Raw genomic sequence first — 110,990 nt, 5'->3', positions numbered from 1 at the left:
TCAAACTTCTGCTTGAAAGACAAAAGTGTGACTTGGCCAATCAGTCAAGCTGATAGTCAGTGCTAAAGAGATGGCGCTTATAACTGGCTCTTTATGGCAAATAATGTTCTAATTTCCAACCTGTGACTCTGTCTATATGCTGCTGTTGGATTACATGGATCCTTGAATTAGAAATGAACAATTCTTGGATCTTACTGGACTTGGGATTTGTCTTTTTAGCTTTTTGTTTTTTAAAAGTAAGCTCTGGTGACTGTTTTCTATACAGAAAGTTATTACAATAGCTAAAAGGAACCCTTAGATTTAGAGGCAATATACCTCTAGATCCCACATGTTGGAAGCAAAGAATTGCGGGACAGCAAAAGGAAAGGTCTACGTTGTTAACTGGGGTGTTCCAAAGGCAGCTGGCTGTGTCTGAAAACCCACTGCTAGCCTAGACAAACCATGACTAGTCTGCCACTGTTTTGGCTGCTGCCTGAAGGATCAGGATCCTGCATCGGTATCCACTGTGGGAAACACTAAGAGCTCAAACCCATAAATCACCAGTCTGGCCCAACAGAAGGGCCCACCTGGAACCTGAGTCCCTGACAAGCCACCAGTATTATTAAAACAGGCTCCTTTGTCCTGCTGAGCCTTACATAGTATAGATCAGCCTTCCTTCTGGTGCCCTTCAAATAAGTTGAACTGAAACAACCCTCATCTTTCCCTTGTATGGCAAGTTCATGGATGTCTGTGTGATGGGAGCTGCAGTCCAAGCAAAATGGCTGGCACATCAGGCCAGGGAAGGGCGCAAAAAGAGACCTTACCTCTGTGGAAAAAGTACTCTTTCCCTGGTATTTTATATAAATCAATCAATTAATTAATACAGTATATCTCTTTCAATTCTGCTCTGTTCAGCCGAGTGCCTGTCCAGATACCTTAGTCAGCAGATATCTTTCAGTCATTCTAGTCAGCACAGGTGGAAACTGTAGAACCACATCTGAATGGTATCAGGCCAGGGGGAGGAAGACATTGTATTCCCAGAGAATTAAGAATGTCACTTAAGAAAGATCAAATATTGTAATTCATTTGCAGTACATGGTATTGATTCATTTGTGGTCTCTCAAACTCAGATTAAAATTTAGCTGCATATTTGCAAAATTAAATCCTATTATTATCCTTTAGACATTTAGATTCTCAACGCTTGAGCGTTTTGGAATTGGTCATTTTCTGTTTCATAGTTTGCCTTTGAAAGCCATACAAAACTGTGAAATAGGTAACTTCCTATAAGAACAAAAAGTAAGTATCTGTTCTATTTCTTTTCTGATGTTCTCGCCCTAAATATTTAGAGAGGAAATGTATCTAGCCAACCGCAGGTGAAATGCTTTTCACACTGCAGCTGATGTATCACAAAAAGGAGCAAGTTTTAAAAAGCCCATAAATAAATCACATCTAAAAATGCACAGGAAGGTTAAGGAGGAGTCAAGAGGCCATTGCTGATTATTGCAATTACAAGTAGCTCTCATTTAACAACCACAATTGAGGCCAACACCATGGGATATATACATCGAAAGGAATGCGGTGGTGCTGGCAGCCCCAAATGTGCTTGGGACTGGGAGCTGGGGGCAACTACACAAACAGTCCAGTGTATTCCCCATTGTGTGCCAGCTTACTCTCTTGTGATCCCTTCCTCTCCAATCTCTCTGCTGTGCAAGTGGGGGAGGGGGGAGAGAAAAACCACAGGTCAGGCACAGGTCAATGTGTACTGACTGTAATGGGGATCACGTGCCCGAGGGACTCTGAAAGGGACTGGGGATTAAGTCCAAGAAAACCAATTGGAATCTGAATTTTCAATAAAGATAAAACTGGCATTTAAAGCTCTAGGACACTTCCATGTTGCCTTCCAGTGGTTGTTGCAGGTCAACCTGGGCCAATCTGCTTTCTCTCCACCTAATCAACAAGGAAGCACAAACAAATCCACTTTCAGAAGATGGGCTGGGTGACTTTGGACCAGTCCCTCCCAACCCTCCACCTACCTCACTGAGGAGTTGTTATGGGAATCAAATGAAGAGAGAGCGCCATATAAGCCACCTTGAGCCCCTAGAAAAAGGGTGGAATGTAATCATTTTTAAAGCTGACCTTGCTGAAAATGAGGTCCATGTATAAGTCTTCTCTCTGTCTTTCTGTAGTGTCTATTAAAGGTTACCCATTTTTGACATTGAGGTTTCCACCTGCAGCAGCCAAAGGTGTGAAATGTGGAGCTGGGAAATGTGGATGGCCATCCCACGGGGACAAAATGTTCTCTGAGATCTATAGCTGAACTCAGCGTCAGTTGGATTACTGCAGGTTGGTTTTCTGGGCCAGGCCAACAACAGTTCCAGTTCAGCTATAGATTCCTTTCACATTACATGTGGAGCATATTATTTTATTTTCAATTTTATTTAAACATACTATGATAAAAAATTGAAAAATAAAAACATGAGAGAGAGAGAGAGAGAGAGAGAGAGAGAGAACAAAAGCAACATAAAAGCCAACAAAAAATTGTAATCTTAAAAGATATATACTTTTAAACATCCTTATATAATTAAAAAGTCCCCACTATTTGTATAAAATAATCAAATAGGAATTATTTTATTATTAGAATTAAAAATGCTCACTTACCTTAAGATACCACTGAGGCACAGTATGTTAATGATCATTTAGGGAATGGATGGAAAAAACTTGTATGCCCCAAACTATTGCAATTAATTATCAAAAATTATTGTTAAGCATAAACGAAACAGTCTAGTACTTAACAAATAAATGTTTATTTTCTAAATCAATGCATATGCCACAGCACACCTTTTGTTTTTGGATGAACTCTTATTCTGAACTGTTAAACCATTTTTTAATCTGGTAACAGTTCAATGTACTTTCAAATAATCAGATGCTTATTAGTGTTCATCCTTACATCCCATTAAACATGCAACAGAAATGTCTGGTTAACCATTTTTAAAGAAAATTTTCTCATGATGTCACCTTCAGTCATCCCCAGTCCACCATGGAAGCAGCTTAAAGTCATATTTAGCTGTTCCGGTTTTAAAGCAGCATTTTCCCTGATCTTCCAATACAAGTCTTGCCATGCAAAAAATCTGTGACTCCATCCCATTGATCATGCTGGGGAGGATGCAACCGGGTGCTGGGATCTCCCCAATCCCTGTTGGCTGCCTTGGGTCCAATCACTGGACACTGCCCTGCATGGCCATTTCTGCTCAGACTGGGGGAAAGACTGAACACTTAGCTCCCAAAGATGCATCTTCTGGAGGACTGTTAGACCTTCTTGCTTCCCCTTGCATATTCTCTCCCATCATCAGAAACAGAAGCCTTTTGCCTCTGAGGAGCACCTTTTCTTGCATTTGAGGACATCTGCCTAGTCAATGCGCTGCAGAAACTCTAATGTTTGTCACATAAGCAGAAAGCCAAAATCCTAAAAAGAACACAATGACCTTTTCTGTATATGGAGAAAAATGCCTTAGAAAGGAGGGAAACAGAAGCTGTCACTATCTCCACAAAATAAAAATAAAAGTGAAAGGACAGAGTGTAAATTACCCCCATTGAGACCTTTTGACCTATAACAGCCTTCCCCGGTTGGATTATAGGCAGTGCAGTCTGGGAATTCTGGGATTGTGGTCTCAAAGTTCAAAGGGCACCAATTTAGGAAAGGTTGGCATATAGCCACCTCTGGCTTTGAGTGGCATCTCAGGGGTCATACTCAAACAGGTAACTAGGACCAGAACAAAACAATAAAGAGGCAGAACAAGAATTGGATTTGAATTGATTTCATATCATACAGTTAATACAATTACCTCCTCTCTCTTCTTCTTCTGTCACCCAAGGCGTAGGAAGACTGCGTGCAGCCTGGGCTACAGGTTGTGTACTCTTGATAGACAGACCCCATAAGAAAGGTATGGCGTGGTTGGTTGGACCATAGCAGGAGAGATGTTTTTGCCCCAGATGCTCTCACCTGTATCCCTTGAACCATGGGTTTTCAAAGGAAACTGCAGAGCCAGTGCAGGATATTCTGATCTCATCATTATGGCTGGGGGGGGGGGGGGCAGAGAGAGAGGCAGGGCTTATTTATTTATTTATTTCATCAGATCCCATCTTTTTGGCAGGAGCTGCTGTGCCTGCAGCAACCATGGCTCTGTGAAGCAAACTGAGGGGACAGCTAGTTACTGGGCCAAAATCATCCAGCAAGCTTCTTGACTAAAGGTGGGATAAATTCAAACATGAGACACTCCAATCCTAATCCAACCAAGACACCACACTGGCTTTCTAGTGGGCTGAGTTTGAGCAAACCTGCTTGAAACAAGCTGGAGAAGTTTCAGTTCCACTGACAGAGCAGTACAGAACTCCAGCTGCCCCAATCCAGCTGCATGAACTTGCTTGGTTTGTATGAATAAATAAACAGATCCTCTCTCTCTCTCTCTCTCTCTCTCTCTCTCTCTCTCTCTCTCTCTCTCTTCTATCTATCTATCTATCTATCTATCTATCTATCTATCTATCTATCTATCTATCTATCTATCTATCTATCTATCTATCTATCTATCTAGACCTATGTTTGAATTGTGCAAAATTAGGTGATTGGTTTTTCTAGTCCATTATTGTCTCTTCTGAGAGGTGGCTGCTCAGACCTCTAGGGAGGAGCTCTGCCCAGCTCTGTTAGTCAAGATCCTTTTAATTAGACATGCCAGGGATTTAATCTGGGATCGATTACAGGGGAATCAGGTGTACCTTTGCAGCTTTCCAGGCCATAATGGATCTTGGAAGGAACCACCATTAGCACTTTTTCTGAAGTAAGAACATTGGTGACTTAGAATTGTGCTGCTCACTCATGCCCTGACCACTATACAATGAATGATCTTTGCAGAGAGAGAAGTTTGCAGCCTAGAGTAGGATTTCGGGGGAGGGGGAATAGCTGTAATTGAGGAATAATATGACTCAGGCTCCCACTTCCTCAAACTGAAAAGAGGAATGAAACACAGAACTGGTATTTTGGACTCATTTTTTAAATCCTCATCTTTTGAGAAATATGCATCTTTCTCAGAATTATCCCTAAGCCTTTTCCATACTCACAAAAACCAAATTCTTTCATCATCTAAGATGTAAGCAACTTTATAGCCTTCCCAGCAGGAACAAAACTAAACAGAGTGCCCAGTGCTCAATAGGTAAAACAAACAAAGACTCCTGAAATTTACAGAACAGGTTTTTTAAAAAAAGATGTAGCCTTTGAAAGTTTGTTCTTCTCTCTCTGCATAGTGGAAGCACCAGGAAATGTGTCTTACAGGCTTATAATTCAGGGATGGGGAACCAGTGGTCCTCCAGATGTTGCTGAACAAAATAATGTTTAGTCCTGACTTGGTGCAATGGACTCTTGTCAGTTCAAGCTGCAGGAAAAGAAATCAGAGTGTTCCACTCTTTCCATACTTGAAGCATTTGCTGCGGATAAAAATCTAGTTCAGCAGAGCTCAGGCTGGGCTAAAACACTTTTTCCTGGGTGCCTAGTTTTTGTTTAGTTTAGTTTTAATGAATTAAAAATGGTATCCACTCCCTGTCATTACTCACAGGATGGATTCCTATCTTCTTCCTCTCAGCGATGGTGATTGAGTTATTTCACTGTATATTAAATTTCCAAATAAATAATTCAGATAGACCAGGAAGCATTGGAGATTTCCAGCTAAGACTGCTCTTAGGCAATCATCTGGCCTCACTCACAGAATGTAATCAAATTAGTCATCACCAAGAAAACCCACAGTGGTATGTCCACATAATTCCAAGAATCAAGCTTGATTCAAGGAGGACTTTATCTTTAGAGTCCCAGAAAGCACGGATTTCTTCTTCCAAATACCGGTGCCATCTTGGTAATCCTGTGAGCCCCCATTTTTTGAAGTCATCACCTGGGGCTTGCGGTTGTAAGCTCTTTGAATGTTTCTCTGGTGTTGTATTTGTTTCCTGCTTTCCAACAGTGGCAGAATGTCACTGCGGTGTCATAGGAGGGGCTTTGCGCATGCGCTGCCTCTCACCACCTGGTATCCCACTTGAGCACTGTGGCATGATTACAAAGGGGAGGGCCAATGCACAGGACACCTACATGAAGAGTTAGACCTGTGCAAGGTTTTAAGCCACCTCTTCAAAGCTGCCTTGCAAAGCTGTAGGGCTTCCCTTCTAAAAGCACAGCTTCACTTTGAGGTCTCCTCCTTTAAGGATAGAGTTTTGTTAAGCCCTGTGTTTAACTGTTATCTGTTGAGACGGCATATTTTATTTAACCAATTCAACATTGCAATCTCACACACACACACTACAGATACACTTTTGTGTAAATAAAGAATTACTTCTTTTTTAAATACTTTTTATTGAGGATTTTAACAATACTAAAAGATAATACAAACTAACCCAGCATCAGAAAGAAAGAAAAAATAAATAAAAAAAAATAAAAAAATAGGAAGAAAAGAAATACAAACTGCAAAAAGAAAAGGAAAGAAAAAAAGAGAAAGAAAAAAGAAAACAAATAGAAAAAAGAATATTTAGGAAGTGACTCCCAATCTTCTTCACAACAAGCACAAGCAAATTTAATATTTTCCCACCCCCTATAAAATTATATAAAGAATTATTTCTTTTTAAAAAATCTAATTCAAACTAACATTTCCAGATCCTGCTGGCCTTTTGAAAAGGACTGAAGACTGAATGTGTTTGCAAGCAGGGGGGTCAAGCGGTTAGTTGGACCCCATGGAGAAATCTTAATTTATTAGATCCTTTTTACCCCAGCAGGTATAGGTTTAATATGTTGGTTGTTTCCTGTTTTGTTTGTTTGTTTAGTTGTGTGGTGTTTTCCTCCATTGTTAGCTGCCCAGAGTCACCATGGCAAGATGGTCCACCATATAAATCTAATTAAATAAATAAGTAAGTAAGTAAAAAATATGAATTGGGCTTTCCATTTTTCCATGCCAGAATACTAGGCAAATTAATCATGACCCTCTGACAATATCTGGAAAGAAGATAATGGACTAAGATGAAACGATCTAAGAAAGTATCAGATGGACAGTGCCAGTTAATAAAGGCTAAATAGAAAAGGAAAAACCAATTCTTGGGTGTTGCAGAGGAAGGAGAATGGGATGAAAAAAGGAGCTAGGATTGGCATCCATCTTTAACTATTACCTATCACTTGAAAGGGTAGCTTTAAATTTAGCAGATATAGGATCTCCTTGAGCTGCTGATTCCAGTCTAAGGGGTCTCCGCTGGAGGCTTTGCAGTTTCAGATTCCCCATTCCAGATGTTGTCCCTGATCTGTGGTTATTTCCAGCTGCAAATGTGTTAAATGCATATATAATGGTTACAACCCCAGAACTAGATGAAACCTACTGTATTTCTTCTTCATACATCCCATGCCTTTCCTACATGGGTGGTTCCCGACTGCTAAGTCCAAGTTTTACCCAAGTAATTTCTCTTCAGCTATAAATGACTTTCCAAATTTTGAAATGTATGGCATTTGTAGGTACTGTATGTGCATTAAAATGATATCTACTAGAAATGCAGCATTTGTTAAAATTTGCACTAAAATCATTTTTAATTCAAGCTCTATTGTGTCAGGGTTTTTTTTAGTGGCAGATGCTTGAATATGATCTTAAAGAATATTTAAACTGTTTAATCAATCTGATGAGTGATCCACAAAAGCTTATAGGTTAATAAAATTGATTAGTTTTTAATGTGCCATAAAACATTTACATTTTGAACAAACAAACTTGTTGATAAAATGGTACTATACTAACCCCATGTTTTAACATTTTGGAGCTTCTACTGAAAATTCAGTATATGATAAGAGGCTTTCCTGAAATCTTGTTATATCAGATGTCAAAACCACATCTTAAAAAAAGAAAGAACGGAAGAAAGGAAGTTTTGAAAGGACGAAGAGTGATTCTAAGCTAATCTACACCTGGCTGCAAAGTCTAGGCAACAGTTCTGTTATTTCCCTAAATAACGGTTGAAGGGCCTTTCCCACTGCTGACTTACAGTATTGTTTGGTCAGCACAAAACAATGACATCTGTTATCCCCATTACTAATCCTTGTCCCTCCTTTACTGTATCTGCCCCAAGCCATTGCTGATTTGGGAATGTGCAGTTACTATGGAGAAGGTGACCCGTATCTCTTCTGGCTTTGCTGCCAACTCCCTCAAGTGGGGGTTAACATCATCAGCCAGTTGAGACAACATCCACTTGTCAAGGTGCTGAGGAAGGAAGGGAGTGGGCCCAACTTCAGGATTCTGTCTGGGGTTTTCTAATCTGATTTAAGAACAACAATGAGAGGAGACTTCCTTTTGTCCAAAGAGGGGCACGATCGAAGACAAGGCAAAGTTTTACTAAGGAAAGAAGATATGAACAAGACATGCATCTATATATCTATATCTAAATATACATAAGATCTATACAAATAAAACAAGATCACCAAATGGATGATACTTATAAAGAACCAGAGATCGTAGAAACTGAAGCCTTTGAAATATTGCTAACAAGAAAGTTTCAGGAGTTGATGGAATACCAGCAGAACTGTTTGAGATCATGCAAGATAATACAGTTAAAGGACTCCTTGAGATTTATAAGCAGGAATCAAAAACACAGCAGGGTAACTAAGGGACTGGAAAAGATTTATTTATATTCCAGTGTTAAAAAACAAATAATAAAGAAGGCCAGTGCAACAAAAATGCCCTTCCCACAACTGCATTTATTTTACATACTAGTGAAGTACTTCAAGGTCTTGCAATGCTTCAGCATAACACGGAATGAGAACTGCCAGATGGATTTCAAAAAGCAGAGACCAGAGATCACGTTGCTAATACTGACATATAATAGAAAAGGCAAAGGGATTTTTCAAAATGTAAATTTTCCTTTATTGGTTATACAAACTCCCATAGGATTCAACACTCTCTCCCCTCTTATTCAACATCTACATGAGGCCATTGAGCAAGATCATCTGTTGAAATGTTGATGATACCCAACTTTATATCTTGACCCCTGGCTGAACATGATCTTGTGATGGTATTGTCCTAGTTCTAGAAGCTATGACGGTCTGGCTGGAGACGAACAGGCTTAAATTCAACTGTAGCACAAATGAGTCGCTTTGGTTTCAAGGACCTTACAGTCACAATGAATAATCATCTTTAGTTCTCAATGAGGGGGCACTGCCCCAGGTAGAACTGGTATGTCATTTGGGGGGGTCTCCTGGACTCTTGGTGTTGAGGTGACAACATGGCCAGGAGGATTCTTGCACAATTCAACTTAATCCAATTCCCGGATCAGGAAGCCCTTCTCACAATCACTTATGCTATAATCACTTCCTGCTTGGACTGCTTCAATGCACTGTACATGGGGCTACCCGTGAGGATCACCCATATGCTACAACTTATTTCTAACCATAATTATGGGTACACACAGACGTTTCACCTGATAATGCCACAGCTCTGCAAACTGCACTGGTTGCCAGTGACCTTCCAGGTGCAGTTCAAGGTGCTGGTCATCATCTACAAAGTTCTTCATGGCTTAGGAGCTGGTTACCTATAGGAGCATCTTCCTCTTGGTGCTTCTGCTTAATCAGTAAGATCTAGACAAGTTGCCACACTCCAGATCCCAGCTATAAAACAATGTCATCTCCTGGGTCTGGCAAGATGTATCTTCTTGGTAGCTGTGCTTGCCCTGTGCAATACTGTGCCCCTGAGTTCTGTATGGCTCTGATCCTGTTAGGTTTTTGTTAAAAAAAAACCCAAAAAAACCCCTTTATTTCAACAGGCCCGTGGGTACAGCATAGGGACTGCTCCATAATGGTGTATTGTTGGGAATATATTCATGTTAGTTATCCTTCCCCGATAGCATATATTCTGTTATTAATTTGGTCTCTCCTGCTAATTGTACTTGCTGTTTTAATTCTATTATGTAAACTGTCTAGATCACTGTTTCTCAGTCTTAGCAACTTTAAGATGTATGGACTTCAGCTCCCAGAATTCCCTAGCAGCATGCTGGCTGAGGAATTCTGGGAGTTGAAGTCCACACATCTTAAAGTTGCTGAGGCTGAGATACACTGGTCATGATTTACCTTGGCGACTGAGGTGGCCTACCAGCTGACAAACAAATAATCACTAGATAGAAGCAAAAATCCAAATAACTACAGATAGGAGGAGAGAATAAGATTTTTCTGAACCTCTTTGCTGACAAGCGGTCATCTGGATTTTTGCTGCACAGAAATGGTAGCCTTAGGTTTAAGCCCACCCCAATGGACAGATTTCCCTTTCCTCACAGAATAAGGATTTCAGGTTATTCAGTTGAACATTCAGGCAAATGAACATTCTATGCTACTTCACACTATTCAGTAACAGATTTTCATTGAGATACCATGGATAGTGTAGAGGGAGGAGGGAATGGCCTTGAAGAACAGGAGGAAGAACCACTACTGAGGCAATGATCTGACAAGCAGGGCTGGAGCCCATTCCAAGAAACTAGTTTGAGTAAATGTCTCAGGCAGGCCCCTCTCTAGTTCACACTAAGATAAAATGAAGGAGGGGGGAAGCACATTCAGACTTGCAAGATTTTGTTAATATTACTATTGCAATAAAAGTAATCCTGACCTTTGTGTCATTGGTTTCTTAGGCTGGTCTACCTTATAGGGTTGAGAACTAGTCATTCAAAAGGATTTGCAGAGATAACTAGGCTGGGTTGAACTAGGCTGGAGTTCAAGATGGTTTAGTGAGATCTGACCTCCATCTGAGTTAAGTAAAAGAATAACGGGGGAAGAAAAGGATTCTAAGAATGATGGAGGCTCCAAGCAAATGCATCATTTTATTTATTTATTTTATGTAACTGTATTGAAAGTTTTAAAAACAAGAGTAAAAATTAATACAAACTAAAATAGAGTAAGAAGGAAAAAGGAAAAAGGAAGAAATAAAAGAGAAAGCTAAAGTGCAAAAAGGAAAGAAAAGAAAAGTAGAAGAAAAATGGAGAAGAAATAAAAGATATAAAGAAGTGGCTTCCGATCTTCTTTACAGCAGTTATAAGTACAATTGTAGATTTACCTCTTTCTGTGAAGTTACACTGTGACTTTTTTCTTTCTATAATCTATCCTATCTAATCATCAAAACCATAGATCATAAGTTCATTTTTTTCTGTTTTACGCAAAAAGTCCATCAGGGGTTTCCAGTCAGCCACAAATGTAGATATTGTTTTTTCTCTAATCAAACAAGTCAATTTGGCCATCTCAGCAAGTTCTATTGTCTTCACCAATCACTCCTCCATTGTAGGTATTGCACAAATGCATCATTTTAGAATATTATTTCTTCAGAAACTATTGGTGCCAATTCACAATGAAGAACGGTTTGCAGATAAAGGAACTGAGTCAAGAGTACATCAGCAAAACCCCTGGATGAAAGGCATGACACAGTATTTTTTCCCCTAGCAAATCAAAAAATGAGGCTTCTGACATTTTACAAACCCAGGCTTTGTTTCCATTATTCTGAAAAGTGACAAGTACCTGGCAGTTACCCAACCATCTGCATCCTAACATTTGCACATACAGACAGTTAAAGAATCGTTTGAAAGAAACTGTCACTTCATTAGGTTTTTTTAATGCCTCCCCCATGAAGCAAAAAGAATAACAGGAAAACCTTGAACGATTTTCTGGGAAGGATTATTTCCTTTTAAAGATGATTGAAAACAAGCCACATGTGCATAGAATGGTTTTCTGGTGGTTTTCCAAGGTTGGCTAGAAAAAGGCAGACCGTGCTTTATTGTTCATGGACGACTCACCAATTTCTACTAGGACACTTAAGCTGGGTCTTTAATACAAATAATAATAATAATAAACAATAAGAAGTAGATGTAGCAGCAACTGCAGAGTAATGAATTCAACTTCAAAGAGAAAGGCAGGAAATAAAGACTCACTTTGCAGAGAATAGGAACTGAATAATTAGAGGCTATAGTTCAGGGATGTCCATCCATGATACTGAACAGAATCAGAAGTTGTTTTAAAAGAGAGTGATGACTCAAGTAAAATGCTCTATTTATTAAACAGGACTTTCATTAAAAATACGCGAAGACTAATCCTTATTCCAAATTTGCTGACAGTAACCCCACTGAACTCAGAGTGATGGCTTTTTTTTACTTGTACAGGAAAAGTGTTTTAGTTGACTTTACATTTTATTGGCATCTGATTTCCTGTTATATAACAATCAAACAGTATATGGAATGTTGTTAAATGATATATTTACATTGATTACAGTCTTAAATTGGTTTAGAGGTACGGGAAAGCACTATTAACTCAGTGAAGACCCTAAAAACAGCCTTACTGGATCACACCATCTAATTCTTTTCCCAGGAGATCAGCCAGAAATGAAATGTTTATTTAACTTGTTGCGACCCAACTTTTAATCACACCAATGAATCTGATCTATTTTCCTGGGTGGGCGGGTGAGTGGAACAGTAGAATTATTGGCCTAATCTTTATAAAGGTTTCAATTTATATAGCTTTCAGTTGTTATGGTCCTTCAAGTCACCCTGACTCCTGGCAACTATAGAAACAAGCCCATGTCATTTTCTTGGCAGCATTTTTCAAAAGTGGTTTACCAGTACCTTCTTCCTAAAACGGAGGGAGAGCCCAGAGTCACCTAGCTGGCTTTCATGCCTAAGGCAGGATTAGAACTCATGGTCTCCTGGCTTCTAGTCCAGCACCTTTAACTACTGCACCAGACTCTCTCTAGCCTTCAAACTGTAGGCCTATTAGTCCAATTAACACTGTAGTACGAATCCATGTTAGATTCTTACCAACTAACCAGAGGACTAAGCAACAGAGAATGACATTTTCTTGGCAGAACAAACAGGGTTCAGGAAAAAGTATTTCACACATGATAACAGATTTGTTTTAGAACATTTAGTGTGTAAATACACTTTTCAAAAAAGCCAGACTGTATGCTGGTTTTGTTCACCTGAAGATGGTTTTTGATTCTATTAAGCTTGACCTAAGGTGGCTTTGGAGTCTATCAGTTAGGATCAATCATGGAAAACATTAAATAATAGAAATCTAGATAAGCAACTTTTATATCTGATTCGAGTTTTATATTCAAACATTTCACTATCAGTTAAACTAACCCCTGTTGCGATTCTCGGGGAGTTAAGCAGGGATGTATGCTGACCCCTTGCTCCATTTCTATGTTAATGACTTACTATGCACAACTTTGTTTAACCTTTTATATAATAATGTCTGAACAACTTTGGAAAATTGGTAATCTTATCTTAGAACCTGGAGGGCCTAAAAATGGCCAACATAAATGCTGCCTTAAAGTTTTAATGGGATTCTGAACAATTGATAACCAATGATTCTTTATTCTTTCATTTTGTTACATGTTATGGGCAAACAAATAAACCATGACTTGGAAAACATTGAAATAGTTAGGATTTTTGTCTAACCTGAATCTATAGCCCTTACATTTCTTTGGGTAATCCCATTTTATGATGAGTGAAGAAGACAACTTTCTATCCATGTTACCTATAATATTAATAATGTTAATAACTGTTCATATTCCTGTTAATTTTTTTTTATGAAATAGCTTCAGATGTTTCAGCCTTTCTCTGTAAGACAGAGGGTTTTTTTGAACTTTTTTTGTGCCATGGACCTCTTCGATGAAACCTGCAGTCCTCTTCGCAGAAAAGGGTATTTAAATGCATAAAATAAAACACTGTATTGCACATGGAACAAATTCTCCTCAAATATACTTATCAAAATGCTAAAAAGTAACAAATAATATTTGAATTTATAAAGCAGCAAAAATGTGAGCGCCCTTTTAATGGTTTTTAAGAATTCTCATTTGAACTGTCACCAAGGTGAGAGCATGGAACTTCACTGTTTGCTGAATGAACAACAACTATTTTCATTTCTAACAAGGCGGTGTTGTCATGTAGCTGGCCAACCACATTGCTGTCTGAAAAAGAGGTTGAGAGGGGGAAAAGATTTCCCAGAGAGAAAATTCAATGGATTCTAGATTTCTAGAATTTTAGGATGAATGGCTTATATGGATGTTTAGGTACAGAAGAACCTTCAAAATGCAAACCATTATTAATCACACATTTCTGAAGAAAAGGGAACTTCACGCAAACAAATGGATTCTTGTTTTGCTTTTTTAGGGTATAATAATTTTAGACAGTGAGATTTATTGAAGTTAACCAACTTTTTTCCAGTCTAGAGGCCATAAATTACTTCGTTGCGTACATCCTTAATTGAATGAAAAGCTACATTTCAGTTAGAAGTTAGTGAAAATAAAGTTGTGTTTTTTTCCCATGCAAGTTCATGGGCCTCCTGAAATTTATTCATGGACCCCCAGGTTAAGAACTCCTAATGTAGAAGAGAGAGCTGGTTTGGTGCAGTGGTTAAGGCACCAGGCTAGAAATCAGGAGACGGTGAGTTCTAGTCCTGCCTTAGGCATGAAGCCAGCTGGGGGACCTTGGGCCAGTCACTCTCTCTCAGCCCTAGGAAGGAGGCAAGGGCAAACCACTTCCAAAAATGTTGCCAAGGAAAGTGCAGGGACTCGTCCAGGCAGTTGCCAGGGGTCAAGACTAATAAAAAAAAAGTAGAAGTTCCCTCTCCCTGTTTCAGTTGCTCATTTTTTTATCTTTTCCTGCTTTGCCATGTCATTTTTGAAATGTGGCAAGCAGAACTATACATAGTATTCCAAGTGCGACTTCACTATAGACTTAAAAAGGTATTACAACATTGTAGGATTGTAGTCTTTTTCCTTTTTTTCTCCATTACATTTGAAAAAGAAGGGAAAATTAATAACACATTCAGAAATAGAAGAATTAATTTCAACACATAATACAGGTAGTCCTCGACCATTCATTTAATGACCATTTGAAGTTACAAGAACACTGAAAAAAGTGACTTATGACTGGTCCTTGCACTTACAACCGTTACAGCATCCCCACGGTCATGTGATCAAAATCTGGGTGCTTGGCAACTGGCATGTATTTATGACAGTTGCAGCATCCTAGGGTCACATGATCATCATTTGTGACCTACCCAGGGGGCTTCCAACAAGCAAAGTCAAAGGGGGAAGCCAGATTTGCTTAATGACCATGTGATTCACTTAATGACCACAGCAAAAACAGTTGTAAAATTGGGCATGACTCAATGACTGCATCACTTAGCGACTGAAGTTCCAGTCCCAGTTGTGGTCATAAGTCAAGGATTACCTTACAGGACTGAATAATCTATATTGGCAGCAACTCTGCATGGAGGACTCATTAGAAAGATTTTCATGCAACAGTCAGAAAGGAAACTGTTAACTATATTGAACTGATAACTTGTGTTTCTACCTCCATCTCTTGCTCTTTAGAAAGTCTGTAAAGAAACATCTCTTCTGCCAGGCTTTTAAGCATGAATAGATTTTATCATTAATTTCAATTTGTGTGTTGTTTTAGACTCTTTAGCTTAGTTTTGGCTAAATGTTGCGAGTTCTCACTGGTGTATAACAGTGGAATGAAAACAAATAAATGAAGAAATAATTACTGAGGTTGCAATAAAATTTCATTTTCAGCATCCTTGTTGCTACTATATTTGTGAAATGAATCAACTCTGTATTTTTTCACTCTGATTTAAAAATGTATGGGAATACCCATTCTTCATTTTGTCTCATGGTTTCAGAGATAGCACAAAGGCTACTTTTAAGAGCCAAAATATACATTATGTATGACCAAACATAAGTGTTAAACTGCAGTTGAAGCCTCCCTCCCCCTCCCCCTCCCCCTCCCCCTCCCATTTTAATGCAAACAATACTTTTGGGAGGGTAGACTAAAAATGGAGAAATGATGGAAAGTTTAGAAGATTTTTCTCACATAAACTAATGTTCTTGCCATACATTTCTATGTTTTAGATGTATTTTACTACCTGGAAGTGGCAGAAAGGTCTGGAGAGACAATCTGGAGCAGGAAATGTTGGGTAAGGAAAGGGTTAAGCACCCTCCTCTGCTTTCCACTTTCAGTTACCCCAAATTTTCCAATATGTATATACATGTGTGTGAGAGAGAGAGAGAGAGAGAGAGAGAGAGAGAGAGATTGACATTCAGGCTACTATTATTTTTCTTTATGTGCAATGTGTGGTTTTGGCCCCATGATGAACCAAATACATCTGCCTGCTGATCAATAAGGGTAGGTTGTTGACTCATGTTATTCTTTGCAGTTGCTTTACCCGGAGGGAAATTTACGTAAAGGAAAGCACAGCCAACTCCAAGGTCAAACATCTAATGAGAATAGCCTGTGTCTCTTTCCTTTTGCCCACCACAATCACCACCACCACCACCATCACCTTTTTAATTTCTTCCTTTCCCTTCAGCTCAGATAGATCTCAAACCATAAATGGGGCAAGTGTGATCTAGCCCAGAAGCCTGCTTAATTGCAAAGTGGAGGCTAACTTTTCCACTTCCTACCTTCAGCGCTTTTTTCTCAGGGCCCGCTGAAGACTTCTCAAGCTCTGCTTCCTCCCCCGCCCTCCCCCAGCAAGACCTTTGGAGACTGAATACTTTGTAAATGGCCAGTGCCAGAAAGATAGGATGCTATCAATTGCTTATTGTTGTATTAATAAAAGTATTGTTATTGCTTCTCACAGATTATTGTTGTACACTGCTGCTTAGAGGTAGGGATACCAGACATCTCGCAAAAGGAGGACATGCCCTCCATCTGGCAAGCATAGCCTCAAAATCACATATTATCCAGCTGCTTGAGTATCTAACATGCTTTCTCTTCCTGAGCACCCTTTCTGGCTTCCCTAATAAGGGCCAAGTTAACAAGCTCAGCTCTGTGACTTTAATTAGTTGATTAGTACCCTCCTGCTGGCTTGGGCTGCTGCCTGAAATTGACAAGACTTTAATCAGCTTTTGCCTCTTAACTGGCTCTAGTATGTTCCTGTGATTGAAAAACCAGTCTTTCTGATGCTGGAAAAAGTAATTTCATATATATATAGGCCTAGGTACAATAACCATTGAAGTTTTTTTACCCTTTGTTAATATTGTTTTTATTGTTTCAACATGTATTGTTGGCTGCCCAGAGTTGCATTTGTGAGATGGGCAGTCATATCAATCAATTAAAGAATAAATAAGTGTATAATGCATCATAAAGGCTAAGAAGCAAATGAACAACATAAAAAGTTATCTTATGATGACTGGAAGGACTGCTGAAGCTGCTGCTGGCTGCTGCTGATCACCATCTCCACCACCGGAAAAGGCAGAGGTGAGGCCTTACATCACTGGGCTAATTGCATAGCAGTGCAATCTCCCCATTCTTTAGAACTGCCTTGAAGCAGAGGTTAACCCCTCGATTGGTACAAGTAATTCCCTCCAGCATCAAGCCCCCCCCAAAAAACAGAATAGGGACCATCACCTAATCTGCCACCCCAATGGAGGAGCAATGAAACATGCACTGTGTTGTGGAACTTTGCCCTTTCTGTACATGGTTGTGACACTGCACACATGTATATAAGCTTCCATCATTACATATTAATGCATGGACCACCATTCTAAAGCAACACCTGTAGTTTCAACTGGAAGTCTGTGGGAGAGATGGTGTCTGCAATACCGCAGGGGAAGCACATCTGCAGATGACACCCTTGCAGTTACGTGGATCTTCCATGAAAAGAAGCAGGTGTTTTTTTGGTACCAGTTCCCAGCACTGCAAAGTCCTACTTCCCCACCTTTTCTCTTCCCACTGCTTCTACTACCCATGAGTGGCAGGAAAAGGAGAGAAGTCCCTTTGCTGCTGCTTCTCTAATCCTACGATGCTTGAGGAGCTGACAGCAGAAGACCCACTTCCTTGAACTGACATTTCAAAGACACTTCCTTTCCTGGCTTCTCCTACCACCCATGAGTCAGAGGAATGGGAGACAGGCTTTCAGGCACCGACAGAAGGACAGCACTAATGGTCCTGAAAATCAGAGGCCAGGAACCAGTAGGGAGGGTGGGGAGGGTGGAGGCTTGTCCACAGTAGGCTCAGGTGGCCAATTGGAGGAGGGTGAGCTCCTACCCCAAACATACCTTGAAACAATTCACTACAGACTGCTCTGTCCAATGAGGCAAACTGGAAAAACCCTTTTGCAATGGAGCAAAAAGTTACAGGCTGAGACTGCCTGGGTAGGGGGCCAGGATTAGGCTGAGGTTGAGGCTATGCATTCAGGTCTTCTGTTGTGTGTGGTGATCCAGGATGAGATTTATGGAAAGTTGTGTCACCATCTTAGAAATGAAGGGCCTGAGATGGCAAAACTTTCAGTTTCCTTCAGATAAACTCATTTTTATAGAGTTCACAGTGTAAGCGCAACAGAGGTCACCTTTCCATAAATCTGATTGGAGGGTTTTGAGGCTGTCAACAGACCCTTGCCCCGCCCCTATTTATTTATTTATTTATTTATTTATTTATATTTATTAATTATTAAAGTTGTATGCTGCCCATCTCCTCCCAACGGGTGACTCTGGGCTGCTCACAATTAAAGCCAGAAACCCCATCCACAATTAAAAATCCCCCCATAAATAGTTAAACAAATAATCCATTAAAAAATCTAAACAACAAACCCTGAACATAAATACTAAAAACATTCAAGATGACGGGGGGGGGCAAGGTCAATTACCCCACAAGCCGCCTCCACTGGTGCGAGCCCCCAGGCCTTCTGGCACAGCCCTTTTGCAGGGACAGTGTCGAGGTGAGCCGCAGTCTCCCCTTAAATTAAGCCCCCTTTTGACTCATCTGGGACGGGCGAGGCGAAGGAAAGCCAACGAACAGGTCGCTCGATCTGTAGCTGTGATCGCACATGCTCTCCCTTCACCACTTCCGGAGTTCCCTCCGGGCAAATCGGGTGGCTTGAAGCGCAGGGCTCGACGGGCACCTTCTGTCAAGAGCTGAGCGGGCTCCCTCCAACTCGGCCTCATTCATTCGCGCCGATGGTCCTGCTGGCGGGGGCGGGGCAGCGCCTCGCGGGAGGGTGTCACAATGGCTGGAACTTTCCCCAGCCGCGCGCTGAGGGGATAAATCGATCGGGGCTTTCCCGTGTCCCTCGTGGGTGCTGCTGGGGAAGAAGAGGCGTTTCCTGGAATCTGTATTAAATCAGAGCCGCACGCCTGAGTCGGGCAAAACGGCTCGCGCGCCGGGCGGTGCGTATCTCTAGCGGCGCCAACCAGGATTACAATATATTGTCTTCGGCCACTTGGATATATTCGGATCGCCTCCGGAGCAGACGCCTTTCCCTAAGTCTGAGTTTCGCCTCGATCAGCATGCAGCAGGTTCGCATCTTTTTCCTCCTTGCCTTGGGCTCCTGGGCTTCTGAAAAAGGTAAGGGCGGCGGTAGGTTTTTCTCAAAATCTTCCCCCAAACTCTCAACGATTCGTTCGAAGGGGTGGTCTGCCACAGATGGAACGTGGAATCTGTACGGTTTGGATGAGGAGGGAAATTGCCCGCCTGCGTCCTCTACCTCCCCGGATCTGTCGGGGAAAAGCGGGTTCTGGTCCGAAAGCTTTTCTGTACCCTTAATTCATTCTGCAGAGGTACTTTATATGTCTAAGAATTGGCACTGGAAATGAATAGATGAGGTTGAACTCAGATCAACCCCAGTGCCATTTAAGTCTTACTTAAACCATACACTACAGAGGCAGTTTGGTGTAGTGGTTAAAGCATCAGGCTAGAAATTGGGGGAATGTGAGTTCTAGTCCTGCTTTAGCCAGAAACCAGCTGGGTGACCTTGGGCCAGTCCCTCTTTCTCAGCCCTAGGATGGAGGCAATGGAAGCTTTGCCAAGAAAACTGCAAGCCCTAGTCCAAGCAAGGCGTGCACACACACACGCACACACACCTCTCATGTTAACTTGTTACTATAAGGCTATAATGTTCTTCTTTTCCCTCTGTCTATTCCTGGAGAAGGATGGGAATGGAATTTTTTAATATTAAAAAATTAGGTAATTCCGCAAATCAGTTTCTGAGACAGCAATTGCAGATTGTCTGCCTTAAGATTCCTTCCCTCTGGCTTTTTAATTATTTGCATGACCTAAAGCTTTGATAAGGAAAGTTTCTTCTGACACACCTTCTCTGAACTCTAGCACACGGAAATCAACTGGTTAGAAGGAAACAAACAAGAGGTCTCACCCATCAACCCCAGAACACTCAAATGTCCACCTCCTTGCATTTGATCTCCTGTGAAAACAGGGTGGGCTGAATATTTTTGGGCAGCCACATTCTTTGTGAAGGCAAGGTACAGATTTTTGTCACAGGCTGAGCTGGCTAACTGAAGGACAGAGTAGGGCAGTTGTTCCGTGCATAGTCCCATCCTTTGAGTGCTGGCCCAGACATCTGGGGGGAGGGGAATGAGATATCTCCTCCAACCCCCCTGGAGGGATGACTGCCAGAGTAGAGAGCATCTGATCACATGGACAATGCCCTAACTCGCAGTTTTCAGAGGGTTTTAACTCATCAGTCAAGCGGACTTTTTTCTCAGTATTCCCAATGCATGCTTGTGTTGACTTGTAGATGAAAGTTAGATTTGTCTGTTTAAACACACTGTTGGACTTCATTGATTCAGAAAATAATGCAAAGGTTGTGAAGGGAGACTTTGGTGGGGGAAGAACAGACATTCCTCTCTAGTGTTACATAGAGTGGCTTAATTTAGAAAAATAAACAATGTAGTATTAATATCAGCAGTTGCTTATGTGAACTCTGGAGAATTCATATGAAACAAAGCGACCCAGCTTGTAGACCCTGCTGAAATGCATTTCAGTTGTGTGTTGGTCACACTTTTTTCCTTTGGAGGTTATTCAGACTGGGGCATGCTGGAGGACAAAAACCTCACGTTTCAGCATAGATAAGACATCTCATAGTCCTTTGCATGTTGGTTCCAGGTGATCAGTCGGCTTAGGAGGCCAGCAACCATGCTGAGAATTGGAACATAGTAACTCAAGGGTTTCTTTAAGTGAACATTCTTCTCCTCAGTTATCTGGAAAGGGGCTACATTTCTTTTAACACTGGTAAGAAAAGGAGTGGCCATTAATCCTAGACAGACAGGTGGTTGGTAAAGCAAATCTATGAGTCATTATGCAAAGGAAAAAAGAAACTTCAAACAGCTTGTAAGTCACCTCTGAGCACATACAACTGAGTGATTCAGTGAGTGTGACTCCCAGGTATCATAAGAGGCAACACCTCGAGGAAGTATAGGAACAGAAGATTTCAACAACCTCTAAGCTAAAAGATTTGGCCTGCAACTTTTTTGTTGAATGATCAGATCTGCTTTCTCTAATCTGCCATCACTCTGATGTGTGGAGATGGCTATGTCCAGAATTCCCAGCCAGTGCCATGATACATGTAAAAAAGAAGTGAGGCTTTGATTGCACGGCCATGGCTGCCATCTTGACTTTTTTGGCACCCCACCCCACCCCCATGGACACTCCTGCTGAAGCACTCAAGAGTAGAGGCATCTATGTTAGATGAACTGATGAAACATACTTGTGATGATCAGATCAATACTTTTGATGGCTAGAGAACCAAATTCAGGGGAGAGAGGGATCTGTCAAATCCCAAACCCATCTGGGCTTATTCAAATCCAGTCAATTTTCCCTCTCTTCTGGAGATGTGTCAGAGGGAATCGAGAGTTTTGGATTAAAGGTTTCCATGCTTTTGGAGTACCAGTAGTGCAGCAGCAAGGACTGAAATTTGTGGAAAGGCAGGCCTCCTCCTCAGCTGTGATCTTGGCCCCCTAGATTGCCTTCCCAAGGGGAGTATAATTCCTCCCTTACAAAGCAGTTAGAACAAATATGAATGATTTCCTGCAATTTACCAGACTCAGGTTCCTGAAATTCATAATAAAGAAAAGGTAGGAAATTTCTACCTCTTAGAACTGCAAAGGTATGCTTGCAAGTATGTGCTAATCCTTGCTCAGAATTCAGACAGCAGCTAGGTAAGATTAACTGAGAATTGGTTTACCCATACCCTGACCTTTCATATTCACAAGGGGCTTTTGCTGGCCATTGAGCATGTCTCCATCTCTCTAATCCAGTGTTTCTCAACCTTGACAACTTTAAGATTGGACTTCAACTCCCAGAATCCCCCAGCCAGCATGGCTGACTGGGGAATTCTGGGAGTTGAAGTCCACCCATCTCAAAGTTGCAGAGGTTGAGAAATACTGCTGTAATCTCTTGGGCTTGACTTGGCAGAGGCAGCATTCTTGCAGACTCTGCAGTAGCTTGTCTTTGTTTTGGGATCAGTGTTGGGCCTCCTCCAACCCCTGACAGCTATTCGTTTATAACCCTCAAAAGCCTAATCGACCTTAACAGAGTGATTGTCAACCTGAATGCCATATTATGCTTTACTGTCTGTTCTATTCACCCACATTCACTAATGCCTGGTAGATGTCATTTATGTTCTTCTATTGATATGGCTGCACATTATGCCAAGGCAACCCTGGATAATGAATACAGTTAACCCTAGAAAATCAGATTGCTTTTCAGCCCTTCCCACTCTAATTGTAATATACTTGCCTTTTATAACTGTATTTTTAAGTAAGTTTTGTATTTTATTTATATTTCAAATGGTATCTGTGTTGATTTCAGGAGCCACAAAGGAAGGCTTCGTGAGAATTTCGCCAGAAAATCCTGTGGTGGAATTTGGAGGTTCTCTTGTGCTAAACTGCAGCGCCAGTTGTGAAACGATTGGTCTGGAGACCGCCTTCACGAAGGTTCCCAATGGAACTGGATCCAACTGGAGAGCCTTCCTTCTCACTGACATCAGGGACTGGGTCAGTGACCCATTGTGCTATGCTAACTGCGGGGATCACCAGCCAAAACCTGCAAGTGCAACCATTACTATTTACAGTAAGTGATATGGTGACTGTGGCAGTAGGTGAAAAATATTGGGCACCTAAGAAGGGACTCTCTTTCCTTCGATACCCTCCATTCAAATTCAGCAGGAAGCCAGAAAAAAGAATGAGTCGCTCAGTCTAAAGTCAGACCTTAGCACTGCTGGCTGAAGGGGCTGTGGGTCGGATAACCAAGAGTAATGGACAACAGAAGCTGGATTAACCAAGTTTTATTGAACAATTCTGGATGCTTATGCAGGAGAGTTCTGTTCCTCACCAGTTGCAGTCAGTGTGAAGAGTGGCAGGAAGGGCGCACCATGGCAAGCCACCCTCGAGGGGCTGCTTTGGTGGGCAAGTTTTATAGCCCCTCAATCTTTTTCCCCTCCCCCCCTTCAGGGTTCCTTTTGGGAAAATAAAGTAGGCAATAACGGTTGCATAGTTTACACTGTTAAGTCTTTAGGAAAATAAGTCAGGAGAGTACGTGGTCAAATACTGGGGAAGGTTACATATTAGTGAGGATTGGCTACATTACTGAATGTCTAGCAGGAATGCGGCCACCTAGCTAAGGCAAAAGCTGGAAATAATTATCTAATTGGGGTAAGCAAATAGGAAGAGACCAGCTTACCCAAGCAAGTATTAGGGTGCCAATTAAAGGTATGGTTCAGACATAGGACCTTTGGGTACAGGACGTTGCCTACAGAACCCAGCTGTTGGTCCATCTAGCCAAACACTCTGTGCGGGAGGCCATAGGAAAGAACATGGCATTCTGTTTCAGTAATTAATTTTAGGAACATTGAAAAAGTTTTTTGGCACCAGTTGAACATCTTTTTATTTGTAGGCCTTTGAATTCTTGATGTTTTGTATTTCAATCTGTTCTCCAAGTAGTGGCTGCTTTGGCTTGAGCTCAGGCTGGCTTCTGCTGTTTGGCTTGAGGAAACCTTCCCCAGCCGAAGAGCAGCTTTTGCTTTTAACCACACAAATGCTAATCTTGGTGCAGGAAGATATCCCTGTCTGCACACAGATGGGAAGGGACATCTCCTACCCGCCCTTTGCTCAAATAATGGTTCTCCTCTCCAGGCAAAGCTGTTCCTGGTTCATGAAACTTATTAAAACTGCCTTGAGAAATGTGTCGTTCAGCATGTTGTGGTAAATCCAGCTTTTGCATTAGCTTCTTGGGTTTGACATGATATGCAAAAAAGGAAGGACTTACACTTGAAAATAATGGATTTCTCATCAGTCAGTCTTTTGGTACCTATCAGACGACAAGAGACAAGATGTTTCACTTGATGGAAGCTAAGGCATGTCATTCACTGCCCCTTAGAGGTGTGTAGAGATCATATTTTTGACCTAGGATACACAGGAAAATTTACAAACATGCATATGGAAATTTTTACTTCCATAAAATAAAGAACAGAAAAGCCAAGCTATTGCTTGTTCACCACTTCTAGCATATGCTAATCAAACTAAGTTGATTTAGAACTTTTTAATTTATTTCAGAACCTCCAGAGAGTGTTGAACTGAATCCAGTGCCAGAAATGGAGGCGGGCAAGCTATATGACTTGATGTGCCGGGTTTCTGGTGTAGCCCCCATCCGGAACCTCACTGTGACCTTGTTGAAAGGGGCAGAGCAACTTCTGGTAAAGACCTTTGAGGATCATACTGCACCTGAAGCGGGTCCTGTTGTGGTGAAGCATAGAATAATAGCTCAGCAAAATGACCACAACAAACCAGTCACCTGCCAAACATCCCTGGATCTGAGACCAAGAGGACCTCTCCTGAAAAACACCTCCCACAGTATATTAAGGATTTTTGGTGAGATCCCATCCTTTGCCCCAGTTCTGATTTGGATATTGTTTATAAGCTTTGATTTATAAGTTCCTTCTCTTTGTCTAAACGCACAGCTAAGGACACGCTGCACTGTGTCACTAAAGAGCATCATTCCTTGTTGGGGGAGGGGGGCAGTGAGAAGAATTTTTTGTTTTTTGGGATTATTTTTATACCAAAAAAAAAAAAGGCCCAGCTATTTATGCTGATCCCACTATTTTGATTTTTGTTTGCATAGACTTGATGTTTCCTACAATTGCTCCTGCACTCACTGTCTTTAGAGGCTAGAGAGAGAGCACCATCATGGCTGTGATTTCATTTGCAATAACTGGCATGGTTTCCCTTACTTCCTTGGCAGATTTTGCAGGTACTCCCCAGCTCCACGTTGGCCTGTTCTTAGAAGCTGGGATCGAGATGACCGTGACATGTGATGCATCTGAGGTTTCCCCGGCTGAAGAGGCCGTGTTTGACCTGCGGTTTGCAGGGATGCCTCTGACCTTAAACACCAGGGTGACGGGGGGCGTAGCAAGTGCTCAGGCTGTGGTGATCCCTTCCTCAGTTGGAGAACATGAGTTGCTCTGCAGAGTCTCTCTGGGGCCAGTGACCAAAAACGTGAAGAAGATGGTGAATGTGTTTGGTACGTCTCATATCTGTAACTGGGTGAACCAAAGCCATAGTATTCTTATTCAAATTACATTTAATAATTTATAAATGTATAATTTAATTTTAATATATGGAGCTTAGGTCTGACATAAAGCCATTGGAAAGACTGAAGCAGGGAATGTGATGCCAGGGTTTGGGAAAGCTGACTGCAAATGTCCAAGAGGCAGCTTCCATAGAAGACGGTTTTCCTCATCTTCCCGGCTGATGGTGTCCCTGCGCTCCATAAAGATCTTTGTTCCTACTCTATCTCATTTTGACATGTATAGATTAATTTAAAGAGGTCCATGTGTCTTACCAAACAGAGAATGCAGAAACTGAAAGAAACAGCCACTCCCATCCACTTCACTTCTTTGGAACATCTAGGATCCAGCCATTAACAAACGCACCCAGGTTTCAGTTTTTCTTACAAGAACCCGGAGATGAACGTGGGCTGAGAGACAGTGTGAAGGCAAAAGCCACTCACTAAGCCTCTGTGGCTGAGGATGGACTTGAACCTGGGTCTCCCCTGTGCTAGTTAGTCCTTAATCACTGTTTTCATATCTAGGATGGGAGGGAGAATGATTTAAAAGCTGTTAGCCAGCATTTTTTAAAGTTGTTTTCACTAATCCATTTTGTAACCATCTGAACACATTAACACTGCTCTGCCCTGTTCCCTTGCAGCTTTACCAAAACTCATCTTGCAGATTGAGAATTCAGAAGCCGTTGTCAATCAAATGGTGAACGTCACATGTAGTGCTGACGGCAATGCTTCCCCTGGTTTTAAAATGCAGATCAGGGATGCTGCCAAAATCTTAGCCTCCAGCAACCAAGACCAACCCTTCCTGCAGCATGCAGTGATCACTCAGGAAGAGGATAATGGGAGGGAGTTTATCTGCCAAGTAATCCTGATCGTTGGTGGGCGCCCCAAGGAAAGAAGCGCATCTCAAAAGCTCACCGTCTTCTGTGAGTAGGAAAAAATACAAGTTATATTTTATTCCTAGAGATTTAGCACTCTAAAATGATTACCAAATGTACAGCAGCTTTGCAGAATAAAAGAAGATGCTTCCCTTCATGTATTATTACCAGTGAAAATAACCACATTTCCTTCTCCATTCTAGATGGGCCCCAAATTGATGATTCCAAATGTCCGCATACATTGACCTGGAAGGAGGGAACTTCGACATCATTTACCTGCTCAGCCTTGGGAAACCCCACACCAACAGTCCAGTGCTGGAAAGATGGGAGATCTTACAGCATTGGGGAACAACAGCTGGTCCAGAGAGAGCATGACGGCATTTATCATTGTAATGCTACCAACCAGTATGGCTCTGATGTTAGAGATGTGACCGTACATGTTGAATGTAAGTTAACCCCTTGACCTAAAGAACAACAAGAATGGCCATAGTCTTTGGTCTTGTAACTACCAGCCAAATCTACTTTTAACTTTATTTGTCAAATAGTGAGTTATAGACTTAACCCAGTAAAACAAACTGATAGGAGTTCTGGCCACCTCAGCCCTTAGTGCCATTTCCATCTATAGTCCAATCAAGAAAAATTGGAAATGGTTCTTGTGCTAAGCAAAGACTCATTGTAAAACAGCGAAGAGACTCGGTTTAAGAAGGGTTTAGAGAGAGGGAGCTGAAGGCCGCCTCCCATGCCAACAACCCTCAGCCTGTTTATTCAATTGTCCTCCAATAATTTTCCATAATCTTTATATCTACCTTCTCCAACCTGGTGCCTTCATGTTATGTTGAATTTCATCTTCAGTAATCTTTAGCCAACATGTTCAGGTTTTGCAATTAAACCTCTATGCATACACTTGCATTTTAATACATCTGCTTCAATATCTTAATATACTGTAGCAGGAGGAATTTCCTGGAAGGACATGTGGGCAGAGATTTGGTGTTAATAGCATTAAACAGTAAAGTTGGGGGACTCAGCAGAAGTTTGGAAAGCAGAGACAGGATTAGGAGAGCTATGATATACTCTTGCTGTATAGTTCTTGGAAGAAACGTCTTCCAGGATCAACTACTGGAATGTTTTGCATTTATCATTTAGTAAAGTGAAAGTCTTTCCTTTCAATAACTCATATACCATTAGCTCTTCTGACCCCTTTCTCTCTTCTCTGTATTCATCCCTAGTTTCTTTTTTCTGCCCTTTCTTATCTGCTGGCAGTTCTCTTGCTATTGCTCATTTATTAGACACCCTGAAACATGTTTGTCTGCATCCTCTGTTGAAAAATACCGTCTCGTAGTCCTTTCATACATTTCAACTTTTCCCATTGTCTCTCCTTCCATTCCTATCAAAACCGCTTGAGAGTGTAGCTTTCTCTCAATTTTCTCCCCGTTAATTTCACATACCTGCTTCAGTGGGGCTTTCATGTGGGGCATTCTACTAAACTGACTTAGACACATGTTGTAATCAATGTCCTTGTGGCCAAGACAAGCCACCTATGTTCCATGCTGGTATTATCACATTTTTCTGCTATATTTGCTACCTTGGACCATCAATATTATTTTCCCACCTGAGTACCCTTAATAGTATCAGAACTCCACTCCACTGGTTTCACACCTATTTATCTCAGTGTTCCATCCCATTTTTTTTCTTCGTCAGTGGGTGCTCCTTAGGACCCAGTTCCTCTTTTATTTACTGTTCCTCCTCCAGTCCTTTGATTCTTATATTCAATTACCTATATCATGCATAAGCTGACAAAACCGAGGTGTATTCCTCTGTCCCTGTTCTGGATGACACAGTATGAACATCCTCTTCTAAATGCCTTTGTAAAGTCTTGGGCTGCATAGGTTCCTACCATGAGAAACTAAATATGGACAAGACAGAGATTGCTATGTTTCTTCCTGATTGTCCCACCTCCCCTCTTTCTTTTCCCATCTTCTGTTTTTTTTGTTTTTTGTTTTAACTGCTAGCTGTTGGCTTCCTCAGTGGTGAGGAACCTAGGAGTCCAAATTAAGGAGAAACATTCCTTAAAGACCTTCATCAATAAAACCATCCACATTTGTAGTTTTCATTTAATCAATGATTATAGGATCCAGTGGTTCCCCACCACTAAGATGACAAAGCAGCCAATCATCTCATGTCTGGATGATTGCAGCAATATGGATTTATGTGATAACTCTCTCTGTCACCTGATCCAGTGCCAGAATTATGCTGTTCACACCATTTTGGACATTCTTTAATCTATCCCTAATTCCTACATTGGCTGGGTGTTCATCCAAAGTATGGAAGTATTATAAAAGAAGTTTGTTTTTAGCATATTTTAATTAATTAATTAATTAATTAATTAATTAATATTTATCTATTTTAATTAATGATTATTCTATTTTTACTGTAAACCGCCCAGAGTCACTCCTCAGTGAGATGGGTGGTGACCAATTTGAAATATATATATATATATATATATATATATATATATATATAAACAAACAAACAAACAAACAAACGTACGTACTAGTTTAAGTTGCTGGTGTTAACTCCTTGGGCCTTGTGTACAGCCACACCCAATATTTCTTTAAAAAATGCTTGTGGCTCCTGTATCAATACAAGTAGTCCTCACTAATTGGAACCAGAAACTCCATTGCTAAGTGATGCAGTCATAAGGGATGACGTCATGAGCGCGCTGACATACGATGGCCCAGCAGTCCCAGTTGCCATCGTTAGGAGAATCCTGCACAGTTGCAGCATCTTGTGGTCACATGATCACCATTTGTGGCCTCCTGCCAGCTTCCTCACTGACTTTTCTTGTTGGAAGCTGGCAGTGAAGGTTGCAAATGGTGATCATGTGACTGCGGGATGCTGTGACATCATAATTGTGAGCCGGTCCCTGAGCGCCCAAATTGCAATCACGTGACCACAGGGATGCTGCAACAGCCACAACAATAAGGACCTGTTGTAAGTACCCCTCGTTTAACACCGTCATAACTTTGAACGGTCACTGAACAAGCGTATGTTAAGCGAGAACTACCTGTAAACCTGAGCTGATTGTCAAAATAGGGCTGGCTCATACCTCATACTAAAGTAGCCATATCACGGTTAAGAGTTTTTTCCCATCTAGTGGCAGTTCTCTGGAACCAACTTTTATCAGACTGCCTTGAGTCTAATTTTTTCAAAATTTAAAAAGGCACTGAAAATATATTTCTCTTATGGAGTTGGTTTAAGCATCAACACTTAAAGCAAAATTCTTATTGTGGTTCAGATATAAGTGCCCATGATGGTTTCAAATACTGTGGGCCATTAGCTTAGTGAGGCCTTACATTTTAAGTTATCTTCTCAAATTGGAACATAGTGTGTTATTGTACCAAATGGTTGATGTTGTATTTTATCATTTTGAACTACAGTATGCCTGAAAAATAACTGCTACTGCTACTACCTAGGTGGTCGAATTGTAGTGTTGTGGAACTGATTAGTGCCAACATTTAATGCATTTGTCTTTTCCTTTCACAGCTCCTCCATCCATTGGCCTTATCATTGGCTGTGTAATTGGTGCAATGGTGATCATTGCTTGTGCAGGTGCGGTAGCTTATTCCGTATACTATAAAGAAAGGACTGGGACCTATTATCCGTGGAAGCAAGGGAAGCATCAGCAGTCACCACAAGCTGTTGGAAACTCAGCAGAGCAAAGGTTCCTGAATGGCAAAGCAAATGTCTGAGCAGACTTGTATTTATTACAAACTGAAGAACAACTTGTCCCAATGCCAGCAAGACTGTAGCTATGTTTGTGGTTCATCACTTTACTTAACTACAGAGGAAGACGATGATGATTACGTGCCGTCAGGTTGTTGTCGACTCTTAGTGACCACATAGATAGATTTTCTCCATGATGTGGAGGAAGAGATACGGGAAACTGTTCTTCAGCTCCTGAGCATCTGATGGGCAGTGCTTCAACTGGACTTGTCTTTGGACTTTGGGAGGGTGATGATGGTAACTTCTGCACTTTCAAACAGTGAGTGTTTGTACTCGTGCCTCCTGTCCTTTACTGAAGACCTCCTCTACCATCTAAGTGGACATCCAGATTTTTGCTCCAGAAGGCAATCAGGAAGCTAAAGATGGTCTAAAAGACTCTGGGCTACCTCCAGTGGGAGGCATTACTGGGAAACCAGTAAGAAGTACTGGACAGGAAGTGGGTATCTGCAACCCACCAGCTTGGGCTTGTCCTACAATAGTGGACAACTTAGCTGTAGAATGTAAAGTGTCTTCCAGATTTCTCCTCACACTATTGGATTGAAAACAATACCATAATCATATGTGGCATGATAAAATCCTTTCTGTTTTTGCAAATTTGCACAACAAAATTTTCATAGCGCATGCCAGAAAGCTAGAGTGTCTTTCTGTTTTTAAATCCTGGTACAGAAATTTATGATTATCAAGATGCCGCATCCCGTAACCCTAAGTTAACTCCTATTTCTGAATGCCAGGAAGTTTGGCCTACATCCAGATATCCCTGCAGTGCAAGGATAAAGGACGAGCCTCTCCCAATGGTGGTTTCTTTTGCTTTACAACTCGGCAAGTCTTCCAACCTTCTCATGCGGTTGCTTCAGATCAAATCAAATTTTTATTATCGTCATAGATCAGCATAATATTCATGCAGTTACTTGGTTTTACATCTGTGTTTTATTGTTGGGAGAAGAAAATGGTGGTGTGGAAGTAATAGAACTGAATCAGAAATCTAAATAATAAAGTTAATGTATTTTTTAAAAAAATATTGTGTAGTAGAAGGGAAGCGTTCCTTGCATCCTGCAGGGCCTCTATGTTGAGTAAGTTATGTTCCCAGAAATATAGGAGAAAACTTGGTATGTTCACCAGATGTTGGACAGCCATCTGGTAGGGTTCAGATGCCAGCTCATCCTGGCAGTGAGAGCAGGGGTGGATCTGATGGCCTCAATGATCTGTTCAGCTCTGGGACTTAGAGCAGTGGTTCTCCGTTGGTTGCATGCATCATACTGCAGAGGGGACTTAGAAGTAGACTGAGAGCACTGTATGGGGGTAACATGCTAACTGATTGAAACTTCGGGCCCTCAAAATGATTATGAATGACAACTATGACCACAGAATACCTGTCAACATATAAATGTGTTTCTTGGGGGGGAAAGAGGTGTTTTCTTTCTATCAGGCTGGGGCCCAGATTCCTTGATAGAAAGACTGATGGACTTTAAGATACAGAAGGCTGAGAACCACTGATTTTAGAGTGCAGTATTCTTTTGTGAGAAAAAGAAAATGCAGTCACACATGTCAAAGGACTGTTCTCGGACAGAAAGAACTATAGTTGTGCCAGAAGCGATGCCTGTGCAAAAGAGTAACTTTTTCCCCATCTCCTCTTAATGAATGAGTGGGATGTCTTGATGGGCCAGGCAGGAACAGGGTGACCTTTCAGCCATTCAGTTCAGCTTGGAGAGTGAAAGGGACATGATCATATGTGTGAATATATCCAGCCCGTGAAAAATGGGTGACTGTCCTCCCTTCCCTTTTTAACATGCCCTTGAAGTCCTTTAATTCTGAAATGCCAGGACTTGGAAGGGGAGGGGGCTGGAAACCATGAGACAGAAAGAGCCTTTGAGAAAGAGGATGGAACATGCTGGTCCCCAGTGGTGGGGCTCCAGGAACAGGGCCCAGGCATTCAGCCTAAACTCTGACTATGTCTGTACCTTGGAGCAGAGGTTGCTGAGTTGCAACTTGCAGCGAAATCTCTCAGCTCCCTCCCAGGCTTAGTCCTTTTCTTATGCGCCCATTACTGGTGACCCTGAGAAAAAGAAAAAAATCTAGATGTTTGAAAAGAACTACTGCAAGCTTTTTAGTTTCAAGGAAAAGAAAAAAGGGCAGACAAAAATACGGGTGATTTTGGAGTCATGTGTAGACCAAGTTGCACTGGTGGACAGAAAAATAGTGAGCCTTTGGCCACACAAGGAACAGAGTCATGTATCTGTGGTGTTAGTTTGTGCAAATGGCCCTCATGACCTAAATCCACTGGATTCCCATGCAGTCAGAACCCCAGTAAAATTGCAAGAGATACAAGGACTGTTGGTTTTGACTGAGCAGCCCAGCCATGCTGGGGTGTATCCAAATTGCTCCGGCTCACACAAACTGGATCTCTCACACCACTACCACTTCATGAGACCAGATAGATCCCAATAGATCCAAATGCATTTGATGATGGCTTTGGGGACCTGACTCATTAGAGGTGGAAACACTTGGGCCGGGTGTCCTGGGGGAAAATATTGGGGGTAAATTGAAATAGGAAATGCTTACTTGCTTATCAAACATGCACATTACTGCTTCAAATGTGAGACAGGTACCTTAAGATGTAAGATAGCAATATTTGATCTATTCATGGAATATAAAAGTACATTTAAAAATATAAATATTCACACACACAGGCACACTCACACAAACAATGCACCCCCCAAAAAACTGAAGGCGCAAGTTCCTTTTTCTTAACTTTTAAAATGGAGGTGGTTAGTGTGTGGGGAAAACAAAAACTAAAACCATCAAGATTGCCCCAGACAAAGGAAATTCGTTAGCATTTGAATTTGGATGTAGTATTGTATTTTTAGTGGTAACGGTAAGAAAAATAACTGGCTATGGCCACGTGACCCATAAAATGATATGAATAACGGAGGCTGGTACTGAAAGGGAGTATGTTGAGCTGAGAATGGCTGACCAAGAAAGGTTACTGAAAGAGTCAATCAGTAGATTGCAGGGATGAAGCAAAAAGGTGATTCCTTGGGGGGGAAAACTAAGGCAGCCAAGGCCGGAAAAGCTGGCTCAGTCAGCCTCAATGAGGAGGAAACAAGTATTTCCTTGAAGCTATGTAAACGTCAAGGGAGCTGGGCACATGTGTTCCCGTAAGCGTGCTTCCAGAAGCCACTAGCAGCGTTGACTGCAGGAGCTTGCACGGCCTCAGCTCCTCGCTTTCGTCATCTGTTTGGACTGATGTGGATTGAGCTGCTTATCTCCAGGAATCCACTCAGACCAGAACCCAACCCAAGAGACCGAGAGATCGACATGCGGAGATTTCTCTTCTTCCTTGCCGTAGGAGCCTGGGCTGTTACTCAAGGTAAGGAAGAAAGCTTCTATGTTTCTCCTACTGCTCTGGTGCCTCTCTGAGATTAATCCATTGATCCTCCCCATCTCACAACCATTCGCTCTTTCATCCTGGATTTCTGCACCCCATTGATGACGACCGAGGGCCCCAAGGAAAGAACGTGGCCTTCTTCCCCGACACTAGTGGAGGTCTGTGGGGTTCAAAAGGCACATTTCCTTTCCGTTCCAAAGACCAGCGTGCTCCCAGGTGCCTCGGCAAAAGCACGAGTGCTCCCGGAAGGAGCCTGATAAAAAATAATTACCTTAAAAAGATGAATGTCTATACTGCACATTCCTTGGAACCGGCTTGAGCTTTTTAATATACTTAGTAGCAAATCCAGGTTTGGTGCCCTGTCAGGCTAACACCTGACTGTTATTGGAATATGAAGGCTAGCAGGCAGAGATTCAAAGCTGCAGCTCTTTGGTAAACTAATTTTATCACAGATGCTAGAAAAGTTGCAATAGAGCAGAAAACCACTGTAACAGACTGTAATGACTGTAACAGACATGTCTGGGTTTGGGCCCTTTGTATCTGACTTCGATCCTTCAAGCCTTCATACGTTTCAGTATGTAGAGGAGCATTAAAAGATAAAAACAATTGATACCTACTGCACAAAATGGCTGCCCTAGTATGTGTCAAAATATCAGTCGATACGAAATAAGTCGTGGTATCCAGATTTTTGCTCCAGAAGGCAAAAGGTATCAGAAGCCAGCAAAACATGTCTTTCTTTCACCATCTCCCTGCCCTAAGTACTTTTTGATACAGCAAAATTATCCAAAACAACAACAACAAAAGATAGAATGTAAGAAAAAGACAAAAAGAAAAAGAATGAAAAGAGAAGAAAATATATAATTATGACTTCCACCCTTCTTTCTATCAAGCAATTATTATCAAGCCAAAACCAAACAAGTTTCAGTGATTTCCCTTATCTGGGCCATGGAAAAAAATAGTTATATTTTTATTTTTGTTACTATCCCAAGACCATGTGTGCAGTATCCTGGCTGGGAGGATCCACTGGCCAATGACCTATTAGTATTAGTATGAAAGAAGCCCAAATGATCCGAGCGGTGTTCAGATTACCACTTATTGCAGCACTGCAGGGGCTTATTCACTCACATTTTCCACTTCCATGCTTTTTCTTACGTTGTCTCCATTTTGAAAAAAAGAAAGCAGCACTGTGTCTTTTTGAAGGGTGGACTGGAAAAATCCAGGCTGATGCAGACTGGGAGAGACTGTCTTCTGGGAAATCTCCCGGGGATGCCCCACTATTCCTGTTGAACTCCCTCACTTTCCCACATGGTTGATTACCTTGATTCTTAACATTTGTTTGATCTTCAGAAAACAAACCAACAAAGGGAAGAAGTCTCCCACTGTAATTTGCTCTGCGTCCTGCTTTCTAATTGATTTGTGTCTGCTTTAAGTATGTTATCAAAATTCTGATGAAGTCCAACTGGGCGAGAACTGAAAGAGAAACGTTCAAGACCGTTTTGTGACAGGATGCAGCAGGGCACCGGCTGAGACTTTCTCTTTATTTAGGCCAATGTGGGGGATCAAGGGCCAGCTGAACAATCATTTCAGCCACACACATTCCCCCAAATTTCTGCTCCAGCAGCATCCTAGGTCAGTGTAATTTTTCGCGACTGAAAGTCAATGGCCCATGAAACAGAAAGGGTGGGGAAATCCAAGCCACTGAATAAATACTTGGGATTAGATTTTTACTGATTACTTTGCAATGCAAATTCTCATTGTTCTGTATGATGGAAGATGTCCAGGAGAAGGGTATTATCCATTTATGCTGTAATATATAATAAAATCCGCTACTAAACTATTCAGAGAGCCAGTTTGGTGTAGTGTAGTGGTAGCAAAGGTGACACGCCAGGACATTTTGGGTGACATGCCAGCATTCACCAACATCCGACCACAACTATTCTCCCTGTTTGAGTTACAAAGAAACTCTTTGTGTTACTCGTGTTTCATTTTTGTAATGACTTGACATTTCTTTATATAATACATAGTGCCACACCTGGGTGGGCTGTATTTTTTAAAAAGAAATGAATACGTAAAGAATTGTTTCTCTTTTGTTTGAGTGGGCAGGGGGATGACACACCAGCAGAGTCAAGTTAGGCATTTTCCGAATTTCTGACATGCTGAGTGCAAAAGGTTTGACATCACTGGTGTAGTGGTTAAGGTGTCAGGCTAGAAACTGGGGGATTCTGAATTCTAGTCCCACCTTAGGCACAAAGCCAGCTGGGGGACCTTAGCCAGTCCCTCTCTTTTGGCTGTAGGAAGGAGGTCATGGCAAAGCACTTTTGAAAAAACTTGCCAAGAAAACTGCAGGGACTGGTCCAGGTAGTTGCCAGGAGTCAAAAACTGACTGAAAGTCACCAAAAAAGGAAAAGAAAACAACTCAAGCAGTTTTAGATCAGTTTTACTCTTCCTGAACTGCAAAGTTAATTTCCATTCTCGGCTCAGGATTCATGAGAGGAAAAGGAGACAGTAAGAGTCCTTTCTGAACTCACCTTTCTATAGAGAGGGGTGAAACATCAGAAATGCTGTAAATGTTGCAAGCGGGGTGTGAAAAGAAGTTGGGATTTGTAATATTTCTATTTTGGAGAAAGGGAATGTCACCTGCCTCTGTTACATTTTAAAGGATCCATGATCCTATTTTAAAACAATCTTGTATTTTTAGTACAGTATATAGGGGGGAAAAATCTTTTCCAAAAGAATAAAATAAAGTGAGCACAGCCAGAACTCCAGGTAGGGTGGTGTTTCACCCTATGATCTCAGATAGATCTTTCAAGCTTGTGTACTTGTTGAACAAGGCAGATTCCAGATGGGCAATTCCTTAACATTATAGAGAGTGAGTGAGAGACAGATACGGTTGGAGAAAAAAGAAAATGACAAATAGCAGATGGCCACATCTGTGCTGTTGTAATAGTCCCTAACGGAGGCAGAGTGATTGCCCAGTAAAAGCATCATCGGAAAGGACCCCGAAAGAGAGAGGAAAAGATGGAACTGAAAGACGTCATTGACAATAGTGTCCCAGGGAGTCATTCTCAGAGACAATTGTCATGGAAGACATCCAATGAATACCTTGGTGTCAGATTTTATGTCTATGGCTCAGTGTTACTAGCTCAATGCCTGCATATGTCTTTACTAAAACAAATAGCCTGCTGTTTTATATCACACGCAGCCTTGTTGGGGGGGAATCAGTTCCTTTATTATCCTTTTGTTCTGCTGCCACTACTGAACCTCCTTTCTGGTTTAGAAAATCTTTAAGTCTCTAAGGCAGTGTTTCTCAGCCTCAGCAACTTTAAGATGCATGGACTTCGGTTCCCAGAATTCCCCAGCCAGCCTGGCTATCTGCCTGTCTGGGGAATTCTGGGAGTTGAAGTCCACACATCTTAAAGTTGCTGAGGTTGAGAAACTGCTCTAAGGAAAAGTAACTGGTGGAATGTGGGGAAGATGCAGGGTAGCCCAGACACCTGGTTAAGATAGGAACATGTTGACTTTTATTAAATAGCTTAAAAATAACTTAAAACCAGTTCTGTCTACTCCTACAAAGTATCTATGCCCTCTGGATGCTAATTTACTCTGGTCCTAAAAATCACCTAGCCCAGTCCCCCTGACCTAGCGGAGGCTTCCCCAAGCCTCTGAGCCCTGAGACGCCCTCAGTCTGTCCTTCCACCCAGACCTGCCACCAAAGCCCTCTCTCCTCAGTCTCCCTCCTCCCACTCTGAAATATAAACTGGTAGGAGGTGCTTTCCATTGTCATGCTTTGATTGGCAGCTCCATCTCCAATGATCACAGCTGCCATGCCCCCCAAAGTCTCAGCAGCTTGCTTAATGTTGCTGACGGTTTGATGGAAGTCGGGAAGAGGATATGATGGAGAGTCTGATTAAATTTAAGTTCGTTCTTTTTGAAATCTGAACCAGTCCCCACACTTTATTTTCTATCATCCTTGTCGCTTAAAAGCAAGAGGTCTAACTGTAGATTTTTTTTAGAACTGTTTTTATCCCGCCTTCATTATTTTTATAAATAACTCAAGGTGGCGAACATACCTAATATTCCTTCCTCCTCCTTTTTTCCCCACAACAACCACCCTGCGAGGCCAGTTGGGCTGAGAGAGAGAGAGACTGGCCAAGTCACCCAGCTGGCTTTCCTGCCTAAGGTAGGACTAGAACTCACAGCCTCCTGCTTTCTAGCCTGGTGCCTTCACCACTGGATTTCTCATCATTCTTTTGCTAGCACAACAATTGCTTAGGAAAAGTATTGAGGTGTCAGTCACATAGCGATGGGTGAAATCAACAATTCTATGGAAATCTATCATTAGGGGCAGATTTGCTGCTTGCAGCTCATGAATCCTGGGTTGCACAATCCTGGGTTGTAAGTTATTGATAGCATGGAATAGGAGCAACTTAACTGGACTTTTCATTCTCCTTTACAGTTCATTATGGAGCAATCAATTTAACAAATTGTAACAAATGTACACTTTTCATGATAATCTCAAAGCTGATTATAACCTATAGTTTAATCTAAAATAGGACTTTAAACCATAAATTAGCAACCACATATTATAACTATAAAGCTACACAACCGCGACATTTTGAAAATATCAGATACCAGTATACTGGATCTATAACTCACAGAAAATCAAGATTCCTAGTAGTATAGCTTCAACATTTATTTATTTGTTTGTTTATCATCTCTATATCCCATTTCCAATGAATATCTCAAAGTGTTTTATAAAGAAATTGAAAAATAATCATATTTAAATTGTAACTATAAAACATACATGAAAATGGATGTGAGACAGTAAAAAATACAATAGAATAAAAATAAAATCTGTCTCCGCCATTCACACAGGGAAGACATAGATGAAAAGATGGGACTTTAATAGGTGCCTTAATAATATCAGAAAGGAGGGAGGAACATCCAAAAGAGCGGACATCAGGAAGCCCTGTCTGAGAGTGACTGGAAGGTGACAATCCACAGTATGGGGCACCAGCAGTAGAACCTCCACCAAAGCTCATAGTGATTAACAGGGAAGGTGCTCTGCTAGACCTCTTGATCCCAAGTTGTTTGGAGTTAGGAATTTTCTGCATTTATGATTCCATGTGGGTGAAGTGCATGTTGGAACAACTTTCTGTGACAGTCCAGCTTTGTGTACTTCTTTAAACTGTGCTGGCCTCTCTGGGAACCTGGTCTTCTCCTTGGACTTGAGGATTCTGGTTGCTAATAAAAAAACTCTGTTCTCATCTTGGACTCTAAACCAAACTTCTGCAACATTTGAACCAAAAACTTGATTTTCACCATATTAGAAACTTTTCCTGCAGCCAACAAAGCTAACACTTCATGTGTATTAGCATTCAGGGCTACTATATCAACCAGAAGTCTTAAATGATTTGAAGCTTGATGCTCTTTTATGAAACCATATTGTGCGGAAAGATTTATTCTGGGTAGTTCCTTCGGTAATCTTCTCACCAATATAGCTATTAAAACCTTAGCAACAATATTGAAGGCAACAGTTATTATACTAGCCTTCCAAATTACAGAGATATAAACTTCATAGTAAGAAGCTGGCAGGGCTTTCTTTTCATAAAACGTTTGAAATGTAGGATCTACTTTCTTCTTGATTTTGTTTAAGCTGTTCTATGGTTATCCCAACTATTCTAGGGGCTGACATAACATATCTAGAATGTCACAGATTTTCTATAACGTTAGGTGTGCAGCCAACACACTTGACTGTACATCTGAAATTTCTGGAAGATTTATTACATTTTTAAAATCATCTATATGTTCACCAGCTGTACATAAATTTTATAGCATTCTAAACATTAAAATTAATTTCGTAATTGGTCTATTTTGCTCCTGAGGAATCTCGTATTAAAGAGATTATTCTACTTTGCTGCAAACGTTTCATACAAGAAGCCATTCATTTCCCAGGTTTTTCTCCCTGTTCCCAATACATCTGTTACACTGGTTTTTAAAAAAAATATTCCATGGCCAAAGAATTCAATTGGTCCAACTCCATGTTAGTAATATGCTTCCTGGATCTGTTTTGCAATATAGACTTTGAATGCTTTTTTAAAACTTTTATTTCATTTTTTCTATGTTGTGATGCATGCATCTTTTTCTGCCAGGAGTAATAAGCTATTATTACCACAAATAAGTGCTTTAATTCAGCCTCGGATGTAGCAATTGGAGCTGTTCTGCTCCAGAAAGATGAAGAGGGTGCACTCAAACCCTGTGCTTATATTTCTCGCAAATTTACTGAGACAGAAAGAAGGTGGCTTGTTTGGGAAAAGGAGGCTTTTGCAGTACGCTGGGCCCTTATGACCTGGAGGCACCTCCTTGAGGGGGGAGCCCATCCTTTTGAGGTGTGGACAGACCACAAAAATTTAGAATCTCTCACAACTCCAAGGAAGTTATCTCCTAAGCAAGTACTCTGGGCCCAATTCTTCAGTCAATTTAACTTCACTTTAAAATTCATACCGGGAGGAAAAAATTTTTTAGCTGATGCATTATCAAGGTTACCTCAGCATAACAGCCAAAGGGAACAGGTGGTTGCCCCGGTAATCCCTAAAGCACCACCTCAGACAGAACCTGGCTCGGTGGCCCTAACCAGATCCCAAGCAAAACTGCAAAAACAAAAACCTACTAATGAACTGCTCCCAAAAATAAATGCTGCTTTAGATTCTGATGAATGGTTCCAGAATAATAAAAATACCCTAACCCATGAGGGCCAAGCTTGGTGGATGGGAGACAAGCTTTATGTTCCACTTTCATTTCGGAAACAAATCCTAGAAAAGGGACATGATGACAAAACCTCGGGGCATTTTGGATTTATAAAAACCTTACACCTATTGCGTAGACAATTTTGGTGGCCAACCATGAGAAAGGACATTTCTGACTATGTTTCTACATGTCCTGTATGTGCAATGTCAAAGAAAAGAGGGGGAAAACCTCTGGGCCTTCTTCAATCTGTGGCATCTCCAAAAAAACCTTGGGAGGAAGTTTCTATGGACTTTATTGTGGATTTACCTCTAAGCAATCACAACACAGTAATTTGGGTTGTCGTTGATCTGTTTTCTAAACAAGCGCATTTTGTTCCATGCTCATCAATTCCAAATGCTAAAAAATTAGCTAAATTGTTCATTGCACACATCTACCGCCTCCATGGCGCCCCCAAGAGGGTGATTTCAGATCGCGGGCCACAGTTCACCTCCAAATTTTGGAGGGAATTTCTTACATTAATTGGATCTACTCAAGCTTTGAGTTCCAGTTTTCATCCGGAAACGGACGGATCTACGGAGAAAATTAACTCCTTGTTGGAACAATATTTAAGATGCTTCACTAATCATCAACAGGATGATTGGTCTGAACTTCTTCCTTTTGCTGAAGTGGCTTATAACAACACAGTGCATCAAAGCACTGGATTTACACCATACAAAATAGCCTCTGGCCAAGACTTCCCGCCTTTTCCAGAATTACCACTTAAAAACCTCCCTGAACTCTCAGCAGACCAATGGATAAATAACATTACAAGTCTGTGGCCACTAATTGTGAAATCTCTAGAAAAAGCAAAAAGCCAGCATAAAAAATTCGCCGATAGAAAACTCACTGCAAACCCCCCTTGGAAGGTAGGCAACCTAGTCTGGCTTTCTACAAAAAATTTAAAATCTTCCCAACCATCTAAAAAACTTGCTCCAAAATATGTGGGCCCTTTCCCAATTGAGAAGGTTATAAATCCTGTGGCATTTAAATTATCGTTACCAAAACATTATAGAAACATTCATCCTATTTTCCATGTGAATTTACTAAAAGCATTCAAGCAATCTGAGACTTGGCATCCAGAAACAACTCCACCAACATCCATCATGATTGAGGGACAAAGCCACTTCGAAGTAAAAGACATTTTGGACTCTAGAAAATATAAAGGCAAACTCCAGTACTTGATTCAATGGAAACATTTCCCCAAAACCCATCATGAATGGGTGGACAGTATTAATGTTAAAGCCCCTAAACTACTTGCTCGCTTTCACTCAAAATACCCTGACAAACCTAAGTAACCATATTAATGATCATTGTAATATCTCTATCTTCTTTTCCAGATTTTCTTCCGAATGTAGGAACATTCGTTCCATTGGAGGGTGGCATGTCAGGATCTACGCAAACCAGAACCTTCAGTTGTTTTTATTTTGCTTTATTGCTAACCATACTTTTGCTTTTATTGCTAACCATAGATCAATAGTGAAATACTGGGAATGTTATTCTAACCGTTTGCTTGACCTGCCATAAAAGGGGGGAAGAGGAGGCCAGGTGCCGTTATCTCTATCTTGAAACAGACATCCAAGGCCAGGAGGTGTGAGAACCAGGGCAAGGCGCAAAGAGCTGCAACCGGGAATAGAAACCTAGAAGGGGGGGGGGGGGGAAGTTGGGCTTAAAAGGACAAGGCTTTGCTATGTAGAATTAGACTCAACAAACTATGATGCTGTATGCTTCTCCTGAATAAAGAAATCTCTGATGGAACTTTTGGTCTCCAGAGGATTTACTGAATTTTGGGATTGAGTGTGCAGACTCTGACAAATATCCCATACTATCCCCATATTAGTGAAATCTCTATTTATTTGGGGGGGAAATGCCTATATCTTTCTTTTGCTGTTCTAGAAACTGTTCCAGCAAAGTGTTAAAATACCATCTCCCATAAACTGGGATATTTTTATTCAAAGTCAATGTCATTACCATGAATCCATGATCAGAAATTAAAACTGTTGCATATCTCATCTAAATTAGCCATCAAACATGACATTAAAAAAATAACTGAGTCTTAAACATGTGCCATATGGAGTAGATAACACAGTATGCTAGAACTGAACAATATCCAGATGTCCACTAAATTCAATTCTTGGATATATAGGTAAAGGATATTGTGACTTTGGACATTCATTTTCTTTTTTGAAATCTTAGTCTAATAATGGATCTAAAACTAAAGGCAGAACCATACTTTCTGCTTGACCAGTACAGGCCACAACTGCTTTGAGAGCTACACTGGTTACCATTATGTAGTTTCTGACTGCAAATCAAAGGGCTGGTTGTCACCTTCAAAGTGTTCATTATTCAGCACCTAGATATCTGTAGGTCTGCCTTCTCCCAGCAGTCTCTGCCTGTCCTTTGAGATCTAGAAGAAAAGGCTCCCATTGGATCCCGACCCTTAGGGAATGGCATCTGCAGTGATCCTGGGGTTGGGCTGTCTCAGTCACTACCTGTTGTCCTCTAGGACAACATTCCTAGCCTGATATCAGATGGACCACAACTCTGTTATCTTTCTGTAGCGCTCTTAAGACTTGGTTGTTTCAACAGGTCTTTGGGTCATGGGGTTTGTTTCTTCTTTCTTTGAGGATGATTGCATGCATGGACTATGGATGTTCTTCAGAGCCTGTGTAAATCATACTGTTACATAGTTGGGTTTTCACTTTTTAATTTTACTACTGTTTGGAGGTCTGTAAGCAAATCAGAGTCAGATATGATTGGAGTGGCATATAAACAGTAGCTTGAATTTATTTCAAGATAAGGCTTTTAAACGTTTGTAAGTTTGTCCCTATTGAAGGTCCATGTTTGAGCTGGAACACATTGAGTTTCCTACTATTCAGTATTAATTTTAACTTTTCCCCTACTCATCTGTCTGAGTTCATTTTTGTGCCAGCTGTCTCTGTTTTGATTCCAGGAGTCGCAGAGGAAGACTTCGTAACAATTTGGCCAGAAAATCCTGTGGTGGAATTTGGAGGTTCTCTTGTGCTAAACTGCAGTGCCAGTTGTGAAAATATTGGCCTTGAGACCATCTTCACAAGGGTTCCCAGTGGAAATGGATCTAACTGGAAAGCCTTTCGTCTCAGCAATGTTAGTGACTGGGGACCCAGGCCCTTGTGCTATGCTAACTGTGGGAGTGGACAGAAGAATTCTCCAATGGCAAACATTATTATTTATAGTAAGTCACATGCTGGATTGTGTCAGTTATGCTCTAGTGTTTCCCAACCTGGACAACTTTAAGATGGGTGGACTTTAACTTCCAGAATTCTCCAACCAGCATGGCCTTTGCTAAGAATTCTAGGAGGTGAAGTCCACAGACTGGGAAACTATTGCTCTAAGGGATGCTATTTTAAGAACAACAGTGGGAACAGGATGGCTCTCAGCGCTTCAGGACCTGGATCAAACTCAGGAAAGGATGTGGCTGCATGAGGAAGTCCAGTGTCAAACCCTGAGGGCAGAAATTTACCTACAGAATCCAACTAGCCAAATGTAGCATGTGGCCATGGGTCCGGGACATGGCATCCTGTTTCACCAACAGAAAAAGCTACATAATACATGGTTTTAGCTACATAAATGGCAAAAAGCTGGAAGGGGCATGCAAATGTGAAGGGGCACCTCTCTTCTTTTTTACTCAAATACCAATCTTCCCCCAGAAGCAAATTCCTCCCACCCTTCTTAGGCAAAACTGGGACTATGATTATGAGATTATGGTAAAAGAGGGTGTGTTGTTTGTGTTTCAGCTGGTTGTGGGAAACCAGGCTTGTCCTGTAGCTTGTTGCATGAAGCAGACTACCATTTGATAGGATAATCGCATGTCTGATGGGCACAGACAGCAGATGTGCTTTGCTAAGATGGGTTTAGCACGTTGTATGAATCTAGCCTATGCCAAAAAAAAAAAAAAAAAATTACATTCCTTTGGCGGCTGCCATTGAAAAGTAAGAGATTAACCAGCAAGAGAGTATTTCCCTTCCTGGAGGCTTGGGGATATAATATAGTGCCCCCAAGGCATGTAGAAATCAGGCATTCTTCTTCGGCTGCACATGAAACTATATTCCTAAGATGCTATAGAATGACTACCTCAACCTAATCAAAGCAGTTAATTTAGAAATTTTTATTCTGTTCCAGAACCTCCAGACAGTATCACACTGGATCAAATTCCAAAGATGGAGGTGGGCAAGCCATATGACTTGACGTGCCAGGTTTCTGGTGTAGCCCCCATCCAGAACCTCACCGTCACCTTGCTGAAAGGGACAGAACAACTTCTGGCAAAGACCTTTGAGAATCATACAGCACCTGGGGTGGGTCCTGTTGTGGTGAAACATACAATAATAGCTCAGCGAAATGACCACAAGAAGACAGTCACCTGCCAAACATCTCTAGATCTGAATCCAAGAGGACCACTGTTGAAAAACACTTCCCACAACATGTCATTAGAAAGTTTTGGTGAGATCTCATTCATTGCTCCAATTCCTTGTTTGGATATAGTTTATAAGCTTTAATTTGTAAGTTGCTTCTCTTAAAATGCACAGCTAAGAGTGCTTTGAGGAGAGATTTTTCTCTTCTGGGATTATTGAAAAATATTGTTAGACTTCCTTTTATACTCCAAAATTTGGCCCAGACATTTATGCTGATCCCACTGTTTTGATTTTTGTTTGCATAGACTTGATGTTTCCTACAATTGCTCCTGCACTCACCATTTGATTGGCTAGAGAGAGAGCACTATCATGGCTGTGATTTCATTTGCAATAACTGGCATGGTTTCTCTTACTTCCTTGGCAGATTTTGCAGGTACTCCCCAGCTCCATGCTGGCCTGTTCTTAGAAGCTGGGACCAAGATGACTGTGACATGTAATACATCTGAGGTTTCCCCAGCCAAGGAGGCTGCGTTTGATCTGTGGTTTGCAGGGAAGCCTCTGACCTTAAACACCAGGGTGACAGGGGGCGTAGCAAGCGCCCAGGCTGTGGTGATCCCTTCCTCAGTTGGAGAACATGAGTTGCTCTGCAATATCTCTCTGGGGCCAGTGACCAAAAACGTGAAGAAGATGGTGAATGTGTTTGGTGCGTCTCATATCTGTAACTGTTAACACAGAGAGATTTAGAAGAGTGGGTTCCCTTCCATCTGTTTGAACAAACGTAGAAGAAGTTAGAAGTTAAATTGCCTTCTTTTGAAAAACAAAACTTCAGTAATGGATTGTAGTTGAAGTGAGAGCCCTTTGAAACCAATGGAACTGAAGGGATAAGTAATTTATCCTAGTTATGTTTTCACTGAGACCCAAGAACAACTACTTTAGGGTGAACCAAAGCCATAGTATTCTTATTCAAATTACATTTAATAATTTATAAATGTATAATTTAATTTTAATATATGGAGCTTAGGTCTGACATAAAGCCATTGGAAAGACTGAAGCAGGGAATGTGATGCCAGGGTTTGGGAAAGCTGACTGCAAATGTCCAAGAGGCAGCTTCCATAGAAGACGGTTTTCCTCATCTTCCCGGCTGATGGTGTCCCTGCGCTCCATAAAGATCTTTGTTCCTACTCTATCTCATTTTGACATGTATAGATTAATTTAAAGAGGTCCATGTGTCTTACCAAACAGAGAATGCAGAAACTGAAAGAAACAGCCACTCCCATCCACTTCACTTCTTTGGAACATCTAGGATCCAACCATTAACAAACACACCCAGGTTTCAGTTTTTCTTACAAGAACCCGGAGATGAACGTGGGCTGAGAGACAGTGTGAAGGCAAAAGCCACTCACTAAGCCTCTGTGGCTGAGGATGGACTTGAACCTGGGTCTCCCCTGTGCTTTTTTTTTTTTTCTGCGCTCAGTCATTACTGACTCCGCAGTGACTGCTTGGACGAGTCCTTGCAGTTTTCAAGGCAAGGTGTTTCGGAAGTGGTTTGCCAGAGCCTCCTTCCTAGAGCAGAGCCCAGCTGGCATGCGCAGGAGGCGGGGTTTCCGTTGCTTCGCGCCGTTTTCGGGCGAGTGCGGTTTCGCGTTTTACCGGCAACTGCTCCCGACTCCTTTCCAAGGCGCCGCCAGCATTTTTCCTCCCACCGGAGTGAGAGTACCCATTTATCTACTCACATGAGATTTCGACCTGTTGGATTGACAGGAACTGGGGAGGAAACAGGAGCTCACCCTGTTTAATGCGAAGGCTGGACTCGAACCACTAGTTAGTCCTTAATCACTGTTTTCATATCTAGGATGGGAGGGAGAATGATTTAAAAGCTGTTAGCCAGCATTTTTTAAAGTTGTTTTCACTAATCCATTTTGTAACCATCTGAACACATTAATACTGCTCTGCTCTGTTCCCTTGCAGCTTTACCAAAACCCATCTTGCAGATTGACAAATCAGAAGCTGTTGTCAATCAAATGGTGAACGTCACATGTAGTGCTGACGGCAATGCTTCCCCTGGTTTTAAAATGCAGATCAGGGATGCTGCCAAAATCTTAGCCTCCAGCAATCCAGACCAATCCTTCCTGCAGCATGCAGTGATCACTCAGGAAGAGGATAATGGGAGGGAGTTTATCTGCCAAGTAATCCTGATCGTTGGTGGGCGCCCCAAGGAAAGAAGCGCATCTCAAAAGCTCACCGTCTTCTGTGAGTAGGAAAAAATACACGTTATATTTTATTCCTAGAGATTTAGCACTCTAAAATGATTACCAAATGTGCAGCAGCTTTGCAGAATAAAAGAAGATGCTTCCCTTTGTGTATTATTACCAGTGAAAATAACCACATTTCCTTCTCCATTCTAGATGGGCCCCAAATTGATGATTCCAAATGTCCACATACCTTGACCTGGAAGGAGGGAAGTTTGACATCATTTACCTGCTCAGCCTTGGGAAACCCCACACCAACAGTCCAGTGCTGGAAAGATGGGAGATCTTACAGCATTGGGGAACAACAGCTGGTCCAGAGAGAGCATGATGGCATTTATCATTGTAATGCTACCAACCAGTATGGCTCTGATGTTAGAGATGTGACCGTACATGTTGAATGTAAGTTCATCTCTTGATCTAAAGAGCTGGAATGACCATAATTCTGGGGCTTGTAACACTCAACCAGAACTACGTTGAAGTTTATTTGTCAAATGCAAGTTAGAAATGTAATCCAATAAAAGAAACTGATAGGAATTCACATGTGAGCTGTTGATATCACTTCCATCTATGACCCAATCCAGAAAGTCTGAGACTATTTCTAATGGGTAAGGAAGCATCTACTATGAACTAGTGAAGAGATAGTCCCTTATGTGTGGATATGAACTGAGTCTTGTGTACCCAAATAATGCTCCATTATCTTTAAGTCAGCCTTTCCTGACCTGATGCCAAACAAATGTGTTGGCTTTCAATTCTCATAATCCCTAGCAGCCACTGGTTAGGGAGAACTGACATCAAACATATCAGGAAGGTATCCATTTGCAGATGGTTAAGTTGAAGAGTGTGTATTTAAACTCCCCAAAACATTCCCAATATATCTTTTGGAATTAGGTTCAGAGGTATTAATCCACTTCAGTGTTTTTAACCTAGAACAGTTCTTAAAACATGAGGATTCTGAGGAAGGGACTCGCTTTTTGTGAGTTAAGTTTGCCTAACAATAAATAGAGAGTAGTCTGGTTAAAGCATCAGGCTAAAAACTGGGAGATCGTGAGTTCTAGTCTTACCTTAAGCACAAAGTCACCTTGGTGACCTTGGGCCAGTCACTGTCTCTCAGCCTGGCAAGAAGGCATTGGCAAGCCACTTCTGAAAAGTCTTGCCATGAAATCTGCAGGGACATCTCCAGGCAGTCGCCAGGAGTCAAGAATGACTTGAAGGCACACACCAAAGCAGTAAACAGCAAGACAATTGTGACCAAGCAGAACTTGAGAAATTAGGGAAAATGAGCCATGCTATTCTTCTACTGTACAGTGTAGTTCCCAGAGGGAGGCTCAACCAAATTCATTTACATCGATGTTTCTCAACCCCCACAGTTTTAAGTTGTGTGGACTTCAACTCCCAGAATTTCCCAGTCAGCATGCTGGCTGGGGAATTCTGGGAGTTGAAATCCACACACCTTAAAGTTGCGGAGGTTGGGAAACGCTGATCTACATGAAAACTGGCATTCTGCAATTTGTGTATATTTTGTCCCAGCGGTGAAAGCTAGAACACTCCCTTTTTAAAAACAGACATGGAGTGTGTTTGTGGGTCTAGGTGGTGGGGGGTGGGGGGTGCTCGTGTACTTGCAACTCTCTGGAATGCTTAGACATTTGATTTTCATCCCTTTTCTCTTTTTCTTTCACAGATTCCCAGCCCAATAGCGATGCAATTATCGCGGGAATAGTTGCATTTGTTGTGACTGTTATTTTATTAGCGGGGATTGTTATTTACATTAAGAGGAAGAAATGTAGGATATACCATCTCTGGAGACAGCGGTCATCACCACAAGCAGTTGTGGTGCCTTTGTTGTGACTGTTATTTTATTAGCGGGGACTGTTATTTACATCAAGAGGAAGAAATGTAGGATATACCATCTCTGGAGACAGCAGTCATCATCACAAGCAGCAGGAACCTCAGAGGAGCTAACCCACCTGAATAGCACCACCAACGTCTAAATGGATGCTGGTTGTTACGAACTGAAGAGAAACTTCAACCATACCAGCAGGAGCGTAGCTACAGCAGGGGTCATCGCTTGATTTAATGCCGGAAAAAGTGATAGAAAAGTATTCTTCAGCTCCCAAGTACCCGATGGACAGAAGTTTCTTTGGAGTCCTTGGGGTTCTCTGAGCTTGGTTCTTTCCTTGCAAATGTTTCATTACCTGGATAGGTAACATCTTCAGTGCTAAAATGGGCTGGGGTTTGCTCTCTATTTATGTGCTGTGGCCTGCTTTGCCAGTGCTGGTGGGGGTGGGGGTTCTGTTTTGCTCTTCTGGTAGTTCTTTAATTGGCATATGTTTGCTGCTTGATTGTGTACCTAGTGGTGACCTTTGCTTATCTGGGTGATGATTGCTGGTGATGATTGCTGGTGATTGATTTCTGGTGAGGCGATCTTCTGGTCTTTTGCTTCTTTTGAATAGTATGTAGATGCTGTTGATCTCTATGTGTCTGTTAATTGCTGCCTTGTCTGAATACCAGGCTTCCAAGAATTCTCTTGGATTTTTGGATTTAGCTTGGTCTAAAATGCTGACAGTTTCCAAGTTGAAACTACGGTTGAGTCTGTCCATGTGTTGTGAGATTAAGGAGTTTTCATCATGTCTTCTGACTGCTCGTTGGTGCTCGTGGATGCGCTCTGCCAGTCTTCTGCCTGTCTGTCCTACACAGTCTTTGTTACAGTCCTTACACTGTATGTTGTAGATGCCTCCTGCTTTTTCTTCTTTCTTTCTTTGGACTTTGTCCTTAGGGCTTTCAGATAGTGACTGGTGGCACTGCGTTTGTATGTTTTCTTAAGACCTCCCCTACCAAGATGGCCTTTCAGTCTCACTATTCCAGGCTATGGGCTAAATCCAGCCATTCAATGGAAAATAGCACCAGGAAACAAGGAAGAAGCACTGTAAAGGGAAGGGAACGAGCATCACCACCACCCTGGACAGTTCCCCCAGCAATGGATAGTTCAGTACAGGTAGTCCCCAGTTTAAGAACGAGTTCCGTTCCCAAGGTATTTAACTTAAATTTTGCTACAGTAGGCTCTGTTCTTAACTATGGGTTGTCTGTAACCTGGGCATTCTTAACCCGGGGACTACCTGTACTAACCTTTTAGTCCTGCAGTGTAAAACATCTGCTTGATTCCAGGTCATACTGTTGTTTTGGCAGCAACATGTTATATTATGGGAATCATTTTTATTTTGGGCCATTTATACTTGCAAGCTTTTCATAGAACAGGTTGACCGAAATTGTGGCTTATGGAGTGACAAATCCTGCATCGAATCTCAGGAAGCCAGAATGGTTTTTTTGTGGTGGTGGTTGTTTGTTTTTTAATCCTGGTACATTAACTTGTGATTGTCTTGTTGAAAGTCATCACAGACCATTAATGTGAGTCAACTCATAATTAACAGTATCATGCTGAATGCAGGAAGATTTTCCTGGGACAAGAAGATTATTTGGAAAGGACTGCAGTGAAAGGCCAAATGACCTGCAACTCCCAAATAGGGTATCTTTTTCTTCACAACTCAGCAAGTCTTGTAATCTTCTGATACACCTAATTGTTTTTACATTTACCTTTTATTACAGGGAGAATAAAATGAATATTTAAATTCTGCTTGTAGTTTGGCTGGAAATTACCACTACCATTCAAACAGAATGCGACTAAGATTTTATCCATTCAAACTGGATATTTTGCAAAAAAAAAAGAAAAAGAAAAACCAAAACAACTAAATAAATTGAAACTGAGCTTCAGCCAATCACATCTGAAAGAAGGAAATGGATGATCACTTAAGTCTGCACCAGTTTTAGCAAAACTAGCTCTTGTCCTTATTCAACTGAAAGAAATAAAAACGATCTGATTTTATATTCTCTCCTGGTGTACCAATATTAAAATATAATGAATAGGAACAATGATGATGATTTTATCTTCATATATCACACATTTATTTATCAAACATAAACATTCAATGCTTGCAGGGTAAAATCTGATCAAAACCTTATCATCAGAATTTGCATGGTGTCAAAGGCTATGCAAAATTGCATTGACATAAGCAAGTCAGAAATATGTTTTTAATAACAAAAAAGAAAAACAAAACACAAAAATAATAATACACCATCAAGAAGAAAACATTAAAAAGTGCTATTACAAAAAAGTGACAAAAATACAACAAAGGAAATAGTATATATACCATAGTATATCACTATAACAGTAAATAGTTACAAATCTATATATATTTATATAATGCAAATATTATTCAAATACATATATACATCCAATACATTTATGCGACTATCTTTTTTTTTAACTTACTGTATTTTGTATAACTGAGTCCCATATATCATTATACAAAGTCTATGTCTATAGGCAGTCTGCTCCTAAGTGACAAGTGCGATCAGGTCTTCAATGCACTGAGCGAAGAGGGCCATGCATTTATCTTTCTGATGCTGCAATATCAGTTTTTTGGCCATAGTAAGGGCATGGAGAATCCATTTACGTTGTCCAGGTGTCAAATTCCATGTACTAACATCAGCAAGTTGGAAATGTAATTGATTATAAGGAAGAGAGAAAAAGGACATGAGGCCTCTGTGCATGGGAAAGAGAAGGTGTTAAAAAGCTACATTCTTGGAGGCCTATTCAAACCCAAACCACAAAGTATGGGGGAACACGATTCCTGCTTCTTGACTGTTCAACCTCCCCTTGCAATCCTAACTTTTCAGCTAGAGCAGTGTTTTTCAAACTTGGCAATTTCAAGATGTGCAGACTTTATACTGGTCAGATCAAGGTTGGTCGCACATAATACAAATCAGGATGGTCTGAGTACTTCTGCAAATAAGGAGTTATAAAATGGGACCTTGTGTCCTGTCAGCTGTAATGTATTTATATTTTATCTTTTTTTATTTCCATATTGCACTGTTTGTTGTTATATGGCTTTTTCTTTTTTGATTTATTGTTTGTTTTTAAGCTTTACACTGCCCGCAGTCATACTGCGTGAGTTGGGAGGCCTTATGAGTCTTTAAAAAAATAAATCTTATTTTATTTACTTTATAGGGAAGAATCCGAGACCACTCCCAGCAAAACCAATAAAAACAACAATAAAACTCACCCACAGATGGAGCAGCACACTCCCCACTGTGGCACCATTAGACCCATCGATTCCACATCCACTGGATCCTCCCCATCCTAGCCCAAAGCAGGTCTTCGTGGCCTTCTGGGTGGCTGAAAGGGTGGGGCCTTCCGGATCTTGGTGGGAGGCTGTTCCAAAGGGTTGGGTCAGCTGCAGAAAAGGAACCCAGTTCTTAAGAAGACAGGAGGCTTGATGGCTGCAGCGGTTCCCCTTCATAGCAACCACCTTAGATTTGGGGCTTTGTTTATGGTTTGTCTGAATAGCCTACATGGTTTTATTTACTGTGGATTGTTTTTGTGGTGATTCAATGGACGCTTTTAGCTTCCTATATTGTAAGAGAGAAAGAAAGAGATTCCAACCTGCTGATTCTACTTTAAAGTGCAGGCTGAACAGATCTGGTGCGCTTCAGTTCTTTCCCATCTTTGCGGCTGCTTCTGCCTCGGCCCAGCGACATACACAAAAAGAGTTGGGCCGAAATGCAGTTGCTGCAAAGAACCACTTTCTTCAAGTGGGATGGGGATTTTCTTTCCTATGTGAAGGAATTTTTGTTGCTACAAGATTCTCACTCTTCCCTTGATAGGCAACCTTGGGCCCCCTGTTCTTGGGCTCTACCTGTTAGCTTTGTTTCTAATGATCTCTCCCTCTCCACCAGATTAACACATAATCATGGTCATTGCCACTGAGAAAAACACCTGCTTGCAAAATTGCTGGGATGTTATCCTCTCACTGTCATGGGAAGCAATAGAGTAGGCCCTTAAAATGCATCAGAAAAATGGTAGCTTGTCAGCTTCATGGTTAACTCTTTAGAGCAATTGCTTAGATATTTTTTCCCCAGAAACAAATGCAGACAATATATTTTGAAAACATGGAGTAAGGGTACCAATTTATTTTATTTTATTTTAGTATAATTTATGGTTTATAGTTTATAGTTTAGCCATGGCTGGCTGGGGAATTCTGGGAGTTGAAGTCCACACATCTTAAGGTTGTCGTGGTTGAGAAACACTGGTTTAAAGTTTATAGTTTATTTTCTATTATATTTTATTTTTGTGTGATGGGTTGGAAGGATTGTAATTGCTTGAAGACTAATTGAATGAAAATCAGCCAGAAGGAGAGCACTGATTGGGTGTCAGTATTCCTTGCCTGTTCTCTCTGTTCTAAAGTTTGCTACAGTGAAGATGATCTGGTTTCAAAATGGCTTGGAGAAGTTGGGGAATGGATATGGTGCCATGTGCAAATGCAAAGTGATGTATAATGTGCACCCCCCACCCCATGCTGCTGAATCATTCAGACTCCTAACAGTTTGCAAGATAAAATACAATAAAACATTAACCATAAAGAAACACACTTATAATAAAACATCCACAGTAGAAAGAAAGAAAGAAAGAAAGAAAGAAAGAAAGAAAGAAAGAAAGAAAGAAAGAAGAAAGACATTCATAAACTCCAAACCAACAATAATAGAACAAAATAAAACCATAATAATGATGGCAAACAATCACATCCCAAAAGCCCGCTGCCATTGACTGGAACCACCAACTGAATCAGGAGTAGAATCATTGCAACTCAGTGCCCCCAATCTCTGACCCCATAGGTGGTCCAGAAGGATACCATGGTTGATGGTCTCAAAGGCAGCTGAGAAATCTAAAAGCACCAAGGAGAGGCACACTGCCTGTATCAAGATCCTGACAAGATCATCCACTATAACTACCAATGTTATAATTGCATGTCTGAGTCTAAACTCTGACTGAAAAGGATTCAGACAATCCATTTCCTGTAAAGTGCTCAGCAGCTGGATTCCTACCATGTGCTCAACAACTTTCCTCAAAAAGAGAAAGTTGAAGTCTAGACAACAGACGTCCAACACTACTGGATCCAAGGAGGACCTCAAGGCTACTCACATCAGCCCTGCCACAGAGTGGTGCTGACTACCTTCCAGATCCAACAGGTCGTGCCCCTCCCCAGCACCATTCGGGACCAAGAAGTATGGAAGAAGCTCACACATGGCAGAGGTGATGCCAGAGACCACCCTAGTGGTCTGGAACCCGAAAGGAATCACAAATAACAGCTGGACGATGTCCCAGTCACCACATCTGGTTCTGCCCAGGAGGAATCAAAGGTTTGGTGAATCTGAGCAACTTGTTGCAAAATGCTGAGCAAAAGAGTCACAATGGCCAGGTGAGATATTTCCTATCTGTCCTTTCCAAGGAGGACATTCACTACCCAGTAAGGCTACCAGCCAACACAATAAGGGAGGAGAAGTGATGATACCCTGCCTCTTTTATTTCCAGGGTATAAGCTCAGTTAGATTCACTTTTGGTCTTTCTTCACCAGCGCTTTAGGCCTTGTCTTTGCACTTTGTCTCCAGGAGCTCCTCAGAGAACCCAGGTAACCCTAGGCTGGCAAGGACTGATCAGGAAAAGGATCTTAGTGTTATGGTCAATACCTTGAAAATGTCAAGACAGTTGATATCTGTTGCAGAAAAGGCAAATTCCATGCTTAAAACAGGAAGAGAATTGAAAACAGAGCAACCAATATAGTAATAACTCTACATAAATCTGTAATAGACCACACTTGGTATGTATACTTTTGATTACCACACTTGAGCAAGGATATTTTACAGCTAGGAAAGGTGTAAAAAAGGCCAGCCAAAATGGTTAGGGAACTAAAGGACCTCCCTCATGAGGAAAGACTATAATGCTTGGGTATTTATCTTAGAGTGGCAGCAGATAAGGGGAGAAAGCTGTATAAAATCATGCATATTATGGAAAATGTGGATAGGGAGAAATTGTACTCCCTCCCTCACAATGAGAGGAAATTCGGGACCAATAAATACCGGACACATAATTCAGCTGCGGAATTTGCTACCAACAGATGTGATGATGGCCACCAACCTTTTTAAAAGGGGGTTGGATAGACTCATAGTGGGATTAGGCTATGAGTACTATGGATTGCAAAACTCTGAACCACCAGTAGATAGCAAGAAAGGGTTCTGTGTCTCTTTACTGCCATCTAGTGGTCACCCAGAGTTTTGCAGCTTGTACCTGGTAGCTCTATTAATGGTAAGTCTCTTGATGATCATATGTTACCTCTGAAATTGCAGACGGCCCTGGCTATTCGGGGGTGGGGGATGAGGGGGGAGCAACACAATGAGACAAACACTGCAGCAGAGTTCCTGTGTGTTACAGATGCTCATGTAAGCAGTATGCCCTACGTACTGTCTGCTAGAAAACAACGGTTTTCTTTCTTGCGCTTGTGCACTTCCCGATGTATCTAGCTGGAGTCTGTGTGACCCTGAATGCTAGTCTAGGCTCGAGGGATCCTTGGCCTGATCTAGCAGAGCTCCTGTTTGCATCCTAGTACTAATAGTAATAGGTCATAGTACTCCCAAATTGTCAAAAGTAACAGGCTATCAGGTCCAGCACTTGTGTATTTAATAATGTATAATAAAATCCTTACAATACTACTAATACGTCTTGTCACTCAAACATGCCCTAAACGTACTATTCTAAAATCAAGTCTGCAAAGAATATTAACATCCAGTTAAGGACAGATGGAATTAATACCATTCTAAAGCCCAAGTCTCATTAAGTGAAATCACATTAAGCCATTACTCAACATTAATTATATAAAATTCAATTCTACTCTAGTCTCTTCTCTAGAATAAACGCCCAGGTCTTGATACACTTCATCCATTTGCACAACAGTAACTAAAGGACACACCCTTTAGGTATTGCATGCTTTAATGTTGGGATGAGTTAAGACATTTAATTTTACTCATAAGCTTAATTTTCTCCTCTTTGAAATCGATCTACATTCTGCTTACAATTGCTTCCTCACTGCTGTTTGAGAATCTGTCAGCACCATCTACTGTTGAATAAGGGCTGTGTCTTTCTTTCTTTCTTTCTTTCTTTCTTTCTTTCTTTCTTTCTTTCTTTCTTTCTTTCTTTCTCTCTCTCTCTCTCTCTCTCTCTCTCTCTCTTTCTTTCTTTCTTTCTTTCTTTCTTTCTTTCTTTCTTTCTTTCTTTCTTTCTTTCTTTCTTTCTTTCTTTCTTATAAAATGATGGGGCAAAGAAAAACCAGTTTGGTACTGTAGCTACTGTACTTGACTGGATTTGGATAAGGCTATCATACAGTCTCTGGAGTGCAAAACTTCAGAGGAACATGAGAGGGCAGCCAAGCGGTTATGAAGACACACACACAACCATCTCAGCAGTATCAAGGAAGAAAGGTGTATTTTATGCTAGTATTAGGGCAAACAGAGAAGGTTGGAAACTGGAAAAGGAATTTCCAATCCTTGTTTGTTGGTTTAAAAGATTTATGTGGCCACCTAACTGGAACAATGCAACTCAAGGTGGCACATCATAGCCAAACATCAAAAATACCGAAACGAAATAAACAGTGCCAGCTAAAAACAAAAGGCAACAGCGTTTTGGAACCTCAGAAGCCTAACATTCTTCCAGATGGGAATCGTTCCAATCATTCTGGCCCAAATGCTTCAGGAAATTTGTCAGTGAGTTAATAAAAGCAGAGACCTGCTTCTCTGGTTTCCCACAGGGGTGTCTGGGGGTCAAAAAATTCAGGATGAGAGCCCACCATGCAATTGAGGCATCACGCATGAGAAAGGGCGGGCTTCGCTTGTACGGCTTTGGCCATCATCTTCACTTTTTGGAACTACTCCCCCTCCCTGGACACCCCCAGTTTCTTGCCATCTGGATTAAGTTGCTGTTTATGAGAGGAGCTACCAACAGACGCCCCTCCTTTCTCTAGGCTGTTTACGTCAAGCTCTCCTTCCATTACGCTCCCTGTCTACAGCTGCAGAACACACTAACTGCTGCTGTCATCTAGTGGCCATCTGGATTTCTGAAGCCCATATTAGCCTCCACTGATTCATTGAACAGAACACAAAAAGAAGGTGTGGGGGGGGCAGGGGGAACAGAAAAGAAAAATGAGAAAAGAAAAAAAAAAAGCAAAGAAGATTGTAAAAATAGCCCTAAATTGGGAGCAGGGGTGCTGTGGGGAATCTAATACGGATCTAGAGGTAATCCAATTTCTGGATCTGGAGAAAGATGGGAAACTCTGTATTCTTTCATAAGGTGGTATTAAAAACCCACAGCTGACTGTGTTTAAAATAAAAATACCTAAATGGGATCAAAGTTGTAGCCAAGGTAGAGAGTATTAAAACTGATGCTGGCTGTGAAAGCCTACACCAAGACGCTGTATTACGTTGACCTCTTTTCATAGAAATTAATGCTGAACATTTTCAAAGTACAATCCTTTTTTTTTCAAAGGGAGCGTAACGTTGTTTATTGCATGATGATGCAATAAAATCGTAGTAGCTTCTTCTGTGTGGAACAGCTACCCAAATCCCAAACAACCTAGCTCTAATACATGCACCTTGCAGGTCATGTGCACAAAGGAATGATTTTTCTCTAATGCCCATGGCCTTCAGCTAAGAGAGGCCAAGGCAGGGTTGTCCTGTGTCCATGTGTGTGTGTGTGTGTGTGTTTCAAACATGGCAGGTTTCATTCATAGTGGGGTGCGAACTTCAACCATATGCTCACCATGGCCTGCAAAACTTGATTCTGATGTAACTGCAAGGGCTTGGGAAATCAGTGCTGCATTTGCAATTCCAGGGACTGCACAGACGACGATCAGATCTGACCAGAGCAAGAGAGGAAGGCTTAAAAGACAAATATCAAGCCGCAAGAGTGGCTCACTACAAGGAAGGTAGAGTCTCACAGAGGGCATTTCCAGCCTGCAGCCCAAGCTGCTTGTCTCCCGTCTCCTCCCAACTGTTGCTTTGGCCAGTTTCAGAAATTCCACTCTAGATTGCAGTGGCTCTCAGTCTGGACTCCAGGCATCAGATGATTTGAGTGGTCATTCCCCTGCTTCTTCCTCTTCCCATCCACACAGGGAAGGCAAGCCTCACTGGCTAGCTCCAGTGTGGTTGGGTCTACCTGTACCTGCCTTTTCCTTTTAGGGCAGTGTTGTCCAAACTTGGCCACTTTAAGATGAGTGGACTTCAACTCCCAGAATTCCCCAGCCAGCCATGCTGCCTGGGGAATTCTGGAAGTTGAAATCCACTCATCTTAAAGTGGCCAAGTTTGGACAACACTGTTTTAGGGACTGTTCCCTTGTCACTCATCCCCATTATTTTTCCTTCCTTTCCCAAATGTTTGCAGTCTTGGGTGCCTTCATCCCTCCTTTGGCACTAATGCATGCCTTTCTTTTTTCTTCTTTCTCCCCTTGATGGTATCATTGCAGTTCCAATTACACCATCATGAATGCAGTAGGGTTCTTCTTTCTTTCCTATTTCCTTCACTGTTGTTGTTGTTGTTCAGTCGTTAAGTCATGTCCGACTCTTCGTGACCCCATGAACCATATCGCGCCAGGCCTTCCTATCCTTCACTGCCTCCCTGAGTTTGCTCAGTTTCATGCTCATTGCTTCAGTGATGCTATCTAACCATCTCATCCTCTGCCGTCCTCTTCTCCTTTTGCCTTCAATCTTTCCCAGCATCAGGGTCTTCTCCAAAGAGTCCTCTCTTCGCATTAGGTGACCAAAGTATCTGAGCTTGAGCTTCATTATCAATCCTTCCAATGAGCAATCAGGGTTGATTTCCTTTAAGATTGACTGGTTTGACCTCCTAGCAGTCCAGGGGACTCTTAAGAGTCTTCTCCAGCATCACAGGCATCAGTTCTTCGGCGCTCAGCCTTCTTTATGGTCCAGCTCTCACAGCCATACATTACTACTGGGAAAACCATAGCTTTGACTATGCAGATCTTTGTCGGCAAGGTGACATCTCTGCTTTTTAATATGCTATCTAGGTTTGCCATAGCTTTCCTCCCGATTTCCTTCATAGGTCCATTGAAATGTGATGCGAGGAAGAACTGGATAGTTCAGCTTCATAGAAACAAAGTGACTGTGATCCTACGTGGTCACTTGACGATGTTTTCAAAAACAAAAGAAAGGAAGTGAAGCTTCGCAGGACTGTGGGTAGGGTGTGGGAAAGCAAGGGGCACATGCTTCACCCAGCCTGGGCAGAAACCCAAAGGGTGCCCACACTGGGAGATGTCAGGACTGAATGGAGTGATAAGCTTCTAGTGTTGAGGATGGTTCATTGACTTAACAGGCCACCATTGGGTCAACTGCAAGATTATTGAAAGGAAAATATTGCCAGTCAACAGGGAACATAGCAGCCAAACAGCCCCGGATGGAAAGATCTACCAGGCACTGCAGCCAGTTGGAGTAGAGCTGCAGCTCAAACAGAGCAGAGCTCCGGACACCCTCCACCCCTGTGAAGGGCTTAAGATGACTCAGATCAGAAAACAGTAATTACCCTTTTTGAATTGAAGCTGGTAAGAAATTGGTGTGGGGTGTATTTGCAAAAGGCTGAGAGTAGGAGTAGGAGGACAACATCATCTGTTTCTGCACTTAGGAAGTGGTGAGAGGGCTGTATTGGTGACGGGCCAAGCAGTAGGTGCCGTTCTAACCAGAATTATTGACAGAGAAAAAAAAGAGGGGGGCTGGGCTGTAGGAACATTGGCAACTGGACATGTTTATCTTTGCACTCCCTTCATCCCTCAGTTAGTTAGGACAGGGATTCCTTGACCCTCTTGCTGCCCACTTGGTGCAGTGGGGAGTTGCCTACCTCTTTTCATGATCAAGGAGGAATGTGGAGATCTTCCAGACTTGCGCTGTTTGGCAAACGGCCACCCTCTTTCTCAGGCTCTGAGAATGCCATTGCAATGAACCGGAAGGTGCGTATTGGAAAGAGGAGTTTCTTCTCTTTGATTTGGTTCTTCATCAGCCCTCTTAACAGATCAATGGGGCTCAGATCAACTGTACTGGGAAAGCCCCATGAATTGTTCCTATCTTCTTATACATATTTTTATTAGAATTTTTCAACACGGTAAAAATGAACAAGCAGAAGATAGAAAGCAAGGAAAAAAGAATTCAGAAAGGAATGAGAGAAAAAGAAAAGAAAACATACAGTTATGCCTTCTGCCCTTTTCTCTATCCAGTAATTATCATCTTGATCTTTTCCCCATCCTCTTTGGCCCTTTTTAGTCCCTGAATTGTTGTTATCCTAATGAATTCTAGGCTCATTTGTGGCCACCTCAGAGTCTTCTGGTATCTTAACAAGAAAACTAATTTCCTAATGCTCTACCTCAGAGTGCAGTTTCTGATTGCCTTTGTAGTCCTGCAAGTGGTGGATTTAACTTTCCTGGATGGTGCTGATTGCTGGCCAACCACCAATAGTGCTGAACATGCGTATGATCCATTGGTCATTAGGTATCTCCCTTCTCAACCACGTCAGCAATGATATAGTCTGGCAGCAGATGGGCATTGCACCAATAAGAGAGAAAATGTGGGAAAGACACCTACAGTGGTATGGCTACATCCTATGAACAGCACCCCACACCATTGCCTGTACTGCCTATCACTTTAACACTGATGGCAAACACCTGAGCGGAAGACCAAAGCAAAGGTAGCAGGCCACAATTGACATGGACATGAAGATCACCCAGTTGGACCCGGATCCAAAAAGTGGATCCTACATCTGTGGGAAAATGCTGAGGAGGAGGAGGAGCAGGAAGTGCCAATAGAAGAGAATAGATGTGGCTCAGGGTTGAACTGTGGAGTCCTTGGTGTTCTCTGAGCTTGGTTGTTTTCTAGCAAATGTTTTGTTACCCAGCTAGGTAGTGCTGAACACTGAAGATGTTACCTAACCAGGCAATGAAATGTTTGCAAGAAAACAACCAAGCTCAGAGAACCCCAAGGATTCCAGAGAAGGAGAGGAGGAGGAGGAGGAGAAGGAGAAGGAGAAGGAGAAGGAGAAGGAGAAGGAGAAGGAGAAGGAGAAGGAGAAGGAGAAGGAGAAGGAGAAGGAGAAGGAGAAGGAGAAGGAGAAGGAGAAGATGATTAGTGTTAACACTAGCTGGATAATGCCCAGTATTCCTTATTAATGCAAAAAGCTCCTCCTTCAGTGTTGTCTTTCTAGGAACTCAAAGTTGGCTGCCTTATCTTCTCCTAGCAGGAAGGACATTTGCCTGCCTGCATTTTATCATCAGCAGCAACAGAACCCTCCCGGTCCTTTGTGCTGTAAAAAACTTGTAGCAAGCCGACAGCACCAACCACACTGAGACCACTTTGTCTTCTTCAGGTGCTCTTTCTCCTTTGAGCCATTTCTGCCACCAGTGCAGGTAAGTGATAAAGCCTTCTCCTGAATCACTTTGTCATCACAGTATTGTATGGGGAGGAGACATAAACCTTCACTGGGAATCAACCAAATGGATCTAAGCCGGCAAAGGGTGGAGAATAGACTATGGGAGCAAAGTAGAGAAGTGCTTTGAGTAGTCTTGCTTTTTCAAGCTTCCTTCACTTCTTAAGGATTTTATGAGTAGAAAATAGAATTGTCCTGAATTTCTTGTAGCAAAGGAGAGAGGAAAAAGGGGAGATGTGTAAGAAGAAAGAAACAGCTCTAGAGGATGCAAGAAAACCCAGGAAGTACTTGGGGCAGAAGGTTGCAAATTGATTTTCGGGGGAAAAAAAGTAGCAAACTGTAAAATCAGTAAAAGCAGCCATTGCAAAAGATAAAGCAAGACCAATTTTTTACATACTTAACACACTTCACAGCATAAGAAGTACAAGAAACATAATAGATATCAGAAAGCAAAAAATCCACATTCAAACGGACAAACAACCAACAAGCACTGAAGCACGTGCAGAAGAAACCAGAACAATCTAAACTGAGGTATAAAAACCAGCAACAGCAACAGATGGAAACTATTCCAAGGCTTGCGGTAAGTTTTCAGCTTGCAAGCAAAAACCAACTGGAAGAACAAACGCCCAGCCTGATATGCCCGGAAGAAGAGCAAATGGAAAGGGAACATGGAACTAAAATATTTTTTTGCATGTTGGAATATAGGGGAACCTTCAGGGCTGGTTATCCTACATTCAGGTTTTCTACAAAGTGTGTCAAGGAGGATTTCAAATATTTCTCTACCTGCCAAAAAGTTTGGGCACCCCTAGTCTACAGGAATGGACTCTCAGGTCCTGGAGTCAGAGGTTGTCCCTGAGCTTGCTCTCCACACTCACCGTTGTCCCTGGTGATTTATTCTCCTGCAGTCTTTGAAGGACACGTTTTCTAAGTCAATGAACCGCTTCTTTCCATTTCTTTTCAGCGATGGAGGTGAGAACCAGGAAGCTCTTTGGTGCCTTTCTGTGTTGCATAGGATTCCTCCTGGCCTTTTCAAGTAAGTGTCCTGAAGCTGGAACTTATGCAGGACTTAATCTCCGTCCAGGACTTGGTGTTCACCTTGAAGGTCTTTTGCTAGGCTTTCCAAACTGTGCACCCACCACGTGCTTTAAGCTGCAACTTCTGTTGTGCCATTCCACAGGCTGGTGGGGCACAGGAGTTATATTCCAACACGTATCAGTTTGGGAAGAAGTTCCCCTTCTTCTTCTGAATCCTCGGTGTGCATAATTGACTCTTTCACCTCCCCGCATGAAACCTGGGTCTCCTTTCAAGGGAGACGACGGGGGAAGCACTTTCTCAGTGGTAGCACTCTAAGTATTAATTTTTAATTTTTCCACGTATTTAACTCTGGCTGTACTTCTAATCTTAGCAGATGTCTGCACACATGTACACCTGAGTTTTCTTGGGTGTGATCTTAATTGTACAGTTTCTTTCACTGTATTTTTATTGCACGGCTGCATATCTTTCATTGAATTTCATGAGCTGCCTATATATAAATATTGTAAATAAGATGTACCAGGGAAGAATCTTCAGAAACTACAAATAGAGATATGCATTATTATTATTATTATTATTAGTAGTAGTAGTAGTAGTAGTAGTAGGATAGGTTTTGTTGTCTTCTGCACCAGAAGGGCAACTGGAAGGCTCAGATATTAGCATCACAGTGTGAATGAAAAAATAAGATTGGATTAATTAGATATAAACTAATTCTAAATGAGAAAATGGTTTTTTCAATAAAAAGAGACTTTTCCAGCTAGCACCCCCCACCCCCTCCTGCTTTGAGACAAGAAGACTCAGAATGCTTCAACCCTCTTTCCATTTCAGAAGATGGTGCCTTGGCCATTTCTAATCTATATGGCTCAGAAAATATCCTGAGAGGGAGTGTTTTGCATTCAGGCCATTATCAGAACCAACAGAAACCATCCTCACGTGGGCCGAAGCCACACATTTCTTTACCATATTATGTAACGATTAGATGTTAGGCAAGAAAGCCGGCTGGGTGACTTTGGGCCAGTCCCTCTTTCTCTCAGCCCAACTCACCTCGCAGGGTGGTGGTTGTGGGGAAAATAGGAGGAGGAAGGAGTATGAGGTATGTTTGCCACCTTGAGTTATATAAAAATAATAAAGGCAGGATAAAAAATCTTTAAAAAAAGCACACTGCAAACATGGCCACTTCTCACTCTGTGTGGGAGCTCAAGAAATGCAAAAACAGTTCCTGATTTTATCCTTGCCATGGCAATCCTGTGAGGAAGGTTAGTTTGTGCAGTAGTGATGGGTCCAAGATCACCAAGATCTTAGGATCAATACTGGAGTAATCCAGATGTTAGATCGGGAAGGACAAACTGGTGCTCTCTGGATATCAGCATGCTCAGTGGTCAAGGATTATAGGCTTTGTCTTCTACCCATTTACCTTCCCATAAGTTGGGAAGAGCAGGGGGCAGCCCTTTCTGGTTCTTTCCATCTCCAGCAAGGGAAAACAAGTGGGCACACTCAGAGTGACGAAAAACCAGGAGCCTGGTAGCACCTTTTCCAACATTTTATTAAAAGGTATAAACTTTCATGAGCTGCATCTCACTTGCTCAGATGCATAGAGTGGCTAGACGGATGTGAGATTTTAACTGGGGTATAAAAGGGAGGGGAAGACAGGGTGGTTACGCAGATGCAGGCTACATGTGAGACAGATTACAAGTACCTTATCAATTAACAATTGTAATGTGTTAAAAGCCCATTGTGTTGGCTGAGACTTTTTAAGATAGCCTGAAATCTTTTGAAGTGAGTTTAGCGTCTCTCTCAATTGTGCTGTTAAAGACTTTTTGCCAAAATGGTCACTTTGAACACTGGGAAGTTGAAATACTCTGATACTACTTTGTCCTTGTTTTGAATCCTGATGTCAAGCTTGTGTCCATTCATTCTTCTGCCCAAAGTTTTTTTTTTATTATTATTAAGATATTTTTATTATTGGATGTTTTGTGCCTTCGAGCCAGCAACTGCCTGGACCAGTCCCTGCAGTTTTCTTGACAAGATTTTCTGAAATGGTTTGCCCTTGCCTGCTTCCTACGGCTGAGAGAGAGGGACTGGCCCAGGGTCACCCAGTTGGCTTTGCACCCAAGGCAGGACAAGAACTCACGGTCTCCTGGTTTCTAGCCTGGTGCCTTAACCTCTAGACCAAACTGGTTCTTTTCATTATTAGAAGAATTAAATAGGAAGGAAAGAAAAGGTCTACACTGGATAGTGGCAGTTGGATAACACAAAAAGAAACCACTACTAAGCATAAATAGACAGAAATAAAAGCATTATGGGAAAACTGCCATTTTTTTTCCTGCATATGTGTCAGCATATCTCTTAGTAAAATGTGACATTTTTTGTTTAGCTTTTCTGGACTTCTGTGCAAAGTTTGTCCTGTTTATCCTATGTAGAATCCAGAGGGGCATTGCTGGCACTGCTGTGGCATACATAGGAAGTTCACTTATAGGAAGTGAACGTGAAAGTGCCTCTGATCTTGGGTGTGTACTTATTGGAGCTGGTGATGATGCTGTTGGTATAGATATGAGAGCCAAGTAGACATCTGGATTTGTTGCAGGGTCTGGTTCCCATTTTAGCATCATTGTCCTGTTGTTTCTTGTTGCTTGTGAGAATCTATTTCACGTTGGGTAGCTGTTTATATGCAAATATAGGCCTGCTACCCAGTACTTGAGAAAATGAAGTGCCATTGTCTATTATTAGCTGTAGCTTATTAATAATGTTTTGTGTGATTTCGCTGTGAGCTGTAAACAGCCAATGGTGTTCTATTCTGTTTTTGTGGTCTGTTTTTTAATAGATCCTCCCTGGGAGTCAATCAGGCTCTATTGTTTGGTCTATTGATCTTGTTGGGTGGGTAAGTTCAGTGTCCTGAATCCCTGGTTTAATTCCATCAGTTGAGCATCGCCCTCAAGTGGGTCAGAACAAATGCAGTTGTAGCGTAGAGCCTGGATATAGATGATAATTTTGATTATGTGTTCTGGAGGGAAGCTAGATGTAGGCATGCTGTATATTGTTTATGTGTCCATTATGTGATTTTACTGTGACATCAAGGAAGTGGACTTGTTTTGTAGATTCATTGATGCTAAAGTTGATGGTGGGATGGAAGTTGTTGAAGTATTGATGGAATTTGTTGAAAAATTCTTTTCTATGAGTCCAGGTAGTGAAAATTGCAATGAATCTCAAGTAAAGGAGAGGCTTCAGGGGGTAAGAGTTGAGAAAGTATTATTCAAGATCAGCTGTGAAGATGTTGACCTATTGAGGAGGCATGTGTGTGCCTTTTAATAAAATTCATTAGTAAGAAAAAGGTTCTACCAGAATCCCCCTGATTTTTTGCTATGATAGATTCATATAACTAGCTTACTCAGAGGTAAATTACATATATGCTGCCAAAACATGTGGTAATCCAAATATATTTTAGAAGCTCAGTAAGAAGAGTTAACCTCCCAGTACCAAATTTTACAAACATCAGTCTGGAACCAGAGAATGCCAAGGAAGAAGCAGGTTACCATAATATTTTCCTTTGCTGAATTTTCCAGGGTAATATTGGTGGGTGTGCCTAGGGCAAGATGTCAGCTGACTGAGAAAAGCATGTGAGTGATTTAAACGCTTTGGACAAAATCAAGCTGAAATGATACCATCTTGTTAATTCATGTTCTTGTCATTCCTTGGGTTTTCAGGGGCTCAGAACGAAGACTCAGTAGTCCACTTGACGGAAAAAGTGGTGAAATTTGGAGACTTCTTTGTGCTAAACTGCAGCAGCAACAGCAGCAGCAGCAGCAGCTGTGATATTCAGGAGGAATCTTCCTTCAGCTATAATTATACAGAAGTTGGGCCCACCTGGAAAGTTTTCACTTTCGTTGTCAATAATTGGTCACTCCGTGTATCATGTGTGGTGAACTGTACAAATAACGAAATCAGCTATCCAGAAACAATTGTCACAGTTTACCGTAAGTCAGATTCAGCTAGGAAAGTCTGCCATTTTGAATGCTGCTTACTGTGAAGGAGTCTTACTGCAATTCAGTGGAAGACAGGGAGGAATTCTTCCTCCTTCAGGACCACGGGCTCAGCTTCAGCAAGGTCAGAGAAGAAAATGGGGGCTCAGGGAGCCGAAATCCAGCCTGAGGGTACAAATCTGCCTGATATAGAGGCAGTCTTCCTGACCCAGTACAGTGCCCAAAAGGAGTCCCAGACATCTGGTAGGAATCTTCTCCCACACAATTCCAGCAAAGTTTTTGAATTCTTTCCCTGGAAAAACTATGCCTTGTCCCATTTTGCTTTCTGGCATCAGCTGAAAAGCTTTCCATGCACCTAAGCCTTGGAATCCTTAACAATCTCATTTATTTATTTATTATCTATTGAATCACATTTATGTGGCTGCCCATCTCACAAGAAGCAACTCTGGGCAGCATACAACAATCAATAAAAACAGCAAATATATAAAAGACAATTGTTATAAAATATAAAAGTCATTATTAAAAATGGAGAAAACACTATAAAAAATTTAAAATATACAAACCACACACAGAGAATCAGCCACAATGGAGCCATCTAAGAATGTCTCCAGTTCCCTGGGACCCCCAAGCCTGGTGACATAACCAGGTCTTGAGGGACTTCCGGAATGATAACAGGGATGGAGCTAACCTGACTTCAGGGAGGAGAATGTTCCATAAGGCAGGTGCCACGGCAGAGAAGGCCCGCCTCCTGGGACCCACCAGATGTGGGTCCCTGGTCAATGGTACCTGCAACGTGCCTTCTCTGCCAGATCTAATGGGACGGGCTGATGTAATCAGGGAGAGGCGGTCCCTCGCATAACCTGGTCCCATGCCATGAAGGGCTTTAAAGGTTAAAACCAGCACCTTGAATTGGACCTGGAAGCAGACTGGCAGCCAATGCAGCTCGCGGAGCAGAGGTGTAATATGTGCTCTTCTGGGAGGACACATAAGTGCCCACACTGTGCATTCTGAACCAGCTGAAGCTTCCAGATGCTACTTCTGGATAAAGTCAAAGAAATGGGAGATTTTAGGAATTCCTGCTTGCAAAACAAGAGGTGTTGCTAAATTTCTTTGCTGCTGTCATCCACTGTAGGAGAAAAATAATGTCAAGTTCCAATGCAATGTCAAGGTTTTGTTTCAAAATTAATGCTTGGCTGTTAAAGTTTCGTAATAGGTCTAATCTAGTAGGAGGTGGTTATCTGGCATTTAGAAGCGCCTACTGCTCCACCATGATAAAATTTAACAATGATAAAAAGTATATACTAAAATGCCCCCAAAATCATCCCAGTAAAATGAAACAACAGAACTTGGTTTAGCTGGATGATTTCTTTCTGTCTTCGGTAAGGGAAAGCGTTTCACAGTTAAGGCATCTCAGCCAGTGAAGTCCCTCTGGAAACCCTTTCAATCATGTCTGGGTACACATGCCATTGCGTGTCAGCCTTGCATGGTAGACCAGACAGGAAACATGGCCAGATGAGCTTATTGTAAGGTTACAATTAACAGAATCGTGCAAGTCTGAAAGCATATCTCTCCTCCCTCAACCCCATTTAGGGAGAGTCCCTTCTGAGCCACTTGCCCTGCCCACATTCCTGCGGTGGGCTAAGTTGCCTTTTATCTGACCCTTCCCTTGGTTCCATCTCTTTGCCCTGTCTCCCAAGGTCATTCCCACATTCCATTACACTAGGTTTCCCTTGGCTGCCTATTCCTTGGCAGATGCCTTCAACCAAGGCATGCCTGCATGGGGTAAGGCTATCATAGAATCCAAATGACCCCTAGATGGTTGCAAAGAATGAGAGTTTCCTGTAGTTCTTTGTTTATCTAGGGGTCATACACATTTTTGCACCTCAGATGTGATAACCCAAATGTAGGGTCTAACAGGCAGCATGGTGGAAGAGCCATATGGAAGGAAGGAGGAATGAGTGAGTAAGGGAAGGAGGAGGAGTGATGCTCTGCAACAGCATGGGCTAGAAGCAAAATCTCTGAAGGCCGTCAATGCTTCCCTGGCTATCACTGCTGGATGCTCTTCTCTCTTCCTTCTTCCTTAAGAAGAATGAAGGGAGACAGCAGATGAATCCTGCAACTGTATATATTATGCAAATGAAGGGAATCTACCCATTTTCTGTTAATAGCAGAATATGGTTGGCCACTGTTTAGTGAAGCTCAAGTTGCTTTTAAAGAATGCAGCCACCAGTGCTTCACCGAAATTATCTCAAGTTTACATCTGCTGAGAAATCATTTTCCACCAGTCTGCTTTCTCCCCAGCCCCTTCCCCACTCCCTGGACCCAGGGAAATTCATTATCTTTCCAAATGGGAGATGGAAGTTTACAGTATACTGGGTGATAGAGTAGGGCAGATGGCCAAAGCCTCATAGAACTGGACACATTATATTCTCTCCCTGATATACTGTGGAAAAAGATTTCCCAAGCTGTAGTGGAATGAAGTGCGGGAAAGTCATTATTTTACTCATCATCACCTCTCCTATAAATAGTGGAGAAGTTTGGCTACGCTTTATTCTATTTCAGAACCTCCAGAGAGTGTTGAACTGGACCCAATGCCAGAAATGGAGGTGGGCAAGCCATATGACTTGACGTGCCAGGTTTCTGGTGTAGCCCCCATCCGGAACCTCACCATGACCTTGTTGAAAGGGGCAGAGCAACTTCTGGTAAAGACCTTTGAGGATCATACTGCACCTGAAGCAGGTCCTGTTGTGGTGAAACATAGAATAATAGCTCAGCGAAATGACCACAACAAGATAGTCTACTGCCACACATCCCTGGATCTGAGACCAAGAGGACCACTCCTGAAAAAAAACAACTACAGCATATTAAAGATTTTTGGTGAGTTCCCATTCATGTTTTGCTTCCTTTAAAGCAGGTCTACACAACTCACCTTTCTTGAGACTTGGGCCTTTTAAATGGCCTTTTGGGACTACCCTCCGGAAAAGTAGGTGAGATCAGAACAGAGAAATGTGCAAGACCAGGGCAAAAAAATGAAATGGATTTGGAAGTTGAGTAAAATTAAATGAATTAGAGATAAGACAATAAGGTACAATCAGAAAAAAAGTACTATCAGACTGGAATCAGAGATTCATTTAAACCACCCAACTTTGCTTCTCCCCACCCCACTGCCACAAGGCTATTAAAGGAGACTGATAGCCCCATGGCAAAACCCAGCAAAATCCTGATTTTTGGAAGAAGGTGCCAGAAGACCCCCACTGCTGCCCCACCATATATTCTGGAGAGTGATTGTGGGGGAAACCACTGCTCACTCTCCTTGAAAGCGTTCTGCACTAAGTCTATAAGGACAGCAACACTTCCTGGCCTTGTTGCTGTTCGGCTGTGCTATTAGAACAATCCATGACAACACTTTTCTGTTGCACTTAAGGAGGTGCAAAACATATGCTTTAGGACGGCCATATGTTTTTGGCTATTGTCTGCAATATCTGTAAGAGTCAGAAGAAAGGAAGAAGAATGAGGGGCTGGCCGGGTGTTGACCCAGTTGGTCTATAGTCTCTTGAGTCCACTATCCAGCTTGTCCAGTGCAGAAAACAACATCCTCTTCCTCTTGCCCTTTTAATTATGTCCTGCAAATAAATGAAAGCAGACTTTTAAATCAGCAGCCCCCCTCCCCCAAAGATCATGGCAACCTCTCTGGAGCAGCTGTTCTCTTCCAGCCTAGGATGGAGGGCTGGAATCTCTTAAAACACCACGGTATCTTCTGTACATGCTTGAGGAAGAGACAGAAAAGGGTAATTCTTGTATCCTCTGATGCTGGTATTAATTCATTTATATCTTGCCTTTCATTCAAGAGGTCAAGGCCATAGTGCTCATCCTAATTTTCCCCAAAACAACAACCCTTGAATAGATTGGGCTGAGAGAAGGTGACTGGCCCAAAGTCACCCAGGAAGCTTTCATGGCTGACAATGGACTGGAATCTAGGTTTTGCTGCTTCTAACCCAGCATTTTAAGCACACTGTACTCCTTCCTACAACTGGCATAAGAGCATCATGTTTTATACAAGGGCCATATTCACAAACAGGCTTACCCACAGTTAACCCAAATGTCTGGGTTCTTTTAACACCCTGAATCATAAACTAGCTACAAGTGCTGGGTTAAGGTACAAATAGGTTGGCTAGCTCGCTGTTCAGTGTCTAGCTGAAATACAGTAAAGGACAGACGTCTGTGATCAGATGAATTAAGGCACTTATAGGCTTTGGTGGTAAAAACATCTCACAAAAAAAGGAGACGTTCTAGAAGGGTGATTCATCAAAGATGTTGCTGCTTAAAAAAGAAGCAGGGCAGTGGCTGAGGTGTTAAAACAGGCTTTTGATACAGTTTAAGTCTCAAGACACTCGACTGTCAAATTATGATTCATTGTTCCTTGGATAAGATTAGAAATGAAGGAAGGTTGGGCATTTAATGTCCATTTCAGTGTAGAATTTCAGGGGAAACCTCACTAATTTACCTTTCAGGACAACATTTTGTCTTATGAGCCAAGATGTTCCTAAGATATCACAGACTTTCCAAAATGGTGGCTTAAGAAATGCTATCTCACAATTGGTCCTGAAACATCAATGCTTGCCTACCAGATAGACCCACAAAGGTAAAATAGCAATCAATTCCTTATTTGTTTAGATAGACTATAATCTAGCATAAACAGGTATGTTAGGTATGCGCCTATGTTAGGTACCTGAATATCCCAGAAAAATAAACACATCAGCCATCATATAAAATACCAATGCTTCTAAACCTGCCTGTCTTTGAATTATTAGCTAGCTATTCACAAGTCTGATTAATGCTGTAACTTGGAGTTTTTCTCATTCCAGGCATCTCTGAAGAAACAGTTTCCCCACAGAATGGGGCAGTGACTCAGAGAAATCTACCCTGGTTAGACAACAACCTTACTTCCGACTCCTTGATTGACTGGAGTCCGTCCATAAGTCCTGGAGTGGAAAGAACAATAAAACAAACTTACCGTAAGTGACTCCTGAATTTCGGGACATCTACTGGGAATGGATTTCTAAAGGGTGGTGGTAGCAATCCCCAAATTTGGCAGATAGAGGAGGAAGTCTTTTTTCTTGAAGTGGTCAATGGGGAGTTGTGAAAGAACCCACTGAAGGGTTTCAACCTATCCAACCCTTGGCAGAATAGGAAGGGAGAGAAATATTCCATCACCCTCAGAGAAGAAACCCAGCCATTCACCCGTTACTGTTGTCTTTTTCTGGCTATACGTGTCATTGCAGAACCTCTTGTGCGGTTAACCCTGGAGCTCCAGAAGCCCTCACCAGGCCAAAGCTGGACCTATCACCTGATATGCCACATATTAAGGGTACATCCCTGCTGTAATCTTACTGTGACCTTTTTCAAAGGGTCAAAGAGTTTTAATTCACCAAGTTCCATAAACTGTACTTGGCATGAAGTAACAAACATTACAATCCCTCTCCCTGTCATCCTCCACCCAGAGGACCATGGTCAGAAAGCTTATTGTCACACAGCTGTGTATTTCAGCCTCCATGAGCCGGCCTATCAAACCACGTCCTCAGGACTTTCACTCAAGACTGATGGTAAGTTTGCAAGCCAGAACCCACTCCAAGGAGCTTTCTTTACTGAACAGACATTCCAGTCCCTCTTCTCATTTCAGGAATGTTGCAACAGCTTCCACTCTCTGGGGATGATCAGACAGCATCCTTCTTTCCTTGTTATTTTAAAAGACATTTTATAAATGGGGGACAACCAGCTCAGGCATATCTCAGATGAATAGAAAGACAGACAGACAGTCATTTATTTTTATATATATATTTATAATGTATTTTTCTTTTAAAACGCATTAACCCTTTCTCCCTTTTTAAAAAAAAGTATGCATACAGAATTACATGGGTGTTTAGGATCAGAGTAGCAGAAACTCCCTTTGTTCTTGCACTCGCTAGGGGGCTGTGAAATTTTAAGTGAACTTCACATGTAAAATGCTATATCCTCCATTCTTTCGTCCCCAGTCAGTTTGGCAGATGACTCCTGTTGCGTGCCACTTGGCCCTACTCGACAAGGAACATGTAATGGAAATGGTAAAACACGGCCAATGGGCTGGGGGAGAAAAAGATTGCAACGTACAGAACTGCCAAGGATGTTTTTCTGCAGAGTTTGGATTAGATCTCAGAATACCATCAAGGGAAGGTGCTCGAAAACAAAATGCCAAGTTTTTAAACCAGGATCTGCCCCAGAAGTCTCCTTTCTCACCCACATGTATAACAGAACACTTTTATTATAAGTATGTAGAAAAAGCATGTGACTGCTCAGGTGTGAGAGAAACGTACTCTATACGTGCTCAGAGACCTTTCTTTATTATATAATATGAAGCGAGAGCACAACATAGTTGAGGTTGCCAGCCAGCTCTGGGAGATACATCCCAGACCCCCCTCCTCTTACTCCAGTTACTGCTTGCTTAGTCATTCTTAGGAAGCTATTTTAATTAAATCTGTTTCATCAACTCATTTTTAAAATAATGACTAATCTCTCCTATCCAATTCTTCTGCTAGTAAGTTTCTGAAGTAAAGGCAGCACATTGATTTATCTTCCATATCACAGATGGACTACAGTGCCTTTATTTATCGATTTCATAATATTTCTACTATATATATCCTTTCCATTAATGTCACCAAGACTGCTGCAGTAAATCATGTTATAAACAATAATATAGAGAAACAAAACAAAGCAGCAATAAAATAAAAGTGGAATAATATTAATAGTACTAAGAGTGATTCAAAAGGCCAGAGTTTGTTGTTGTTTTTTTAATTAAAGAAGCCTATATGCCTCACTAAAATCTTAGTGTTCCTTCTTTTCCAAAATAATGGGAGAGAGTGGATGAATCTTAGCTTGGAGAGGAAATGATTCCACAAATTGGTACAGTGAAAACCTATTCACATGAGCCCATGAATAGCGGAAGGAGTGTCCCCTTCCCCACAAGAGGACATTTGCAGGTCCTCAAAACTGGATAGATTCCTCCTGGGGAAAGGCCCTTATCTACTCCCTATTTAGGGTTTAATTTAATTTAATTTAATTAATTCCATTTAATTTATTCAATCGAGGCGCTGCCTGACTCCGAACAACACAAAGTGTTCTGTTATACATGTGGGTGAGAAAGGAGACTTCTGGGGCAGATCCTGGTTTAAAAACTTGGCATTTTGTTTTCGAGCACCTTCAACAACCAACAACCACCACATTGTGGTTCACAATGTAACAAAAATAAAATAAAATAAAATAATAAAATATAATACAATACAATACAATTAAAAAAAAACACAGATCCAAACAAAAATAAACAAGGGATTAAAAGATTATAGTGAATACTCTGAATTGCAGCAATTGGGAACCAGGGCTGGACTTGAAGAACACACCTAGTTTTGCAGCCAATGGTTGGACACATCAAAGAAGAATCTTATTTAGGTCTTTTTATCAAGAGAGTCAGGAAACTGAATTTTTAAGTGAAACTTTCCTTGAGGGAGAAAAGGAGATACTATGCAAGTGCCTGGGGAGTAAAGCATATTGTCTTATCCTCCTTGTAGAACTGAACTATCTTTTTGTGGTTCCTCATATGTCCAGATTGTTGGCAGATCCACGTTTTAACAACAAAAACAACTTTGAAACATGAAAAATTGCTGTCATTCAGATCTTTAAATGGAATCACCACAGATTTAGTGGGGATCTTCTTTATGCAAAACATTTCCTTTGCTGCTGAGTTATACATTCAATCTAAAGTGAACAAATAATTGCTAACTTACCGAGATATCATTTCTTGAAACTTAAGGAGTCTGAAAAGTTTACAGTATGAGTTCAAGATGTATTAGTTCAATCAGCTGAAAAAATTGGCTGTGAACATATAGTGAACATATACAAAATGCAATATCCTGTTTGCTATTTCTCACAGTTGAGTTTATTTTTAAGCATACAATATAACTGTAAACTGGCGGTGGGGCATAATCAAATAATAGATACTTATGCCCCCGGATCTCATGTGCTCTTCAGAGCCAGTTTCAGATCATATTAACGCAGTATTTTGCTTGGCAAAGTTGAATCTTGCTTAGTTTGATTTGAGGAATTTGTATTTCTTTTTTCTATTGTATAATAACTTTTTGGAAAAAACCTTGATGCAGTTGGGTGATATACTGAATTCTCTTTGCAAAGTTTGTCTCCCTAAAATATCCAAATATTTGACAATAATTTTGTGATGTTTCCTTCTCCTTTCCTAATTATCTTCCTATTTGGCTTTCAGAATCCTATTTGGCTATCACTGTAGCTGCTGTTGCCACTGCTCTTTTGCTGGTCAGTGTGCTAGTGGTCTTCCTCATCTTCATCATTAGACTTTGGATCCGTAAATACAGTGGAAAGGGCAACTGAATGAATCAAACAAATATAATTTAAGAAGAGAGACCAGGGTAGAAGTTCTGTTTTATGAACATCTCATTTGCAAGGAACGTATCATGACACAGAGGTGAATCACTTTGTATGTGGAAAAAGTATTAAGGCTTTAACAAAAGCTCACGATATCATATCCAGACCTGATTTTGAGCTTGTGGAAATTGGAATCAGAAAAACATCTTCCACTCCCTGGCATTCTTCTTTCTCCTTAAAATGTCCCATTCAGAAGTACCAAAGCTGCAATGACGGGCTGGTGTCATAAACCTTTGTGAGATGGGTTCCCATCAATTCATAGCTTGAAGGATAGTTCACATTTGAGGACTTTTTGATCATTATAAAATGAGCAATGATTATGCATATTTTTTTACAAGAACTATGTTTCCTAGTAGATGTACATGTTAAAGGAATGTCAATAATCATGGATGATATATTCAATCTTTTAATAAATTGACAGGGCAATATTATATTCATGTAAATTCCCTCCCACTTCCCATAACGTATATAATATTACAGAATGTAGTGAATAATGCATTTATTAGCAATGCAATAACTTTGTAACTATAACACTTTGACAGGAGGTAGTGAGATATGAGTACAAATGTATACAAAATTGGGGACATTTGCTAGAAAAAAACATGCAGGAAAGGGCAGCATCAGAACATAAATTAGCACACTGAAATCAAAGGACATTTTGTATACAACAATGCTAAAAGTCTATATTTCAAGGTCCTTCAGAGTGCTTTTCAGTAACTAGCTACAGACATTTAAGGGAACAGGACAATTGCCTAAACCTGAATGACTGAAAGCAGGTCTTAAGGAAGCATAGGAACATACAGCAATAATTCAGTGGATCAGGGAAGAATAATTTTATGACAGTCAATAGACCAGGGGTAAGAAGACAAAAATTATAGCTGCAAGAACAACAACATAGTACATAATGCAACACAACACCACAGTAATACCCAAAGACTACCTTATACCCAAAATAACTGTATAGTAGTCTTTCCATCGACATGTTGCTTTCTCATTCTAACAGCCACTTAAAGAAACTTAGCCCTTAGAAGAATTTTATCTTCCAACAAATGTTTAGTATAACATCAAGTGATTTGCTTGGCAAGGCAATCAATATAGGAGCGATCAACTGCTATTGGACTCCAGAGCAAACAGAGGAAAGTGCTCGACTCGGCTTCTTGTCCTTTGCATGGATAACCCCTGAAAGGCTGAGGAATTCCTGCGTGACTTTTCTGCAGAACCTGGGAGGGAAGGATGTTCCATCAGGACTGAGGATAAAGGCTGTTCAGTAGAGGATAGCATGAAGATAAGCAACTGACTAAAAAGCATCTTCAAATAAAATGTTAAAATTGCTGGGTGAACAAGATGAGTGACCGTAAACAGAGATATCCTGAAGGGAAATGAAGAAAGAAAAAAATGCTTTATTAAGTGCAAGTGCAGAATTATACCCACCTGATAAAGTGTGATAGCCCAATAGGATGAGCTCTTTAGGCTACCAGAGTCACCTAGGATTAATGGTGGCCACCTGGAGCAAGCTACGCTAAAGATACAGACACTCAGCCAGAGCGCCAGGGCAAACAGCCGTGCTCTGACCTCTAAAGAGGCTTAAGAAAAGACTTCTGCACTGGCTCAGAGGCACTCACCAGCAACGATGAAGAACCAGCCACCATGGAACATGACAAACAAGGGCCATGAGGAAGACACTGCGTTAGAAACAATATCTTCTAACAGAACTAGCAAACGAATATAAACCTATCCCATGTGATTCTGTTCTATCTGCTTTTTTGAGTAGATCTGCTTTTAAAAGTTTGCCAAACACCTACAGTAGGTTTAAAAAAAATAAAAATGGTGCTTTCTTAACCATGCCAACAAAAATATGTGTGTGTATAACTGGATGACAAGATGAAATAAGAATCCCCCCCCCCATACTGGAAATGTATATCACAAATTAAACTATTTTTTAAAAAATCTGATAAACTATTCAGGTCTTCTTCCTTGCTCCTTTGTCCAAAAGCAAAAGCAAACCCAAACTTAACCCAGATGTTGACAAACGTTTCAGCAAGCCACAGCTTGGGATGGGGGGGCGAGAGAGTGACTGTCTCAGAGTCACCCAGTGAGCTCCATGATTGAGTGGAGACTTGAACCTGGGTTTCCCCAACGTCCAGCATCTTAACTGCTACAAAACAAAATATGTACTTTCCCCTAGTACTTTTTAACTTTCTCATGTAACAGCTTTGTAAATCAAATCAAGTAATTGTTAACGGAAATGCACGCTGTAGAATGTTTTCCTGATGAACTTTCACTGGGAGGAAGTTTGCTCCAAATGTTTAGCTGAAATCTGCTTACTGCTGATTAGAAAACTGCTCCACCTTTTGCATGTCAGCCCTTCAGGAATTTGAAGATAAGTATTGCATTTCCTTTTAGCCTAAGCATATATTTATTGACTGTATGAACACAGCTCTGCACTGGGTGCAAAGCTCCATTTGTCTTTTGGGTCCTTCCCTCCTTTCTCCATTTCCATGAAATATTGTAAAAAGGGAGAAGAAAATAAGTTGCCATCCACACTGTTATCAAGACCTCAGGATATCTTGCGTCTTTGGGCAGTTGCTCACAGAGCAGCTGGCTGACAATGCAGATGGAGGATGCCTAAATTCACAGAATCTGCTGGTTTTCCAGTGAAAGCTTGGTCAAGCTGTCCATCGTCTTTCTTCAATAGCTGTCAGGCAACTGTTCTGTCTGGTGCTTTTAGCACCTGCCCACCCAGTATCTGACCACAAATGTTTCTTCTTCTTTTGAATGACGTTTGGGCAGAGAAAGCGGGCATGTTAAAGAGGGCATGTTCTCAGAGCATCTGTCCTCCCTTGAGCTGGTAACTCTTGAAGCAGCTTGCCCTTCCATGCTTTGAATGGAAATGCATCTGGTTACATTTTTGCAGGAAACCATCTTATCCCAGTCTTTCTTTTACCCTTGTGCATAAATCCCGATGCCAGTTCAATGTGTCAGTTCTCTTCCCTTCCAGCTCACATTCTTCACTTTCTTCACTATCCCAATTCCTTCAAAATCCATTTGGTAGGGTAGTTGATGGCTGTTCATGGAGAAAGCCGCACCAGCTTTGTGTACAGATCCTCTTTGTATTTGATCACTTGATGTGTGATTATGCCTCAGCAGCATAATAAAGTTCCTTCTGTAACGGGGATGGGCAGTCTTGCAATGGGCAAGATTGTCAGTTTATCCAAGAGCTGCATTCACATTATGATGGAGTCTACATGTAACAGAGGAAGGATGGGGCAAAGATATCATCATGATGATCATCAAATGCAGCCCCTTGGTTTCAAAGACAAAGGGTGCTTCACAGCTTCTACATGATCCAGATAAAGATGTGTTTGGTTTAAGGAGTTAAGGATGCCCCCAGATAGCCCCAGTAGTATTGACTTTCAAATGTTACACTTTATAAAACAGCAATAATGTTTTATAAAATGACATTGCTGATTTTTGGGTGCACAATGAGGAGAGGCTTCCTGGGGCCACACAAGAGTGGTACAGGGGCCCTGTGCAGGCTGCATGTGACTCAAATGCAGCTAGAGTTCTAACATTGTTTACTTTGGTCACCTGGTGGCTTTGAATTAGTTGTGTCTGTGGATTCAGGCACTTATTCTTTCTCTTCGGTTCTTGGTGTAAAGAATGAACTTTCCATCTAGTGTCTTGACTGGCGTGACATTTTAAGATTTCCATGACTCTTTGGAAAGAATGATCACAGCAAGTCCTCTTCCAGGACAATCCCACCCATGTTCATGCTGAAGAAAGAATCATGGTAGTCAATGAAACATGCTGATTGTTAAACAGAGGTGCATGAATGGACCCAATTATATTCAGATGAATGCGGAAAATTGTTCCAATTCAAACATTTGAACTGATTCAGAAAGTCCAATTTGATTCAGACTTCCAAATCAATTCAGACCCAAATCTCTGACTTGGATGGGATTTGATTTGGTCCAATTTGCACTATTAAAACACAGGTGTGCTTGCATGGAAAGCATTCAAATAAGTTACTGTTGAGTTGGATTTGGTGCTCCAAATCAGTACGCGGAACATTTGCACAGTCGTACAGCAAAGGGACACAATAGTATGTTTGTAAATCCTTAGCAAGACATTGAACTGTGCTGCAAATTATTGAAAATTGCTGCAAACTCCAGGGTTCCAGGCTTGAGAGTAAAAACATGAGAAAAACAAGCATGCACTCTCACTGGGAGCAAAAAAAGAAATTGGAACAGAAGCATATTTGGCTCAGGATGGTCAGGAGTTCAAGATCCCATGAGTGAATGCTGGTCTTTGCAACATATGACAAGAAAACCAGCAACAGCGACAACATTAATATGGGTTTTATATAAAACCAGCCTCTTTGGCCTTAAGGAGTTGTATCAGAATACCTTGAGTGGGTGGATTGACCAGGCTTTTGGGCTTCAATGTCACTGAAATCTGAAAAGCTGCACTTGCCACATAGTCCGAAACTGGTTTGATAGACCCATCTGGAGCCAGCAACAGTATGCTTCACCCACCCACAGATCCCCAGCTATTATTAAAACTGCCTCCCCCACTTTTCCTGCCTGCAAGGCAGTTGCCTGGAGCTCTCCTTGCGGTTACTTTTCTCTAATCAGAACATCGCTGCACATGTTTTGGCTCGTTCACTCAGAAGAAAATCTTGATGGTTCATATAACTAGCAAGACTAAAAATGTCAGGGAATTGTTTGAATGTAGCCAAGACGGCTAGCTGCTTTCTTTACAGCTCCTATAGTAGCTGTCCATTGCAAGAGATTCCTAAATTTACTCTCCCCAGGCAACTTCAGTCTGCCTTGGAACACATTTCTTCTGAAGAGCCTTGCCAAGGAATCCACTCCAGGAGTTGGCAAGGCACCTCGTCCCACCTTCTGAAGCAAGTTCTCTCTCAAACAGAGAAGTCCAATATGTCCCCTTGCTTTCACACCTAAAGAGGGGGATGAGCCATATGCTGCAGAAATTATGTCACTCTCTGCCTTTTTTGTTGTTGGAGGACCTGCCCAGCATTTTCCACGTGAGATCTTTGGCTCCTTCTCCTGGTCTTCTCAGAATTCCTTCCAGCCCACTCACTTAGTGGAGGCTTATAACACACCTACTTGTGTTCTTATTTTGACCAAAATGAAAAAAAAGCAATTACGCAGCTGAATTTCAGTGTCTCCACGGGCTTCAGGAAAAGGGTAGGGCTACGAGCAGCCCAGGATCTGTGGGTAGTGCATCCTTATCTTAGAACGATAAAACATCCACAAGGGAAAACCGGTTACGTGTCCTGCTTTAAAAGGCAGAAAGAATTACTCAGGAGCCCACCCATCTTTACATCTTTGAATCAGGATGTGCCAAAGAAAGTAGAGTGCAAAAAGGCACAATTTTGTTGTAGGAAAATGGGGCATATTCTAAAATAAAAATAACAGCCTAGGTGGTTGCCGAATCCTGATGAATTCGTTTAAAACAGGTAACGAAGTTGAAGCAAGTAGCATTCTTCCGTGATGGGCCCCTGAACGCCCGACAGTGAAGCTGGTGCTGTCAGAGGTCTTTACCGCTGTTCGTCTCGGTGACCTCTGGACTCGGTGGGACCAGCAAGGCATTGCTGCCCTCACTTCCTATTTTCCTTGTACTCTTACTTGTTTCCCCTTCAGCTGAAATGTATCTGGTAATAAGCTCTTTGGGTCAAGCATTTATCTTTTCAGCCTAAGTCCTGCTGCCAAGTGAACTTTTGTACTGATATGATAATGTTACAGATGGACTGTTGTTGCTTCTGCTGCTGCTGTTGAGGATCATTGGAAGTTCCTACAGTACAGATCAGCATCTAGCTGATTCTGAAAAGCAACACAGGGTCAGACCTGATTAATGGGGATGGGAGACCACCAGGAAATCTTAAGACTGCAGCCTAGACTAGGAACTAAAACTGAAGAAGGCAAGGGTCAACCACTTCTGTATTGCTTTCAAGAAAACTATAGAAATGTGCCCACGTAGTCACACGGAACTGAGTTTGATTTGATGTAGACTACACATTTTAGTTGGAAAGCACCATTAATTCATGTTGAACTTGATAGCATACCATAAGTGTAAAAGACAGGGTTCTGCCCCAAGGGAATCACAGTTCTGATAACCAGCGTCAGTGTGACAGAAGTGTCTGGAGGGGGAGGTAGGGGGAGATTGGCTCAGAGCCTTTTCCCTTGAAGCCTGTAGCCAGCCACTGGAACTACAACACATTTCTGCAAACCAGTAACTTGATTTCAGAACAATAAAGCAAACTTTTGCATCTTGAACTGTTCACAGCCCATGTCTGAAAGGCTGTCAAAACGTAAGCCAGGTTTATGTTGCACAGTCAAGAGAACCCCATTTGGCTATGACAAGCACAGACCCATCAAAGCGGTCCTGTACTTTGCCCCTCGAGGCAACAAGGCTTGGCAGGATTCTGCTTTGAAGCCTCCATCACTCCCACAAATGGAAAGGGATGCAGGAATGGCTGGACCATTCTGCTGATTCTACAGGGGCGAGGCTTTTCCTTATGAACTAGTAGGAGGTGGGAATTAAAATGCACAGCTTGTGCCCCCGAAAACATTTGGTCTCCTGCTGCCGCCAAGCTTTTTAGCCACCTCTGCATCTTCCTGTTCCTTAGATACCAAGTTGCCAACGCTAAACCAATCAAGAGCCCCCTTTCTCCTCCCCTCCGCTTGCCAGCTATTCTTTCTCTGGTTTTGCCTCCTCTCTTACTCTCTCTCTAGCTCAGCTTTGCTTTATCGGCCATGAAGCTCCAGTGGCTTTGGCATTTCCTTCCCTGCTTCTCCCTGCTTCCGATGCTTCTGCCTGCGGGTAAGTGACCAGAAGTCCACCCTCCTCCCCACCCCCACCCCCACCCGTGATGCTCTCCATTGCCCAAACTGTGCCGATGGGCTTCTCACTGACCGGTGACAAAAGCAAAGGGAGGGGGCTTGCGTTGCCTTGTCACAAATGGGATGGGATGCAGCTGGATGGGTTTGCCTAAGATGTGTGAGGACACTCTCCCCCCAAAAAGGGGTTTCCATTTGTCTCTCTCTATGACTCCCCCCTCCTTTCCTGGACAACATAGGCATCTCTGCTTAGATCTTCACTGGCTTCTGCACATGCTGTTTTTTCCATGGAAATCTCCCACCGGCTCTTAGTTCTCCATACTGTGCTCCGATTCATTCACTTGAGGTTAAGAAAGGGAATAAGGGGAGTTGTTCTTTGGATGATGATGATGATGATGATTGATGATGATGATGATGATGATGATGATGACAATTTGTGTTGCAGCCAAGAGGAAATAGTCTGTGTTTTATTACAAGAGAACTGATAGTTTGAGTCTTGGATCGGGCTGGTGTATGTTCCACTTTGAATTCTCCTCCAGACTCCATCTGCTCAGGATGTGGGTTAAAGGAATGGGTGCTGTTGAAGTTGTTCTCTATGGCTTTGAGAATAGAGGTCCTCCTCTAGTCTAACAACAACATTTGATTTCCAAAACGAGACATACTAGAGCCTGAGATTTTATGGATTATTAAGACTATCTTGCTCATCTGGCAGATGTGTGAGTGGAAGGGGAGCTGATTGTGGTTGCTCAGGACCCCAGGCTGCACATGGTTGATTTGGGCCGTCAGATCTAACCCTCTGCTCAACGCAGGAATCCAAACTCAAGCATCTCCAACATGTGCTCAGACATGCAGCAAAGGGGACCCCATCATTTCTACGACCATTAGAAAGATTTTCTTAACATTCCAGTTGATATCCTTACCCTGTTCCAATCTCTTACCTGTTGAGATGCTTATAAATAAATTTCTCTTTCTCAATCTCTTTCATTTTTCATTCACACAAATAAGCAAACCCAGGTACAAAGTGAAGGGTGTTGACAGGTGGCAGCTTGTCATTCAGGCTGGAAAAATGTTGAAGAGGTGGACATTCTTTCTTGCAAAAACATTGAAGGAACAAAATCCCAGTTTTCATCTGAACAACTGACATGCACACCCACTTATGCTAGCTGGGGAGCTCTGGGAGTTGAAGTCCACACATCTTAAAGTTGCCAAGTTTGAAAAACACTGCTCTAATTGTTATCTGCTCCTGAGACATGTAGATGAAATATTTCTCTTCCAGTTCCACATTTTCTCAATTTGCCCTCTGATCATCCCACCCCCTGGCATAAAAAATTGAATTGTAAGGACTTTTGGGCAGGAACTCATCTTTATTGCTTTCGCTCTTCATCCTTTGTATTAGTTTGTTCCATTCCTTTCTGACCAATCAAAAATGTCTTTCCAGCTTTCCCTGTTCCTTTTCCTCCACATTTGGGCATTCCTATTCTTCCATTCTGTTCTGTCTTCAATTCTTCTACCACTCTCTACAATCTTCTGCAAGGGTAAACTGGCCAGACAGTGCAGGACAAAATCCTTGTGTGCTCCATAGTTGGATTAAAAAGTGGATTTCAGCAGAACACTTGAGGACCTCAGAATCTTGAGTCTATTTCTGGACCCCACTTTTTAAATATATATATATATATTGACCAATTGAATGTCCAAAGGCAAGAAGCACCAAAGGAGATGAACCTTGTGTGACTAAATCCTGTAAAAAAAGTTTGAAAGAATTAGTGATGTTTAGGCTTGAGAAGATAGGTGCAATCGTGTTTGCAGCAGGATCAGGGGTGGGTGGTTGGGTCAGTACAGAATGATGAAACAGCGTCATAACACTATGGTTTCACAACACAAGCCCTGCCCCTTTTGTATGTGTGTTATGACATTGCACATGCACCCAAAAGGATGGAGCTTGCAGCGTGAGGCCACAACACCTCGTACTCCCATGCAAGGATGGTGCATCTATCTTCAAATATTGAAGGTTTGCTTTATAGAGAAGCTGGATGGCCACTTCTTAGGAATAAGGACCTGCCCTCCATATTTGCAAGGCGGGGGTTGGACTAGAAAAATATTGAGACCCCTTCCAATTCTATTAATCTATTTCCAAGGGCAACAAAGTTGCCCCTCAGAAAATATGGTCCTCCATTAATTAATTACAGGGAAGAATCTGGTCATCATGCTTCACCAGTAGATACTCTGATTTCCCCTCCACCAAATCCAGATGTTCTTTCCAACTTAAGGGCATATTAGAAAAGAAATATGGAAAAATGGGTTCAGGACTCAGTCTCTCCACCAGTCTGTCTGTCAGCAGGATAACTCTCTCCCAAAATAAATTTCCCATGGAGGAAGAAGCCAACAAAAAAAGATGGAGCTTGAAAATGGGCCTAGGGCTTTGGGAAAAAATGCAGAATAAAATGCCCCCAATGTATCCCTATGAGAGCAATTGGACAATAGCTCAGAATATTGATGACTCTTCTATTCTAAGCCCTCTTCTTTTCTCCTTCGTGATCCTGAGCTCCTACTATGGAATTGGAAAAGGGCTCAGAAACACACTTCGCATATTTTCTCTTCTTTTCCTCTGCTTATTTATTTGCTAGAGTTATATCCCACCATTAATTCTGGAGCCAAAGGCATTGAATTATATTACTGAAATTATTCCTGTTCCAGCTATATAAGAAGCTTGTAAGATGGTCTCACATATCACTCCAAATCATGGTTGGGTTAACAACCATGCAATTATGCTCTGGTTCACAGATAATGCTAAGCTATAACCCAGAGTTTCCAAACCACAATGGTTAGGTTCAGACATTATGCTATAATGTAATTTGTTTGGGTCTGGTTTAGTGGTTGTGTGAATCCAGCCACTGGATGTGAATTTAGCCAATCACGTTTTCATTCCCAGTCAACCATGGCAAAACAAACCATGGCTGAGCAAGATACATTTATCTAGCCATAGTGACCTGGTTCATATTCAACATCAAGCATTATGAACCAAGTATTGACATTATATAGTGACCAGTTTCACACATCATGCTAAGCCCAAACCCAACTACATTAGAATGTTGGTTTAACTAACCTGGAATTGTCTGTGCTAATGGCACAGAGTTAAAGCAAAGCAGGCATTTTCCACCTGCCCAGAATGCCAGGGGCTGAAGCTGGCACAATTGGAACGCCAAGCATATGTGTGTTCCCACACTCAGCTATTGCCTAAAGCAATCCCAAGACAAGGCTCACTGAAAGACCTGTGTGGCTGGCAATTCCCTGACACAGAGAAATATATGAATATAGAAGCATTTTCCCTCGACTGCCCTTCCTGACTACATCTACTGATCTTTGCATGCAGCCAGCTCCTGCTTCATTCATTTCTACTTGCCAGATTACTTAAAATGGAAAAACAAATTAGTTTTCTTATTAACACAGACTACAAACACCTTTTAAGTACATCACTCAGTATTGTATAGGGCAACTCATTTAGTGGCGTGCTTTGAGAAAGCAAAATGTCATTTGGGCATGCCCACGCACTTTGAAATGGAGTAGAAGGCTGTCAAACGTGCTTCGGGAAGTACCCCTCAGAATGACATTATGGTCCCCATATTGTAGATAGTGTGACTGAGGCCTGGTGCTTTCTCGGATGATAAAAGCACAACTATGTGTTTGGATAATGTTATTTCTCCCCATTCACCCACACAGTCAGTAGGCGATCTCAAGGCGACTGTCACCGCCCGGTCACTAGAACGTGAGTCAAACTCTCATAGATCCCTTTCATACATCCCAGATGAACATATGCCAACAGGGAGAGCCGAGAACAGGACTCTGAAATAGTTCTCTGCCCAGTGTCAAATTCTCAAGCATTCAGATGAATGCCTGAAGACAGCTGGAATAGAAAACTAGCATTTCATTGAGTAGTTAGGTAAGGTCGTTCTTCCAATAGCTAGCCTTTCTTGTAAAGAAAAGTTTGGGTGAGTGAGACGTGTTACGTTTTGTGAGTACCAGCTTGCAGTTCAAAGTAATATATATAGTCTTTGAGGCGCATTTTTAAAAATGCAAGTTTGGTTTTCTTGGAATCGTTCCAGCTGTGTTCCCTGGGATTCACTGTCTCAGAAATGAGTATAAACTGCAGCTACAAGAATGGGGTTTCCATGTTTCTTCAGTTATTTCAGGATGATGAGCCCCCTCTATTGCTAAAATGCACTGAAATTAATGAAAGGGAGGGAGAGGATGGACTGGGATTTCTACCTTAGCCTAAGCTGTTAGACATTCCCTATCTCTGGACCCAAAAGCCGGAAAGTCTCTGTGTGACCTTTTGGGCCAACTTTTTGGTAAATCCCTTGCGAATGCCCTATTTCAGGAGCAGAACAGCACATGTTTGATGTGACCATTTGGCCAGAAAACCCTGTGGTGGAGCATGGAGGGTCTCTCTGGCTGAATTGCAGTACCAGCTGCCAGGAGGCAGATGCCAGGGGAGGCTTGGAGACATCGCTGATGAAGGAGGAGAAAGACAATGGGACTCACTGGGCAGTTTTCCAGCTTGTGAACATCACGGAGTGGGCGTCTGCCACTGAGTGCTCCTTCAGCTGTTACGGAGAGCATAAATCTGTGCAAGCAAACATCACGGTCTATCGTAAGTAGTGATGAAGCAAAGATCTGTTTGTTGTTTATATCTGTAAAAGAGTCTTTCTCTTATGCAGCTTTTCATCTAGGTAATTACTTAGTCCAGACCAGCTTGGCTTAAGTTGGAAAAATACATATGAGCAAGGTCAGAATGAGGCCCAGGATCCTTTCGAATATCACACAGCTCACTGATGCTAATTGGAAGGGACCACTGGACTAAACTCCAGGGCCCCACAACCTAGTGAGATTCTCTCCAGATTCAACAACATTTTAATTATTATTATTAAAAAAAATTACTATTATTATTATTATTATTTGGGTAATCTACTGTTAGATTCAAAATCTAAGACTGATGGAAGCTTAATAATTCAAGTCCTAACCAAGGACCTAAGAATTATTAAGGTAGTGTCTAAGAATATAGGCAGTTCCAAGCAGGGTGGTTTTTTGTAAAATTAGGGTATTCAGGTCTGATAAACTCAATATTTCCAGATATCAAAGGAGTCCTTTAGGTATTGCTCTGAGGGCTCCAATAACAATTGGTATAACAACAGATTTCTTTTTCCATGTGTTCGGCTTTGATCTGCAAGTCCCAGTATTTCAAAATTTTTTTCTACCGTTTTCCCTCAATCCTAGCATCGCCCAGTATAACATCATTATTGTTGGTCGCACAGTCAGCCAGACATTTAGACTGGATTTGGCATTTTTGTCCACCTATTGAGTCCTTCCCAAGGACCTGGGATAGGCAGATGTTGTTTACTAATATTAAAGCTATTGTCACAGGGCGTAAGCTGTTCCAAGTAAAGCTTCCTTTTTGCAATTGACTGATGGTGATTTTGTCAATGCTGATGGTGTTCAAGTGGCACTACAGATGTTTTGGGATTGCACCCAAGACGCCTATTACCACTGATACTATCTTTGCTTCCTTTTGCCACAGTCATTCTACTTTTATTTGCAGGTCTTTGTTTTTATTATTATTATTATTATTATTATTATTATTATTATTATTATTATTATTATTATTATTTCTTCACAATAAAAACATAATTGCCCTGTCTTTTCCTTTTACCTCATTCCTCTATGAGCCCATTGAAGAAATGAAGGTGCTGAGCCTAACCCCAGTTTTGCTCTGTAGCCCAGCCCAAAGCTTTTTAAAAATGTTAATGGAAATGTAAACAGCAGGGAGAGGAAGTAAGGAGAGGGAGGAACAGGAAAAGAAAAATGGGGAGAAAGCCTGGGAGGTCTGAGCCACTGAAGAGGAGGAGGAGGTTTGCAGTTCATGTCCAGATAGATATAACCCAAGAGTTGTGCCCTTTAGTATCACCAGAGAGGACCATGGTGCCCTTCTCAAACTGCATGTTGCTTTACAGGCATCTCCAAACATTACAACCCGGATAACTTGTCGGAGTTGAATTTAAGGGCTTTTGATATGTCACAACTACCAGACGAATGTTCTCAGAATAGAATGATGGCATTTAGGTAGCCTTCTTGGGCAGAGACTTCTTCCAGAAGACCCTCTTCAGAGACCCTCTTCCAGAAGTGGGTTATCACATCTTGCATGCCTAGAAGCTACTGCAGCCCCATGTGAACCATATGAACATATAAACAATAGATTATCCTGAAACTATTTAAAGGTGTGACCTAGAAAGCCAATTTCCAGGTCTTTTATAATTCAGATCCCTAAGGAAACAGAGCCTGGTGAGACAAAAATGGGTGCTGGAACAAGGTGTAGGCTGAAGGTTATACCTAACAGGCCAGGAGCAGAGCCTTGCAATGCTTGGTGCTTGCGGGTAGTGCCAGAAGATCATAAGCAGAAAGTAGTTCAGCAATCTTGGGTTTTCTCTTTCCCCGTGGCATTTTACCTCTAAACTTAAGATCATACCTTGAGATGGTCATCTGAGTAGAAACGCCTTGAAAAATGGATTTCTGGGAGTATAGATTATGCAGTGGGAATGTGTGGCCCACTGGGCTGAAGCTCTACTGTGTCTAAATATTTCATGCAGCTAGGGCTTTACTCTTGCCTGCCTTTCCAAGAGCTGCTGCTCCAATTTCCTGGTTTACTAGATTACAGACAAAACCATAGGTTATTGGCAAGATTCCCATCAATGTTCACCACTACTGCTCTGAACCTCTTTTGTCTATGAGATGTACAGTATGTCAATGAGAATCTGGAGAGGAGACATCTTCAGTTGTCTAGATCAGCGGGGTAGACAATCTATGGCATTCCAGAGATTGTTGGACCGTGATTGCCACTGTGCTGCATTACTGGACATGCTAGCTAGGACTGGTGGTTGTTCAATATCATTTGGAGGATCACATGCTGTCTATGCCTGATCTAAATGGTTTGACCCTTCCCTTCCTACGGATTTCTTCAGCAGCTGCCACCTTCATATGAAATCCTTTCCCAGTAGGCTTCCATGTATCATTCCAGAAATTCCAGAACACGTAGTGCTGGATCCAGTGCCAATAATGGAGATGGGCAAAGTGTATAATTTGACATGCCGAGTTGCCAGTGTTGCTCCCATCCAGCTCCTCACTGTGACATTGTATAAAGGAACAGAAAAACTCCACATGGAGACCTTTGAGAATCACCATGCTCCTGAAGCAAGTGACATCATGGTGATCTTCCCCATAACTGCTCAGCAGGACAACCACATGGAGGAAGTCACTTGCCACATTGTCTTGGATCTGAGACCTCAAGGGCAGCTCTTGGAAAAGACATCTTTCAGTGAAGTCCTAAAAGTCTTTGGTGAGTTGCAAGTTTCTTATTGTATATTCTTTATTTTCTCCAGAATGAAGCTTCCTCCCCATCCAAAAAAGTAAGTGGTGAATATCTGTCAAAATAGAGAAAAAAAAACCCCTCAAAAATTGAAGAAAGAAACATCAGAAGCCCTACTCCCGATATCTGGGATTCTTATTTAGTGTCAAATTCTTATTTGCCCTGCAAGAGAGGTGGGTGTCTACTATCATCTTGGAGGAAGACTGGGGCTGGGGACTATGGGGGAACCATTTGGAGTTCTGATCTAACTTGAGAACTGAATCTGGGATCACTGGCAGGCAAAGCATTATACTTCCAATGTTGCAGTTAGGAAGGTTTGGATTCTGTACTTAATGGTTTTATATTGGTGGAGAGTACTTCAAAATGTGGCGAGTCGGTCTTATTTCCTGGGGGGGGGGCAGTTGCTTATTCTGCAGAGTAAAGCTCTGAAGTCTCTGAATATTTAACCCCAAAACTTGCCTTGGTAGTCACTACTACTACCGGGAAGTTTAAACGGTGATAGAAAAGTGACTAATCAAAGGGGAGGAGATTGGATCAAATCAAAAAGTGCTTGGGACTATATAACTCAGATGCATTATGGAATCCAGGAACCATGCTCCAGACTAACTTCTGGAAAACCAAAACTGCTAACTAATGGCCCTGACTTCAACCCTTATTGTCCTAGATTTTTTTCAAACCATCCACCATTCTTCACTCTCAATGCATGTCCACATGGAATTTCTGAGTGAAGTGGGATGGGTGTGTGATTCACATATACTCAAGCATACACACAGCAAACTATCATAGCTTCTTCCATTCTGCTATTACAAAGACTGCAATAATTGCAAACTCACCATGTACAGAGCAACTTGTATCAGAGATGGAAAAGCTATGGACTTCTAGATGTTGCTAAGGTACAACAGCCATCCAGGCTGTGGCTGCTGAAAATTAATTCAGCAACATCTGGAGAATTCAGCACCCCAAACATGTACCATGTTAATCTTTCAAAGTTGAAATCACAAAAGGAAGAAGTACCAGAAAAGGAAAATATAAAGTTCTACATTGTTAAGGATCCTAATTATTGTGTACAACCAAGACAGAGTTACCTGCTTTTCTGTGCTGATCCTGATTAGGCCTCAACTTTGTGAGGTCACAGGTTAAATTCCCTACTGTACTCTCCACTTTTTCAGACTCCCTTTGTGTTCATATTCTCTTTGTATTCTCAGAGAACATCGGGGTCAGGCCTTGCCTGTTCATCTTTCTCCAACTTCCTATATAAGAATTGTCAAAGGCTTAACTGATCCAGGGAGATTCCAGTTTCCACTATGGGTTGGGTTGTACTTCCCCACTCAAGGGTGGTGCACAATCTGGGGATCTTCTTGGACTCACCACTCCTGCTCAATGAGTGTTGCCATTTACTTCCTTCCCTCCTTCCCTTCTCTGTGCCATGCATAAATTGCCAAAAGGAGGAACAATCCCTTCCTGTTACAAGAACCAAGGATCTTTTGAAATCGGGCTAAGCAATGATTGAATATGGCCTTCAGACTTCAACTTGTCCTAATGGAAAAAAGACTCTTAATGCAGTGGATGTAATGATGTAAACAAGACATTTTCTGATGCTAAACTGGAAAAAAAAAGTTGGGCCACTTAAGAATTCCTGTTTTCCTCCTTTACTTTCATGGATTTCTCAAACAGTTTTGAACAACTATAATTAATTTCAGGATGTTGAATTTGATAAGCCATTGATGTGAGCCAACCTAGCAAGGACTTCATTCATAGAACAAAGAAAGAATCACTTGGATTTCTTTCCCCTTCCTCACAACCCTAGTTTTGTGCTCAGGAAAGGCATTCTATTGCTGGTGAGCATGTCGGAAATATGTAATTATTATAATCCTGTTAGTGGGAGTCTATTAATAACTGTATGTCAAAGACACTGCCCTTTTTTGTCTCTGAGCTGGGTACTTTAATGAAGCTATGATGTCTGTGACTCAGAACTTTGTTCTGGCGCCCATAGATTAGCTGCCCCCAGTTTTACCTGTAACAGAGTACAAGAGCATTGGAAAAGAAGAGATGCAGGCAGATTTCTTTACACATTTGGTGGCTCCCACAGAAACATATGTACTTGGATGCCCGGACATCAGCTGACAGTATGTCATTGCTCTGCTTATTCTAAAAAGCTCAAGATGTGTTTTAGAAATAATTATCCCCCATAATTAAGATGGCAAATCCTAGAAAAAACATCAGTGGCTAAGAACAGTGAAGGCACCAAGAAGATCAAGACAACTAGTGAGCACATTATGTCAGTGGAAGGCAACAGTCAGGGATTGTGAAGTTTTGAAAGCATCTCATGGATGCTTTCACAAGATGCTTTCACACATACCAGCAGTGCGCCCCCTGACACCCCATCCAGCCTCCCCAGTGATCACCACCACCTCCCCAATTTACATTTGTCAATTTTGATGGGCAAGGGGGGACATTTCCAAACAAAGCCCTGGGCTGCCCACATGCCACCCCCACCCCTCTTTTCATTCTGTTTCCTAAGATGGGGATACACTCATCCTTGGAAAAAATGAAGATATTAAAGGCTATTACTGTTTTATCACAAGACAACTTCCCATTTTATTTGGTATCATTAAAAGAATCTTTGGGGGAAAAAGCTAGTTGGGGCAGGAAATCTGGAGAGAACCAAGAGAAATGTCACCACATTGATGTTCAGAGGTGCAACATTGCCTAATCATGTGGTATCGTCTAAATCCATTCCTATGCTGCTCTGGCACTAGCAGGTGCACCTCATTATAAGGGTCTAGGAACCCCTAGCATCCATCAAGCCAATCAAATCCCCAATTATGCCAGCGTTCCTATCCAGCAGTAGTTCAGAATACATGTTCGGAAGGAAACTCTTTCAGATCTTACAATGAGCATGTTGTTGTCATGTATACACGGTCCCACAGAAACTCCATGCAGCCGTATATTGCCTCCAGAGGATGGAGTGCCCATTCTGGATAAATTAGACAAATATTGCTGATGGCAGGAGAAGGGAAATGGAGGACCCAGGACCTCCTGGCTGGTTAGAGAGCAAAGAACAAACATGTACAGATAAGAGTAGATTTATTTGGAGGATTCATGAAATTAATCTGGCTTCCTAAAAGGATGCTGACAGAGGCTGTCACACCCGATGGCTTTCCTGGCAGAGAAATAATCTGAAAATCATTCTTTCTTACAGATTTTCTGGCAGGTCCCCAGCTTCACACTTTGCACTACGTAGAAGCCAACGCCAACCTGAGTGTGACCTGTGAGGTTGCTGGGGCCTTCCCAGCTGAAGAGGCCCAATTTGACTTGATGTTCGCAGAACAGAGTCTGAATGCCAGCATCACTCTGTCGGGCAATACTGTGAGAGCTCAAGCTCAGGTGTCTTCCTTGCCGACAGGAAACTATCAGCTCAACTGCACCGTGTCCCTGGGGACCATCACCAAATCTGCAGTGGAGACAGTGCATATCTACAGTGAGTGGCTGCTCTGATTTCCAGAGAATTGTAGCTTGTATCCAAAACAAGCTTGTTAGGACCTAGGAGAAGGAATGACAGTACTAAGCACATTAATCATCGTCATTGTCATCCTGGTGGGTTTCAAGGTAGAATAAAGAAGCCAATCCATACACCTCACTATAAGTGAGTTTAACCTTACGTGTATATCATTGGTGTCTCACGTACTGTCAGTCCAGCTTCTTGTACAATGGAGGGCAGGATAAGGCAAAGACAGAGGGGGCAGAAGATGAGAGGCATCTGTACTCAGCAGCAAGTTTCTTAATTATTCCAGATCTCAAATAGGCCTGACACCAAAGCTTGTACAAAAACAATCTTTCCATCATTTTCAGACAACTTAAGGCCTGGGTGGATGTGTCTTCTGCTGACATGGAATCATCACTAAGAAGCCGGATTGACAGGGCACCCTACTTTCTATTGGGCGGGGGGGGTTGCAACTGTTTTTGAGGCAGGAGTTCCACTTACTGCTGAGTGGTATGCCAAGAGCCCTGATTTCAAAAAGTAGGTGGAGAGCTTTGACAAGAAATCTGCTGGGGCAGATCAAATGCCAATTACATTACATAGAATTGTCACGATTACTCCCCATGTATTCATTCTCTCCCTTCTGCTACAGTTTGGGTTCAAATTCTGGAGGGTCTTTGGGGCTTTTGAGGGTTGCATAGGACTTCAGTTTGTGCATGCCTGCCATAGAATAAGCTTTCAATGGCAGCAGACCAAGAGACAGGAAAATCTCAGCTGCTTGCCCTTAGTCTCATCTGCTGCCAATTTAAGGTGGGTGAATGATTCTATCTCATTAAAAACCATTAGCAAAAAAAAAAAAGAAAAAGAAAAAGAAAACCATGGACCAGCTCCCACGCGTAGGGTTTTCTTTGGGTTCCTCAAGCTACTGTTCCCTCTAGCCCCATAAGAAGGCACTTCTGAAGCAGAGGGCATGGATATCATAAATGCATTTTGTGAGATGACATCATGATAAGCTACGATACAAAGTTCTAAAGAACCTGAAAGAAGAGCGTAGCAGGTCATGCTGTCAGCTTTATTTTTTTCAGTCATCAGCTGATCTTCCAAATCCCACAATCCTTGTACCAATCTGTTCTTTCTCTCCTCGAGCAGGCTGTAACAAAAATAATCTGGTCTCAGAACTGTAAACAATAAGACTCTGCCAAAAATGTGTTGCTGGCTATGCCAAAAATGGAACATCAGATCTCCCTCTGTGGTATCTTATGTAATTTCCCCCAACCTGTGAATCTTCCTGTTACATTGGGCACTAACTCCCATTACATTTGATCACTGGCCCTGCTAGCTGGAGTTGATAGATGTGGTACTACAAAACATCTGGAGAGCAGCAATTACCTATATCTGATCAAAAACAAATTCTTACGACTATATGTTTGTTAAAGAATGCCTAGCATTTGATGTAGTTCCCATTTGCCACTATCTCCTCTACTGCTTTAGAAGTAGCATTCTTTTTTATCCAAACTGCAGGTTTTCCTGAGCCTTCTTTGGAAATCCACCCCTCTGTGGCCCTTGCCAATAATCTCGTGACAGTTCTATGCAGTTCTCCAGCTCCTGAACCACCCAGCATTTCTCTTCAGATCCAAAATGCTTCTGGAAGGATCTTGGCATCCAGTGATGAATTCCCTTTGCAACTCAGCCTGATAGCTCAGGAGGAAGACAACGAGCGAGAATTTGTATGTACAGTGGATATGGCAATTGATGGAAGGACCATAACAAAGCACACCTCTGCCACTCTTACTGTCTTCTGTGAGTACAGAAGATTCTTCCTGTAACAACATGTGGTTTGCTAGTTTTCCATTAGAGCTCTTATATCCTTTCTCCCTGCAAATGAGCACATTTGAACCATTTTGTCTCTGCTTACAATTGCACAGTAGGATCTAAGAGATGGAACCTCTTAGATTATATTGCTAGGAATCTCACAATGACTCTTCCAAATGCTTTTCTGTACTGCTGCTGTCACTGAAGCTGCTGGTGTGCTCCAGCTCAAAAACGTCTCATTATTGTAGCCCCCAATAACAGCAAGCAGCCTCTTGGCCTCTGACCATAAGTGGGAACCCTGCAAGCACCAGGGAACCCTTGTCAGCAGTGCCAGGACCCTTCAGTGCTTGCGTCTGCACTGAAAAACCACAATAAAAATCTACCAGATTAGTTGCACGCACACCCTCACTGCCACTTTAGGCACAATATTGTGTTAGCAGACGTTAACACCCGTGGTGGGGAAAGGAGACAGACAAACTCATTTGCAGCTCAGTGTCTATCAGGAAGGAGCAAGGAGAGGCAGCTCCACACTGTTAGTGCTGCCACCAGCGCTGAATCAAAGAGGCCTGGAGTTTGTGCTGGTGACTGACGAGGAGAAGAGGCTGAGGGGGGCTGCAGAGTTGGATTCAACTTTTTGTCAGGAGTATAGGGAGAAGGGGCAGAGATGGAGGCAGCTGGAATCTGGGCTGGAAACAAATGGCTTGCAGATCCCACATCCAGGCCTTTTGGCCCAACAGCATTTATGCTGTTATCCAGGGGGAGAGCTGGCCCCAAAGCACACAGGCTCAAAGAAGTGCTGAGTGCTCCTCCCCTTTTGATTCTGCCTCACCCCAAAGCAGGAGGGGCTCTGTCCACACAAGAAGCAAGGGGAGGAAAAGGCACGGTGGGGAACCCTTCTTCTGGTGCTGGTAACTGGCAGCATGAGACCCCAACTCATGGAGGAACCACAGAACAGGCCCCCAAGAGTCCATTCTCTGCCACATCTCTCCTCTTCCCCCTACTCTTTCTTCCTTCCACAACAACAACAGTTGGGGGAAACCAGACCGCCCTGCTCCCCCGCTTCCCTTGATATAGGTGGCAATCAAAGCAGAAGAGAGGAGGAGGGGAGGAGTGCAAGCAGGATCCTCTGCTGTGACATACTGGCCCACTGTATCCATACACCCCTGGATGCTACACAGTTGAAGCTGCATTTTAAAACCAAGGGAGGGCTGCTGTCCCCCGGAGTGCAGATGATGTTTGTAAGCAATCTCCTGGTGGAATGCCAACCTGCATAAGATGCTACTTGTCCGGTGGTTGACCAGCAGACTGTTAGACACATGTGAAAAGTTCCCCTGCAGCTGAAGCCCTCTGCATCTCTGCAGTAGGCACCCCTGTAGTTAAGTAGACCTTCTTTGGAGAAAAGGAGGTCTTTTTACTGCTGGGGGAGCTGGAACCCAAAGATCAGCTTCCCCTCCTTCTCTCCCCACCCTCACCCCCAAGCACTTTTTGTCCCACCTAGTACTCCTGGCTCCCTCGCTGCCAGCTTTCCAATCCCATGGAGACTGGAGCAATGACAACAGAAGTCCCCTATGGGAGGGAGAAGTGGATCTTTTGGGTCCCGGGAGAACTGGCATCCCAAAGTCCCGCTTCCCCTCCTTCTCACTCTCTTTCATCTGGCACCCATGGGTTGGAGAGATGGCTTTAGGGTACAGTGGAAGAGCCCAGAAGGCAAATGGTCCTGAAAACCAGTGCCTAGGAATGAGAGGGTGTGCATGTGCCCTTTGTCACAAGATGGCCAATTTTGCCATAGACTGCAACTTCCAATCAGAGGCCCAGGAGCAGCATTTCTTAGCCTTGCTACCCAGCTCCTGCCTTTGTCCCAAATAGCAGAAGGGGGGCAGTTTAGGGTAATCCTGCTGTGTACATGATCTTCAGCTACAAACACTGGTCAGCTCAAATGAGTATTGAAACTCAGATGATGCTGATTCTCAGTCAGTATGGAGCAGGGCTTGCCTGCCAGTTGCCATAGCAATAGTGCCCTCCTCAAGTACAGATGTGTCCCTCAAGTACAGATGTGCCCTTGCTCCATATATTTAAAGCACAATGGAAGATCAATAGGATTCTAATTTTTAAAAAGGAGACTACAGAAGACTGCAATCAGCCTTCCTCCTTGCAAATCATAGTACAATGATTTCTGGTATCAGAAATGCCTGCGCAACCCAAAATGCTGAGCAAAGAATTAAGGTGAAATATGTGGAATAGCCCTGAATCTACAGCAAGGGAATAATTCTGAGTCTCCCATCACAGAGCAGAGCCAGTTTGGTGTAAGCAGTTAAGGCAACAGGCTAGAAACCGGGAAACCATGAGTTCTAGTCCTGACCGAGGCCCGAAGCTGGGTGACCTTGGGCCAGTCCCTCTCTCTCAGCCCCAGGAAGAAGGCAAGGGCAAGCCACTTCTGAAAACCTGGCCAAGAAAACTGTAGGGACTAGTCCAGGCAGTTACCAGGAGTCAACATTGATTCAAGGGCACCAAAAACAAAACAAAATAAAAAAATCACAGGGCACTAAAGATCTCCAGTTATCCTTGTTGAAAATATTAAACACTCCTCACCTCCACTGAAAAGTCTTCAAGGCAGTTTACAGGAAATCAATTAATCCAGGAGTAAAATATAAGACAAAGTTATATAGTTAACGGAAGAAGTAGCAAGGCCAGCTCAGCTATAAAAGTATAGCACAGCAACAGTATTGAATAGCAAACTTTGCCTGCACGTAGTCTGAAATATAATAAGGAACACACCATTTTCTATAATATAGTGATAGGGCAGCCTCTGCCACCTGAGACACCCCCCTCATCAGATCTTCTTAAATCAGCCTCACTCAAGGCTTAACTGACAATATGCCCACTGTCACCCCAACATTCTTCTCCAACCTTAAACATCCCCCTTTATTTCTCATCCAAAGAGAGAAGAGCCTCAACCAATGTGTGTGTTCCCTCTGCACATTGCAGATGTGCCAGAAATGGATGGGTTGTCTTGTCCCAGCAACCATACATGGGTAGAGAGGACGCAACAAATGCTCCACTGCTTGGCTAAGGGGAACCCGAAGCCTTCGGTGGCTTGCCTCAAAGAGGGCATTGCTCACGATGTAGAAGAGGAGATACAGGTTGACCGGAGCCATGCTGGAGTCTATAACTGCACCGCCACAAATGAGCTCGGTTCCAGCACTAGAACAGTCACCATCCTTGTTGAATGTAAGTAACATTTCTGCATCTCTGTGCATATACATGTGTATATATATGACAGCCAGTGTGGTGTAGTGTCTAAGGCAGTGTTGTCCAAACTTGGCCACTTTAAGATGAGTGGACTTCAACTCCCAGAATTCCCCAGCCAGCCATGCTGGCTGGGGAATTCTGGGAGTTGAAGTCCACTCATCTTAGTGGCTAAGTTTGGACAACACTGGTCTAAGGTGATGGACTAGGAGAGCCTTCTTTTAGGCATGGAATCTGCTGGATGACTTTGGGCTAGCCACTCTCTCTTAGTCCTAGACTGTGAAGTCAAAAAGCATGTATTTACTGTATCTACCAACCTTTCCCCCTTCTCACACTTTGGAGCATCCATTAAAACTCATTGCAGGGAAATTCAGGACCAGTAAAAGGAAGCACTTCTTTAAAAAAGTACATCAGCCAGATATGGTAATGGCCACAAGATGACTTTAAAGGAGACTAGACAAATTCATGAAGGATCAGAATGTTCTTAGATACAATATTGGCTGTATACTTCTGGTTTGGTGGCTATATACCACTTCCTGAATCACAGGTCTTTTCCACTGTTGATGCAAGCAACCACTGAAGAAAATTTTCATCATCATCATCATCATCATCATCATCATCATCATCATCATCATCATCATATTTTGTTTGTAAGATTCTTGGATGCATCTGGTTGCCCAGAGTGTAACACAGAATACTGGACTAGATGGGCTTTTGACCTGATACAGTAGAACTATTTTTATGTTCCTCTATTCTTAACACCAAATGCCTTCTCCATCTTCTCTCTGCTGTAGATGGCCCAGAGTTGGGAGAGTCCAAATGCCCAAGTAATCAAACTTGGTTGGAAGGAAGTCTACAGAATCTCAGTTGCCAAGCTGATGGTGTTCCAATTCCAGAAATATTCTGCATGAAAGATGGCAAAGTGTACAATGCTGGAAGGATGCAGAATATCACACAAAGTCATGCTGGTGTTTATCACTGCAATGCTACCAATGCACATGGGTCAGACATCAAGATGGTTACTGTTACAGTGGAGTGTAAGTGCAAACTGTGTACTGCATGCAAACTGTGTGGGCTAATACTGAAGAATTGGAGTTCCATAATAGGTTTCTGTAGATCTTAAAGGGACATGAGAACATAAAAAGAACCACAACAATTACTGGCAAATTATCTTGACCTGGAGTCTTTAAAACAGAAATTGACAAGGTATAGACAATTCTCCCCCCAGTGGAAATTATCAAGCATCATCTCTTGCTGCACCAATTGTAAGTTATTGATCTATATTTTCCTACATTTCACTGTAAAATTTTTTTTTAACCTTCTAGATGAGCCTGAAATGGATGATTCCAGCTGTCCTCATAATTGGACACTGACAGTAGGAACACCACACATGTTCACCTGCTTTGCTTGGGGAAATCCAAAACCAACTGTTGAATGCACTAAAGATGGAATGGCTTACAGTCCTGGGATTCTCCAGAACGTCACCAGAGAATATGCTGGGAGTTATCTCTGTACAGCCACAAATGTTCATGGTTCCAGCTCAAGAGCTGTGAGCATCCAGGTGGAATGTAAGTGAACATGGATTTCAGCCCAACAGGGATGGGTACACTGGCAAGGATTTTTTAAAAAAAAAATTGGCCACCATTTAGGAGTGATCCAAAACAAGTGATGCCATTCTGGAACTCTTTAATTTTTCATAACTATCTCTCACTTATTTGGTTTTTAACTCTTGTTGCAAACCCAACCAGAGATGGGACCCCTATGGATCGGATTAGGGTCATGGGCTAGAGGTTTCTCATACCTTCCCTGTCATGCTCCTCTTTTACTGGTCTTTTTCCTCAGTTGAAAACTACGACTGATGTAACTTTTCCTCCAAAGGGAATTTGTTCTATTTCCAACTGCTCCTTAAAGACATTCTTCACTGCACCATTGTCACAACTGTTGTCCATTTTAAAACATTCTTTTGGAGGACAAGGTACTAAAAAGGTGATAGTTCAAGTACAGGCAATGTTAAATGAAACAGGTTTTCTTAATCTATTTTCCGTTCATCTTCAGATCATGATTTGATACTGAAACAACTTCACCATGATCCTACATCTAAAGAGAATTAAGAGAGTTGATTTCTTGATGACTTTTTATCTGAATTTTTAATTTAGCTATAAGAATGGACTTCATAAAGAATATATACATTTAGACCAATGTTTTGCATAATACTTAGCCAACCCTCGCCCCCAACATCTGCCAGGAAATTGCTGCACATTTGTTGCATGAATAAGAACTGGACTTCATAACACGCCTAAAACTTCCCATTAGCAGCATATTACAAAGAAAGATTATGTTTGATCTTACCTTTGAAGAATCCCTGATAAGCTTCCTGGGGCTGCACCTTAAAAACCCATGACCTAGCCTTTTGCAAATTATGCTCTTTCCTGATATTCCAGATAAGCCAGAAATGGATGAATCTAACTGTCCGAGCAACTGGACCTTAGTGGAAGAGGTACTGCCAACTTTTCTCTGTAAAGCTGATGGGGTTCCATCTCCTAAGATTATATGCACCAAGGATGAGACATCGTATGATCTTAGCCAAGGGCAAAGGATCCTGGCCCACAATGGAACCTTCTGGTGTAATGCAACAAACCGACATGGCAGTGTAGCCAAGGCGGTCAAGATTGCAGTTGAAAGTGAGTGTTGATTATGAATAGCAACACATTAAACTTGTCCATCTCTTACTTACTTACCTGATAGGAAGACTTATTTTTACTTTATTTTTATTCAGGGACCCCTGCAGTACCACTAAAGGTTGGGAGCCATTTATCTAAGTAATTCTATGGAAATTCATGCTTTCCTCACCCTTTTGTCAGGTACAAGAATATTATGCCAGGTTCTGGAGTGGTTTTAAACATGCCTTTTTGATCAGCTGAATCTACTGTAACTCTCCCTGTATCTAAGCAATATATTTCAGCTGGAAGCCTAAAATAAGGATGACACCCATTTCTTTGTGTCATAATTTTGTCCCTGGAGACATGGCATTTAGTCAGCGTCTATGAAGTGTTGCAGCTCAATAGCTTCAGGCCTACTTATCTCAAAGAGCCTAAGGTGAAGAGAATGGGCAGGCAGCTTTAATTTACTGTATTCAGTATTGGTGCAAGACATTTTACGAAATGAAATACATTTGTCACAGAGTTATAGGCTAGTCTCCTAGTTTGAAGTACAAACTGGCCTTCTGTGAAGCAGGTTGACAGCAGCTGTTAGTCACCTATGCACATTTTATATATGTCAGGAGATCCTTGTCTATCAATTTGTTGCAGCCAAACCTAAGATGGATGAATCAAGCTGCCCAAGCAATCAGACTTGGTTGGAAGGGACTCTGCAGTCTCTGGCCTGTGAAGCAAATGGGATTCCCACCCCACTTGTCTTGTGTGCCAAGGAGGGAGTGACTGGGGAATTCTACAGAGAGCAGAATGTCAGCAGGAATGACTCTGGTGTCTACGAGTGCAATGCCACTAATGGCCATGGGACAGAGAGGTGGATGGTGAACGTGCAAGTAGAATGTGAGTCCTCAGTTTAATCATGGCCTCATGGTGAACATCCATGGGATCTGTGCCTGAAGAGGGATGGGGTGGCACCAGTATCTCTATTCATCTCCAAGGGTTCCTAAAATTTCCTAGCTGGCCATTATTACGCTGGCAATTACTGAAGGAAAAGAGAGAGGAAGTTACATGGAGATGGGGGGGAGGGGCAAAGCAACCCTTTTCACCAGTGCAAGCTTCTGGTAAGAGTATTCCCCCCTCATATACATTCCAGGAGCCCCTATTTGTAAGAAGTATTGTCTGACTGAAGAATATGTGAGGAAAGCTCTTTATATCTCTTCCTGCCCCACCACACCTCACCCCAGTGAACACCAATCTCCTCCTTTCACGTTCTTCTTTTCTTTTGGTTTTTCCAAGATGTCTTCTTGTGAGGAAAGTCTAAATTAGGGAGACTGTCCTAATGACTTCCTCTCTTCCTTCCCCTCTTCCTCTCTTGGACAGTAACTAGGTGCAACAAAGAAAATAGGAAGCATACCTGCTAAAAGCAGAACCTAATTTACCTTTTACCCCATGGTTAGAACTGGTTGGCAACCATTTTTGGAGGGCAGAAATGAATGTGGTCCCCCTCTATTGGTCTTCTACTCAACCTGCCACCAACTTTTCCCTGCTCCAGTTCAAAAGTACACCTCTTCCCTACATTGGCTCAAGTCCTCCTGTCCATTTGGGCCAGAGTGCTGAGAGTTGGGGACAGCCTAAACCCAGCAGTTCATTGGTTCCTTTGCAGAGGAAGGACCACCTCTTCAACTGAGCCAATGCTAAGCTCTCATGTCTTTTAGATCTTTCTTTCATGTTCACTATTACAGTAGTAAAATCAGTAAAACTCCTGCCTTGTAACCCAGATGTCATGGGTTCAAATTGCAGCAGAAACTTGTTTTGTTTCTCCTCCTCCTCCTCCTCCTCCTCTTCCTGTGCTCCCTTCTTTTCTATTTTTTTTCCTTTCTTCTTCATAAATGCAGTTCTACTCTTTCACCAATTTTTCAGTCACCTGAAGTAGCAGGCCTCCTCCTCCAACAGCTCAAATAACTACAGGTGGTTTGTAGGCTGGGGTGACAGCTTTCTACCTTTGATGCTTTAACCTTGTAAATACACATTTAATTTGCGTGTATCTATGTGTGGGTGTGTATATCAAATGGATATACACATATAAAAGTACATATTACAAATGCCAAGAAAGAGTTGCCCACAGGGAAGACAATTATTGGCCACTGTTTTCCTTAAACAGAAAGGTGGGAGGGCCCAGCAGCAGGGTATTGCCCAATGGGACGATGTGGTAGCTTGCAATCCAGACCTCACGAACTGTCACCAAAGTCTCCCACTCCAGGCAGGATTTTCTTAGAATGGCTTAGAGTCAAGCCAGCATGACAGGACACAAGCAACTTAAACAGTAAGGGCAGATATGCCCTAGATCTATGGATCTCCTGGCTTCGCTGTTTTCCTGCTTATTGATCTGAGCACAATTCTCTTGTGTGCAACCCCAAACTGAGGAGGGGTTAATTTCTCCAATGCTTATCACTCCCCATGCATGGTAACTTGTACTCCAAAGATCATCTGAAAACTGTTCTGCTTTTTAAACATTGTGTTTCAGTAGGAAAAGAAATGCTAATCACTCAGATCTGTTGTTCTCAGTTATACTTGGTCTTACATAATAGCCATTTAAAGTAATTGTTATCCCTCATCCTCCATTTTCAGGCTGAATTTGAGATGCTGTTTTCAACCCTTAAAATGTAATTTTCCAAACAACCTAAGTCCTGGTCATCTCAGCAAACAGGAAGAGGAGCCTTTGTTTGGTTCATTTCTTTAAAGCCTTTCCTCCTTAATCTGCCTTGGAAAGCTTTTCTGTTTGTTGGGTTTGGGGTGTTTTTTGAGCTTGGCTGTTTTCCTGCAGATATTTCTGTTTGCTTTCTTTCAGCAACTTCATAAGCCAAAACACTACTAAACATTCTTAGACGCTATTTTGAAATTCACTTATACTGTAATCAGTAAAATAGGAGTATGATATTTCCAGGCAAAGACCTGATGGCACATAATCAATTGATCCATCGATCCATCCATCACAATTTTGCTTCCCTTTCTTCCAGCCCTGCGTAAGGCTTTTCTTTTTCAGTGCTGGACTCTGAGCACCTTGATTCAAAATCTGAGCTGCAGAAATCTGGATGACCATTGGATGACAGTAAGAACTCATTTTTTGCATCTCAGGTAGCATCCAGAGTTCTGCAGCCCAAATCAGGTCTTAATTTTAGTTTTAAAATCATGTTGGGAGAAGAAATCGGACAAAATAATATTATTAGGACATTCTTCCAAAGCTTGGTGGCACAAAGAACCATTCTGAAAGTACCACTGTTTTGAGCTGGTTCAAAGCAAGAGACGTTTTGTGTAGATCCTACTGAATCCCCCACAGAAAATATTATTAATTACGAATTAACTAATTAATATAGGCTCATCACTCTCTATATGTAATATTAATGGGGAAGAAGCATTGGGAGGATATCCTGAGATCACAGATCAGGGCTGCAAAACTCCAATCACTAGATAGAAGCAAAGAATTGTTGATATCTCTATGCTACCATGCCTGAATGTTTACACCCTAGATGAAAGAGCCCTAACACAATTCTCCTTCTTTCCGAAATGGAGGAATTGAAGTGCTGCACCTTCAGCAACAGAACCAAGTCTGTGTTCAACACTCCATCTAGTGGTCACCTGGGGTTCATCTGGTTTTTGCAGCCCAGATCTGGTTGCCTTACAGTTGGATGCTTTGCAAATCCTGATGTCAGCTTGTCTAGAAGCACTGCAGTGCTATTTATTTGTTAGTTAGCTTGTTTCACAAAGTTTATAGTCTACCCAACTCAAGAGATGAAGATAGCTAGAGAAGACAGAGAACAAAAATGAGAGCTTTTTGCTGGATGAACTGAACACTCACCATTTTTGTTTCCAGACAGGCCTGCTGTCGCCATTCTGTCAGTCAGTGGTTCTTTACCCATTAGAAGGGGAGAAAACATCACCATCACCTGCCAGGCAGATGGTTCCCCAGCTGCCAGCTACTCCTGGAGGTTGCCCCATGCCTCCAATGTCATCTTTATGGGTAACAACAGCACAGTGATAATTGTCCATGCAGATGGACAGAACAGTGGTGTGTATGAGTGCACAGCGAGCAACAAGCATGGACAGCAGCACAGCCAGGTAGAAATCCAGGTGGAAGGTAAGACCAGAGACTCAACAAGCCTTGAAAAATCCCACCAGCAATTACATTTTGTGTGTAAAGATGACAACAATGTATAGCAGGGCTGGGACAGCTTAAATCTTAGAAGTTCTCCTTTTCTCCCTAAGAACAAGAACCCATTAACAGGAGTTACATGCGAAATGGTGACTTAGTAAGAAAGTTGGGCATATGCATAAAGCACAATTAAGCATCTGGACAGGAGGATAAAACAACTGAAAGGGAGAGTAGTAATCAGGTCACCCACCACCACTATGCTCATGCTTCTGACTGCAAACATCTGGTTGGTTTTTCTGTAAAAAAGAATGCAAAGTCTACTGAGACTCTTATACTGTAACAACTAGTTGGTCCCAAGTTAAGTTTAGATGCCCAGTAAGAATGAATTATGGAACTGCAACAAATCTGTAGATTGTCAGTCAGATTCAAAGCCATGTATGCTTCCTCTCATGCATGGAAATGGGGCCTCCTTGTTTTCTCCACCTTCTAGATCAGTGTTTTTCAAACTTGGCAACTTTAAGATGTGTAGACTTCAACTCCTAGAATTCCTCAGCCAGCAACAGGGAATGAAATTTCAAGGTAACTGAACCATAGATACATTTCTCACTCAGAGGGACAAAAGAGAAAAAGCTAAGCTATTGAACAGTTCAGATAAAACAGCCCATATCAAGCAAATTGCAAAAGGAAGGAAGGTTATTGAGTGCTTTTCTTCTCAGTAAAAGACAAGGTGAAATTTTAAAAGGAGCAAGTTGGAGTCTGCCCACACTGGCTTGTATATTTTTCAGCACAGTCAGGTGAGTTTTCTGAAAAGTGAAAAGTTTTCTAAAAAGGCCAGTTCCTGTGGGTAAGAATTTCTTTTGCTAGCCAAAAGGCTGCTAACTAATCATCTGTTTCCTCTTTTGCAGATCACTGGCTATATATTATTGTCATCGTGGCAATTGCTGGTGCCACCATGTTGGTCCTGGGAGGAATGGCTGGGGTCATTTATTACCTCAAATCCACAGCCTGTAAAAAGGGGGAATACAATGTGCGTGATGCAGAGAACTCTACTGAAGCCACTTTTCTAAACCGGGAGAGGCCTTGTGACACCGACATCTATGGCATTCAGCTCACCAGGACCTGAACAGTCTCGGGCAGGTACTCCTCTGTGCCTCCCTGGATTGGGACCAAGGAAGGTAGATGAAAGAACGATGGTTTCTTTACCACCTTCTCATATCTTTTGCTATCTCTGCCCTAGAGGGAAGGGTCCTGGGACCATACACTTCTCTATTTCACTGTGCAATGTATTCACAGCCAATTGACAGTCCCATGGTTGAGCATATGGAGAGCCAGTTTTAGTGCCCGAGGTTCTGGACCAGCCTAGCACATACGTGGGATTTTCCCAGACCAAAGCCTGAAGCCAGCCTTCATCTCTTCCATTTTTTCCAGGTATCTCTTTACAGGACTTCTTGCAGCTGGAAATCTGAAATGGCTACATTGCCTCTTGAAAATGTTGCACCAGAGGAACTGACTGCTCTTCTGTTCTGGGACATGTATGTTAATTCTGGCTGTAAAATTCTGCAGCTTCAGTCTTCTCTCACTAGTTGATTGGTGCCTTGCCAAGGTGGGAGACATCAGCTTTGGACCACATGTTCTCATATTTGGAGCAGATTTAATGTTTTTAAGACAAGACAAAGACTATAATTTAAAAAGAAATATGGAAGAAATTAATCTTAACAGAATGTGGAATAAATGCAATTATGAACTGATATACAGAGAATTACTGAGAACTAGTCAAATTGTTATCTTGGACAACTGCTTAATCTCAAAGAACGTAATGTTGTTTCATGTTAATTTAACTAGGATGATTGTTGAATTGTGCTAAACTAAATCAAGCCCCATCACTCTCTGCTAAAAAAAGTAAAAATATATGGGGGTGGGGATCAAACCCAATCAAACAAATCCTGTATAAATTTATGCCTTATGGATTTAGTGTGATAGATTTGTCTAACAGATTTGGAGGAAGTGGCCTGAAGTCCATGTCATCTTTTTATGCTTATATGTACACATGACAAGGAATTCTCTATTGAGCCTCACCCAAGATAGTGCCCTCCATGTACTGGAAGTCAACTCCCATAATTCCACAACCAGCAAGACTGTTGGCAGGCACGTTATGGAGATTGAAATCCAGCATATCTCAGGGCATAAGATTAGAGGAGTCTGTGAAGAATCACAGATCTAAAAATAATCAGAAGAAAGGAAATAAATGGGCATTTGGAACCAGTTAAATGTCCATTACTGAATGGAAGATTGGTGCCTGGGATCACAGCTCAAGAGAGTTTTACCTAATAAAACTCCTAAAAGATGGTTTCATTAATTAAATATGAGAAAACAACCTCTCCGTCCTCTCCAAGTATGGGACTTACTACAGTTCTCATTTTATTCTTAATGGGATCAAGATGTCATCAGAATGGTCTATTAAGTATCCTGTTGCAGGTTCAGCTTTAGAGCCACTGGAAGCCCTCGGGGAAGAAGAATGGTGCTTCTCTGTAATTCTGGTTCTTCTTGGAGTACATTCTGTGCATTCACATAAATGAAATCCTGAGCCTTGACAAAGGATTAGTTGTCTAAACTAAGCCTTTTAAGGGGAGGGGGGGACCCTTCCTTGCTTGAGTGCACATGCCCGGTGAGTCTCCTGCATCTCCTCCATTCCTTGAGCCAGTGAAGGTGAGCATGATTCAAACTAAATAGAGCAAAGTGATTGGATGGTAGTTGTGTGAATGCATAGATGACCATTCAAAGGACCAGTTGTATATAAGCAATTTGTTCCCTCTTTTTGGGGGGGGGCGGGTAGTCTCAGGACATTGTAAGAAATGGGAAAATAGCAACCTATACTTATCAGAGATGGGGTAGGCCATCAAGACAGAGCAGCAGACAGGATCAAGGAAGTATCTTATCTTACTTAAGCCTTTGGTGGCAAACAAATACAGAAAGCTAAGATCATGTTGCCAACCAAGAGCGTCTAAAAGAAGCTAGGAAAATTACTTCAGCAATTCAGACCACTTCATTTTACGCAGTGCCAAGAGAGGTCAGGTTTTTCTGTACAAAGCACAATACACCAGCTGCACTGTGAATGTTGAAATGATGAAGGTCAAGGCAATGCCAGAAAAATTTCCAGTGATGAGCCTGTGTAGAAAAAAAAAATTTCAGATAGCACAATGTCTTGAGAAGCATGAAATTGAAAAATGATCTTTGGTAAAAAGGAAACATCCATACGAAGAATGGCCTTGGCCTTATCAAATACTACGTGTGGAGAGTTGACACATAAATTGGCCAGTTTGCTGGACTTACAAGGCAATGTGACAACTAAGAGAAATGCACTTCTGTGACAGATCCTAGCTTAGGGTCTATGTCAAGCCATGTACAATCAGGTGTGTGATTTACTGCCAGTCCTGGTTGGGAGACACAATGGAACCATCTTACCTGATCTTTGCCACCCCCTTTTTTCAACAAGAGAATGGGAAAGAAAGTACTGTATACAGAAGATGTCCTACACAAAAGCATCCTACTTGGCTACAGAAGAGATTGCATTATACATTGTTCTGGAAATGAACGGGCCAGATTGATCCTTCTCCATCTGTTTGGAAGAACTGTCTGCCAAGTGCTTGACAGTAGTAAGTTGCTGAGATAGCTGGGATGCCTCCTCCCAGAAGATCAGTGCTGATAACCACTGAGATTTGGCAAGGTGTGCAAAGGAGTTTGTCAGATGGAAGGAGAATTTTTCTTGGTGTTTGTCCTGGATGGTAGCAGGGACCACTTATTGTTGCACTGAGCTTGCCTAATTCCTACAGCAAAGCTATCAGTGCAGGATGCAATGAGAGATTTTTTTTTAATCAGCCAGCTTGTTGCAGATCTTGGGACTGGTTTGGGCTAAGAGGGAGTGACTGGCCCAAAGTTATCCCGCTGGTTTCCATGTCTAGTGAAGGACTAGAACCTGAGTTTTCTTACTCCATCATATCTTTATATCACACTGGCTGTCTAGATGGAGGGAGAATGTACTGGCAGAAAGTATTTTTCTGTCCATCGGGTCAAGCTTACAGCTCCTGTGGTTGATTAGGGCTCAGTGGGATCTACTGGAGGGACTTCCCTGAACTGCTTCCACAACTATGGAGTTTGGCTGTGGATGATGTTCAAAACAAAACAAAAAAGTCTTCTCTGTGAATTCTATTAAAATGGTCCAAGTTCTTAAAAAGGGAAGCTGGCATCATAGGAGCTTTTTGCCAAGAGTCCTTGGTTACTTCTAAGAGCAATGACGGGATGGAGATTGCGTTGATATCCCAAAATCACTACGGGAAAGCTAAAAATCAGGGTTTTCCTTGGTGACTGATGGCCAGAGGTTACCCGACAGTATTTGTTAAAACGTGTTTGGTATAACACTATTTTCTGAAAGGGAGATACTGTCCATGCTGCGGCTACTCCCTAAGAAGCAGCAGGAAATGATAGCGTGGAGCAGTCAGGCTGAACTTAGTACTGGAGCTGAGGCAGTATCTGAGAAGAATCATGATCGTAACATGGAAGGTTGGAATAGACATTCTCAAACAGCTGTGGGCATATGGTCAGCAGTAAAGACAAATCCACGGTGATTATTGATGCTGCTGGTAAAAGAAGAGAAAGGGGGAGGGAGGAGCTTTAGCCTCAGCTGCCTCATGGAAGAAGGTGAGCAATGATATGGATTACAAAATAGTATAAGTAGGCCTGTACATAAGAACCAGTTTGGTGCAGTGGTGAAGGCACCAGGCTAGAAACCGGGAGACCCTGAGTTCTAGTCCCGTCTTAGGCACACAGCCAGCTGGGTGACCTTGGGCCAGTCCCTCTCTCTCCACCCTCAAGGGCAAACCACTTCTGAAATCTTGCCAATAAATCTGGAGGGACTTGTCCAGGCAGTCGCCAGGAGTCAAGGCTGACTCAAAGGCACCAAAAAAAAAAAAAAAGCCTGTACATAGTCACATTAAACAACGCTACTACTGTGGTGTTGATCATCTCTAGATGTTGGAAAAAGTGAATTGGGGGGAAGAGGAATGCTTTGCTTCTATTGCTTCCCCTCTAATCTTCCTTTACAAAGGAGATTCCTCTGGAAGCCTGCTGGCTGGGGGGGTGGGGGCGAGGAGAGTCATCCAGTCATCATGATCAGTGGTAGCAAACAGGTGTTAGTTTTAGGACCTTGGTTTTCTTTTTCTTATGAGTCCCATCATTTTCTGCAGTAGGAGGTTTATGTCTTTATGTCAGGCTCATGATGCCATCTTTATACAGAGTGGCTGGACTCACAGACGTTGGTGCTGAAGTAATTAATAGCATAGTTGAAGTGAACGGTATTGACTGGTCCATGACGTTTTGGGTAGACTATGAAGCCGAAGAAAGAATTGGAATGTGGGCCATCAAGCTGAAGTCACAGCATGAATGGAGTGGAGTTGTCGTCCCACAGCCTACAAATCCTGTTCCCACAGCAGTACAAGAAAGATTTTTTCATGACTGTTTGATCTGACAATGGATGAAACAGGCCTACAACAGCCCTTCTCCCAAACGGAAGAAGCATTCACTTAAGTTGTAGAGAATTACCCATCGTTTTGATGAGGAGAGAAAAAAATGCTGCAACTACTTGCTCTTCGCAGGCGAGGGCCTGTCTAGATTCGCCAGTGAAAATATGAAAGGCGGCATATATAATAAAATGCCATTTTAATGAACAGTCATATCTTTTGCTGCATAAAACAGCAGCAAGAAACCATTGGTCCTTTCACGCAAAAAGATGGTTCAAATCATGTGTTAAAACTAGTTTTATAAGCATATATTTCATGTACAGCAATGATTTTAATGATAGACTCAGTTCTCTGCTATTGCCAATTATTATTTGCTCCTCCAATATGGATATTTTTGCTTCTTATTTAATGAGAGGGTTTTTCCTGTAAATAGCAGAAGCAAGAAGAAAGCACAGTCTTATACAGCAAGGGTTATACTGAAAAGACACTGAAGCAGGTGACTTGCCTCCAGCTTCAGCCATTATTCTCCCATCTTAAAAAAATACTGGAAGATGTGATGCATTACAACAGAACACTGGTTCTCAACCTTGGCAATTTTAAGATGTGTGGACTTCAACTCCCAGAATTCCCCAGCCAGCATGCTGGCTGGGGAATTCTGGGAGTTGAAGTCCACACATCTTAAAGTTTTAGAGGTTGTGAAACATTACAATACAAATCTTCCAGGAGAACTGAATGGGTTTTGCAATTCTTTTCTTTAAGTGGAGACTTATACAGTAATTACAGTAGAAAGTGTTTTTATGCCAGATAAAAATCAAGACAGGGATGGAAATAATGAGGGAAAACATCTTGTAACTTACTTGCTAACCAAAGGGAACTCTGATCAGTACGTTGTCTCCTTTTCAGCAGATCTTCCCATTATTTCCCAGGATAGTTCACATTCTGTATTCCATTTCAGTAATGCATATCTAAAGTTCAGTATAAAAATGGTCACCCACCCTTCAGGGTGTTTCTGTGAAATCTAATGACAGAAATAGGAAGCCCCATAGTGACAGCCTTGTGATGCTTCCCTAGCCGCAGGTCTCAGTGCATATACTGGATATTTTTTAGTCTAGATTTCAGCATCCAGTCTCATTCACACCAGTGGGCACAGGTGAGGCAAGAGGGTTGAACAATGTCCACTTGA

The 110,990-nt window shown here is 42.0% G+C and overlaps 4 protein-coding genes across 6 annotated transcripts; all 4 read left to right on the top strand.

The window, feature by feature from the left end:
* Positions 1–18,972: 18,972 nt before the first annotated feature.
* Positions 18,973–30,756, top strand: LOC103053492 (intercellular adhesion molecule 1-like). Its single transcript, XM_088137709.1, has 7 exons — positions 18,973–19,350; positions 22,609–22,869; positions 24,351–24,665; positions 25,036–25,314; positions 26,001–26,282; positions 26,438–26,680; positions 29,778–30,756. Exons 1-7 carry the CDS (start codon positions 19,293–19,295, stop codon positions 29,981–29,983), a joined length of 1,644 nt encoding a protein of 547 aa, XP_087993835.1. The 5' UTR covers positions 18,973–19,292; the 3' UTR covers positions 29,984–30,756.
* A 2,217-nt stretch (positions 30,757–32,973) lies between these two features.
* On the top strand, positions 32,974–55,423 carry LOC103061947 (intercellular adhesion molecule 1-like). Its single transcript, XM_088137707.1, has 7 exons — positions 32,974–33,384; positions 43,139–43,399; positions 44,347–44,664; positions 45,001–45,279; positions 46,545–46,826; positions 46,982–47,224; positions 48,504–55,423. Exons 1-7 carry the CDS (start codon positions 33,261–33,263, stop codon positions 48,668–48,670), a joined length of 1,674 nt encoding a protein of 557 aa, XP_087993833.1. The 5' UTR covers positions 32,974–33,260; the 3' UTR covers positions 48,671–55,423.
* Positions 55,424–60,867: 5,444 nt separating this feature from the next.
* LOC103065745 (intercellular adhesion molecule 1-like) lies at positions 60,868–76,617 on the top strand. 3 transcript variants are annotated; one of them, XM_088137708.1, is made up of 8 exons: positions 60,868–61,164; positions 62,146–62,217; positions 65,918–66,187; positions 68,756–69,070; positions 71,059–71,208; positions 71,476–71,561; positions 71,695–71,796; positions 74,499–76,617. In XM_088137708.1, exons 2-8 carry the CDS (start codon positions 62,148–62,150, stop codon positions 74,520–74,522), a joined length of 1,017 nt encoding a protein of 338 aa, XP_087993834.1. In that variant the 5' UTR covers positions 60,868–61,164; positions 62,146–62,147; the 3' UTR covers positions 74,523–76,617. The 3 variants fall into 3 exon arrangements, with proteins under 3 accessions (XP_087993834.1, XP_025026812.1, XP_025026813.1); XM_025171044.2 differs by having other exon boundaries at positions 60,874–61,164; positions 71,476–71,796; XM_025171045.2 differs by lacking the exons at positions 60,868–61,164; positions 62,146–62,217 and having other exon boundaries at positions 66,056–66,436; positions 71,476–71,796.
* An 8,598-nt stretch (positions 76,618–85,215) lies between these two features.
* On the top strand, positions 85,216–105,423 carry ICAM5 (intercellular adhesion molecule 5). The gene is made up of 12 exons (XM_088138471.1): positions 85,216–85,303; positions 85,916–86,188; positions 88,607–88,924; positions 92,157–92,435; positions 93,957–94,235; positions 97,233–97,475; positions 98,288–98,530; positions 98,819–99,061; positions 99,935–100,174; positions 100,802–101,044; positions 104,016–104,279; positions 105,200–105,423. The coding sequence occupies exons 1-12, from the start codon at positions 85,216–85,218 to the stop codon at positions 105,415–105,417; spliced, it is 2,931 nt and encodes a 976-aa protein (XP_087994597.1). The 3' UTR covers positions 105,418–105,423.
* The last annotated feature ends 5,567 nt before the right edge of the window (positions 105,424–110,990 follow it).

This window comes from Python bivittatus, unplaced genomic scaffold (assembly GCF_059951505.1).
Source record: "Python bivittatus isolate LINGU-HERP-01145 unplaced genomic scaffold, Pbiv_v1 ctg000220_np1212, whole genome shotgun sequence".
NCBI lineage: Eukaryota > Metazoa > Chordata > Lepidosauria > Squamata > Pythonidae > Python > Python bivittatus.
The sequence above is the reverse complement of the archived record's forward strand: the minus strand, read 5'-3'. Positions and strand labels throughout refer to the sequence as shown.

Coding starts and splice junctions, on each gene's coding strand:
- ICAM5 (XM_088138471.1), top strand. CDS start 85,216: ATGTGTTTGGATAATGTTATTTCTCCCCATTCACCCACACAGTCAGTA. Junction 86,189..88,606: donor AGCAAACATCACGGTCTATC/GTAAGTAGTGAT, acceptor GTATCATTCCAG/AAATTCCAGAACACGTAGTG. Junction 100,175..100,801: donor GGTCAAGATTGCAGTTGAAA/GTGAGTGTTGAT, acceptor AATTTGTTGCAG/CCAAACCTAAGATGGATGAA.
- LOC103065745 (XM_025171044.2), top strand. CDS start 62,148: ATGGAGGTGAGAACCAGGAAGCTCTTTGGTGCCTTTCTGTGTTGCATA. Junction 69,071..71,058: donor CAGCATATTAAAGATTTTTG/GTGAGTTCCCAT, acceptor TTCTCATTCCAG/GCATCTCTGAAGAAACAGTT. Junction 71,797..74,498: donor ACTTTCACTCAAGACTGATG/GTAAGTTTGCAA, acceptor TTTGGCTTTCAG/AATCCTATTTGGCTATCACT.
- LOC103053492 (XM_088137709.1), top strand. CDS start 19,293: ATGCAGCAGGTTCGCATCTTTTTCCTCCTTGCCTTGGGCTCCTGGGCT. Junction 22,870..24,350: donor TGCAACCATTACTATTTACA/GTAAGTGATATG, acceptor AATTTATTTCAG/AACCTCCAGAGAGTGTTGAA. Junction 26,283..26,437: donor TCAAAAGCTCACCGTCTTCT/GTGAGTAGGAAA, acceptor TCTCCATTCTAG/ATGGGCCCCAAATTGATGAT.
- LOC103061947 (XM_088137707.1), top strand. CDS start 33,261: ATGTGGATTGAGCTGCTTATCTCCAGGAATCCACTCAGACCAGAACCC. Junction 44,665..45,000: donor CATGTCATTAGAAAGTTTTG/GTGAGATCTCAT, acceptor CTTCCTTGGCAG/ATTTTGCAGGTACTCCCCAG. Junction 46,827..46,981: donor TCAAAAGCTCACCGTCTTCT/GTGAGTAGGAAA, acceptor TCTCCATTCTAG/ATGGGCCCCAAATTGATGAT.